General features: G+C 37.6%; 5 protein-coding genes and 1 pseudogene across 5 annotated transcripts in view; 3 read left to right on the forward strand and 3 right to left on the reverse strand.

Annotated features, from left to right (window-relative positions):
- Nucleotides 1–8417: 8417 nt before the first annotated feature.
- On the reverse strand, nt 8418–35998 carry LOC139735984 (pleckstrin homology domain-containing family M member 2-like). The gene is made up of 18 exons (XM_071646738.1): nt 35837–35998; nt 33717–33823; nt 33197–33306; nt 31783–31882; nt 24083–24170; nt 23121–23349; nt 22296–22385; nt 20248–21997; nt 19418–19487; nt 17612–17702; nt 16814–16878; nt 14606–14694; nt 13888–14017; nt 12989–13236; nt 11585–11747; nt 9413–9604; nt 8708–8818; nt 8418–8552 (listed from the first exon to the last, which is right to left on the reverse strand). Exons 1-18 carry the CDS (start codon nt 35912–35914, stop codon nt 8418–8420), a joined length of 3846 nt encoding a protein of 1281 aa, XP_071502839.1. The 5' UTR covers nt 35915–35998.
- A 5484-nt stretch (nt 35999–41482) lies between these two features.
- LOC139735985 (uncharacterized) lies at nt 41483–43413 on the reverse strand (annotated as a pseudogene).
- Nucleotides 43414–46027: 2614 nt separating this feature from the next.
- LOC139735986 (MORN repeat-containing protein 1-like) lies at nt 46028–70042 on the forward strand. The gene is made up of 13 exons (XM_071646739.1): nt 46028–46091; nt 47498–47569; nt 48815–49024; nt 49741–49831; nt 50544–50631; nt 52178–52274; nt 53249–53477; nt 54217–54452; nt 55575–55690; nt 59207–59360; nt 62177–62326; nt 68865–68975; nt 69856–70042. The coding sequence occupies exons 1-13, from the start codon at nt 46028–46030 to the stop codon at nt 70026–70028; spliced, it is 1791 nt and encodes a 596-aa protein (XP_071502840.1). The 3' UTR covers nt 70029–70042.
- A 9299-nt stretch (nt 70043–79341) lies between these two features.
- Nucleotides 79342–90382, reverse strand: LOC139735987 (uncharacterized). Its single transcript, XM_071646740.1, has 3 exons — nt 90077–90382; nt 82934–83094; nt 79342–79900 (listed from the first exon to the last, which is right to left on the reverse strand). The coding sequence occupies exons 1-3, from the start codon at nt 90369–90371 to the stop codon at nt 79622–79624; spliced, it is 735 nt and encodes a 244-aa protein (XP_071502841.1). The 5' UTR covers nt 90372–90382; the 3' UTR covers nt 79342–79621.
- A 10218-nt stretch (nt 90383–100600) lies between these two features.
- Nucleotides 100601–111264, forward strand: LOC139735988 (translocon-associated protein subunit gamma-like). The gene is made up of 5 exons (XM_071646741.1): nt 100601–100774; nt 107515–107647; nt 108784–108882; nt 109213–109344; nt 110072–111264. Exons 1-5 carry the CDS (start codon nt 100648–100650, stop codon nt 110136–110138), a joined length of 558 nt encoding a protein of 185 aa, XP_071502842.1. The 5' UTR covers nt 100601–100647; the 3' UTR covers nt 110139–111264.
- A 9649-nt stretch (nt 111265–120913) lies between these two features.
- LOC139735980 (chromodomain-helicase-DNA-binding protein 4-like) overlaps nt 120914–144179 on the forward strand; it is a 53724-nt gene continuing 30458 nt past the window's right edge. Inside the window, exons 1-23 of the mRNA XM_071646734.1 lie at nt 120914–121164; nt 122013–122110; nt 123430–123504; nt 124365–124800; nt 126085–126182; nt 127529–127732; nt 128198–128341; nt 129917–130093; nt 130690–130917; nt 131171–131347; nt 132000–132227; nt 132957–133093; nt 134126–134234; nt 134737–134928; nt 136405–136541; nt 137049–137250; nt 137664–137785; nt 138335–138508; nt 139417–139561; nt 140185–140316; nt 140832–140949; nt 142276–142493; nt 143152–143296. Coding sequence (XP_071502835.1) covers nt 121056–121164; nt 122013–122110; nt 123430–123504; nt 124365–124800; nt 126085–126182; nt 127529–127732; nt 128198–128341; nt 129917–130093; nt 130690–130917; nt 131171–131347; nt 132000–132227; nt 132957–133093; nt 134126–134234; nt 134737–134928; nt 136405–136541; nt 137049–137250; nt 137664–137785; nt 138335–138508; nt 139417–139561; nt 140185–140316; nt 140832–140949; nt 142276–142493; nt 143152–143296 — 3805 coding nt within the window. The 5' untranslated portion in view covers nt 120914–121055. The remainder of the gene's footprint in view (nt 121165–122012; nt 122111–123429; nt 123505–124364; nt 124801–126084; nt 126183–127528; nt 127733–128197; nt 128342–129916; nt 130094–130689; nt 130918–131170; nt 131348–131999; nt 132228–132956; nt 133094–134125; nt 134235–134736; nt 134929–136404; nt 136542–137048; nt 137251–137663; nt 137786–138334; nt 138509–139416; nt 139562–140184; nt 140317–140831; nt 140950–142275; nt 142494–143151; nt 143297–144179) is intronic.

Below are 144179 nucleotides of genomic sequence, written 5' to 3' on the forward strand. Positions count from 1 at the left end.
ATGAATATAACGTGACTGGTATTCATCTCATAATTAGATGACTTGCTTATCAAACTCTTCTAAAAGTAAGTTTCTAGCCAAATTAGAAATCTAATATTCTTCTTTTTCATTCTTCATTACCAACGATTTATTGATTTATATCATTTTCCTCTACATACATTGCATACTGTAAAAGCTCACATATATTTTTGTGAATTACTCTCTAAAAAAAATCGAGTGAAAATATTCACTCTTAAAGGAGTGAATAAAAAAAAGAGTGAATTTAGAGTGAAATGGGAGTGAATTTTGAGTGAAAATGTTCATTTTCACTCGTTTTGGAGTGACCTCAGGGATCACTCCTAAATTTTCGAGTGATCCCTGAGGTCACTCCAAAATGAGTGAATATGAACATTTTCACTCAAAATTCACTCTTTTTTGTATTCACTCCTTTAAGAGTGAATATTTTCACTCGATTTTTTTTTAGAGAGTAGGTCATAGGCATTTTGCAAGATGTTGTTTTTGCAATATCTACCAACTTGAACATTATGACAACATATGACTTGAAGTAGATGACATAATCATAATGGATTTTCTTGTACACAAATGATCATATTATGGACTTTCTCTATAGTTGGGAAAAAATCTTTGGTCGTATATTCATCTTTTACATTTAAATTCACCCTTTTAAAAGATAAAAACCATACATTTTTTCTATTTGGAGATGGAAATGAAAAAAATAAACAAGGCAATCGCCAAATTGTGTCTCGCCCATTCGCGTACAAGGAATTGATATCTTTTATAACTCCAAGAAGTTAATTGACCTGCTTATGACCTTTCACCTTGTGGTGACCTTCAACACCCTAAGGGACATTTACCATCCAAGTTTGGTCACAAACGGACAAAGGGCTCAAAAGTTATGAGCCATAATCGAAACGCGCCATAAAAAGTTAACATTAGGCCCTAAAAATTTGTTGACCCCTTTCTGTGACCTTTGACCTTGTGATGACCTTTAACTCCCCAAGGGACATCTACCGTCCAAGTTTGGTCACAAACGGACATAGGGATCAAAAGTTATGAGCCACAATCAAAACGTGCCCTAAAAACATAACATTGGGCCCTTAAAGTTTGTTGACCCCTGTCTGTGACCTTTGACCTTGTGACCTTCACCTCCCCAAGGGACATCTTCAATCCAAGTTTGGTCACAAACGGACAAAGGGATCAAAAGTTATGAGTCATAAACGAAATGCGCCCTAAAAACTTAACATTGGGCCCTAAAAGTTCGTTGACCCCTGTCTGTAACCTTTGACCTTGTGGTTACCTTCAATTTCCCAAGAGACATCTACCATCACCCGAGTTTGATTGCCATTGTAGCAACATGTTCTGAGTTACGTGTGATAAGAGTCTTGCAAGTAAACTTTAACGTATGACCTCAAATGACCTTTGACCTTATCATGTGACCTCTTACGGCACTATAACATGAAGGTACCCCCAGTGCATCCATCATCCAAGTTTGATTGCCATTGTAGCAACATGTGTCAAGTTACATGTGATAAGAGTCTTGCAAGTAAACTTTAACGTATGACCTCAAATGACCTTTGACCTTATCCTGTGACCTCCAACGGCACCATAACATGAAGGTACCCCTAGTGCATCTATGACCCAAGTTAGGTTGTAATCCAAGCAACTTAAGTGAAGTTATTTGTCAAAAGAGAGTCTTGCAGGTAAAATTTAACATAGAAAAGAGAGTCTTGCACATACTCTTTAATATATGACCTCAAATGACCTTTGACATCATCACATGACCTCTGACAACACCATAACATGAAGATACCCCTAGTGCTTCTATCACCCAAGTGTGGCTGCCATTGCTGTAACAGTTGCCAAGTTATGCATCATAAGAGAGTCTTGCAGGTAAACTTTAACATTTGTGACGGACGACGGACGGACGACGGACGGACGACGGACGACAGACGGACGCCATTTGGATCCCTTAGTCTCGCCGTCACCTCCGGTGGGCGAGACAAAAATAAATGAGACTGACTTTGAAAAGATACCACGCTGTGACCTATATGTTTCATCGATAACATATCACAAATTTATGTAATAACTTTGTATTACATTTTGACCCCAAATGAAAAATTCTGATTTTACTGATGAATTGATATGAAAAGTAATTCTCGACTTTTCCTTGAGACAATATGACAATGTTGAGGCTCATTGCAGGTAAAACTCACACACGTTTACACATTTCTAACATTTTTATGCTGATCTCTGAAAATCTCATGCTGGAGAGGAGAAGTGAAGTCCTGTGATAAATTAGCAATAATGACTAAATACAGGACGTGATCACTTCTATGTCCACCATCCCCCAAAAAGTAGACCCTCATTAACTTTAGTTCTTTCAATAGTTTTGATTACATGGACTGAATACAATCTACGATAGGTGTGAGAATTCAAGTGTAGGAAAAAAATAGATAATGTACTAATTTTCTACACTTATACACTGTATTATCTGTAGGACATAACACGAATCAACTGTCAATCAAACAAGGAATTCATTACCATTAATAAACGTATCTTAATATTAAGCACTTGTCCAAAGTATACCACAAAATAAACTATTGTATCAAGGAATGCAAATTCATAACATTTCATATGGCACTATCAAAACAAAATGCAAGAATCCTAGTACAATGTATTGCTGGCTAGGACTCACATGTGATAACATTGGTCACACTAGGTGAAGTCAAACCTATTAAGACCAATTAGACTTGGCAAGCATAATACTGAGTCACACTTATTTAGGTGATAACAAATTCCTTCTGACAAGTAAACAAAACAATGCTGTTGTAGTAGTTCTACCAGAATCATTATAGCTAAATACATTCATACACAGATAATATCTTTGTTTAGGAACATTATTTACATGTATATCAACCCGTCAACATTTGGTTTACAATGCGTAAATGGCAAATAAGCTTATATTTTATTGAGTACACAATAAATCCATGGCTGTTGTTTTTCTTGTGTTGCAGAGACTGCAGAGTAACATATCTGAGATACTATAGTTACCTCTAAATGAAAGTATTAACCAAACTACAGAAATCAAACCATTGTTATGATAAATATTTTTACATTGCTGCTGATACAAAAATAATGTCTCTTTCAAGAGCCTTGCACTTTAATTAGTGTACAACTTTGGCTTCAGCAAATAGAAATGGCACGCATGGACTTTTTCTTGCAATAACACCACATCCATTATGCACACAGGTTTAATGATAAAGGTGAACACATGGGGAAAATATTTATACTTCCAGACTGTGGTGTCAAGGCATTATATGATTGAAATTTAAGCAAAATTGGACAAGTATAAAAAATGCTTTGGTCAACTGACTTCAAGCAATCAAATAGTGATAAAATTTAACACCTTGCCTAATTGCAATGATGTCAAGAATGCCAGCATGCACGATGGAAAACAGAAAAATGTGCAGCAGACAATCATCGCCATGGTTACCAACATGTCCACCGTTACTGACCACTGATACATCAGGAATATTGACTACGACCCCATAGAATGACTCGCACAACAAGCACACACGATCCAATGATGACAACCTTAGCTAGCATTATGTTTACATCGATGGGATAGTCCATACAGAATCACCGGTGTCAGCGAAGGAGCGACTGTAACCATAGTATGTGACAACTTGAAACCAGTATTAATATATCATCTAAGGGACATAATACAACTAGTCTGGTATCCCATTATATATGCAGATTCAAACACATTTTTAATACTTCCTTACTTATCTCTATTTGCCTTTACTGGATTAGATATTCTCTTCTGCTTTTTTTTTTGGGGGGGGGGAGGGCAAATGAAATAATTGCTTCTGGGTAAGGTACAGAAAGTAAAGAATGGAAGCACATTAAAAAAATACACCATATTGTATGTGTGTGATATACACAGTAAATTGACACAAACATACAATTTGTATGCATAAAACAATTCCACAAGGAAATGCTGACAAACAGCTTGTATGGAATGCTGGTTGTTCACAAAGTAATTTCGTATTTATGTGTTTGTTTGTCTTCAAAGTTCTCAGAAAATAGAATCACTGATTTTGTGTGTGTAGTGTGCTACAGACTTGTATCATGATTGCCTCAATACAAAAAAAATTGAATCTCACACTCAATTGGTTGTTAAGACAACATACAATATGCCTGAGGGCTTTGCAAAGGTTACTAAAATCAGGCTCAAAAGCATGTACGCGTTGAGATATTAGAAGAGAGTGTGCAACACAAATGTGTGCATGGCATGTATAGGAAGCTATGCTGGTTGTTGGCATGTGAACACCTGTCAGTGCTTGTGTAAACTCTGGGTCATTACCAAAGATTGAGTATGATGACAGTAGAACCTCTTTATAAAGAGGTCAGACGTAACAAAAGCCTCTTATAACATGATGATATTGCTGGTCCAAACCCTTCAGATTTCTTTGCTTTTGAACCCTGATATAGTAAGAAACCTGATATAACAAGGTAATTGTCATGGTTTCTAGGTTGCTGTTATCAAGAGGTTCCCTTGTAATCTATCACAGTTCTACACAGCAAACTTTTGACAGCTGATAATGGCCACATTTAAAAATAGCACAGCTTGGGGGTAGAGATTTTGTAAATAAACCTAGAGGATCTACCATCTAGTAGTACACAATTAATTCTGGTTATATATTCACTCAAATAATTTCCTCAAACAAAAATATCATCCTTATGTTCATCATTACATACAGTCAGCACTGTCTACCATCTAGCATGCACACATGAAGCTAATCAATGACATTCAATAAATCACAAGATTAAATTAAAGTTAGATCAGACTTATCATTGAGGCAAAAAAACTTTTTTTTTCTTAATGCCAGATATAAAATTAAATACTCTCTTTACATGCAATATACAGACACACAGTAAATGCTCTTGATATAACTCTGTAGGATATAGAGATCAAAATGAATTGATGAAAGAATTAAAGATTACTACAGTGACTCCACTACAAGGACCCACAATCAAAGGAATGCCTTCATTAAGTACATTTGTGAACCTTATATCGTCTAACAAATCTATTCTGCTATACGCTTACATCATGCACACCCTTAACTTCATTCACAATTACAAATCACAAACTAACATTCTATTCACGAAGTTGTGTAAACATATCATTACGTTCAATTTTGTTACTAATTCATTTTCTACAATCATACCTCTCCTCTTCAGCTAGCATACCTATGGAGAGTGTAGATGACAGAATACATTTCTCTGTGACCATAAAGAAATAGGTACTTGACCATGAAATTAATCAACGATGCATTTAAAGTTGATTTACAGAAGGGCAATATTAAAGCACACACTGTACAGGTTAACACCTTTTCAATTCCAAACTTATGTTTTTAGCCTGCACTAATATTTGTAGCTCTGGCATACAAGGAAAAATTTGCAAATAAAATGAAAATTGTGTATCACATGGCATCTTTTCAATAATAGTCATCAGGTTGAATTCAACCTACAATGTACATTACGAACAGAAAGTTTTGGCTGATGATAAAGGGGTTCTATTCATAACAAATCTCAGATATTTTTTTTTAACTGCCCCCTATATTCTCATTTCCCAATCTTTATATAGTTCATACAAGCAAACCATGTGTCTTAATTCTAATTCATCTTTGAGATTTTTATCCTACTGAAACACTGAGAAGGAGCTGTGTGAAACAAACTCTGGTCCTTTCGTTTTAGTATTGGGTACAAAATGGTCAAGAAATCAATTCACTTGATTATATTGTGAAAACATTAAACAATGGCTAGAGAGGTTTTCTTTTTTTATTTTACTTTCAGAAGTAAGATCACATGCTCAATCTGTATAATCATGAACACAAAGTGGAAAAGAAGGAAGTGGCCTGAGATTTGAACCCACATCACATCCTGGTTACCAGGCAACGGCACTACCAGTGAGTAGAAGTCAGTTCATGACAGTGACATGATGATGTTTGAGCAAATACCCAAACCTCATCTCTCTTTCATATTCCCTCGGTCTTATTCATAATTTGTTAAACCTCCTTTCAGTCTCATAACAAATTCTTGCTTTTTCTCACGAAGTAACAACCACCTTCACATTTGGTTGCCGTCCTTCATGGTTGGGAGTCACTACACTGACCTCATCAAATTCTCCTCTCTTCCAATGGATGACTCACAACAAAGGTGTCAAATTCTTTTCTCTCTTCAAGTAGTGGTAGGTTTACAATTCAATTGTAAAGTGTGACTGAACAGAAGTCATTGTTTCCTCAACAATTAAATCAGTCATTGTTCAATGAACAAGTGAATCATCAATATATAAACAAAAATATAGTGTATATTTCATGCATGCAACAGAAATAACCCGTTTACACCTTAAAATGAAGTTTAAATTTTATGGAACAATCTCGAATTTCTAACTTGTTTATTCCTTGCATGTCACAATCAAAGTCATCCCAAAGCACTTCAAAACATTCATATTCACAGCAAAAAGTAAAATCTGGCATGCAACAGTGAAAATCCATACTGGGTGTTAGACTTTAGCAAGATTTTGGTGAACACCAAACTTCTTCATCCCCGGCAAGTGTCTACACAAAATTGAATTGTGTTTATAAGTACAAAGCTCAAATTTCCTACATCCCAACAATCCTTTTGAGACATCTGTAGTCAAGGACAGTCATTAAAACACGAGAGAGTAATATAAAAATAATGACAGCGGTATATTGATATGTTTAGAAACCAGAAGTATTCACCTACTGTATGTGAAATGTCACTAGGGTTTCCAGAGTCACACATTGTGGCCACTGAGAAGTTTGAAATACCACTACAGGATACACTACTGTCCTCAGATATGGTCAGGAGATTTCCGATCTCTTTAAAGTGGCACATCAGTCAATATTTGATGACATTCTCTGAAAACATTAAAGACAAGGAGACAATTTTAACAGATTGCCGATGAAGTCTGAGTAAAGAAGGATATTTTTCTCTGAGGTATTTTCATTTCCTACGGAGCTGATGTCTTTCATGATAAAACAACTTTCACTTCTCTAAAATGTAGCAATGAGTAAACATCCGTGCCAATTCTAGATGGTGATAAGACTTTAACGATGTCTTTCTAGCCTCTATAGTATGCTATAACCAACATAGGTATACTGAGGGATTATGTCCAAGCACATATGTTGTGCGAAAATAAAGTTTGAATCAGCGTCAATTGCTCGTCTTTACCTGCAGAGGCCTTCAATTTCACCCTGGCCCGAGTGAACACTCCAAACTACTTTGAAATCACAGGACTGTAAAGCCAACTGAAGGCATCAGTTCATGTTATATCACAGCTCTGATCAAAACTAGTGCTGAACAAATTCCCAAAGAGATAAACCAGACAGAATCCCCTTTATATTGGTACCCTAATACCGCATTGAATCTGTGTGACTCAAAACATTTAAGTACAAGTCCATGAACACAGTACATACTAGGGCACACCTACAGTAGTCTGGCCTAAAAGCAAACTAGTCCTTTGGATGGAAGGAATGAATACATGGGGTATGTTGAGTCTATATGTCAGTATCATATTATACGAAGGAAAGGTCTGTATCCAGAATTTGCAAAGAAAACTTATAAAAAAAAAAAATAAATCTACATCATCTGTCCAATTCTTCTTATTTTCCATAAGTAATTATGCAGGTAGCTGTCACTCACAATAAACATTGCACTTTTAGACAAAATAAGTTCATGGCAATGATTGCAGTATTCATTACTATACTAAGTCACATGAGTTGTGTTCCATTTGATATACTGTAATAAGACTCTCCCATGCAAGATACACATTTTTCTACATCAGGAAATACTGGTAGTCAAGGGTGTGTCTTGTACAAGATATCTTAAGCACCACCATCTTCTAAGTCTGAACAAAGTTGGTGAGTAACGTTTTCCCTTTTATTTCATTTCTGATTGTCAGGCCTGTATGAATGATCTTTGTCTTGCTTCATACATATTTGCACCTCAAGAACAAAATGGGAATAAATGCTACAAAACACTGACACTTGTTACTTTTCTTTCTCAACTGACAATCTAGAAAGCATAAATCTTTTCTTGAAGCATGCACGGCTACCCGACACACCTCAATGCTTCTATTTGCACATATTTCCCTAATCTCAAGCATCCTGACATAGGATGAGATGGCCAAGTTGAATGAGCTTTGTCCTCCATTTTGAAGAACAGCTAGCAGAAAATCACAAGCATTAACATGAGACACAGATGCCACTGGTTTGAATGAAAGTAATGGTGATGATATCATGCGAGCTACACCATACATGAACACCATGGTGACACTGGTCCTCTCTAATCAGGGTCTACCACGAGTCGCCCCTCACACGACCCCTGGTCTACCATGAGTCGCCCCTCACACGACCCCTCTCTAAGCTGTCTGAACGTTGCCATGACGACATTATCAACTCCTGGCAGTTGCCGCATCGCTTTTTCAACTTGTCGTCCTGCAGTGTGTTGGTCTTCAGGTGTTTCTGTGCAGAAATAAAGGACAACGAAATAGATTAGGTAAGAAGGTAACATAGAATATTTAAAACAAAGGCTCCACAGATATGTTATTATGAAATCAAGCAGACAACAATTTTCATTATGACTCCTGACCTCTTGTCATGACCTAGCATGAACTCACCGTGGTCTGTTCTTGAAAGGCTTCTGACAAACTCCTGACAAACTTGTCCTGTTCCTTGAGGCTGGTGAAGTACAGCAGCCATGGATTGTCACAGTCAGCATTGTGAAAATTCTTCCAAGATAAACGCAGAATGGTTATTACATTGCAAAATGAACAATCGGACATGATTACATCAATATCAAAACTGGGAAGAGAGATTTATTTAACAATTAACATTAAAGAAAAAGGCTTCTTACTTTTTCAGATAGACCAGGGGGGTGTTTCATCAACGTTTGTCAGCGCTGGTCGGCGCTGACAAACGTTGATGAAACACCCCCCTGGTAAAACATTGGAAGACCTTGCTCATTTTATGACTTAAAACACAGCTTCAAAAACAAGAAAAACAACATTCCTCAAAACATTTATCAAGCAAAGCATTAACATTTAAGTAAAATGTTTTTTACTTTTTCAGATAGACCACGTAAAGCACTTGAAGACCTTGCTCATTTTGTGACTAAAATTAGACATTTAAAGCAAATGGGGCTGTGAAAATATGAATAATAAAATTCTGTACAATACTTATCAAATAACATATTATGATGTGAGTCATGGTTATTCATATCACAACAACACTAGTCTGAGTTGTACATCAGTTCTGCACTGCAACAGCCTCATCCATTGAATAGACATTGAATAGAGAAGGGATAAACTAGAGTGAATACTGACCAGAGACACATAGGAGTGCTTTGTTGGACTGGTCTCAACGAAAGCTATGCTGGCCAGACTGGTTCGGGCCAGGGTCCGAAAGAAGTGGGTCTGGTAGTCCTCTAGACACAGGATGAGGGAGCGAGAGGTGATGACCGCACAGGACGGCTGGCAGGGATTGACCGGACTGCCCCTTCGCTGGGACATGGCATGCTGAGGGACAGAAAAACACATGTGGGAATAACTCACTTCCAATAACCACATTCACACTTACGACGAGACACTGCAGTATTTTGCGCAGTATTTTTAAAATACGAAGGCAAATACAATGTGAAATGCGTTGTAAGATACTGTGGTATTGAGGGTGATAATTGAAACCTCGCACAAAATACATGTGCAAGATGCGAGTGTGAATCATGTCACAAAGTATAGGGATGATATTGAGGTTTGTTGAAAAAAATCAAAAATCAAAATTTCAGGTGATTTTGATACATAGAAAAAGCAAAATGTGTATAGACTTGAGAAAAAAAAAATGCGATCAGATTTGAATCTACAAAATACATGAACAGACACACTTCCTGTCCTCTGCCCAAAGGAGATATATGCAAACGTGCAATGCTACAACTGTATCTCAAGAAGGTGTACTTTGGAGCCAGAAATACTACAGTAATTTGTCAATGAGAACGATGACAACAAATTATTGTGGTATACAACACCAAGCTAACTCTAGTGTGAATACACTTATTGTAATTAAAGTCTCTAGTAGACAAATAGTATATAAATATTTCAACAATGGTAGGCTGTGGATACAGAAACAAACTGGACAGAAATGAAAGTTTCTGATGAATTCTTTTCATACTCAGTGACGATCATCAGTTTGTTCTATAATCATGCTTTGGGAATGCTCTGCTTTGGAAGAATGCTGATTTACCTCTGCAACTTTGCCTTTGTGAATTCCTTAGTCAACTATCTTACTCAGTGCAACAAAGTAACCAACTAAAATCAACTCATGATGCATGAAAATGTACAAGAGATATTACATAACCATCAATCTTATATCCTACAATGTTTTACAATACGTTTGAATGAATTTAAAACATGTGAGTTTACATGTATTTCTATTTGAAGTTTCCAATAATGCTCTACAAATGAGGGCTGCCACACAGAAAAAATGAAAGAAAATATGTGCTACTAATCGAATTATAAGATTGTCAGCAAATTCTACCAATTTGTGGCAATACACACACATATTTACTTGTCACATATGATTTTAAATTGAAGCCTTCATGAAATGTGGCATTCACATTTTTCTAGTACTGTGCAGAATTGTAGAGTAAATGCACACATTGCAGAAGAATCTGTGAGTAGTATATCCTGTAGATGTGAGTCTCTGGGCTAAGAAAGGGTATGTGCAGTTTGTACAAGGTAAAAAATGTGTATGTACAGGATAAAACATGGCAAATAATGCCCCTGGTGAATACTTTAAAGCAGTAATGCTTTTATTCTTTGATTGATGAAGGCATCATGGATAATGAGTTGACAACATGTTGGGTTAACCTGTTTCAGAGATTGATGGTGTCTGAGGTCAACAGACAATACCATCTTCACATTGAAAGAGTTCTCCATGTAAGGGTGCGTTCGAGCGCTCTCCTAAAGCGAACTGTACCGTACCGTACCCGCGCCAGAGGAGCGTTCGAACGCTCCTAAAGTGTACCGTACCGTACTGTACCGAGCCAAAAGTGGACCACTTCCCGATGTGCTCCAAAAGTGTACCGAAGCGTACCAAAAGTTCGTTGTAAAGCATGCGCGTATCAAGCGCATACGTCACAATGCAAAAACATCATTCTCTTTGTTCGGGACAGTGGTAAGTAGTTCAAGCGAGAGGTGAATGACATTCTTGCTGTAAACAAGCGTGACCCTTTCTAAAAATAACTTGTGAGGTACGCTTTCTCCACAGAGCGCTCGAACGCACCAAAATTGGCATGGTACGGTACGGTACGCTTTAGTTCAGTTCGCTTTGGTTCGCTTCAGAGCGCTCGAACGCACCCTAAGTGTCTTTTTGTAGTAATGCAAATATAGAACACTTTCCATCAGTGCAGCTTAAGAAAGCCTACACAGAGTAGACATTGTCACTGATTGTGTGAGTAGAGAAGACTAGAACACAATGATTTCCAGTCATGTTAGCAGCAGTACCTGTTGTGCAACGACCTCACAAATGTTCTGCAGCCAGTGAGACATCTGCAGTTCATTCTCACAAGCCAGCTGAAGGGGCTGGGTGCCGTCAGCGAAGACCAGCTCAAAGCAGAACTTTCGGTCTGAGTGGTGGACTCGCCGACATCCACCAAACTTGTGTGAGCTGTGTGAGAGATGGGTGCAAAGATCTTCAGGTTACACAAGGTCCATCAAAAATGAGTAGATTCATACTGTACATCATTCTGAATATTCATTCATATATCTACTTAAAGGCAATTTGCATCAATACAGATCTCAATTGATGTACAGTAAGGGCTGGTACTGATAGTCAGATGTCAAAAATGAAATAAAAAACAGAAATTTTATGAATAACAAAAATGAGCATTGCACTGGATAAAACCTCATCAATAGGGAAATACTACAAAACCAGAAATATTGACGGCATAAATCTTTTGCATATTAGAACTGATGCCCTTTTTCACTGCATGAAACTTTCATGACTCACTACTGGCATTCAATGCATTGTGTTGATGAAACCTTTCACGTACATTTTACTTTGGGGAATCTTGGCTCCTTGCGAAATTCACAAGAGTTTAAGGCATATAAAACTTTCTGATCTTACAGTAATCATATTTTATATCATTATGGTGCCTCATGGAAAGAACTGGTGATTTCAAGAAGGCTTTGTGATAGATAGGCCTACTACTTTCATTATCATTGTAGAGTCTAAGGAAATGACCACACAGTCTGACTTCCTGTCATTTTATTTAATTTCACTTTCTTTACTGAAACATTTACTCTTGGGACTGACTGATGAAAAGGTCTTTGTTGCCTGAGGTAAAAAGCAAAGCATTACATAGTGTAAGGCAATATATTTTCAGCGCATGAAATTTTCGAGAATTGGAGTTTATAGGCGTTTTCGCTTCATGAAATTTTTGCAAATTGCCACTGACGTTCAATGCATATAGTGTAGACACAAACTCTTGCATGCATTTTAATTTTGCGAATCTCGGCTGTCACAAAATTTGTGAAATTAAAATGCACGGGGACATTTCTGGTTTTACAGTAGTCTAACCCTTTCTGTACCACAGACTTTAGACGGGCGTAAAATGTTACAAAGTTTTCTGCACCTATTGACACTCTAAGTATTCAAAGAGGTAAACTCTACCAAGTTTATTGGCTTACAGTGAACAAAACTTACCACTCCACTTATAGACTGGGAATGTTACCTTCTGGGTTTGACATTAAAAACAGGTTTAAAGAGTTCTTCTCTCAAGATAGCCTGCCAGAAACTCATAAATGATCTTGACTGATCCAATAAAACTAAACAAATCGTCAACATAATAAGAAATTTTTTCATCATGCCATGTACAGACTATACAAAGCAGAAAATCATACATGTACCTGAGCTCGATCACCAGTTCAGGCTCATCATCAAGTCGTCGCCCATAGCGACGGAAGATGTTGTTCTTGAGTTTGAAGTAGGCAACTTTCCAGTAGCTGCCGACAAAGAAGGACTCCCGGGTCTTATAGTGCAGCATACCTTTCACCTTGGTTGGTGGAAGGTAAAGCTGCATGTCAGCAGCTGTGGAGGAGTCTACAAGGTCCTCCCAGTGAACAAGACTGTACAGGTGAACTCTCACATCAGACATCTGGATAGGAGAATTAATGCAATGACCAATGTTATTAAACAATGCACAAAACACTTTGTATTCAGGGAGACAGAATAAAACTTGATACAGTGCATTCCTTCTGTAACAAAAACGGTTATAAAGAAATGTTGTTACAGTGACATAAAAATTCAGGTCTGAAATTATTATCTACTATCTATGTATCTTTTTATACTTCACCTGTTTGGTTATAATGAAATTTTGATATAACAAAAGAAAACTGCCAGTCTGCGGGACTTCAGACAGGTGGTGAACGTGCAAGTAAAAAAAATAAAGGTCTTGATTAACTCTGAGCTAGCTCACTGAGAAGACTCAAACACATGTACAGAAGCAATTAGCATTAGGTATGATGATCTTTATGGGTAACTGATGTTCAATAACAGGTCATATGGTCCTCCTGTCTCTTTCATTCTCAATGGACGATATATATCAACATGAGCATTCCATTGACAATAACATATAAAAACAACAGGTATTTAACTGCAGTCACTCAGACAATAGAACAGATGATCCACAGATATTGCATAACATCATCACAACGACTGTACAGCATCCAAGCCTGTGGAGGTGCACAAATCTCTAAAGTCTGCCATTGTTTCACAGAAACACTGGTTGTGTAGCAGACTCTCATACCTCAGTTTTCTCCTCACTGGCCACAAATTTCTTGAGTCCGATGGCCTGGGCCGTGGGGTCAGTGAGCTCACAGAGAGACCCTGGGATCTGGCTACTTTTCATCACACTCTTCACGCAATGAAGGAAGAATCTGAATGATTCATGGATTCAAAGACAGCAACAGATATAATTTTCTTTCTGTTTCTTTGTTTTTAATGATACAATAAACTGTTTGGGTTTGTTTCTGCTTACTTGCATTTCCTTTTAATAACCTAAATCATGAGATCAGCATTCAAATTAGAGTTCTGGAAGCCAGGGAAAGGAAATCCTGGAAAATCAATTGTAAAAGATATTAGTGGGTGGATATTGATTCTCACAGGTGTATAGCCATGCACTTTCTTGTTACAACAGCTGTACTTTAAGTAAAAACCACACAAACAAACAATTACCTACAACAAGCAATAGGGAGGGTAATTGTCCACAGGGGGTAATTGCCCTGATAGGAGTGTAGGTGTGCCATGTGTATGACCTTGTGGCTACAAAATATGTGACCCTTCTGTCTCAAGTCTAAAATGTCTCATGAGGTCATGTCTCATCCACTAGACACTGAACTTTTAACCAATCAACCTGATCTCTTTCAGTTTGCACAGATTATTTCAAATGTCCTCCTACATGTACACCCGAACACTGAACACTTTACACTGTGGTGTTGAAGTGTCTTGTTAGGTGTTTTCCTTACCTTGTCAGATCTTCACTCGCTGTCGTCAGCCAAAATTGTCTTCTTCTATATTTACACACAAGCAGAATGGACTGGTAATTGAGACCAATCTACGCAGAGAAAGAGAGAGAGGAGAAAGAAAATAAGTTGGAATAGTTCCTTTGCCTTGATTAATAAATGTTCAATATTAAACACACATTTTGAAGTTTGTACAGTCATTCAATCTAGATATTCATGACAATTAAGCAGCCCAGTCTATTCCACGTTAGCTATACTACACCTGTATTTCATATTGGGTGCACAAGTGCATTTGTGGACTAGATCATCTTATATCATGAAAACATAAAGAGAATTGCACATAAATTGATTTTTATCAAAAGTACACATTCCTTGACTTGCTACTGACATACTGTACATGTATGACATGCATAGGGTAATATTATACAATTTGCACCTACATTATTTGTATTTCCTGAAAAAGGTGAGTCAAGTGCTCTTTCATTACGCTACAAAATAACAGTATTTTGAATTCTCTCCGTATTTCCTTTCTATCTTAGTTCTGCAGTGACTTCACACTTCCTAACTTTTGTAAAGATTGTTCAATTTTCATCAAATTTGACTAATGTGTTCTACTAATATTGCTGCATTTGCTCAATTCACAAAGTGCAGTCTGATAAAATCTTGGTGGGTGTAAACCAATATTTGTCCTGAGAATATTGAAACCATCTGAATGTAGCTTGATAAATTGAGCCAGTTATCATAAGAGATCAACAATACTCTTTCTACTCTCCACATATCAAAACCTTGTTATCCTGCATATCATGTAGAAACATACATGTACTGCGTCAGTACCAGAAATAGTCAAGCCAATTTGCACAAGGCAACACTCTCCTCGGTACATGAATGAAGTTCAGCGCAAACATGGAAAAGATAATCTGAGCAAAGTGCAAGATTGCACCATGAAAATGATCACGCATTCAATATCACATGGTTCCTACGATTAGAACTACATAATCAGATCAGTTCTACATTAGTGGTTTTCACTATAAAGAAACACCTAGAAATGAAAGGTCAAACGAACTTGTATTTATTTACCCATCAAAGTTAACAACCACAATCTATTCATGTGAACTAGGTTTATAACTCTTTGGATAGATCCAAAGGGCCCATTGACAATGACTTTATATTGCATGCATGATACAGAAACAGACGTATACAATTCAATTGAAAATAAAATCTGTCTTCCTTACTTTACAGGGACTGTACGGTAATGAGTTGATGTTTGAGTTTGAGGTGAGGTTTCAGGTTTATAACATTCCAAAGTGAGATAATGAGAAACCTCTTATGAAATATGAAAGAGCATGTAATCTTAAGAAGGATTCAACGTTTATTTGATGAAAACGGGTTTTCAAATGGCTGAGATATCCAAAAAAGTGATAACTAGAGAAGCACTCTGAGAGCGCAAACCTCCGCCAAGCATGCAAATCATTTCAACCACTGATCTTGTTCTTCCATAGAGATATCAGTGATTTCCACCCGTTAGTACTTATAGCATTGTGTGCTGAAAGTTGCCCAATTTCCCAATATAGAAGCCTTTGTTATGTCATAAACCCTCAGCTGCAAGGCGCGCCTCGCCCTAGCAGAAACTAGAGTACGCACTTTACTGCGCACATGCAAACCTCAAATATGCACAGCCTGATCTCCCAAGTTCATTGACCCTACCTGCCAAAATATCAAAAATCCTTCATAAATTCCCCCAAAACTCTCGGATCACCACCAAAAGTTAATCTTTTGTTATTTGTGTCATTCTAAACCATTTTTGCAAGTTTCATCCAAATCCGTTCCCTACTTTTTGAGTTATTTTGCACACGGACAAACTAACTAACTAACAAACAAACAAAGGGTAACAAAAACATAACCTCCTCCCTTGGCGGAGGTAATAATAAAAGGCGACAGGCCACATCTTTTATTAGGATCTTTTTGTTTCACCTTGTTTTTGGATATCTCAGCCAATTCAAAACCGATTTTCATCAAATAAACTTTTGATTCCCCTTAGAATTGCATGCTCTTTGACATCTCATAGTGGTTTCTGAATATCTCGCAAAACGTTAAAAGCTTAGTCCTCACCTCAACCAGAACTATACAGTCCCTCCTTTGACAGTTTACTAATGATGACAGATTCTTGAACACAAATAGCTGGTTGAAGCCGCATGGCAATGTATAACTTACCAAGACATAGTCCAGCTCTTTGTACATCACACGACTCTCTGTAGTGAATCGGCCATTCCTTTCCCCTAACACAAAAAGAAACATGCAGGATGTAGTCACTATGCTTCCAGCATGCTCCTACCTATATTTTCCTTGCTCAGTGCTCACTGTAGGTGCAGTGTATTATATTTTTACAGTCAGGCATCCACAGGAAATCAACTGAAAAATAAACTAACATGGTATGGCAAGACTAAATGCACATCTGACATGATATAAGCTCAAAGCAAATCTACAGAAATGTGTGATTTCACTTTCATTGATAAACCTATCCCACTGGTCAGTCCAAATCAATCACTTTGATTTCATGTTGATCTCTTTGGCACTTTGTTTTCTTCACTTGACCCATCTCATTATGAGAATGTTAGAAATTAATCTCTGTTCTGTTAGTAAAACCTTGAAATTATCTAGTAAATCTTCTTTTTCAGGTTAATCCTCATATCTAGCCTGCCAAATCATCCTCTAATGATTTTGGACTTATACATCTAATATATGGTAAAACCTTCAAATATCAAATGTGACCTTTGACCTTGGACATGATATGCTCGGAGGAAGAAAGAAAAAAAGAGTGTGAAACAGGGCCCTCTTGTTACAACAAACACTGCTATAACGAAACTTTGTTAAAACGAAGGAGGAATTCAGGTTCCAAAATTATTATCACTAGCACTTATAGTGCAAAATTCCCTTCAGTTACAACAAATTTTTGATATTATGAAAGAAAACTGCCGGTCCCAAGGATTGAAGTAACCAGTATCTTCTTACCTCTTCTCAAGATGTATATGGCAAGATCAGTAAGAAGGATGAATGCAGGGATCAGGTTGCCTTCCATGTGACCTGAACTCAGTCTCAGTAGCTGAGAGAAAGAAGTAGACTTAGTGGTTAACCTTCCTACTTTCCATAACCTTGCTGAATATTTCTTATTTATGGAAACAGAACACAGAGGCAGATACTGTTTAGAGGTGTAATATAACACTTGATATACCCTCAAAAGTTACATGTATATTTTCCCCAAGAGATTTTATATTCCTGAACTGCACAACACTGAGGGAAAATATGTGACCTTGCATCACAAAACCAACAAAAAATCGCTGGACATGGATTTTCAGTTAAGGGCAGATTCTGAAAGAGCAGACTCTAAGCTTTGAAATGATGTATAATTCAATTCAAATGGACTCTCCTAACCTATCTAAATACTGGAAAGAAAGCACATGCTCTGCAAAAGTGTGAACTGAGAAAAAGAGGCTCTAAAGTACAGGGTGTATTCAAGCGCTTTTAACCAGTTAAGGATGGTTTGATTTTGCTACAGCGCACATTTCCCATAGACGCTTGCCCGACTATATTCGGGACTCATCCTCAGTGGGTTAATGTTTACCAAGCCATGCTAGCTGTGTGATGAATGGGACAAAAACAGGACGTAAACCACGGGAGCAACAACAATGAAGGGATTATTAGATCAAGCTGAAATTAAGCATGATCAATACACTCTATCCATGTTTAATGCCAACTTTCATGGCAGTAGCATTATCCTTTCAAAAGTTACTAGATTTAAAAGTGAAGAGTGTGCAAAGGATATTCAAGAAATGAAAAGGGGCCTCTAAGACATACCTGATCACACTACTCTAAAAAAAAAAACAATTGTAGAAAAACTGCTGAAAACAGACTTTCCAATTCATCTTATGATCCCAAACTTAGGATTGATGTAGCAGAAGAATAGCTCTCTCAGAAAATATGAAAAACTCAAGACTGATTTGGTTGACCCGTTTCACCTTTTTTGAGTCCTCACGTAAAATCAAGGGGTGCAACTTTCTGTTGGTTTTGTGATGCATGGTCACATATCATCTCAAGGGGAAAATATAATTGCCAAGTTATTATCAATCATTATGTTAAAATACAATGATAAAGAAGGCAATATTTGTTATATCATATGGTTTACATAAAAACACATCAGTTCATTCTAGCCCAATCTGTAGACAGTGAGTCAGATTCTGGAATAATATTACATGACATAACATCATCAGAGACTCCAACCCAAAGTACCTTCTGATCTGGAGATTCTCCCGCCTGAAACCCCTAGCAAACGGGAGACTCAAAGTTGATGTGTGCGAAGCGCGAAATTCCCAGGGTTCTAAGATGCTCTCTGGTGCTATCTAAGGCTTATTTTTTCAACATACGATAGAAATATGTAAAAAATCCTTTCCAACGGGAGACAAAGAGCCAGGGCGGGAGAAATTAAATCTCAAACGGGAGAACGGGAGAACGGGAGATTTTGCAAAAATGGGTTTTCGGCGGGAGATCTCCCGTCGAAAACGGGAGAGTTGGAGTCTCTGCATCATTGTAGGCAATCCAATAATTTTGTATCTCATTGCACTAGTCACATGACTGCATTATCTTGGGAGCTGCTGCATTTTTGTCAATGTGAAATGTACTTGCACATTATCAACTACATGCAACTGTATGGTAGAATAGATGAGCAATGTATTTACAGCATGCTTAGCTACAGCATACATTTACATTCTATCATCATGTATAGCACAGGATGTTGGTTACAAACAACCAGAGAATGCCTACCTTGTGAAATTTCTCATCTTCAATCTTGAAAATCTCCAGCATCAAATAGAGCTTGAGATTGTTATCCACTCTGTGTGAGAAATCAAGAAATGATATTAGATGAATGCACATTAGGTCATTTATCTAAATGACATTGAAAGTGTGCAAATTTGGTCATCTTTTCACATGTTCATTTCCTCTCAATTTATACCAAGGCGGAGCAGGAGACCTGCTGAAAGCAAATCTTGCATCTTATCATCATCTAAAACATTATAAGTTACACAACTGAAGTAAAAACGTTCACTCAGCATGCATGCTTACTAATAGTTCACCTTGCAGTCTTGGGATTTTATCCATTAATTCTAGTTACTGAACCCCCCCCCCCCCACCCTTTTTTTTTTCACAGTATGTTGAGTGGAAGACAGATGTGACTTTGTGAAATTTTGTTGATGATCCTGGCAAGGTCAAAGGTCAGAATTTTGACAACTTCCAGTTTACACACAAAAAAAGAATTAATTCTTGCAACAAAATTAAAGTAAGCTCCATTTTGACAGCCATACAAGGACTTGATACATAAATGCAAAATGATTGCTCCCTTTAACAATTTTGCCAAGATGCCTATCTGAGTTGTCAGTTCCACATAGTATGTCACCAGGAGAAATACATCTTTCCTTACAAACAGGTTCACAAACAAGACATCTACAGGAGCTATGTTCTCCTCTTAATCCCTAAAATGCATTCCTCTTGAATAGGCATTATGGTCACTGAAATCATAATTTAAAATTGTATGACAGCTGGGGTAGGTGCTATAGACGTTTTCCATGACAGAAACAAAACATCACATGACTTACTTCATTTCTGCATCATGGGCTGTCACCTCCAATTCCTTTTCACTGAAGTCAACCTCATCAGTTGCCACGGTTACACCATCACTCTGGTTCTGATACTGGCTCAAGTTGATGTCTAGGGCACAGAGTGGATCCTGGCTGGCATCTCTGCCATCTCCACCAATTCTTTGTGTTTCCTCCTCTTCCTCCTCCTCCTCCACCACCATCTCTTTCTCTTCCTCCTTTTCTCCATCCTTCATGACATCGATGATGACAAACCCATCTTCATCATCGTCTAAGCTGTGTGAGAATGACACACCCGACGACTGTTGCCATGACTTGTCTTTCCGCCGGGTCATACATCCATTGCTCGTCTCCAAGTCCAGTGAGAGCACACCAGAGTTGGGCGTGGTCGAGTCAGGACCACTACCTACCCCAGATGACAGGCTGTCAGAGCTACATGTAGGAATGCCTACAGACATATCTGACTGCATGAAACTGTGATCCGAGGTAACCGGACTCAAAGGGCTGTCCGATTCAGTGGAAGGTACACTGGAATTCAAATTTTGTGGCAAGCCATTGGCAGGAGCAGTATGTACAGTTCTCAATGGCACTGATATCGTTGTATCATATTCTAAGCTAGATGACACTGTCCTTTGCAATGTTTTTCCTTTATTTGATGAATCTACATCCATTTTGAGGTCCCCTCCCTTGCCCGCCCTCGGGTTTGAAGATATTCTGTTTTCTAGATTCCTGGCATCTGTGTCAGGCTTGGCAAAAACATCATCATCTGGCTGCCCACCTTGCTCCTCAACGTTTAACCCTAGGCCTCTCGCTTTGCCTGGAGTTGATGAAGGAATGTCTGCATCAAAGCTATTGTCTGTAAACTCTCCCTGCCAGTAGATACTGGATTTATCAATGACCTCAACAGAAGAGTTAAAACTATCTTGGAAAGAGTCTGTAAGAGAAGGTATTTTCAGTCTGTGATCCATGGCAGCAATTACATCACCATGTTTGGTATCTTGGACTATTTCCACTCCTTCCTCCAGCGAATAATCCTTATCGATGGCTTCACACATTTCACACACCTTGTCCAAAATACTGCCGATCACTATAGAACAGTCTGTCAATGCTTCCTTCTGCTTTTCTCCCACACTCTCCCTGGGCTCATTTGCTAATTCTCCAAGTTTACCATCATCCTCCTGACATTCATCGTGTATCGATTCTGGTGGATGGTTCTCACTCTCCGGCAGGCTGCTCGCCAGCACCGACCTCGCATCCGCTTCACTCTCCACTGCCGAACACTCCGACACGTTAGTGGCTGATGACAGAGATCCTCTTCTCCCATCCACTCCCAGCAGGGCATCTTTCTCTTCCAGCTCTGTCTCCTCGATGCAGCTTGATGCTATGGAAACGGTACTGGGACTGGAGCTCCGGTCCCGGGTGTGTTGCCCGGGACACTTGAGATCCTTGGCACCGGACCCACTGCCCTTGCTTCCAGCACGCTTCTTCTTCTTTTTCTTCCCCTTTTTCCTAATGCGAATGACCTCAAGGTTTTGATCCTGTTCAGCCACTTTCTCCATATTGATGTCAAAGTCTGGGGTGGAGTAGTTCCTGGTGACGTGCTTAAGCTCATTGGAACTATTGTTGTTGGACTGTGTTGTGATGTCAAGGGTCAAAGGGCGCGTCACTTCCTGACTCTCTTCTGAATCTTTGGATTCTACACTCGGTGGGGCATCCAGAACAGTAGACGTCAAGATGACTGCTTCTTCATCTGGATTTGAAGGAGTGAGGAGAAAGACAATGACATAAAAGAACAAATTTACTTCAAGAAACAGGCACAAAAATATCAACACTTTAGAAGAAGTTTCAATCATTACAAGATATAAAGAGAATTATGAAGGTACACATAACATGACCATCATATAATGAATGCATTCTAGTAGTCTAATCTTGGGAAACAATAGACACAAAATCTTCAAAACAAAAGCCAAGCATGAACACATCGTATACCTACATTCACAGCAAAAAGCAGGAGAGTTTGGTGACCAAATTCAAACATTTTCTCTCACCTGGTTTGGCGTCTTCTACACATCCTTCAACTGCTTCTGTTTTGTCTTCGTCTACATCACTAGAAACAGCGTCAGTAGCCGGCCTAACTCCTAGAATTGGGAAAGAAATGGTAAAAAAACTTCATTGGGAGAGAGAAAGTGACTAAATGATGATATTGTAGTCTACACAACAAGCCTTGCCTACAGCTTCATACCCTGCTTGACTCCGCTGGTTGCCTGGGCTCCTTAATGAAACTCTCTTTTACACTGACTATCGAGTTAGTCATGTGGTAAAAAAAGGGAAATAGTGTGGGGGAAATAGGAAAGACTGCTCTCTGGTTTCAACATTAGTTGTGGTCTAAATGAGGATAGTACGGAAAGACATTATATCATTTAATACTATATTAGTGAATTGCTAAAAATGGCTCACAGTATAATTATACACTTTAAGAGCAAATTAAATTCTGCAGTGTATATATAAGCGGAAAATCCCCTTCACCCACATTCAGTAAACATGCATTGGAGCATGCTTGCAGTGAGCAAATGGGGAAAAAAATCATAATATACAAGACTAATGACCAATTGGTTTATGCTACATGTAAATTTTATTCCACAGATTTTACTGCAATCTTACATGTTAACAACACCTACACAGGCAAACACATCACTTCACAAGAATTGGATGCTCGTCCTTTCAGTTATTATCGCATAGACGACTGTTTTTCTATTTTTTCTCCCACAAACAAAGTGAAAAAATGAACAGCACAAATTGAGTCAATCTCTTACAAGTGGCATCTATTACAAGAGACAAGACACAGTGATGAAGGTTGATTATTAGTGTCCTACCTGAGCTTTCCTCTAGACTCGGTCTCTGAGTCTGAGGTTCCCGTGGCGACCCCTCCGGCCATGTCCAACTCTCCCCACCAAAGGATGCACTCCTCTCTCTATCATTGTAAACACTGGAGGATACTGACTCCACAGACATGTTGCTATGGATAGACACTGTGTCATCCAAGTCACGTGGATCGGACGCTGAGCGCGGAACATGACTGACCAGATCAAAGTATGCTACATTCTACAAAGTAGATTTCATCCAGGAAAGCGTAGGAAGAAAACAGAAGAAAAAGATTGTGAGCAACCTTCAAACAGCTCATAAAAGTCATGTCACGATCTCTTTTGTCAATGAGTTCTAATACTCTTATTTCACCAGCAATCAAATTTTAGATTGCAAGTGCACATTCTGTTATATGATAGGATTCAATTCACTTTGTTGATACAAATGCATTAGAATGAGATATATGTACTATTTTACAGGACATTTAGCATGTGAAAATCAAATACAACAAAACAAAGTCAGCAGCTGTAAGTAGAATGAGTGCATGACATTTATATTGGCAATCAAAGGATGAATGCTCTTACATCAATAATAACCATGTGGATGATGTCTTTAGTTACATCAAAGAAATGTCTCTCAATGTCATTCCATATAATACAAACTTGTACAAGATGGAAACGTAGTGTAGATCATCTAAAGCAAAGGTTTTGATATCAATCAACATATCCAGTAGTTTATGTTTTCTGTCCTGAACATATAAAACAATCTATTTTGGAAAGAAATCTCACACATCAGTAATATTTATGTACAGTACTTTATGAGCATTCTTCTTTGCTACTCAAGACAAGAAAATTAATGTTACTTTTCCAGTAAGAGCAGGAGTAGAATTTGTTTGTTTTTTTTCTTCACTTTTTCCCCTACATAAGGTAACCTACTATAATATTCTGATTTTTTTTCCAAGAGTGCAACGTACCAGTTCAAGGTCAAAGGTCACAAAGTCCAGACCAGACACAAGAGTCATGAGAAGGGTGAGCCGTTCTGAGTCTCTCAAGAGGGCGTGTCTGAGGGACAAGTGGAAACAAATGGGGAAATCACAACATTGCAGGATTATTCACTCACATAAATCTTGTGAAACTAGAAAGTTGAATTGAGCACTGAAGAAAAGAAAACAATTCTTTTACCTCCATACACACGGGGAGAAAAAATGACTTGTTCAGCAGTTGCCTAATATTCTTTTCCTAGGCATCCATCAAGCAGAGTGTAGGCCTACATGTATGACATACATTGTAGATGTGCACATGTATGAAAAAAAAAAGACCAATGACCCGTGGTAGGGTTAGACTATCAGACACCTTGAATTAATGCTGACATTGTCATTATCATTCATTACCAAACAATGATCAAAGAAATAGTACACATGAAGTCAATCCATATCTTCTCTTCATAGTTTAGTATTTACTTAAAAATAAAAAAAAATAAATTTAGGTCCATCTCCTTGTTCAAATGAAATTACAAAGAAACAAGAGCAACAGATACAGTTTGTAACAAGCTAGATGTTTGGGTAAGAGTTTTCTTTGAATTTGAATTTTTGGAAATGACATCTGGATATTGTTAGCTTGACAAAAAAAAAAAGTCAATGAATATTTTGAACCAAAACAACAAAATAATGGATGGACTTCAGAGTCATCAATGATTTCAAAGAGTGTTGAGCCTTCAAATTTGTTGTCTTGTATTCACATTAATGTTGCAAGCTTTTACCTGTTCCCTATGGGAAACTACTGGCCTGTGTAAAAGTCCATATAGGGATTTCAGAATTCAGGATAGAATGGGTTAACAATCACTTCTTTTTTTGTCGTTATCTTATACAAAGTGTCCGAGCACATTTAAATGGGTCTCTGTATGATAAATATGTGCTACGACAGTGTCCGCTGATACAGATATTGCAAGTCATTGCTCTTATTCTTCACCAAACTTTTACAAGGTAGGTAATTCCATTAAAAAGGGTCCCACTACTACACTAGTTAAATGCCCCTTCTATTTGCTTCATATTGTCATTGCTTAAAAATTACTTACCCTAAATCAATTTTACTTCTGAATACTCTTATTCAGGTAAGTATCTTCCTTTTCGAAGTAAAATATAGAAATTTTTTCTTCAAAGTTCCACATGAATTTTGACAAAAAGTGCAAAATCACAACATTTTTGGGCAAAATTGTGTGACATTTACTGTAACACCAGTCAGACAGATTTACAGCTCGTTTGTGGATTAAACTCTATTTTAAGGGGTCAAAAATGATAAAAGACGAGCAAATTTTGAACACTATAAATATAATTCATGCATCAATTGATACACATTTGCGCACGTAAATCCCAAGAAAGACATTTCAGGTGTAAGTTTTGGTGTCCCCATAATTGCTTTACACAAGAAACCTTAATTTATGAGTGTGGAATCCATATTAAGGACCAGTGTTGAACTGTTTGTTGTTATTTTGGCAGCAATCACATACAGTGTAGTTTAAAAGATTTCAAGAGAAAATTGGGGTAAAATAAATAAATTTGAAAAAAAGACCAAATTATAATTTTCACACATGTGGCTTTGGTGTCCCCCTAAATATTACGTCGGGGCACAGTGATAGCTAATTTTTTGTGTCTTATCAGAACAATAACTGCTCCTCATTGGCATATTTTACAATGTAGCTGTGGTTTCTTTGTAACAGGTATCAGAAATTGACCACTCTATTGATTTGAAAAAAAAAAATGCAAAAATAATATTTGGTGTCCCCCTTACACGAGAAACATTGAAGAATCTTTTTCTTGGCCAAAAATAGGGGTTGTGTCATTTTTTCAAGAGTATAGTTAATTTCTTACTTCAAAATAATCACTTCTATTGAAACAAACATAGAACTAGTTTGAAATATGTGGTAAGATGCCAAAATGGATGGTTCACCGTGTAAGGGGGACACCAATGGTGTCCTTTTTACATTGTGAACCAGTTTTTCCCCATACACTGCAATTTGGTATGCTGACTTCCTTCAATTTCAATTTAGAATGTTAATTTTCAGTCAGTTTTCAAGGGACTTTTATACTCAATATGAATGTTTTTTAAAGTTATGTTGAACAAAAATCAGATTTTCTGATTTTATTAGCAAAATAGGCATGTCACAAAGTGGGTCCCTATCTTATGGAATTACCCAGGTACACATTGTACATGTTTGTCAGAGCTACCAAGTCTCACGCATTCTGCGTGAGACTCAAGCATTTAGGGTCTGTCTCACGATCTCACGCATGGCACCCATTTTTCTCACGTATCTGGTGAAGTCTGCAATTTGGGCCAAAAATAAGGAGCATAGCTCAAAGGATTAGAGTGATAGTTGCAATTGAAGGTATATTTCCCTTTTGCCTTTCAAAATTAGCAAAAAATAGTCACAGATCGCATCATTAAGAGCTAATAATTTAAAAAAGCTCCCTACCATGGGAGGGGGACACCCTCCTCGTTCGCGTGCGCATGCGCGCGAGCGCTGAGACGCCGAGTCATAAAAATCTCACTCATAAAAGTTTTTTGAACTTGGCATCTCTGGTTTGTACATGTAGCATGTCCCAACTATACATTGCACCTCCTAGGGCAGTAAGTTTACCATACATAATAATACACTTCATGCAGCTTGTGGTTTTGATGTACTGTCAAGACCCATAGATATTTAGTCTTGAATAAACTTTGCTTTTTCCTCTTTCCATTTTTTTTTTCTCCAGCTCACATGACATAGCAGGTGTGACCGTGGAAACCAACACGTCCCACCGGATAGTAGTGACCTCATTTTATCCTGTCTTTTTTTTTCTCTCAAATTCTTTTATTTTCAGGTCAGCTGCTACAGTGTTATCAGACCCAATTTGCAACGTATTTCAGTATTTTGATAAAATCCAAAACAGTTGTAGACTTTTCCGTACTGTCATGTTGGGATGCCTGATACTACACACCCACATTTCTATCAATTAACATTGGCTTCAAAGTTGCACTATTTCCTTTACATGACACACCCAACCTTTACACTGTACGTACAATGTATCCTCATCCAATAGCAACTTATTTTATGCAGGTGTGTACAATATTTTACTGTAAACGGAGAATTTTCTGGGGTACATTAAATTTCCCATATTTTGCACTACTTTTGGCTAGTGTGAATTCTAAAACTCACAAAAATATCTTCACAATTTTCTCTGCACATTTTGAATGGGTTGACAATTGTGCAGTGTGAATTAAAAAAACCCACAAATGTTTTTGAGCCACTCAGTGCGAAAAATTAATTACACAAAAATATATTTGTATTGATTAGTATTACAGTACAGTTTATTGAAAGAAACACTTTTTAAAGGCATACAGGAGAAGAAAAAAAAAATGTTGAACTTGACAAAATGTTAACAATCATGAAAAAGAAAAGATATATTATGTGTGGAAAGTCGGTTTAAAGAGAGAGAGAGAGAGAGAGGGAGAGAGAGAAAAGATCACCGGTTTCACAACAAACATTTCCAGAATCACTCCAACCACAAAATCTTATTCTCACATGACTGTACATGTACCTATGTACAACATTGTATGATACACAGTGATTATTTCTAAACTTCTCTACATTGTGGGAGTAGTCTTATTTAGACAGTGCTTCAGATGATTACAATGCAATTTTGCTGTCAGCCTGCACAATGGACATGGGATTTGCAACATTAAAGGACAAGTTCACCTTCATAAACATAAGGATTGAGAAAATGCAACAATATTAGTAGAACACATCAGAGAAAGTTTGAGGAAAATTGGACAATCGATGCAGAAGTTATGAATTTTTTAAATTTTTGTGTTGGAACCGCTGGATGAGGAGACTACTACAGCTTGTGAGTCATATGCGTACAACAGTATAAAGAAAATGTAAAAGAAAATTCAACATATTTTCACTTTTTTCGCATAATAAAAGAGCACTTGACTTGCCTCTTTCTAAAGGCAGGGGGAATAATATTACCCATAACATTTGTCAGGGGAATGCATACTTTTTTCAAAAGATGGAATTTTGTGAAATTCTCTTTATATTTTCCTTATATTGTTGTACGCATGCGACATTATTCATACACTGCAGTAGTCTTCTCATCCAGCGGGTACTCCACAAAAACTTCAAAAATTCATAACTTTTGAACGGATTGTCTGATTTTCCTCAAACTTTCAATGATGTGTTCTACTAATATTGCTACATTCTCTCAATCCTTATGTTTATGAAGGTGAACTTGTCCTTTAATAGTGACAACCTGGAAAGATTGATACACCAACAAAATATGGAACAAAGTTGTTTATGCCATACATCCTATTTTGTGAATTTTGCCGCATTTAGACTTGGACAAAAAGTTTACATGAGAGTGAATTTGCAATCAAGAACCACAGAAACCAAATGAGAAATTAGTATCATCTCTTGTGAGAAGAAAAATTTGCTTCCCACCACAGAGACAATAATCAGTGCATTTGTGCAAATGAGAGGCAATGTTTTCATGAGTTATTATTCTCATAAATACCCGCTGACTTGCACAATTCACCAAAAAACAAAAAAAAAACACAAAAAACATATCAACACATGGTAAACCACATTATACATAGTTTGTAGGTTTTAAAATCAAACAGTGTGATGAACATTACTGCTATGGCATTCTGACGAAATGATATTGATCTAAATTTGAAAAGCTCTCATTTGGCAGAATATGACTTGCACAAGGGGATCCCACTTAATCCACAAAGAAGAACTTACATGTAGGTGTGTACTGCCCACAACATGACTGTCCATTAGGGATGTTTTGATGGTGAAATGGTATCTGTGACACTCTAACGATAAGATGTCAGGCAGAAAATTTTGTTGTTACCATTTATGAGTTCAATTTTCGTTTTCTACTCTTCATGCTTAAAAAATAAAGGCAATGAACTATTAAGGTATACAGTACCATGGAAATATAATTTTACTACTTTATTTATATCGACAATTGTGATGCTACAAAAATAAATGTACTTGTAGACACACTACAATGTACTTCTCTCACTTCATATTAAGAATTATGTTGCTGTCCCTGACTGAAATAGATTTGAAGGATAAATTAAATGTTGATGAATGGTAAAATTCTAATGAAAGAAACAAAAGTGATACCCATGGCTACACTGTAGAAGCAATTAAGAAAACAGCGCAACATGACAGCAGCACAAAGTCAACTGAGATACGTACTCTGTTTCACACAATCTCTATAGTCTGTCTTGTGTTACATTTGTAGCAATTCATTCAAATTTTGAAGAAGTTCACTAATTTCACCACCATGCAATCCATCAAAGATCATAAGATTCATTGAGCTAGACAACTGACTTGGAGGTTTGACTTTTATTATTCTATGCACAAAATTTTTACCCATTACACCATTAAATAACATTATTTTGTTATTCATACTACATCTGTGCAAAGTACAATGTAACTCAATTACTTTACAAACAGAATGCCTCACACTATCCTTTGGGGTAGTAGCATGAAAACAAAGAAACAATGTGCTGGATTTATATTACAATGTAGCCCTTACTGCAGGCCTGCAGACTAAAGAGAGATAAGGATCAGCATTGAGTCTATCAGTAAATAAGCCCCTAGATCTCCCTTTGGCCTTAATAACTTCCTGTGTACTAAAAACATTAGTGAATGCCAAGGATTTCAATTACAGTTACATGTATCTATACACAAACACGAGATTACATAACATATCCTGACCATTGCAGATAATACAGCTACAAAATACAGGGTACTAAGAAAGTAGTCTACAATACATGTGTACACTGATCAGATCAGATTCTACATCATCAATCACAGTACCTTATAGGAATAATAAAATGCTATCTGTTTGAACTCAACCCTCTAGTTCCTACTTCCAGCATGTACAATGGAACAAGATTAATTTCCCAATCATGAGACCAGATACTAAAATTTATTGACACACAGACATCCAATGCTACATTGCTTCTACAATGCAGATTATCGGGTCCACTGAATCTATGCTGTTTGAGGATTTGGGGGTTCAGCGTGGAGGGTTAAGTGGCTGTGTTTGAACAACTTTACTGTCTCATCTCTTGAACAGTTACTTTTACCCTGATGAGGGAGGCAAAACGCAATGCAAAGAAGACATGCTTAGGCCTATTCTCTTCATTTGTCCTGCTTCAGACTTTCATCCGAGCATATTACAAGGTATGTGTAAGATATGCTTCGACGACAGGTGTAACATTTTGGCGGACCTTGTACACAGTCTAAATTGTTAATTTTGTTGATGGCTGAGCAACTGTGGCAGTTCTGATAAACAGAAAACAAATACAGCATGTGGGACTGCTACCAATATGTACAATGTCGCAATTTAACATGGTGATGAACAAAGTTCAGCATCAGAATTCTAAATTACCGGTAAGGTTTGAAATCTATCTAAAATTGACTTTAAATTAACAATAATGGACTTCATTACTTTGGTTCCAGATTTCAGAATAGTATGCTATATAAGAAGCTTGACTCATACAACGGGTAATTTGATATCTATGATCACTTGATACGAGTTGCATACTTTCTGTGAAACAGGGAAATTTTCAGCAGCACAACATTTTCACACATACAATGCGTACTGTAGTGCTTCAAAGCATTGGCCACACACACAAACTTTTACTTTTGATAGGGAGACTACCTATTACCATGGTTTTGATTGGGGGCAAGCAGTGGCCTGCAATATACAACAAACTACATCGATCACATTGCACAATTGCAGTATGATGTACATTGTATATTCCAGCCTGTTAACCCAGCAAACAATGATAAAACTGATGTCCTTTAAATATGGAATCCGTAGGTAATCTTGAGATGAAAGCAGTTTTGAGATTATGTTTTGTCAATATGGGTGGTGTACATTTTGTATAGCTGTCAACAGCAAACACAGAGTTACTTGCTTGGTAGTAACTTAATACCCTCAATGACTTTACTGTTTCCTCCATTGTAAAGGCAAACACGTCCTCATACCACACAAGAGTTCACACACTGTGAGCTCAAGTGTCTTCTTGGAGTGGTCTACAGTACATTAATTCTAGTAATAAACACACCTGATTTACATTAATTATACCTTCTCCCTACAAACATGACCATGAATGGTCAAACATCCATTCAATGCAAAGCCTCCTCAACCAATAAAGTCTACAACACCCCATTATTTGTGGGTGTCTTGCACTCGATGAACCCAGTACACATTGCTGCCCTATTACAACCATCTTTACAAGCAATACAACATTTTTATACATTCTGCATACACACACTCCTACAAACACAAGTTCATACACACTCAGAAAAATCACAGTTTTACTTGTACTCGTACATTCCAAGATGCACATCATAACAAAAACAATTATGTACACTCAACGTGACTGCACACTTACAATGTACCTGGATGTACAATGATTATACCCTCTTGTAATAATATCAAGACATGAGCAGAAACAACAATCTCATACAGATACATTCAGAAACATATAATATCCTACACACATCTTTGTGTCTCATAACTGCTGAAATTCATAAAGGAATATAATCAATAAAGAATGAAGAAGGGCAGAGGAGAAATTCCTCAGGAAAGTAAAAGATTTGCAAACTTACTCTATGTAAAACTTGCGGAGGATGTCATCACTGCCAAGGAAGCATCTCAGATAACTTTCCAATGCTCCTTCATTCAAAGATTGGTATAGCCATGCTCGGCCTGAATGTGGCACAGGGAAAAAATTTGGCAAATGTGTCATTTGTCACTTATCACACCTAGGCCCTACTGTGGAATAGGTATTTTGCTTTACACTCCACAAGAAATTAAACTAGCAAAATGAGCAATGACAGAAATAATGACAAAAAGCAATCATACTATACTTTCTATTTAATCTATGGTAAACTAGTCACACATACCAATATGGAATAGAATTACCTACAAGAAATTACAATTTGTGTTGTAATATCAATTCAAAGACTATTTGATCAAATATTAAAATGTTGGTACATTATAAAAGGTCCTGTTTACCTTTGGGAACAGTGAGTTAAAAAATGTTCAAGACTATCACATTTGATGCACATGTGCAGATCTCCTACCATATACCAGTACAATTTTCGCAATAAAGCCTAAAATATAAGGAGATATCAGTATTTTTCTCATCAAACCGTAACTGTAAAGGGTTTAGTCTGGAAACATTTTTATTATACCTATCGTTCACATTTTGTGTATTTAACAATACTTAACATTGATTTTACAGATTCAAATTTTTACAGCAGTTGTTTCTATCCCAAACTCACATTTTAGAACTACTTTAAAGCACTAATGCTGGGTTTTTGTTTCATCTGCAAATGGCAAATTATGCCTTTAAGAGTATTTCATCTTCACAAATAAGAATACAACATACTGAGCTATTAAGTATTTCAACACTTTTCTTTGTATGGCAAAAAGTGGCATGACCTGTATCATATACTGTCTTTTATTCTCTGTACTTTATTAGCACACTTGATCTGGTACTTGCTATTACTAACAATCCTGAATACATTCAGCCAAATACAGATACCACACTTCCGCCATGTTTGTTTCTATAGCACAAACACTTTAAAAACAGATTCAGTTGACAAATTGATGCATACTTGTACACATGCCTCATTATCCACATACCTGTAATAGGCAACACAGCAATATAAAGAGCAAGTTCAACATACGTAATGTTAAGTCACGGTGACGACCTTTAAATTTTCTATTCAGTGGGTCACCAATGCACTCACACAAAGTACACTTCAAATAGCAATCATTCATAATCTTTATTAAATTCCTAATGTCTAAAAGATATGCAGTCATGATTGCTTAGTCTGCTAACTTTCATGACAACACAGTTGCTTGAGCTTTCAGGGAATGAATACAAAAAAAAAAAATGTAAGAAACACTTTCAACTTCAGACAAGTTCTTATTCAATACTTTGATAATACTTTACATGTCAGAACTTATCATAGGTACAGTACAAATTGTCAAGGACTAAGGAAGGTGACTTACTCCGTCCAAGATCCGTTGCCAACCGATCCAATGCCTTGATGTCAGAAATAAGAAGCTTGTGAGTGAAACGCTTCACAAACACCCAGTAACCAGGAGTGATTTGTTTCAATCTGTTTGTCAATTAAAGAAACAAACAAGGCATGCACTTTGAAAGTTACATTTGTATCATCACAAGAAAATGCATTAGATCCAATAGTGATCTCAGTATTAGTTTACATACACTGTTCTCAGACTGGATATCAACTGTTGTCATGCATCTGGACAACACTTTTTTTGCTATTCACCCATTTCATTTTATTTCTACATCTGACAAAAAGAATATACAGTACAGTAAAACTGTAAGAGTTGTACATAGAACATAGAAATACAGGGAAAATTTTTTTGTCATCTGTGACGCTAGAATCATTATGAAATATTTGCATTTGCAAACCTTTATAATTACCATAATATAAGAAATGCGCATGACAAGAGACTACTCTAACATAGTAAAATATGTCTCTGGGTTTGCGTTCTTCCTTACCCATGTAGAAACGCATGGTCCAAGTGTTCAACGAGTCTCTGTAGAGGACGTGCCTCGTTGCCAATTTTGACAACTTCCCCATCAGAGCTAAAGGCATACGCCTGAACCTGTGTGAGGGGAAAAGACAAGAGAAAGTCTGAGTTTTGTATGTATCTTGATCTAGATTTACACTGCTTCAAAAACTTACTGCTGTTATGTGTTGCTTGAAGGTTTGCATGTATCTCTGTAACTATACACAGCCCAGTCACTGTAAAAAAGCGACAGGGCTGTACCAGGGTGGTGCACAACAACAAAGCGAACATGAAGAGAACATGGCGATCGCTTTGAGTTTTGATACCTGACATCATTTTTGTCACCTCATACTCAGTAAAGATACTCTTCATTAATTAGACTTCATTTCTATGTTTAATGTCAATTATATGATTATAAGATTATATGCAAACAGTGGGTACATTGTCTTTCACTGACGGCCACTTTGAATAATAGGGAGTTCACGCGATCGGAGCTGCACTTTCATTCAAAGTGGCCGTCAGTGATGGACGATGTACCGTTCACACACACTGCATATAATCTTCATTTTCGGTATGTTGTGAACTGTGGATGTCAATATCTATAACATAGAAATGAAGTCTATTTAATGAAGATTGTTTTTAGTGAGTTTGAGGTGACAAAAATGATGTCAAGTATCTCATAAACTCAATGCGATCATCATGCTTGCTTCGTGTTCGCTTTGTTGTTGTGCACTACCCTGTGCCTGGTACAGCCCTGTCGCGTTTTTACAGCGACTGGGCTGTGTATAGAACATCTAATGTTATTAGTCAGTTTGCATGGCAAAGCAAATGAGGGAGAAAGGTTTGCAGTACAAAAATTACCACAATGTGTTTCTAGTCCTTATCCGGATCATTGCTTGGCAGAATACAAGCCTAGAAAGAGGAGAATATTGAGGAGGGAAGTGACATATCATGGGGGTTGTAAGGAGGGCAAACAGTGAGGGGTGGGGGACAGGCTCCGCTCTTCGCGCAACAAACAACAGACTAACAGTAACACTTTACAGCAACGCGACTACCACCGACTAAGGCACTGCACCAGTTTACCCCGGCACGGGGCACTATAACCAGTAACAGCTGGCTGGTTGGGGTCACTGGTGTGGTTAGAGGGTCGCTGTAACTGCGACCAGCCCCAACGCTACGCGATCATCATGCTCGCTACGCGTTGGGGCTGCGCATTGTAGGATTTCGGATCTGGAAAGGCGTACTATCGCGGTTAAATTTAACCTTAATGACTTTAAGTGATTCGGTCGACAGGGATCTCCGAGATCAAAAACCGCTCACGAAGACGGGATTTGAAATCTCTGTGCTTGCGCGAGTCGGTAGCACTGTAGCCTTTTTGACCAGGTCCAGGCACTCTTGCTGCGCCACATCGTGTGGCTCCTGATCACTCGCTGGGAGCTGGTGAGGGCACGTTTCACTCGAACCCTTTCACTCGCCACTACACAGCGTGCAGCGAAAGGGCCTGGTTCAAACTTCAAAGGCTAAAAGTAAAATCATCGCGACTCTCATCACTCATGCGTTATTCATATCGCCAATGCGTAAAGTGCCACGCAAAGGTTGCATCGAAAGCCAAAGAATGAATGGGAGGTACATGTATATAGAGATGATCTCGTAGAAAAACGTCTTTTCAAGACTACATGGGATAAATGAAAATATGGAAATTAACAAGTGAACGTTTCATATGATTATGAATAAGGTAAGAAATGTACCAGCATACGTACATTATAACAGTAAAAAAGCGTTTTGTTTACCAACTTACAGTATGTTGGTAAATTACGAAACTTCTTGTTGCGCGAAAATTTGTGTTGCTTTTCCAACTTACAGAGATAGCACTCTTTTGACTCAGGGCGCTCCCACAGCACTGTGTACAAGGAGCGCACCGGTGAATTAGGGTCGCTGCTCTGGTGCGGTTATGCATCATGTCCATGGCACCACCAGTGTGCACTGCACTGTACATGCAATACGTACGTAAAATTTATTCAATATGTGGGACTGTTCATTATTGGTAGCGTTTTACGTTTTACACCGTCTCACAAAAACAAATACACGTCGACGAGTTTCATGGCTTACCTCTTTCACAGACCGCGCTATTCCGTCCAAGATTTGATCCTTTAGTTTCACTCGCTGTGATGCCATGACTTCTATCATGGAATATCGTGTGAAATGCACAGTGAAAAAGGCATTTTAATTTCAGATTTCGCCAATCCCGGTAATTTCTCACTGCACGAATGAATGAATGTACACAACGGTGCGCTTCTACGTACGCTATATATATATGGCTAGTGTTACAGATTATACACCCACACCCACACACACACACACACAACACACACACACACTACGCTCGCTCTGCGCTGTTTGAGTTCGCCAGCAACTAGCGCTTGAATGCACACTCGTGTGTAGGCCTACTGCTGCCATTCAAAGCATGTGATTTCACGAAAAAGAAAAGAAAAGAAAAGAAAAGAAAAAACTGCACAATACACAACACGCACCACCACACAATATAACCCTGTGGTCCATGATACACGTTATGAATGGTATTAATAAGACTTGCTTTCAGAGCATTGCTACGAGGAATTCAAAGTTTTTATGATGAAAATCGGTTTTGAAATAGGTGAGATATCCAAAAACAAATTAAAACAATGAAATATGACATATAAGGTGGGTCACTCCTTTTATCAGGATTCTATTCAATTTATTTCCACGAATCTGATAAAAAGACAGTTGTATTGTACATCACAGCATACATCATAACGGCAAACGAAAAATGTACAAAATGTACTTTATATCAAGAGAAATGGAGGAATAACGCTGCGTTATAGGCTTAGACCAGCCTTTCGAAGTTTATCCCCAAGAAATAGAATCGTTTTGGATATCTCAGCCATTACCAAAACCAATTTTCCTCAAATAAACTTTGAATCCCTCTTAGAATTACATGCTCTTTCATAATATATTTCATATAAAGAGGTTTGTCATTACCTCATCACACGACCAAAAAAAAAAAGAAAAAAAGTTGGACTGAACGTCAAGCCCCCTCTCAACCATACCATCTTTCAACTACACAAGGTTCGTCGCGACACCGAGCTAACAATAATGATACTTGTTCACTTACTGCAAATGGCAATACTATAAGTTGAAGTCAGTGCCCGCTAATATTTGGTATGAACGTTTGATGAATTACTTGTTGATGGATCCGGCAACTTCCGGTAAAAAATTTTAGGTTTTGTTGACCCACAATTTAGCTTTGTATACACTGAAAATAGATTATTTTTTCATGTCCTTGTTAATAGCTCCTAAACTGTTGCTACTGAAAGTTTAGCATCTCAACTTATTTTAGGCACCCCCTCACTGTTGCATTGTTTATTATGCAATTGAATGGATTTTGAAGATAGGTGTATAACTGTCATCACATCCATCAGACTCATAGATTGTCGTAATAGACTCTAATGTTTTCGTGGTTTTTATTTGGGAACATGCAACGCAGATGCATTATATTGGTCCGTGAGTGACCATTCTTCTTCTTCTTCTTCTTCTTCTTCTTCTTCTTCTTCTTCTTCTTCTTTTTCTTTTTCTTCTTCTTCTTCTCTTTACATCTTTCATGATCTTATAAATCTTTTGTTATTTAGTATTCTTTTCATGCCTTGAATTCTGACACCAGGCAACTTTTTTACCGTAATTGCAAAATATGTTGTGTATTTAGAGTGCTATGATATTGATAAAGAATATATGAAATGGCTGACATGATGTATCATAATATTATGACACCACAGTTGTTTTTCTGCCTATTTTTGATTGCTCTGTATGTTTCTACAGCCTCTTTGCCAAACCCTCCACTCCACACTCTTATTTACTCCCCATGCATCTTTCTCCCCCTAAATTCCCCTCCCTCTCTCTCTCTCCTTCTAACACACACACACACACACACACACACACACACACACACACACACACACACACACACACACACACTCCATCTCTCTCCCTCTCTCTCTCTCTCCATCTCTCTCTCTCTCCATCTCTCTCTCTCTCATCATATATACTTGATGTTTGTCTTCCCTTATCAATAAATACATGTCCGTATCCTTTGAATTTGATTGTCCCAATTATAATAAGTCTTCCATTTTCATTGTTCTAAAAGTAATCTTTATTTCATGCAAGCAACAGAGTTTTGTCTTCTCCAGGTCACTTTCTTCGTAGTTTAAGAACCATATCGTCATGATCACTGTTTCCCTTTTTGCATATGTTTGCCGTCTTTCATCAGTATAGTGGAAAGATCTTTTATTATATAGGTGTGAGAAACAAAAGGAAATTTTGATATTTTTTCAGTGGCGATAGTCATCCTCTGGACTGATGGTCGCGTGAAAACGTGGGTTATGTGTATAGGATATGAAACTACGTTTTATACTTGAACAAGCGGTGACATCTCATGATGTATAGGCCTATATGCCTATACTCTGATGGACAAACCCGTGATCTGCGGTGTTTCCGGGCGTTATCATAAGGCACTTTATGCCGGAGTGCATAGGAACTCAGACGAGATTTCTGCTGGAAAGTTTGTTCTACGGATATGATTAACGTTAGTCTAATAATAAAGTAAAAAGAGCAACGTGAATATAAGTCGACTGGTCTGTTGGTCCGACAACGTCCATCCCAATTTCGGATCGCGAAAAGCAGTTATTGGGTGGACTGCCGTTAGTTTCTACACCGTAAAAACATCGGTGTTAGATTTAACACCACGGGTGTTAAATCTAACACCGATCAAACTTCAATAAAGGACCACACCCACAGGTGTTAAAAATGCACTGTGATGGTGTTGAAAAGTGTTTACCTGACACTTCGTGGTTAATTTGACACTGTACCTGGTGTTATTTTGACACTGTACTGGTGTTAATTAAAAAATGACACCACATGGTGTTGATTTGATCTTTGTTGGTGTTAATATCAATGGTTTAACACCCGTCCAGCTTCAATAAGAGACCACACCGGCTGGTGTTACTTTGGTGTAAATTTATTTTCACATTTTTTCAAAAATCTACTATTTTAATGTAAAATTCTTGATCGTCTTGTTTAAATTAAAAATCAACATGAAGTGCAGTTACTAAGAAACTCTTCAAAAAACAGTTTAAAATTTGGAAATGACACCCGGAGGTGTTAATTTAACACCATAAATGAGCACCGAAAATTTAACACCAGCTCGGTGTTCACTATTTAACACCGGACTTTTTGCAGTGTAGGATATAGTCTTCTTCTTTTTCTTCTTCTTCTTTTTCTTTTTCTTCTTCTTCTTCTTCTTCTTATTGTTGTTATTATTATTATTATTATTATTATCAGAGAGAGAGAGGGGGGGGGGGGAGAGGGAGAGAGAGTTCTTTTTCTATACTACTACCAGGGCTACTACTATACTACGATCGACTACTACTACTACTACTAATAATAATAATAATACTTCTTCTTCTTCTTCTTCTTCTTCTTCTTCTTCTTCTTCTTCTTCTTCTTCTTGGTATCGTACTTGTCTTTTTTTCTTCTTCCTCTTCTTTTTCTTCTTATTGCCCCGGAGGCATATACGTACCTTTTTTTTTATTTCAGAATTAACCAGAAGCTAGGCATGATGGAAATGAAATATGATAATTAGCAATATGAGACGAAGATAATTATTAATATGAATAGGCCCGCCGAGATGAAAATAACATCGGAGAACACTCGAAGGAACTAGGAACATGATTTATTCGGCCGAATAAATCATTCGGCGGGTCAATCAGGTATTGCCATGATGCGGGCGATGATTTGAATAACTTCAGCCGGGAACTGAACTATACACAATAGGGTATACAAGATGACCGTCGAGAAAACAAAATATTTCGCTCGTGATTGAGATGAAATTCATTCCTCAGGGTCAGTGTCAAGGTCAAATTTCCGGTATGTGCGATAATTAGGGTCGTGTAGCCCTATATAGGCCTACTGTGCAAAATGATGGCATGGAAGGCAGCGCGGGATCCCACTCGTGTTATGGCTGCACATAGCTAGGCCTATACACGATACAGGGGCCAGGACCCCCCCCCCCCTCCATTTGTTTTTCTTTTTATTTCTTTTGTTTTGATAAAAAATAAAGAGGGGTCGTGCGTCCTGTGCGCCCAGCTCCCTGGCCGCGATGTTGGCCAAAAGTTGGCCTAAAGTTGGCCAAAAACTAAAAATGACTCGTATCAGGATCTATAGCTGCCTGGCCTCGAAAATACTGTATATATTTACAGGAGCCAAAGTGAGCCTCACAGGGTTAAAAAAAAACAAACTAGAAATGTCGCTACGGCGACTAGTGTATGCCTCCGCCATAATGCATGGTTCTCCTAATAGGTCTATAGTACAATGTCTTGACAATGTGTGATGACAGTTTCACACAATTGGCAAAATATTAAAATGACAGGTTTGCCACAAATGTGCTGAATGTTCACTTTCCTAGAACTAGGTTCAATTGGATGAATGATTAAAACGTGAGAGTGCAGGTATTTGGGAGAACTGATGATTTTTACTTGACTTTTGACCCTTTTATAAGTTTATGCATTGAGTAATTTTCAAGGTATTGAGAAAAAGTATAATTTCAGTATCAAATGGTAAAGTAGTATTATCTAAACCTGGCCTTTGACCTTTGACCTCACAGTTCCAAAGAGAATCACTGTTAGGTAGAACATGCATAAATATGTAAGTTTCATGATAATACTTTGAGTTACTTTTGAGATATGGAGGAAGAAGTGCAATTTAGCACTTTCACTTGACCTTTTGACCTTTGACCTTTTGGCAAGAAACTTCCCACAGAATATATATTGGGTTATACATGCATACATCAAGAAAAAAAAATCCTTCAGGCATTGCATAAATATAAGGAAAGTAGGGATATTTTGAGGAGTTGACCTTGACCTTTTACCCCTGACCTTTGACCCATGACCCCCAACTTCCCTAGATAATCACTGCCCATCGGTACATGCATATATACTAAGTTCCATGAAGATACCTTGAACCATTTGCGAGATATGGAGAAAAACATGATATTTCAACCTTTTTTTCACAAAATAACCTGTGACCTTTGACCTTTGACCCCGTGACCCTAAAATCCAAACAAAGTATCATCCCCCCAGGATATACCCTCATACCAAGTTTGATGCAAAACCACCTCACGGTTCTTGAGATATCGACAAAAACAAAACGGGACGGACGTACGGACGGACGGACGGACGGATGGACGGACGGACGGACGGACGGACGGACGACCCGAAAACATAATGCCTCCGGCCACTTCGTTGGCGGAGGCATAAAAATGGTTGAGTAGCGCAGCTTTAATTGTGCCCACTCAAGTTGAGCTGGTGTAGTCGATCGTCTCAGGGAGGTTTCCTCTCACCTCCCTGATCGTCCGTATGGTTTACGAACGATTTAGAGCCTATTCACCAAGGGTGATATCAAGGGATCACCATTATGGCTTAAACTCTTATTTGGGATAATGGGCCTAACAGGGGTAAAAGTCTGATTATTCTTTTTTTTTTATCTTTCAATTTTTTTTTATTAAACAACATCAAACAAAATTACAGAGATCAAAAACATGATTATACAAATAAAAATAAACAAGAAAAGAAAAAAAATAAGAAAAAGCAGCATACAAAAACCAATCATGTCAATTATGAATTACTAAACAATATACATTCTATCAAATAAAACAGTGTTATAACGAGGTTTTTAGGAACATATTTTTACCATAAACCCTTTGCTTCATCAGGTCCGTAGTCTATCAAGATAAAAACAAACAATAAAAGGGGACCAACAAAATAAGTGACACATCCGGGACTCCGGGTTCAACTACATAAAAAAGTTAAAAATCCAGTCTCCATTTTCGAAAATGTAAAGCAAGCGTACCCTTTTTCTTTGCCAAAAAATACTCTAAATCCTTGTTAGTCTTAAGACAAGCTTTCAATCCCATGAACTGTGGGGTGGTACCCTGAAATTTACAAATATAAATATAATATTTTACGAGAAGAAAAATATAAGTTAAAAATTTATCCTCATTTATACCAAACATTTTTTCAAACTCTGAGACGATTCTATTTGTACCTTCTTTCTGATTAATGATACTGATAACCTCATTCCAAATTGGCTTTACTTTCTCACAGTGAAGGAATAAATGAACAATCGTCTCTGGCGTCTTGTTACATAAAGAGCAATTTGGCGACTCTTTTCTTTTAATCTTAAACAAAAAATCATTCAACGCAATTGCTTTATGAAAAACTTTAAAATAAAAGGAACGAAGCTGTGTATTGAAAGTTCCTCAAGTGGATTTTCTCCCAATTCAAATTTTCACGGTCCACACCTAATCCTTCCCAAAAAGTGATACAGTTTTCAGGAAAACACTCATCAACCATAATAGAATATGCGTATTTAGGTACTTTTAAGGTTTGTACAAGCTTATCAACAATCTTTCCATGTATATCAAGATCATGTACATTAAGTCCATCCAACCAAGGAGAAGGAATGTTCTTCAACAAGAAATTATATTTTCTTCTATCATGAGGAGAAATGTCGAAATCGAGTACTAACTCTTCAAAAAGTTTATAACCTGGATGAGGGGGATTAAGAAGATCATGAATAAAAATAATGCCATTCCTGAACCATTCTTCATAATAAAAGAATTGCTTTGACCTAGATCTTATGTTTCTATTATACCAAATACATTGAAATGATCCCAAATACAAAAAATCATTATTATATTCTTTCTTTACAAACTTCTCTCTAAAAAAGTACCAAGTTCTCAATGAATCAGCTAGTTGAATACAGTCGAGTCTATTCAGAACAGTTTCAGGAGCATGAGCTTTCCACAAAATATCTCTTCTCTTGTTGAATTTATCTAATGCATATAACTCAATTTTTTTCCACAGACTATCATAATTATCATCTAAAAGCAGTTTAACCCATTGCAATTTTTGAGACAATGAAAAAATGTAGGGGTTAATCATACGAAGACCACACAAAGAATAATCATTACACAAACGCTGCCTCTTTACTCTGTCGTTGCCACCATTCCAAATGAATTTATAAAACATCTTATCAAGTTCTTTAAAGAACTGTTGTGGAATCTTTATACATAAAACTGAGAATAAATATAATAATTGTGGCAAAATCAAAGTTTTAATAACACAAGTCTTCCCAATAAGAGATAAGTTTCTGGCTCTCCAGCAGTTCAAATTTCCTTCAATTTGTTTCAGTTTAACTTTATAATTAAGATCATACATTCTTTTTAACTGCAACGAAAAATATATTCCAAGAGTTTTAAAAGTATCAGTTTTCCAAGTTAAACCTTTATCAGCATTTGGAAAATTTTGGGACCCCTTTTTTGCCCCAATCCAAATTGCTTCTGTTTTTGAAATGTTCATTTTACAACCAGAACATGCAGCAAATTCATTCAATACCTCAAACAAACTATCAAATGAAAGAGTAGACCCATCCAGAAAACAAGTTGAGTCATCAGTAAGCAGTGATATCTTCAACTGAGCTTCATAAATAGGAATACCTGTTATATTATCATTCTGTCTAATTGCAAGAGCCATTGTTTCAATAACCATTAAAAATAAATATGGAGAGATAGGACAACCTTGGAAGATTCCTCTCTCCATGTTAATAGGGGTTGTGAGAAAACCATTATTCATAACAAAAGATTTTCTAGAAGAATAAATGGTCCTAATCCATTTTATTTTAATAAAACTCTCTCCAAAATTGAAACGTTTCAGAACTTCAAACAAGAAATCATGATTGACACTATCAAAGGCTTTCTGAATATCAACAAGAAGGATTGCCCCAGGGATATTATTAATTTCAGTGTATTCAATCACATCCATAACAACGAATATTAGAACCAATATTTCTACCTTTCAGAAATCCAGACTGATCTCCGTGAATCAGTTCTCCCAAATATTTTTTCAAACGATTTGCTAAGGTCTTGGCAAAAATCTTATAATCCACCGTTAATAATGAAATCGGTCTGTAATTCTTTAAATAAAAACTATCTTTGTCTTTTTTAGGAAGTAAACTTATAACACCATTTCTTTGAGATTGGGACATTACACCCTTTTCCATTGAATAATTGAATGAATCCAGAAGCATATCAGAAATATCAGGCCAAAAAGTAGCATAAAATTCTACAGGTAATCCATCTAAACCAGGAGTCTTATTACATTTCATGGATATAATAGTATCATAAATTTCCTTTTTAGTTATGGGCTGTTCCAAAGAAATCTTATCATTTTCACTTAATTTCGGAATTTCAATATTGTCCAAAAAGGCATCATAATTATCAAATTGAGAATTATTATAATACAAATTTTGATAAAACTTATGAATTTCATCTAAAACAGCAGAGTTATCACTTATAATGTCATCTTTTTCATTTTTTATCCTATGAATACATTTTTTCTCCCCAGATCTCTTTTCCAAATTGCAAAAATACCTTGAACTTTTCTCACCCTCTTCCATCCATCGTATCCGAGAGCGAATCATAAGTCCTTTAGTTTCAATATCAAGAATTTTATCAAGATCGGCTTTTAGTTGATTCAACTGTTCAACGAGATTATTATTACTAGGAACACTATGAATTTGCAACTTAATGGCCTCTATTTTCTTAAGTAAAGTAGATTTCTCCTGATTCCTTTCTCTCTTTTTCCTAGCTCCATATTCCATACAGACTCCAGAGATAGTACACTTCAGGGCATCCCATATAGTGTTAGGGTTACATTGGGAGTTTTGATGAATAACCTTAAAATCATTTATTTTTTCTTTCACCATCTTAATAAAATCAGCATCATTAGTTAAATAACTGCAGTTTAGTTTCCAATATCCAGGACCTTTAAAAGGTTGGTCATCTTTAAATTTAAGCATTACAACAGAATGATCTGATTGAACACCTGGACATATTTTTGAATCTATACAATTATTCATTAAACTATCGGAAATAAGAATATAATCAAGTCTGGACAATACTCTAGGATTACTTTGATGTCGAGTGTAATGTCTTAGGTCTGGATGAAAATTACGCCAAATATCCTTCAAATTATATTCATCTATCAAAACAGAGATTATTTCACTAGCTTTGACATTACTATGCTTCTGTCTATTACCTTGGTAATCTAAAGGGCCTAACACAGCATTAAAATCTCCTGCAATTATTAAGGGAACTTGATTAAATTGATCAATTTTAGCAAAAACATCAAGAAAAAAAATCAGGATCATCCTCATTCGGGGCATAAATATTGCAGAGTATTACAGACAAGCCTTTGAAGGTAACAGACAATATCAAATATCTACCATTTGGATCAGCATACAAGGAGTGCAGTACTGGGGCAATATGATTACGTATCAAAATTGCAACACCCCTACGATTTGATGAGTAGCTAGAAAACCAAGCATACTCCCCCCATTGTTGCTTCCAAAATTTTTCATCATTAGCAGTCGAGTGAGTTTCTTGCAAAAATATAATATCACTGGTAATAGAACGCAAATGATGAAAAACTTTTCTCCTTTTAACAAAATCCTGAATTCCTCTACAGTTAAAAGTACTTAAAGTAATATACATAATTAAATACATTTAAAACCATCACTTACGGTTACAATTAATATATTTACTTTCTGTGTAGGGGGTCTGATTATTCTTTTTGCGGTCACCAACTCCATTGAAGCAATGTGCTCGGCACCCACATAACATGCAGTGGCGAATCCAGAAGGGGGCGCAAGCGGCGCACGCCCCCCCCCCCCTTTATATTTCGTTTAAAACAAAATAAATAAAAAGGAAAAAAAAGAAATGAAACCCGGAAGTGGCACCAGAAATATCAGCATTCCTGGATCCGCCCCTGACATGGAGATGTTGAGGTGAAATAACTCTTCGCAAGGAGTCGCAACTGCTGTTTTGACCTGGAATAGGTCTAGCTCTACCATTTTAGTAGGGAGGGGAAGAGGAAAACCCGAACGAACTGGTCGAACCTCCATGTCCACCAAAGAGATTTTCCCCAGTGGAGGAGAAAAATCTCTTTGATGTCCACCAACCACGCAAGGACATTCTACCAAGATGCACCTTGGACTACAGAAGACTCATACCACAACTAGGTCGTTGTCAGGGACGGCAATTCTTCAATTACACTTCACACGATTGGACAGATTCCACTACCGATACGAAGTATAAACCAATCAGTGAAGAGTTTTGTCTCGCTATGCAATGAGACAATTTGCGCACTCCGGAATATGGCGTCCGTGTCGACCAAAGGATTGCGATACATCGGAGAAACAAGAGACCAGTTAAGACATGGTGAGTGATAATGATAACACTAACCACACGGGAGAAGGAGCCTGTTATAATGGTATGGTAAACACGTTGATTTTTTTAAAGTTTCATTATAACATACACCTTGCATCCAAGTTTTTAAGCCTTCGTTTCATCGTCCGTCGCCCGTCGCACCGGTCGGTCGTCGGGGCACTGTGAGTTGCTGCAGTGCAGTGCTGACCGAGAAGACTGTTCTGCATCCCCGTGCCCGCCCGCACAGGTATGCAACAGCAGGCTGGTCTCCTTGCTCACGCAAGTCTACAGACACTGCGCCGAAGGCGAAGCGAAGCTGAATGTCCGAAGTCCCAAAGAAGGGTCCCACGGTCGACCGGTCCAGTCCACGGACCACTTAGCACCTGCGCCTTTGTTGGCCTTGTGAGCAGGGCTGATCAATGAATGAGGATGGGCCGTTCTCCAATTCTCCGTCACAACATGTGTTGATTGTTGTACAGTTATATTATTATTAAATTAATAAAGCTTTCTTTAAAGTTTAGTTTAGCAGTTGGACTAACCGCAGCAGCGACCCCAATAATAGCGCCCCGCGCCGGGGTTACAGTTAACGTTAGACATGCAATGACAATGATTGTTAGTCTCAAGAAAGTTGTCATGCCATGCATGGTCTTTGACACATAATTTTCTTACTCTTATTACTGCTTAATGCTTTGTGGCATTTCCATTTACCGTAGTTATGATGGGTAAACTCGGCGCGCATTTATTAGTTGTAACGTGCGCGCTGGGGGCCGAGTTTACCCACTATGCCGAGTTTACCCATAACTACACTTCTACTACTACGGTAACTTGGTATAGAATCTAGTTGCCACTGTCTTCAGCACATGTTCATGCACCTATGGCTATGCACCTGTCACTATCATGCTTTATCACGATGTGTATGACCCTTGTCTATGTCGAGTGAAAAGTAGACTACTAAAAATGTCCTTAATTCAGCCAGACTGAAAAATCTCTGCCTGGGCTGAATGTACTTCAGCCTCTGGGCTGCCAATTTCAGTAGCGATAAACCTCATCAATTCAATTCAAGAGCTTTAGACACCTACATTTGTATGTATTGCATCGGCACCCGCACCAAGCCCAAGGTTTGACCATGTTGACAAACGTTACGCAAATTATTGACAGTTTCTGACTTTCTACATGCAGCAGGCATTCAAATTTTGGAGGGAGTTATGGTCGATTATGGGCGGCGTGCGTTAGACTTTTAAATGTTAAGTTGAAATGTGATAGACCATACCTGAATTTGGGAATGGGTCTGCAAGTAACCCTCACTCATTTGTATATTTCATGGAGCATGGAAGGAAGTGATGACTTGACTCTTCTGTCAAAACAGATGTTGTTTTGTTCTTTTTGGTGTTCTATTTACTTGTTTCTTGTTCTTACAGGTTATGGAGTGTACAAGTATTGCAACAAGTTTTTCAAGTATGAAGGGGAATGGAAAGAAGGAAAGAAACATGGTAAGAAAGGAATAATGACAAGGAAGTAATAGAAATATTCTTACTGTTGTAATAATTTCTCTTTGTACCCAGCACAAACCTGTACATTATGTAATTAGACCTGGAGGCCTACTATTGGAGAGATTTTATCACACAAGATGTAATATTTGTCCTCTACGTTTCCAGGGATATGTCAGACGTCAGAAGTTATCCTCAAAACTAAACAAAAGTGATATTTCTGCAAAAAAAATTAACACATTTGACTAAATCTAACATAGAATAAGAAATAAACATTTTAGTTTCAGAAAAGAAAAAAAAATCGAAACCTTGTAGAGCAGTGGTTACTTTTGACATCAAGCACAATTGACAAAACACTACTACCACTTGTTTATAATATGAGGAATCTCTTCCACACACACAAAACTTCCCAAAAGACCTGGGAAGTATTTACTTCAAGTATATTTTGATTGTTTTTGAAGGGAATTAGAATTTCAGAACTGCATTAAAAATGTCACTCTCTCATTCACTAGTACTGCTAAAAAAAGAAAACAAAAAGAATATATATCATTACAACCATGCTACCTTCCAGTTACTCTGAAAATATGAATTTCATATATTTTATCTGATTTTCTTTACATTAATTAACATAAGTATTACAATTCTCTGGAGTTATTTAATGTGGAATATTAGTCTAGTCATGTAATCTAATTAGGCCTCTGGTTCCATGTGTGATTGATGACAAGAATTCATGGCAATGTCATAAATCTGTTGAGACAAGGTTAGTCTACAATTGTATATCCAGGTACAATATTGGTAATTTTCAAGTAAATTTTTTAGACATAAAACATTTATTAGATGTGTTCAGTTAGCTGTACCTAACAGTAGGTACATTATAAAAGATTTGTGTGAGAACTGCTTTACAAAGATTTTCAGACTGAAAAATAAGACCAAAGTGGTAGAGCACATATGGACATGACATCTTTGTGGCAGTATGTATGTTGGGTTCTTATATGAAATGTTGCTAACTGTGCGAAAGCAATTTTATTCAAGATAGTGTGTGCTGTATAAATATTACCCAGAATAATGCTATATCAAAAGAAATATGTTTTGGGAAGACTAGTTAAGAAAGTATACCACAGTAGTACACTTGATGCACATTTCATTTCAGCAAGCCTTATACTCGAGTCACTACTTTTGACCACATGATCACCCTTTGTTGTGTAATACATCTGCTATTGCTCAACATTTGTCCTGCTTTATTGACAGGGCACGGCAAGCTGCTGATGGCAGATGGCAGCTACTATGAGGGTGAATTCATCAATGGAGAAATTGAGGGCCATGGCTTTAGGAAATGGGCCGCCACAGGGAACACCTACTCAGGCCAGTTTTACAATGGAGAGTTGAACGGCCATGGGGTCATGACGTATGGTACAGGAGCAGTGTACGAAGGGGAATGGCAGAACAACCGTAGGCAAGGTACTGATTGATTTACTTATTTGGCATTTCATATCTCTCAGTAATCACCATTGAAATACAGCCTCCATAAGTCAAAAAAAAAATGTGCTAGATGACGGTCCATTTTTAAAGCACATGTGGTTATGTTTAGTTGTAGACTTCCAAGTCAAAGTTTTGTCTTCAACCAATTAGAATTCAGCATTCAGGATTATGGTTGATCTCTAATGCTGTTGTGCAGTCCATTTGATACTATTAGTAACATCAAAAAGGAATATTATTTTGTTATTTGTTTAAAGTGCAAGTGATCAGGTATTTATGAAGTTCTGTTATTAGTGGATTAAGCGATCTCATACATTATGATGGTCAAAGAAAAATCTGAGTAGTTATTAGGTTGCTCTGCAATTTACACAACCTGATTTCTTGTAAACAAACACATCAGCAACAACAGGTCAAGTAATGTACATAACAAACAATAGAACAAATGAGTGACCTCTGGTATCTATACTGTGTGAATTGTTGGTAGTGTATGTTAATTAAGTTGTCCCTAAAGGATGATCTCACTTCTAATTCTCATAGATAAACTTTTCTACAACATGAAATGAAGTATGTGCCATGTGGTATCTGCTTGCATGCAAGCATGTGCCTAATATTGCGAACCCTCCGTGATCAAACTATCTAATATATGGCCAGCTTTCTTAATGACTTGTTATATGACTTTGTCTCGTCATTTCCACCAGGCAATGGTGTGTACAAGATGCCAGATGGGTCAAGATATGAAGGTGCCTTCCACAACAACCAGCGTCATGGGGAGGGATCTCAAATGTATCTGTGAGTTCCTCGTTTCCAATCTTACTGGCAGTGTATTTCTTATTGTAAACGTTAAATATCTAAAGTCAGTACAAGACAGTCACAGGCATAAAGAGAATTTCACAAAATTTTACTTTTTGAAAAAAGTGCACATTTTCTCGAATTGTCACTGACCGATGTTGAAGGTAATATTATTCCCCATGCCTTCTGAAAGAGGGAAATCAAGTATTCTTTTATTATCCGAGAAAAGTAAAAATATGTTGATTTTTATTTTTATTTTCTTTATATCGTTGTACACATGTCACATCACAAGCTGTAGCAGTCTTCTCATCCAGTAGTGACTGAGCAGAAACTGCAAAAATTCATAACTTTTGAACGGATTGTCCGATTTTCCTCAAACTGTCGCTGATGTGTTCTACTTATATTGCTGCATTCACTCAATCCACATGTCTATAAAGGTGGACTTGTCCTTTAAAGCAATGCTTCGTAACACACTCTTCTTTTTACTTTTGTGGCAGTTTTTTAATGAATTGTTTATAGACTGCCTTGGCCTGTATTATGTTGCATCAAAAAGTTCTTCCCTCTTCAGACTATAGTTACAGTTGTCTGTGTCTCAGGCAATATGTCATGCACTAGCAGTGTATTCAAATAATCTATTAAAGGTTGGTCTTATATTGATATTCTACAATTTATCTTCCTCCCTCTGTCTGTATATTACGTATTTTGCACACAGAAATAAAGATCAGTATGTTGGTGATTGGGTCAATGACAAGAGGCAAGGCAGTGGAGAGTTGAGGTGTACAGATGGCACGATATATGATGTAAGTCAAATCATCTACTTCCACCCCACGTGACACATTAGTAGCACAGTTTTGTGCTACCTCGTGGAGACTCCTCGTGGAGAGCTCCCTCGTGGAGACTTTATGAGCTCCTTTGTGGAGACAATATGAGCTCCCTCGTGGAGACGATATGAGCTCCCTCGAGGAGATTTGGTACGCATTTAATATTCTTGTTTATATCTCTTTAAGATCTATAATGTTTGTTTTATGTTATAAGTGCTGTCTGGGGCAAATTATTAGTATAGGGCCCCATTTCTCTCTCTCTCTCTTCTTTCGATCTTTAGAATAACAACAACAACACAGTTTTGTGTAGTGTTGAGGGATTGGGAATACAAGGACTAGTGCAGAGAATAGAACATGTTTGACTTATCTCTAGTGTCCAGCATGCAAGTTATTCATTGAAGTGTAGTGTTTTACTACCCCTAGCAGCATCTTAAAAGAACAAAAGAACCTTGTGACTCTGCAAGTCCAGTGGTCACTTTATGACCATGAGTCATTGGTTGACAGAAGTGCATGTGTTAACACAGGAAGTAGGATGTTCTTGTTAGTTACTGAAGATGGGTTAGTTGGTGACTAAACATAAAAGGAGGATGAAGTGGACATGGAAACCAAGGCAGGTTGTGGTGACTGTATTTAAGAGTATTGCAGCACTGTTTTACATTTATTGTGTCCAACCTTATATTTTACTACACACAAGAAATAAGTTTTTCCTTTTTTTTTAATTATTAGATCAATATGTTTGTATTTAGAAATGCTTTTTAACTGAATGAAAAAAAAAAAATAGCAGCAGACACAATATCAAGTGGTGTACTATAAAGGATGTGCTGTATGAATATGTTAGTACAGAATGAGTGAAATAAGTGGAGCTCAGTGATGAAAATGAATGTATACAGTAGTTTGTAAAATCCCCAGAGCATATCTTTTTTGTTCGTTTTTTTTTTTTATATAAAAAATGGCATAAAACACACATGGCCATTTACAAAATCAGCAGGTATTACGTATAAAGCCCAATATTTTCATCGCTCATTATGTAGGTTTGTAAACAAACAATATCAGTCACAGTACCTTGTCTTACATCTCTACATCCATATTATTAAGTGTGGAGTAGATGTGCTTTGACAATATTTTGTTGTTTCTGTGTTTGCAGTTTCTCCAAACTTGCTAAGAACTTACTTGTTATGATGTTAGCTTTATTGCGTGATTAATCATTCAGAGCTCAGATTAGAGAATTTCTCTCAAAATACAATTTTTACTTTAAAGCTGCAATGAGGCTTAGTCTGTATGGTAATCAGCAATTTATGTTGTGTCTATAATCTTGCTGTCTTCATTTTTGTGACTTACAGCTTGTAGAGTATGACATTCTTTTTAGTGTGTCAAACCCCAGAATCCATTGGATCACACATCTGCCAATGTATTTGATTGGTCATAGACTGTCTCTCATTGTACTTCATCAAAAAGCCATAATCTCACACTAACTGTTCATAACTTAGTTTCTCTACGCTGATAATACATCTTGTTTCCCCCTCAGGGCCAGTGGAGAAATGACATGTACAATGGCCAAGGGACCATGATTCACTGTTCAGGGATGGTCTATGAAGGCATGTGGATTAATGGCAGGCCGGAACGTAAGTAGTTTTATATGATAGACCAAAGTAAATGCCTAGATATAATACCCCCTGGCAGTGCGAAGTAGACTTACAAGTTATCAAGTCTTCAGAGGAACAAAACCATTGATTTGTTCTCTAGCAGTATAGGTTCTTCTGCTTCATAGAGACAAAGACCTTGAACATAATACTTGGCTTCTCAGGGGGGATTACGATACTCAAAATGCCCCTGTGAATCTACACATACCAACATCATCTAACAGAGAAATTTGCATATAATTATGTTGTTAGTAAATGTACCAAATACTCAATTTTTAGTTGTTAGATGTCTCTGTGGGTATTATTACTCTGAGTCATCTTTACATATTAAATGGTGAATGAGTTCTGTAATCATATCAGACATGTACAAATGTATGTAGCTGTACACTTGTAGATATAATGTTTTGTATTGAAGGGTGTGGTGCAGTGTTATGTGCACTGCTCTTTGAAAGGGAAGAATTTGGGTTCAAGCCTGCCATAACACCTGCATACTTGGGCAAGGAACTTTGCCTCACCACGCATCTCTCAGCCCAGATACTGAAATTCGTGTATGATATGAAGTGGAACATAATTGTGGTTGGATTTAGCAAGTGTGCTCCTGAAAGTGTGTGATGATATGCGATAATCTCCTTTCTCTTCTCCCTTCTTACTCTCTCATGTGTATTTTTTTTTATCAATACTTCTTCACCTTCCTCTTCCTTTTTCTTTTTCATCTTCTCTTACTGCACCACTTCATCTCATCTTTTCCCCCTTTATCTTTCAATTCCTCTTACTGTATACATTTTTCTTCTTCTTTCTTTCTTTCTCCATTTTCCTCTTCCTCTTTTCCTTTTCTTCTTCTTCTACTTCTACAATGTACTTCTGCTTCCACTTCTTTTTCGTCTTCCTCTTCTTCTTCCATTCATAATTATCCCCACTCTTGTCGTTGTGTTTGTTTTATCCTTTGTCCTCTCCAGAGGAGGCAACTGAGATCGTCATTCTAGGTGAGACTGTGCTGGAGCTACAGCAGGGACAGCCGTTCACCATCGAAGTAGAGATCAGGACTGCCGAGGGAAACGTCGTTGATGCCGAGCAGAACCGACAGCTAAGAATCTCAGCTGGCTTCAAGCACATGGTTCCTTCCCAGGGGATGCCTCTCTTTGACCTGATAGAGGACCTAGAGGAGACACCCATCCCAACACCATAGTGAGAAAATCATGACTGATTGATATCTACCTCAGGGAATTGTTTGATACAGTGCCTATGAAATAGACCACTCCTATCACAAAATACATACGTTGTACTTGCCAGTCAAGCCTAAATCCTATCCAGGAGCTATGATGAAGCAGACATCATGTCAGCAGTATTTATTTGCAAGTTTAAGTGTTTACATTGAATTTTGTAGGTTTTATCCCTTTCTGATCAACTGATACATGCCTAAAACAGGGCTACAATGTAGGACATGGTTCCTTTTGTGGCATATAGAGTTTGTTTTGATTTTAAATTTAGATTTGTTTTATGTAATGGTTATGGAAGCACTGAATACTTTCAGGCAACAAACCACAGGATGGAGGCCTTTAAGTCCCCTCTGGAAACTAGGCAATGAGACTAAAGTGCCTTGCTTAGGGGCACAACCACTGTAGTCAGGGGACTCTCACCAAAGAACTCATGATTGATAGTCCGTGGTCTTCTCATATTCTTCTTTTTCGAACGCTGACTGTCATAAAGACATTCTCTTCCAAGCATTATCACCAAACCAAGTCAGTCTAGAAAGAGAATGCATGCACACACATAAAAGGTCTTGTGTGACTTAAAATATATATGACATAGGCATCAGAAATCATGCAATAAAAAGAGAGAAAGTTCTATAGATTAAATTGATATTGGAGAAAAAGTGTACATTACAAACTTACTATTTTGAGTCCCTTTGCTGTTTTCTGTCCAGTGGCTATGATGTGGTCAGCTACCCACTGACCGACTATGACAACATCAAGGAGAAGCTAGACTTGGATGGACTAGTCAAACCATCCACGGCTGCCACTGATGCTCTGACCGTTACCACAGAAGGCTTCACAGCAGACAATGTCAGCATCACGCTGGAGGGTGAACCAGAGGGTGAGGGTAAGGGGCCAGAGGGAGGAGCTGAGACTCTAGCAGCCAGTGAACCCATCCCGAGTACAGGTATTGCCTCACTAAACCCAAGTTTCAAGCTGCGTTTACACCAAATCTGGCACGGGTCACGGAGCAGGGTTTTTGCTATGGTGCGCTAAAAGGAACCATGTTTGGTTCTGTTACATTATCACTTCCCTGCTAATAATTTTGTTACAAATTTAATCTTCTACTGTTGATATTGTTGCTCTTAATTTTGACATAATAACATTTTGAGTGATTTTGTTCCGAATTACTGATTCTTTTATTAACAGAACCAGACATGGTTCATTTTGGCGTACCATAGCAAAAACTCGACCCATTGCCTGTACCATACTCCATGTAAACATGCCATTAGGCTTCAGGATCATTTTTTTGAGCATCACTCTTGTATTCTTAACCCTCATTTTTGTGTACCCAGAATTCATTCTGAAATTACTGCATTCAACTTGTGACAAGAGTAGAACATTTACTCGTAGTCATGGCCTTTTGTTTTGAGGCAGCTGGAATACTGCCTAAACATTGTTAAACAATAAGAGAAAATACCATGATTTGTTCCACATTTTACTCTGGGACCAAAGCTGATTAATGTAAGCTTCCATGCTTCCAGATAACTGCAAAAGGTAGCAAGTGTTTAAGAAGACAGGATTGTGTTATTGCTAGCTTGTCGAATTGTCACTGCTCTCAGTATTGTTGTCACCAAAAAGGATGGTTCATATGATTCACTTACAGCCAGAGAAGGAAGGGTCGGTGGTTTATCAACTGTTCATGAGTGGAAATTATGCACAAATTTGCTGTTAGTATCAATAGTCATATTGAAAGGTAGAACAAAGTGGAAGGAGAGAGGCAGTATGGTAGCATCAGTTTAGAATTCAGACGATTCTTGTTATAACGAAGTTTTCAGGACTTTTTGCCGTGTCCAAATTCTGTTATAACAAAATATTGCCGTATATAAAGATGCATAGACAATAATTTTGGGACCCGAATTTTTACTTTGTTGTGACAAAGGTGTTTTGTTATAACCATGTTCATAATAACAGCAATGCACTATGCCATTCATTATCATTTTTCATTGTACTGGCACCCATGGGTTTAAGTGGGAAAATAGAGTCATACCGATGTGTGTGCAACTCTGTTCTGTGCTTGGCCTTGCAGCTCAGGAAACGACGATAACGCCTAGTGAAGGGATACCGGCAGAAGATATCTCCGAGTCTCCTCTACCTCCCCCTGTCAGTAATCAGACTGTAGAGAAGGGCAAAGCTGAATTTCTGGTGAGTTAGGGGGATCAATCAGATCCAGAGGGACAGGGAACTGCTTCCCTCCTTACTAGCCTACTGAAACCCAAATGTGTCTGTCCAGTATTGTGATTATATACTCACTTGATTACCTTTAATTGAAGAAAAAAAAACCACAAAATAAAACAAAATGAAAGGTACTTTTTTTTTTTAATAAACTGGATGCATTGAAGATTCAAATCAAATGTTCCACCATGACCATTTTATGCATCTTATGTCCCAAAATATTTTACAAATAGGTAACGAGGTATTATTTCAAATGAAAGTGCAATATGAAAGAGTTGTACAGTAACGTCAATGTATTTTTCAAAGAAAGAAAATTAAAAAACAAACAAAAAGAAGTTCTGAAAAGGAACAGAAGTAGGTGTGAGAGCATGCAAGTGCCGCTAGTGACATATTCAGGAAGTGTTGATTCAGATAAGTTTTTATGTATAACAGAAAGTTACTGAATGTAATTTATGCTAGATTCAGACAAATCACTATAGAATGATATTGTATTCCTATAACTTATTCTATGTGTCTGTGTTGATGCGCATTTATACAGTGTGACTTGCTCTCTTCATATTTCAGTTGATTTTGACAAACATTTTCTCTTACCCTTCACCACTGCCCCCTATTCCTCCCATCAACCAACCAATCCACCAACAAACAAACAAACAAAGAATATCTTTCTACCAGGAGTCTCTCCTTCCTATTTGCCATTTGTCCTTGCTGAGCTTGAGGAGGCAAGGAAAAAGTCGAAGCAGGCTCGCCAGCGTCCCTCCCTGACCAAAGTCTCTGAAGGTGAAGTAGACCCGACATCAGGTAGCTAACCTACCCCTGCTTTGCCTGCCCAATCATTGCAGCATTCTCTCTCACTTGTGTTGGTCTTAGTGTATGATTTTCTCTTTGTTTGTTGATGTTGGTTTATTCATATTTGTCAAACGTATTTTGATTTCATGTCTTGTTTAGCATTCCTGTTTGTTTGCCTTTCAGTTTGAAGTCACACACCAACAGTGCTGTACAGTAGCTTGCATGTTGATGGAATTATTTTACAAATTGTTGAGTTATTTTTGTTGAATAGATGCTTCACATTGCTACATTCATTGTTTTATTAAATGTTTGCATTTTTTTTAGAAAGCGATGCATGTAAGAAGTTGCTATCATCTGTGTTTTGTTTTAAATTGAGGCATGATTTCATGAAGGTTATCTTTGCTTTGAACAGCTCTGCTTGTTATATTTTAGTACTCATGCTGTTTTTGTTTTGACATGATTGTTTAGCAATTGTTAATGAAAAATGTGTGGCTTTGCTCATAAGGCCTTCTCTATTACCGCATGCAGGTTATGTGCAAAAAAAAATGGCTGCCATTTATGATGTGCTTTGAAAAAATGTCATGTACATTGCGTTGCTTTGCATGATAGAGAGAAAAGAATGCGCTTTAGTGTTATTGCTGTAGAGTACAAAACAGTATTAGAGTGCTGATAACATCTCTTGCTTAAGCCTTTGCTCCAAACAACCGCTTTTCAAACCTCTAGATCTAGGCTCATCCCATCACATTGTATTCTCAAACAATATTGATCCAAAGAATCCATTGTAGTGTTTTAGAAGCCACACAGTGCCTTGTGTACCCAGTGGCTGTTAGGGATGGTTCCTTGAGCAGCAGCAAGCTTACCTCCTGAATCCTAGCACAATAGAGACTGGGCACAGGGGTATTCAAAAAAGTGTTTATCATCAGTTCTACGCCTTGTCATTCATTTAATTTTAGGGGGAAAAAGTGTGAGGTAGCAGAACTATTTCTGCTAGTACTCTTACCAGAGTTCAGTTGTTCATAAAAGAAAATGAAGAAAAAGAGAGAACTGTATGCTGTGATTTGTGCAAACAATATTTTGTTCCTTTGTCCATATAAAGAGAAAGTTATTGGAAGCTGTCAACCACAGAGGCAGCTTCAAATTATGTGAGTTACAAAATGGATTCATGTACAAGGCCACAAGAATAGAAGCCTCAGCACTATCACATGTTAATATCTGGTCTTGTGTCATTGCATTTTCAAAATTCCAGTTTTTTGTGAGCTAGGTGGGACATCTTATCTGTTTCCAGTATTGAACATTTGAAGGGTTTTATTCTTGTGATGTTATGAAGACAAATCTAGCATACACTTTCTTATTTAAAGGAAGACTAGACATCAGAACATGCTGTAAGTGTGTTTAAAACCCTGCTTGGGTATTTGTTGATGAAATTATATGGGGTTTGAGGAGAGGAAGAATTCAATCTTTTTAAGTTTTTTTGTTTTGTTTTGTTTTTTGATTGCAGAATGCAGAAAGACACAAAAGCAGGGCTTGTGTCTCCATGTGTAATAAGCTCAGCTTTCTGTTGCCCTTAGGTCAGATGTGGAGATGATGTGGAGATGCTGTGCAGGAATACTTCATTGTCATGGATTTCGCTTTGCCACGTCTCATTCCTGGGGAGTCTGAAATGTAGGTGCTCGACTTGTGTCTGCGTAAAGCTTTCAAAGTCCCTCACTGAAGTCATTGTTGAAATGTTTCTGATATTTCTAATACATTTCTTTCTGACAGAGAACTGCCTGTTTACATCATCGTCTCAAGAATGTTAAAAGCTGCCTTTGATTTTGAATTACTAAATGGTTTAGGTTCTTACTCTTTATGTTACTACTATTCATTTTTTAATCACTAAAATGTGCAAATATTTGTTTTGATTCTTCATGTAGGCTGTCGGGGGAAGTGCTGGTTCCATCAAGGATTAGGTAGGAGGCTGTCTGTTAGAAGCCATTTGTTTTGATAACTGAGTATTGCTCCATTTGTTTGCAGGGAAGGACAGCCTTTACCCTTCGGCAGGTCAAATCCAATACTTCAGTCCTTAAGAGAAGTCCATGATTAGCTTTAAGAGGATCCTGTTAATGGTAGAATGTGTGCATGCCTTCCTTGGCTGTAATGGGAGTCATCTCTTTCCCACAGATCAAGACAAATGAAGGATGGATGTATCTGAGGGCCATAACTTGGTCTTTACAGGTTTCCTCCTCAACAGAAGCAGAGAACAGGGTGAAAATGTAGACCCAAGGTCATCAAGATTTATGAGCCTGTAAGAGATGCACATAACTGACCCTTCAGTCTTGGCTTAGTAGTACAGCATCAAGCAGATACATCGTGCCACACCAGAGAAAAAGCTAATAATGCGTATGTGTAAGCTACTGTAATCTGTAAACACCACTGAGGTACTTGGTTTGGTCAGTCGAATGAACGTAGCCAGTTTGTTGCTATATGTTTGATCCATAACTTTCTCCCCCTCCCCTTACTGGCCATGTAAGGTGCTAGGATCAAAATGTGGAACTTCGGCAGTGAGCAGCAAGCCTCTCTTCAGCAGCCATGCAATGTTATCCTGTCTTGTGGTTGAAAAGTCAGAGCAAATCAGCAGTGGACATTGTGGGCTCATTGTAATGTCTTCTCTACCTTCTTTCCTTCACTCTACTCCCTTCATTTTGTTTTCCTCCCCTGAAGGATTTAGCCCTACCCCCCGCCCCCCTTGGATACCAACCCTTTTCCGTCCTTGATGTCATGTTGGAGGAGGAGGCTCAGAAGAAAGCCAAGAACTCCAAGACGGCAGGCCTGGCTGGCCAGCTGAGACTTGGAGCTAAACTCAACAAGAACACAGGTGACTGCATTCAACTCAGCACTCCTAACATCACATCACGTGATTTCTCATTCATTTCTCTGTTTTTCACTTGCATGGGTCATATTTACCTCTGTGTAGGAAACTCATGATGTTGGGCGTGAGGATTTTGACTAACTGATCGGTGAAAAGCTAGCTGTATTCTTTCTGCTCTACCCTGCCTGGCCTCTTTCACTTTGTGCATGGGATTATGTGGTGTAATTACCATGAAAGTCACAATCTTTTCTTTGTCCCATGTTGTTTCTGTAAGTTGCAAATCTATAATTTACATATTACAATGGAGCATACACGATCCTTCTGTGAAAGAATGAGCATGACCCTTGGAAAAGAGAACATATTCTTTTACATTGATGTTTACAGGAGTTTTTTTTTGTGTGTGTGTGTTTATTCTTATTCATATTTACATATGCTATTATCAATTCTAAACGACTTAATATGTTATCATTTTTTTCCTAGCTTTAGACTCTATATCACTTGTTTGAAGACAGAATGTCATTTATTCCGTGAAGTCAGTCTAGTATTGTCTTTTCAATCTCAACCGTTAGTTTCTTCTTTTATCATTTTATTTATTTTCCAATGCTTATTTCTCCTTAGGTTGATGTTGTTGTTAGAGATCGTACGTGATTTCTCCCCCCAGACCATGACCCAATGACTCTTACATGTATGTCTCAACAAAGTTAAAGGGGCAGAAAGATCAAACTGATACCAAATATTTAAAACTTGTGTAAGAATAAGAATAATTGAGTAAGAATCCTCGCACAACAGGGGCATTACGCTTGCTTGAATTTCTGTGATGATGCAATACACCACAAGTTACCATGATTTGCAGATATGATAGTACTATCATAGGACCCACAAGTTACTATTTCTGACATCTGATCTTTATTTCTTTTTGAATAGCATCATTTCATGCTGAAGGCTCCCCTTTGCATGGCATTTCATTTAGTTTTGTCTAATATCATAGCTTCAAAGTAAAGAGCAAAGAGTAATGGCTGAAATGCAGTGGAAGTGACATATTGGTGTCACTATGTTGTGTTTATCCCTTAACTATTTTGATGTCATGTATGAAGATTGTCCAATTTATCAAAAGTGAAGGAAATACAGGTAATATTGCTTGTGACCACTTGACAAACCCTATGTGCTGATGCTTTAACTGGGGAATTGGGGGGGGGGGGGGGTGGAGGGGAGGGGGTTCGGGTATAGGGGGCACATGTTGCTACAAACCCACAAGATCACTTGTCTTGGGCAACCAGAACTCAATATCGGGCAACAAATATTATTTTGCATGAAAGGGATTAGGGCATGCATGCACACAATTAAGTCAAACCATTGAATTATTTATGTGCTATCACATGTCTTAGTCGTGCTGTTAGGTTCCCATTCACAGTTACTATATGTACAATGTGTATGTCTTCATGATATGTGTCCTGTTGCAAAAAGAAAGGGAAAAAAAATGCAATTACCAATTATACACTGTCTACAAGTCATGTTATTGGCTGTCAAGTACAGTGTGTCCTTGTACCAGCCATATCCAATGAAAGCTTGCATCATGCTGGTTGAATGCAGCCTATGTATAGAGAGAAAAGAACTAGAGGAGATATGTTGCATCTTGCCATGCCCAGGTGCCCCCGCCCCTAACACAGACTGCATGATTTGTTTGCATTGTACACATGTGTGGTATGGCAAATAACAACTATTGACCTGGCAGTGTTTGCTGTTAGTCAGTGCATGGCAGTGATGTCTTACGCCATTATTCATCTCAATCTATTTGCAAATTTTAATCCACATTTCATGTTTACGATAACGTCATAAACTTCTGATCATGTTGCCAAATATCAACCTCCACCTTGTTGCCGTTATCTGCAGTACAATGGTAGATTTATGATTTTTATTTCAAAGGAGAATTACGATATTGGTGGCACAGTTTAAATAGAAGAGGGAGATAATAGGAAAGTGTTTGAATCAAAGTGATGCTAGAACCGGGAACATGATTTGTTGTCATGATGTATGAAGAACTGGGAGTTTCCCAGCAGTTTAGTCCTGATTTATTATGTCTGTTTGTTCCCACAGCATCAAGGCATACATAGATTAAAACTTCAATTTCTACCTTTAGATCAAATCCTTCTAGGGCTTATATGAAATACATACTTTACTTTAAATTAGTTTTTATTAAAAACAAATATAAGTAGATTTTCAGCTACTGCAAATTTGTTGTCACAATTATTCTTGCTAACTTCAGTAAATATCTAAAAGTGTCATCCAACATTTGCCTTAACTAAAGTTAAACTATCCATGAAAAGATGTAATTTGACTGCGATTCATAATCAGTAATTAAAAGAAAAAATAATGATTCATAATTTTCATTTCATCTCTTGTAAATGTGTGCAAGAGTGAACACATAATACAAGGTTGCTACCTCTGGCTAATATAACTAAATAAACTTACACAAAACAAAGTCACTCAGATAGTTATAAAGAAATTTCCTTTGCAATAACAAAGTGAATAGGTACTGGTTTAAGTCCTGTGGTGATGATCATATTCAATCAGTTTTTTGGGGATTTTTTTTTTTTGCCATTATCTTTAAAATGTTTTCTGTAGACTTGCACAGCAGTTTCTGTCAGCACAAATGAGATTTAAGACATCAGTTTAGACCTATGTTGTACCTGCAGTGGCACATGATGATACTTTGCTTTTCACATCCACCAGTTTTTCCCTACGTTGATTCTTTATGCTTTTGCATGTCTTTGCTTATTTAGTTTGTCATTCACTTTGTCAGTTTGATGTTACTTTCCCTTTAGCTTCACCCACGCCTAGTGGTCACCTCTTTTCCCCCTCCCCTGCTCCTAGTGCAGGCAAAACTCGTCAATCTTCCCCCTCACGGAGCGTCAAATTCCGCTCCCCCTCTCCCTCGTCCAGTGTTGACCGCCAGACACAAACACCGGGCCTAGGTAGGCTTGCACGCCAGACTTTTTGTAGCCGTGTGACATTGTGTGCAGTCACAGAGCACTGGGAAGGAATTTTAAGAGTGAATTTGCTGTGCAAACAAAAGACTGTTACTTGCATCATCAGCCAATAGCTGGTCACATTTTCTTAATCTGCCAACATTTTTCTCAATGCTAAACAACATCTCAATATTCAATTCAGGATGACACTAGGGTATAAAGTCAAATGCCCTTTCTTTCTGTCATGCTACCAACTATAATCTATCAGACAAGAAGGTTAATCTGTCATGACTCAGAAAAGTATCCTGAAAAGTGCCCTGAATTAGGGCAGGTTTCTTTTTTGATAATTTGTTTTGTTTATTTGTTTGTTTGTTTATTTGTATGTATGTATGTATGTTTGTTTGTTTGTTTGTTTGTTTGTTTGTTGAGAACTGTGATCTAAAACACTTAGTCTAATAGATATGGACCAATGCATGGTTTTGTAAAAATTTACATTGTACCAATTAAAATTAGAAATTAAACTTGAAGGTAAATATAAGTACAATTGTCGTCACCGTCATAAGTCCTTATTTTCATCCGCCAACAGCATATGACTATTTAGTTCAAGGTTCTCATATGAAGCCTTGGTGTATGGTGATAAAGTTTGAAAGGCCTTTGCGGTGTAGCTCAGTGGCTTGTTATTGGAGTTGATGTGTAAGCCAAGTAACAGTTCGTCGGGTGCCCGTGCATTGGCCACTAACGCAATACAATTTGTATTGCGTTAGCGGCCAATGCACGGGCACCCGACGAGTTGACCTATTTCCTCACACATTGCCAAGCACTTCATGGCTAACGACATAATGAGCTCATTGAAGAGAGCAGCTGACTAGGTTTCAGTTTTTGTTTCTAATTACTGGTTGATAAACTCATCAGGAATAGCTGTACTTGTGACCTCAATGCTGGGGGGTGTTTCATCAACGCTTGTCAGCGCCGACAACTAGTCGGCGCTGACCAATTTCAGCAAAATCCTTTGTTTTGATTGGCTGAGATGCTCTGGTCACTGACTGTTACTATGGTGATTCAAGTTGTCAGCGCCGACAAACGTTGATGAAACACCCCCCTGAAGTCAGTTTATTGTCGCCTTTGGTTTAGATGTTTGGTCTAACTATGGACTGCTGCTGGTACAGAAATTGCCATCTACGTGTAGCATATCTTTATGCATTACAGCAACACCGTACAAAAATTGAATAAAATCTGCTATGTCATATTTACTGTAAGTTTTGGATTGAAAAATTATTTTGTTCCATTGAAACCACAAAACAAGTGTGCTGATAGCTAAGAGTGTTTTCTTCCATACACTGGCCAATCATAAATGACCAAAGCATGACTTGCGCAGGACTTCAGAATGCAGTTTCCCTATTACCATTCCTTCCCCACCCCCACTCCCAATCTCGTACTCCGCCCTTCCCCACCATCCACTGATGAACAAGACTGATACTCACCTTCAACACCGCCCCCGCCCCGTATATCACCTAATGATCATAAATGTGTGATAAAAGGTAATATCACGATGAATGGGTCATGATTTGCATTGCAGTGAGATCTGGATGTGGGCCCATATGGTTTTCAGACAACTTGCACAAAGTGATGTATTATTACCAAGAATTAATCATTAACAGCAAACATTAACAAGGGACATGATAGCGACAGAGCAAAGAAATGATGAAACGGTTGATGTTCTTACCATAGACTACCAACAAAACATTCCCATTCCCCATCTCCCCTATGGTGAGGTTTTTATGCCTCCGCCACGAAGTGGTGCCGGAGGCATTATGTTTTCGGGTTGTCCGTCCGTCCGTCCGTCCGTCCTTCCGTCCGTCCGTCCGTCCGTCCGTCCTTCCGTCCGTCCGTCCGTCTTTCCGTCCGTCCGTAATGAATTTTGTGGACAAGGTAACTATCAAAAGCTGTTGAGGTATCCTAATGAAACTTGGCATGTATGTGTATTAGGGGGTGAAGTTGTGCCTATCAACTTTTGGGTGCACGTGCTCAAGGTCAAAGGTCAAAAGGTCAAGGTCAAATACATAAAATTTCACTATTTCCACCATATCTATGCAATGCCTGAAGATATTTTTTTGAAACTTAGTGTATACATGTATTACCCAATTTAGATTCTCTGGTGAAAGTTTAGGTCATGAGGTCAAAGGTCAAAGGTCAAAAGGTCGAGTGAAAGTATTACAACTTCTTTTTTTATCTGTAAATTGGAAAATTGTTTAAGGTATCTTCATGGAACATAGTATATACATGTACTGACTGGCAGTGGTTATCTAGAGAATGTAGGGTTCATGGTATCAAAGGTCAGGGGTCAGAGGTCAAGTGCAACACTTCAAAATTTTACTATTTCCCTCATGTTCATGCAATGCCAGCAGGATTATTATTTTTTTTTTTTTACACTTGGTGTATGCATGTGTAACCTAATAGAAATTCTCTGGAGAGTTTTTCTTTTTCTTTTTTTTTTTTGGTTTGCCTCAAAGGTCAAAAGGTCAAAGATCAAGTGAAAGTGCTGAACTAACTTTTTCCTCCATATCTCAGAAGTGGCTCAATTTATCGTGAAACTTACTGCATATTTATGCATGTTCTACCTGAAAGTGATTATCTTATGAATTTTAGGGTCAAAGGCCAGATGAACATGGTAACAATTTACTATTCAGAACAGAAATTGCACTTTTTCTCCATACCGGTACCATAAAAATTACTCAATGCATAAATGTATGAATGGGTCAAAGTCAAGTTAAAGTCCTTAAATCCCCAAATACATGCTCTCCTATTCATCCAATTAAACCAAGGTCAAGGAAGGTGAACATTCAACACATTTGTGACAAACTTGTCATTTCAATATTTTGCCAGTTTTGTGAAAATGTAATCACACATTGTCCACATGTACATTTACTATCTAGACCTATTAGGAGAATCATGCATTATGGCGGAGGCATACCAGTCGCCATAGCGACATTTCTAGTTATAATATACATCCAGAAAAGGATGGTAGTTTCTGAATTTATCCCAAATAAATTCGTTTCATATGACATGCCTTGGCACTCGGGTGCATACGTACAGGTGGACGCAGTGAAGCGTGTAGGGGTGTGTGTGTGTGTGTGTGTGTGTTTGATGGATAGAATGTCAATACAAATCATATGATGAAAGCAAGCCCAAATCAATCCAGGCAATATATGACATCAGCGTAATGGGCAGCTGGTCAAATATAAGACATTAGTATATTGACTGCTTGTGTTCACAGCCATAGGCAAGCAGCACAAATCTTAAAACTAATCAATTTGCTTAATTTCTTGTATGTTTGACTCCAACAATTGTATGTGTGACTTTACTTTATCCGATGCTTTCATACAAACCATGGCTCTCACCACGCGGTAAGCAATGCAAGCGTGGTTTGATGAGTTAGCCTCGTGCAGTCAGAAAGTTGGTCACATTTTTCCTAGTAGTTTGTAGGGAAAAGACTTGCACTGTTCTATTTCACTTTTCTTTTATTTGCTCTGCAGTATTTTTCTGTTTCTCTTCCTGTTTCATGCAGTAAATTGACCAACACGTTTGCTCATCTACACAGTCATGCCACACATCTAGTTTATTTTAAATCAAATTTTAATTACTGTAAGATCTTTTAACCACATAATTTAGATAAAATTCTAGTTTATATAGACTCTAACATTATTAACATAGCATACATGTATATGTATGTTTTCTACTTTGCTTTTCACATAGAACTGATGTACGTTTTATTTAGTTGAGTTATTGCAAGTTTAGCAAGATTTAGAGACTGTGTTTGCATGTGTGCATGAAAGAGCAGCAGAACAGAGAAGCTGAAACCAGTGTAAAGGTTAATATTATTTCTCAGAATGGAGAAATATTTCTGCAAGTTGTAACTTTAGTTTTCGTTAGTGAATCACTGTGCAACATATCACTTTGCTGACAATATACATAGATTTGTGTCAAGCACCATCATTCTGCTTTTAAGACATGAAAGTTGAACAATCCTGGTCCCTGCAACAGAGTATATCTTTAGTTGATAATTGTGTGAATTTGAGTGGCTGGAACATCTCTAGCATTCTAGAGTTTTTAGATTTCTGGAGTAAAATGACATTACTTCTAACCTGAATATTGCTCTCATACATCTTGGAATTTAAACATGTCTGACCCAAATCACTGACATGCAGCTAACGTAGGGAGAAACAGACAGAGTAGAAATGGGGAAATACCCGTTTCATGTCTGTTTTAGTTGAAATAATGATCATTACCTAGCATGAGAGTGATGTTTTGTACTCTGGTGCATAGAGGAAGAACCATCTACTCTGGAGTTGCGATGGTACTAGTCTGATTGTGTGTCTGTGTATGTGTGTCTGTTTGAATGAAACAGCAACAGAGAAATAACATGCAATGCTCAGTGTTATTATGTAACTTTGTGTTGCTAAGTGACTATTGCATGCAATCAGTGCTTCACAAACAGTAACCTGCACTAATCAAATGAGACTAAAACTAGTAGCATGTGATAGAAATTGTACAATTTGTGAGTTTATGTTTGTATATTGTGTTTTGTCTATAAAGTCTAACTTGTTGTTGTATGCTGGGAACACTGATTTTATATGTGAGAAAGCATAACTTTGCAGACCCAGCCATGTCAGACAATGTTAACCTGCCTTGTTCAATCTTTTGTCATGTTTTCAACAAAGTCAGTGCTAACAAATATGTGGCTGCATGTTTCTGCATTCTGCAGTGCGTATCTCCAATGCTCTAAGGTTTATTAGTGAGATTCCAGAAGAGGAAGGTAAATATTTCCAGAGATAGACATGAGCTCATCATGATATAAAACTTTTATTCTTCACATCCATATTCTCATATTCCATTGAGGTAGAGTCAAGAGTGAAAACCAAGAGATAAGCCTGTTTAATACATATTCCTATCATTAGATTACAATTTTCTAGATAAAAATTCACCTTGCTCTGTTTAGCCAAGTGTCATGCTTCACTTATCACCCTGCAGTGATATTGGTACATCCTGAGGTCTTAGTTTGTAGTCAATTTGTTGTGTGGATTCACTGAAAAGACTGGTAAGAAGGATTATCATACTTCTGCATTTCTATGTTCTTGGGTGAATTTTACCAGCTAGATACAGCATGGAAAGCCTGGACACATTGCATTCATTTACTTATTCATGCTCTCGTCTCTTTTGTGTGCACATGTAGTAGCTTTATATCCTCCAGACATTGTTATGCATACCATAGTTGATTGTTGGAAGTTCATAGTATGCTCAGTGTGCATATATTTTTGTTTTTGTTTTTTTTTGTGTAAATATGTTTGTTTTCACAGCCTGACAATTTGTGCACGCAGTTTGTATTGTCCTGTGGGATTTCTACATGTAGAAGTATTGATGTTTGTATGTGTGTTTTTATGTACGTGAAGCTTTTCATATTTACAAAGCTGTTTGTCAGTTCATTTTGTCTCAGTTTGTGTTTGTTCAATTTTTGTATGTACAAACTCCAATTTATCACCATGTTGTGTCTGTAACTTCAAATTGTTGTATTAGCATTTGATGCAATAACCTATTACTCTTCACAGCAGCATTACTGTAACCCTTTAAATGACAAAGAATAACCATATAATGTGATGTTATTATTTATGATTTCAACCATGGCATGTAACCCTAATATTAACACACTGACAGTAAACACATTGTCACATAATGCTTTGTATAATAGTCATGTGTTGCAGTTATACAAGTTTGTGCCACTTCATATTGCAGTGATATACAGAAGTCATTACTCTGACTAAAATTATGTGTGTAGGTAAGGTGAAACACTTGACAACTTGGCATTTGAGTGCCATTATCAAGTTTTTAAACTAAATGTGTTATTCACTTTACCAGCAAATAGCACTCACATATGTACTCTATCTGGTTTCTATAATTTTGTAGATTTCTTTTTACAACCAAAATATGTATTAGAGATTTGAGATTTTTTTTAAACCCGTTCCATACTGAATTCTGAAATACCCATAGACTTAATACACAGGCTACCAGGTTCCCTTTCGGAACGGATTAAGTTTGAAAATAGGAAATTGATAAACAGTAAAATGAGGAATAAAGTTTATCATCTCGGTATTGCTCACTATATACTGCAGCCAAAATACATTTTAGAGGCCAATTGATGTCGTGTGTATGGCCATTGGCAAGAAATTATATAAATGTGCAATTTGTAGCAGCATAAATCAGTCTTTGGGAATCTTTTCACCCGTAAAAAAAAAAGAAAAAAAAAGATCTTTATTCCATTTGTTTTTGTATCTTGAAGTTTGGTTTTAGTAGCATCCTCCAAAGAATGAAATAGCTAATTGTTGTGAAAAGGTAGTAGAAGTAGAAATAACAATTTTGATATACTTTTAAAAGTAATGCAATAGCAACATATGTAAAGATTTATCCCTTGTATAGAAGGTTAATGATAGAGACCTCCATTGAATCAGAATGAATGTTTATACCACTCTCTACCATGTCATTTCTCCTTCAGATGAAATCACTCTAAAAACAGACCAGCTGTCAATCACCAGTCTGAAAGACTTCAAGCTGAGCAAGTCTAAGCGTGAGAAGTATTACGGGGATCTCAGGTACTCCAGGCCAGGTCAGTATGTCCAGTTTACTGTTGACCAATCATAGAGTGTGGCCATATTTAATGGAATGTCCTTATTTGCTTTCTTGCTGACATTATCTTAATTTTGATCTCATCCAGTTCCTTGTTAGTCCCAGATCAGACAACAGAGAAATGAAAACGTGATTGTACATTTTGCACAGGACATCATTACCTTGCCCAAGTTGCAATCACAACACTGATGTAATGTTGATGTGTTATTCATTGGAGTAATAAATATTATTACTGCAAATTCTTGATACACACAAGGTTTTATAGTCGCACCAGTGTTTACTCTCCGGCCTACTCTCTTGTTTAACATTCATGATTGTATGGTCACAAGAATCTAGCCTTGTTAAGCACCTGCTTGTTACTTGAAAGTGCTTTAAAGGGATCGTATATTGGTTGAGACTTAACTTCAGGTTTTTATCATTTTTTGGTGAGATAGTGAGAAACCTCATATGAAATATGAAAGAACGTGTAATTCCATGAGGATTTTAACGTTTATTTGATGAAAATTGTTTTAAAATGGCTGAGATATCCAAAACAGAGTGATCCCAATAAAGTGTGGGACCCACCTTTTACTATGATCATTTTGTGTTACTTTGTTTTTGAATGTTTCAGCTATTCCCAACCCGATTTTCATCAAATAAACTTTGAATTCCTCTTAAAATGGTATGCTCCTTACTATTTCATAAGTACTTTCTTGGTATCTCGCAAAAAAAGTTAAAACCCAGTTTTCATCTCCACCAATACTGTACCACCCCTTTAACACACCATTTTTTTTTTCTTCTTCAGTGGGGGTGGAAGAACTTGTCAACATTAAACATACATAAATATCAAACATTGTCAAATGTTTTATTGCTATTTTCAGGTGAGTATGTGATCATGGTTGATGACATGACTGATCCACCCTTCATGGGGAATCGTCTTCCCACCGCCTTCTGTCTCGTCAAAGTGGCCTTCCCCAAGAAGTCTAAGAAACCACAGAAGACGAAAAAAGATGGCAAGTCCAACTCCAAGGCATCTCCAGCGGGTGGTGATTGAGGAGCAAGATGAGTTGCTAGGAGACCAAAATACTGAAATCTCCCATGTCAGTAGGATCTCTTGGAGAGATTCTTTATACGCCGAATATTGCACAAGGTTTTTATTTTTGCGAATTTCGCGAGTCGGTGCTATTCGCGAAATTAAAGACGCTCAAAAATATTGACTCTGATCCCGATGTGGATGTGACGTACGCTTGTACATTTTTTCGTTCATTACAAGACTCCATGATCGCGAATTTAACCACTCGCAAAATCATCGGGAATTCCCGATTCGCAAAAATTTAGACTCGCGAAATATATGGCATTTATAGTAGATCTTAGCTTATGAAATGAGGACTCATTTTAGAGCGTACTCATCCTCTCTAAGTCATGTGTTACACTCATCACTGCTCCTCTGGTGACTGGATTTATATTACCTCTGGTATCCTCTGATGAAAAGATTCTGGGGACTGGTTACGTGACAAAGCAAGCTAGTATCTTTCCTTTAGCTTTTTCCTTTCTCCAGCTTTGCTACAAATATGTGATGAGTTTTGGCATGTCTGAGAATTAGGAGCTGTTCCCAAATGAAAATCTGCAACACGGACACTCACACAGTGCTACAGCCCAACAGGTTTTTGAGCTCACAAAGAGTGAAAAGTGAACCCAGCGATACCACTTACTATCCAGGACTACATGATTTACATAGTGCCTACCTCAGATTCATCCAGGCTTGTACACAGGATGTGACAAGTTAGAACACTATGCAACAGGACCTTTGTCTTTAAGTTAATTAAACATCAGTGTGGAGTGATTTGTATTTGTCTTATTGCTTTGAACTGATTTTTATTTGCTCTTAAAGTCAGGCCACATGTGCTCATAAAGTAAAGGAAAGTAACACATAAGATATGGTTTTCTAGTCAAGGGATATTATCCTATGTTGCAGTGATGATTCACTCTAGATCTTGAGGATGTCACAAAATACAAAACAATCTTGGATAGTCAGTTCATTCATTCAATATCTTCCTAAATTGCTTTGTACATTCAGGAAAAAGAAAGGAAAGGAAACTAAGTTCAGCTTTAATGATAATTGGACCATCATTTAACTGTCATTCTGTAACCTGGGTATCATAGGAAAGGCAGAAAGACTGATAAAATGAGAAAATTGTGTATAAAAAAAAATTGTATGGTCATCCATAGCACATTCAAAGATCTGAGGATTAGCGAAAGATGTAACCTTTTTAATAGTTAGACAGGAAATACAAAAACTCTTACTTGAACTTGTTTCATCTTTATAAACTCAGTAGTATGCTGGATAAATTTCTTCCATTGCTACAATTGGTTGCAGGTTGTTTTGAGGGTTGCAAATTATATTCACTTTGGGTCCATTTGTCTTTCTACCATAGAAATAATCTGCTTTGATGTGGAATATGATAAATGTTTTGAAAGGTTGTATATGGCCATTGGTGTTTTTCTTGAACTTGGATTGAGTTGCCTGCTGTGGCTATTGCATGAATACTACCACAAATATTATCATCATTGTTTTTACTGCAGTGACAATTTTGCTGCAGTTATGTAGAATATTGATAACAATCAAAATGACAAATGATTTTAATGAGAAGTCTATAATTAGCATAACTTTTTGCCGCAACATTGTCCCCTGTTTATGATATAATCTTGTGTTGCAAGATTTTTGTTTCCATAGGTGCCTTGATCTTTTATTGTATTGGTGACAAAAGTCACTTATTTTTGTTCAGCAGAGAATCACCTTGAAATTGATAGATGTATAATATTTTGCATTTTTATACTACATGTATAAGTACTGTTGTGATCAATGCAGTAACATACAATAGTTGATACTGCCTGTCTGTCTAAAATATCTATAGACACACCTTACTGCTGAATGACTGAAGAATAAATGTTTATGTTAAAGAACAGATTGTATGGGTTGGTTTAGATGATCAAGAATGTTGATATTGAGACCAAACTCAAATGAGAGATTTCATTTCCACTTTTTACTTTAGCACTGAGATATTTTTACTTTGCACCTTAAAGTTTTTGAATGATTATTCCATCACAGTCACTTGTCATTACTTCTGGGAGTCAAGTTTGTGTTCAGCATTTTCGAGGATTTCTCTATGACTGCAGTGCAGTCTGGTATTACAGAAAGATCTGTGTGATGTGTCCTTTTTGCACTGAAGGTCTTTCATTTCTTGTGTGAAAAATGCACATATAAATCTAAATAATCACATGTGATACGGTGATCTCATAATGTTATTCTGTAGAAGTAGAATTCCACTTTCCTCATGCACAGTGTGAATCCATGAGACAGAGACTCCAACTCTCCCGTTTTCGACGGGAGATCTCCCGCCGAAAACCCATTTTTGCAAAATCTCCAGTTCTCCCGCTTGAGATTTAATTTCTCCGGCCCTGGCTCTGTGTCTCCCGTTGGAAAGGATTTCTTACTTATTGCTATTGTATGTTGAAAAAATAAACCTTAGATAGCACAAGAGAGCATCTAGAACCCTAGGAACTTCGCGCTTCGCACACATAAACTTTGAGTCTCCCGTTTGCTCGGGGTTTCAGGCGGGAGAATCTCCAGATCAGAAGGTGATTGGGGTTGGAGTCTCTGGTGAGAACATATTTGTCTCTGGTTTCAATATAGTTTTAATGTCAGGTGATGGCATCTTCTGTTCAATCCTTGTGAACTGCATGGGAAAACGCAATACAGTTTTGTGTCAGATTGATGTCAGAATAAAGCCCTGTTGCATAAAGCTTAACTTACGATCAAACATAAATTAGAATTACACGTAGACAACAAGCCAGGCTTTTTATTAGACTTAAATTGCATTGATTAAAGGGAGTCAAAGAGAGTTCGGATCGACCAATAATGCATGTGATCTTTATGTTTGAACTAAAATGTAAGCATTTATGCAATGAATTTGATATCAAACATAAATGTTTGATTTCTTGAGCTGTTTGTGGCATATGTTTGATTTAAACATTTAGTATAACAGGGCCCTGACAAACAAACATACCAAATTTAAGAAAACAAGATTCCTCGTATTTGAGCATTCATAGTTGTGGTTACTCATGCCTACCATCCTTTGCTCTTTGCTGGTGGCATAAAGCGTTTGATGTTTAAACTCTATGCAAAGTGCTGTATCTCAGGGGACAGGTCTTGTGCTGATCTGGGCAGAGTGTGGTAAAATTGCAGTTTGCTTCTTGAAAGAATTGACTGACATAGCAGAAAGTATGACTGCCTGTTATGGTCTTTGACTAAGGAATGTCCTGCATAAGGTGGACATAAAAATGTCTCATGTGTTCATTGCTATATTGATTGAACCAAACTTCTACTTATCATTTGTAATTACTCACTCCTACAAACAGCAGAGACTGCAACTGTTTTGCTTTCTGCACGAGATCCCTAGCTTTGAGGCCATTACAATGTATCTCAAAATCTCCCACTCTCCTGCTTGAGTTTTAATTTCTCCAGCTCCTGATGTCTGTTTCCCGCTTAAGATTTAGCTTTACCCGTTTGTACTGTATACATGTATGTGCAAAAGTACAAAGGCTATGATACCACCAGGAAGCATTTGTAACCCTAAAGCTTCCAGGGTCCTTGAGGGATCATCGCACTTTGAACCTGTGATACAATGTATAAAATTATACTACACGTGTATTCACATTTAATACACATACATCTGCATCGCATGTGTGTTCATGCAATCACAGTCTCTAGTTTGCTAGGGGATCTAGGCAGGAGAATTTCTCGTTTAAGAGATGTTTTAGGTTGAAATCTGCTAAACAGCACACAGATCCTCCTTTGAGCCATAGATAGAGAATGCTCACCCCAATATGAGCTCATCCTGCTAAGAACTGGATAAAGCTTGTCACTGTCAATAGGCATTGTCAATTTGAGGATTGCATTACATCAGATGTCACTCTATTTCCCCCATTGCAAAAACAAAAGGTAAAGAACAAACAGAGGATGAAAAAATAATCACCATCAGAGGGAAGCAGTTGCTTAATTTAAGTTAGAGAAAATCCCAACTCTTTATCTGAGTGACATGTAAAAACAAAACAAAACAAAAAACTCCCAAATGTAGAACATGTTTATAAAATTCTCCAACCTGACAGGAATGCCATGTTTTTACAATCTGACTAAGCTGTAACTTGATTGGTATGCATGATGACATGAAGATTTTTTAGAATCTGGTTTATTCATTGAAACAGAATGACTAGCTGTGAAGGCTAAAACAGCAAGATCTTGAGAATGCATTAATCATGATATTGGTTGCCCCCCAGAAAGCCAACACATCTTTATCTGATGTTTTGTCTTAGAGCTCCTGTTACTACAGACTGACAGAAACCAATTTAGGGTGGAAAAGTCACAATGACGTTGTGGAAGCATTGATACATGGTGTAGAAAAGAGCCTGTCATGCTTGAAAGCCAGACTTGATTTTCTCTTCTGCTCCATTGGAAATTTGCCAAAAGTCACTTCAGAATACATGTATATTTAAGCATTTAATGAGTGTGAAAATAGCAAAAGTCATATATATCTACAGCCATATTATATTGCATGTGACAAGTTAGCATAAAAATGTAAATGTACTTGTGTTATGGTTCCAATGTATTTATATTTGTTTTGTAATGTAAGTGTTTTATATGTCAGTTGATGAGGAGGAAAATAAAGTAATGTCACTTTATGATATTTCAAAGACATAGTTTGTCACTTCATTAAAGCCAACAGGCTAAAAAGAAAAAAAAAAGGACAAGTGGAAGTTTGCTTTTTGTTGTTTTTTCACTAATGAAGAAAAGACTGGAGGGCGGAAATACATGAAGATGTGTCACCATCTGATGCAAACTCTACAACACTTATTTCTAACACCTTTGTGTCTGTTTGTGTGTGTGCATGTTTGTTTAATGTAAACTATACATGTTTTGGGTCACCCACTGATTTCTTTATTAGTTGATTAAACATTGCTCATTGTACAAGTTTTGTTGTATACAGTCATGATGAATGTCTTTGTCATGTGAAATTATAGAAATATACATAGATATAATTCATATAATTACATACACACATAATGCGTGCGTGTGTTACATACAGTATACAATTGTATAACAGACTAATGAAGCTGATGAAAGCGTAAAACACAACTGTGAAAAGTTTTAAGAAACTTGGTTTCATGCGACATCCTTGTCATCGCTGATTTTATCACACCTGTAATACCCTCAAAAGAAGTCAAAAGCCAGGGGTGCACGTACTGTATTTCTTACTGGCATGAAATATGGAAGTTAAGAAGCAGCGGGGGAGGGGGTTGTCGTCCATTTTGGTGGTAATACGATGTACATGTATTTAATGTCATAATTTTAATGCGCAACAGTTTAACTTAAAAGGCATGTGGCTGTATGCGTACGTGCGTATATGCCTGTATTGTGCTGCTTGCATGTGGTCTGGAAAAAAAGGCACTGATTGTCAGAAGACGAGTGAGTGTAGATGAATTAAATATACAGGTACAATGTACCTTTATTCTCATATTTTGCGAAAATTGACTCGTACACTAAGCACAATTTAATACTTAAACAAGACGCAAAATAAGGCATAGTTTGTTTACTTCGGTTGGTTATCTTGATTTTTCTCGGGCAATTAATACTAAACATTGAGGCATATCATAAGAAAACTGCGTAACAGAAAAAAAAAATCCTGCCAGTTTGTGTGTGTGTGTGTGTGTGTTTAAAATCTTATCTGACCTAGCAAAGACACCTACAATATATCTGTAAGAGAAAAACTGTTTTGATAGAAGAGCGCAAGGTTGTCATGCGCGTCACCTCCAATCAGGACGTATTTAGTTCAGCTACCCAACCTTGAACTCGTTTGTATACCAGCAGAGTACAATAGAAAGGCTTGCATTGAACCCTCACCCTCTCTGCCCCGTTTCACTGCTATGCAAAGGTGGAGTAGAACCAAAGAATTTAGATAGAGCCTATTAACGTGCAACGTGCTGAGATCGGATTAGTGAGCGCATGGTTGCAACGGGTGAAGCATACATACCTGCCTATAAACTTCGGGGTTTTCTACGAACTTACCTTCATATCTTTTCATTTGATTTATTGCTTTTCATTTTCAACAAAGAAAATAGTGTATAAAACATACCATACTAAAAGAAAAAGACAACACTAAACATATTCTAAATATATTATTTTTCTCTTCAGTAGCAAATTCAATATTGTCTGTATTGGAACTGGTTCTGCTGCTGGACACTCCTTACCCAGAGCACAGCAAACTGTGTTACAGTTGGCGCCAAGTTTCAAACTTCATCGGTCAGTGTACGCAAGGCCATAGACCGCCATGAAACCCTGTTTGATCGTAGAGCCATCTCTCTCCCTCCCCCTCTCTCTGATATATATATATATATACATATATATATATATAATTATATATATATATGTATTATATGCATATATATATTTATAATTATATGTTTACTATATATATATATATATATATATATATATATATGACTGTCTATATCTGTCTCTCTTACACGACCTCATGACAAATACAGACGTTTTGTGTAAGAAACAGAAACAGCAAAAACATGACCATGAAAGACGACGCAAAAATATCGCATTTGAAAAGGTATCATTTTATTACACACCATGTAAAAAGGAATTCCTCTTTCATATACATGTAGACCATAACTATATCGTAGCAAAATATGATTTTTACATATTACTGTTAAGTGTTTACATACATACATACATACATACATACATACATACATACATACATAACTGTATACAAAATATTTGTAAAAAAAAACCCTCCATGTATAGGTCTAAACACATAAGGAGCCTGTCTAGCATTTTCACTGGAAGACAACAGCGTGTACAAAATGTAGCTCCAATTTTAATATCATCTCTATACAGTCTTTGTTCCATACGACAGTTACAAAAGTGAAGTTGGTGTTTGAGTTGTCACTGACGGAAATTTGTACATTCGCTTCTTTCGGACTATGTATAATATTCCACCAAGTTTTCCATGCAAGTATGGATACACCCTTTATAAGTATATCCCTCGAATTATAATCTAAAGTTTATTCTCTGTAGTTCCAGTATGGCAGTATTTACTTCCTAAAGAGAGTACAGCGACTCAAAATATTGTGAAAGACATTGTCTACTTTTGTCAACTACCCTGAGTCTTTTCATCGAGGTCAAACATTTCTAGGTTACATGTTAACAATGCAGGTAATACACCTTTCTAGCCCACAAAAATCATTGTACTGTTTGTAGCACTCTACTGAGAATGAAAAAAATAACAAGTCATGTTTTGCTAGACTTTTGCCAAAGATGAGCAAACTTCTATGAAGTTACCATGCCTCGATGCATGCACACAATAAATCAGCCTACGACAAGCCCATACATTCCGTGTCACTAAAAGCGCCATTCCATAACGTGTACACAGCACAGATCCACAAGTAACATAATTATACAGTATACACACACATTATATCCAGTTCTAGCTGTCAAACAGCAATCAATGCACAGTGCATCTGGCATACGTATATTTGAGTAATGGAAGCATATGGGTTTATTGATACAGCCAAAAAAGGCAATTATGTCACAATCATACAAGAAAACTTGCCCTGAATGAATCCCTAGTACGCTGTAACATCGTTTGTCAAAATCAAAAAGGAAAAAAGAATATGAGATGTGATATGACTTTGCCAGTTTGCTGTCAGAACAATTGTCATTGTTGTCGAGTTGATTTATTTACCGCTTGATGACGTTCCGTCTATATATAACTTTACATCATTACTGACTGACAACAACATGAACGGTGCATGCCGTCCAAATACTGACAGCTGCTGTACAAGCTGTAACTCCAGTTAATAGGCACTTATTTCTTTGAGATGACATTCAACAGTTTGTAAATTTTTAAACACATGAAAATGATACGTCTTCAGGAACGATACATGAGTAGATACATTGATATACAGGAGATACATTGACATATCTAATTGAATTCATACTACCACTATCAGTGATGAGTTTACTTTGGAAGTGAATTGCAGTCAAATTCTTCTGATAATCTCGGGAGAATGGTCTTTGACTGGCCCTCATCAGCACAGACAACTCTCTCTTTGGCCATACAATGTTTATCATACATGTCGCAACTTTCATTCGGTTGTATCACGGTAACATTTGACTAAATCAGATAAACATACATGTGATCTACGAGTATCTAAAAGACTCATTTCATTTCCAGCTAAGTTGAGAGAAAATTACGTAGGATAACTATACTCACGCTGGCTCACGTCTGAACATATAGTATTGATATAGATAGGCCTATATTAGTTATTAGAAATTTGACACGTGTATAGTAATATAATACGATACAAGTGCTCTCCTTGGACGATGGTAGTTTGTATAGTTTAGAAAAGATGAGTACCGCCTTTAAAGACAAAAATCATAAAAGGAACCACTCTGTGCACCACCCACCCACTCTAAGCAACAATTACCCTCCAATGGCAGACCATTGGCTGGTGGCTGATGGGCAGTGGCTAATGTATTCGTGGCACATGAAGAGATACAATATATAATTATGTGTGTGGTAAACCCATGCTACAAAAGAGTTACCACTTTGTGATTAAAAAAAAAACAACGTTCTGAATTAGCTTCAGATGTAATGACACACTTTGTATATCACTCCCGAGTCCATAAACTCCAAATAATTTATCAGAGTTAGACATAATACAGTCAAACCTGCCCTATAGCGGCCATCTGTCTATGCCAGCCATTATTGTCTGTAACAGCCACTCTTTTCGTTTCATTTTGGTTAAGCCGCGCTATATGGACGGGTTTTACTTTAATTACATATTACACGAACTGGACTCCTGTAAGCTGGTATTCTTTTCTTTTCTTATATATAGCGTTCCCTATCTCTGCAAACACGGAAAACATAATACCATGCTGTACAAATCCAGTGAAGAGCTTTACCGATACAATGTGTATATAACAATCTGCGGTATACAATTTGATGAGTTTCCACTGATTTCTACGAAAAAAAAAACAAAAAAAAAACGCAAAGATATTGAGTTGCTCTGAGTAATGAATTGTTGACCATGGATACCGTATCTTGGTCAGCTGGTAAGTCCACGATTTACAGAAACATACGTTTAATTACCATGATACACGCAACGCTATAGAGTGACTTTGAAGTGAAAATAATTATACTACAATATTGAATCAGTAAATACTGTATAGATATTGTACTTTGCTTTTTCTTATTCGTAAGTCCATGTATCTGCAGGACGTGGATGAAATATGATATACGAATCATGTGGTCAAATAACTCTGATCAGATATTGCTGGAGTTCAGCTGAGAGATGATTTACTTTGGAAGGTGTTATAAATCGAAGGCCACATCTGCATTGGAAGACAAGGGTGAGCTTTATAACTTTCTGCAAGATTTCCCAGCTCTGTAGAAGCACCTCAAACTGTTTATATAACGTAGAAAGTGTCTGGATGATTACAAAAACTCCAAACTTAGTTAAAAGAAAAGTGAACACCGAAAGACCTGGCATTAAGGATATGGATGTTTGACTGGGTCATATTTTTGACAACATCATCTGGTCGGAGTTGTTGTTGTTGTTGCCGCCCATGAACGAGCGAGTGGCACAGACAGCTAGGAGGATCAGACAGAACATAAAGATCATTAGGAATCCAAAGCTGACTGGCGGGATGCCCAGGTAGTCGGTCTCCTCACCAGACGCCCGCTTGGCTTGGGCGGACCTGATGGTGTCGAGGAGAAGGCACGCGGTGACTACCATGACAGTACCAAGGGGCATGAGAACCACGATGATACACATGTTGGCTTGCTGGACGACCTGGTGGGTGAGAAAGAGTTCGTTGAAGACAGGGGAAGAGTTGATCATCATAACTTTGACTTAGATACACACAATTCTTGATTGGGGACATACTTGGGTATCTGTCGCAACCTAGCGTAGTTTTTTTTTTTTTTTTTTAGGCAGGTCCACTTTTCTTTCAGAGAGGTTACAATCAATAGTAGATAGCATCTTTGGAAAGTTAGACCCATTTAGTGGGAAGATTCTTTTCGAGGCAAGACGAAATGTAAAACTCTCACCACCTCGCTGCACCACCATCTCTCAAGGACTTTGATGTTGTGTACGATAACGCGTAGTAAGTACGATGGTTGGTATCAAAACTCCACGAAACAGAATGTATTATTTACCTGATGGACAACTTCCTGAGAAGGAACATTTGGTATATAATCACATAATGCGTGTATGTGTGTGTCTGTGTGTTTATGAAACAGAAATTGTATGGATGGCGTAAAGACTTATATTCTGGTCTGCGAGTATTTTGCGGAAAGTTGTGATTTAGGGACAAGACCAAACAGAAAGGAGGTTTGAAATACAAAGCAAAATGAGCTGCTGCAGGTTACTTGATGGAATACTAGGCAAGAAGTTTTTTTTTTTTTCAATTAAAAAAGAATCATACTATAATCGATGTCGAAATTGAGCTAAAACAGGACTTTGACCCTGCTTTGAGAAAAAAAAAATCATTCAACCTTAAACTTAAAAAATTTTCGACGTCAAACACTCTCTGGGTTGATGTATGAGAATATAGAAGAGCTACTGTTCTGGGTTCTACTTGAACTTATATTAGTAATGTAGTTTACTCAAATCCGGTAGATCAATAACACACTCCTCCTAGGGATGTTTGGCCATACTATCATGACGATATTATTGCAAAGGTCAACAATGACGTGAAGTGTGTATGACTTTTGTCATTTTAATGGCAAGGACTCTTTAAAGGGTGTGTACAGTTCTGGTTGAGGCGAGGATTTAGCTTTTAATGTTTTGCAAGATATTCAGAAACCACTCTATGAGATGTCAAAGAGCATGCAATTCCATGGGGTATCAAAAGTTTATTTGATGAAAATCGGTTTTGAAATGGCTGAGATATCCAAAAACAAGGTGAAAGAGAGAGATCCTAATAAAGTTGTGGCATGTCGCCTTTTATTATTATCACTTTTTTGGATATCTCAGCTATTTGAAAACCAGTTTTCATCAAATAAACGTTGAACCCTTCTTAAAATTACATGCTCTTTCATATTTCATAAGAGCTTTCTCATTATCTCACTTAGGAATGTGCAAAACATGAATCCCCACCTCAACCAGTACTGTACAATCAATCCCGACGACAAAAAGTCTGCAATTTGAGTTATCATTTTACAGGACAACATGTACATTTAAAAGTGATTATTTACAAGTGATACAGATCTATTCATCACAGAAGATTTTTATACAGTGTGGTTGAATAAAATATTGCCTTTGAAAGATAAATAAAATAAAATTTCGATGATCATTTTCATTGTCAAATGTATTTTCGGAGTTTCAAGATATTTCTTACACATTCATGATGAAGAGATTTCGAGAGAATGACTTGAAAGTCAAAATGACAAAGAAAGCCATTGGGATAGAAACAGTAAATCAGTGGACCGCTGATGACACAAAGGGATAATGATTTGAATAGCATGACATCCTACGGTCGCCATGGTTACAGCTCGTTATTCCGAAGGTTCGTTATTCCGAAGGCTCTTTATTCCTAAGATTCGTTATTCCAAAGGTTCATTGTTCTGAATTTCATTGTCGGATTAACCAATCTTCGAAATAACGAACCTTCGGAATAACGCCACAAATTTTCGGATCAACGAACCCTTTTTCATGTTAGGATTAACGAACCTCTAGGTATAGGGAATTTGCGTGTTTCGGATTAACGACCCTTCGGAATAGCGAACCTTCGGAATAACGAACAGTACCCGTCGCCATAAGGTAGCCATTTTGGTCACGTGATTGTCGCACCGTTTACATAATATGCACATTTTTTTTTTTTTGTCTTAAAAGGAAACCAAAACCAAAAGAGAATGTGGACTCAGTGAAAGCAGCAACATTAGTAGAATACATTAGTAAAAAGTTTAGGAAAATCGAACAATCGGTTAAAAAGTTATGATTTGTTAAAGTTTTTTGTTAGACCCACTGGATGGGGACACTACTTGAGAGTATGACATCATGGGCGGAAAACAAAGAAAATATAAAGAAAATTTAACATGAGCTCGTTTTTCTCCTAGCATAATGAAAGAGCACTTGACTAACCGCTTTCAGAAAGTAGGGGGAATAATTACAACCTTTGGCATAAGGTCAGTATCAAGTTTATAAAAAGAAATGTAAATTTCATAAAAAAGTATTTCTTTTTGGAATTTCCTTTACTTGTATTTTTCTTAATATTGTTGTCCACACATGACTTCATGAACTCTAGTAGTCTCGCTATCCAGTGGTTCCAACACCAAAACTTTAAAAATGCATACTTTTGCATCGATTGTCCGATTTTCCTCAAACTTTCATTGATGCATTCTACTAATGTTGTTGCTTTCACTCAATCCACATTTCTCTTTTGGCATTGGGTTTCGGTTTCCTTTAATGTTCAATATGTTTTGAGATAGATTCTAAGAAAAAATAGCAACGATTTTCTCGTTTTCCCACATATCTTAAAACACATTGTTGATGTGACTGCAACAGATTCAGAAAGGAAACGTTGTTCTTTACTCGTAAAGTGTTCTAAAATCTATTGAGCTTTTGTCCAAGGGGAAACAATTTTCGTAACCCAAAAATGCCGCGGTGTCGTAAACTTCTCACAACACTTTTCTTCCTGCTAAGCTGTCTCAGGGCTGAGTATTGAAAATGATATCGTCATATAATGCAGTATCGTTGTCAGTACAATTGAAGATTGAATGTCAGCTCTTTCTGGTTGTGCGTCGCGTTGAATTTTAGCAGAAAGTCGCGGTCATCTTCGGAAAGTCATTCTTTTATTTCGCGTTAAAGCATAAAGCAACTTACCGACTCGGCCCTCTGTTGTTTCTCCTTCTGGTCGCTGTAGGCCGAATTGCATTCTCGACATCGAACTTTGCCACTCTCCTTCAACCACGTCTTTAGGCACGATTCGTGGACGTGGAGCTTAGACCGCGGACACTCGCAGGGTGAAATCATCTCCGTGGTTCCTGGAATCAAAATATCAAAGAGACAGGTTTATCCACTTTTTGTCTCATCAAAATTTACCGTGGTTACCTGCGATAAAACAGTCACTGTGGGAGCACCGCGGTAGAGGGACACTGCGGTGTAATGGTTAAGGCTCTGGATTCCTACACAGAAGATTGTGAGTTCGATTTCTGACCAGTGCATCTAAATACCCTTTTATTTTAATTGGACAATGTCTAAAGGACCCATCTCACTGGCGGAGAAGTCGCCGCAACTGTTGCGACTGATCAGTTGCGACGACTTTTTCGATTCGGAAGACCAAAAAGCGGTTTTTGGTCTCACCGACAAAGCGACTGCAGACCGGAAGGTGACGACTTAAATTGCCTGGAAGACGCAGAGATTTTTCCGAGACGACTGCCTAGTTGCGGAGACGAATATATCTGCGACATCATAACATCATCGCTCATATAGGCCACCATGGGTCTCCGCAAGGTTGCGGAGACGTCACGGACAAAATCAGTCTCCACGACGTGGCCGCAACCGATGGAGACCGTCACGTCGCGGAGACGTCTCCGAGCTGGAGACTGGACAAAGTCTCCTGCAAACAGCTGACCATGTTCGATTCTCCTGCGACTACCTGAAAACCCAGCGCTAGTTTCCATGAGACGTCGGCGAGACGCGTCGCCGAGACCTGAGTCGCTATCCACAGGTCGCCACCTGTACAGTTAGTCTCCTACAGGCCAATGAGATATCAACTTTACAAATCATGTCCCTCCAGACCCATGGTACTTAAGGACCTATGCAATGCAAATTCATGCTTACTTGTGTTGGTTTATGATACCCTCAACATCACTATTGTGTGGCCAAATGAATACCTAAATACCTGTCATACAATTTATACTAATTTCCTGTTTTCTCCATGCAGATCCGTTGGATACGCCCATATGCAGATGACCTTCCGAAGCAAGAGTTTGTCAATTACATGACCTGTCAATTACTTCTAAAATACTAATTAACAAAAGACATTGGAGGAAAACATGCAGATAAATGCTCAGTCTATGCAAAGGTAAATTCTAATGTCATTTGTTGATCATACTTAGTATTTAGCAGTGATTGACAGACGATGACATTGACAGAATCTCAGTTTGGAAGGTTTCTTTGGGCTTAAGCTGATCTGAGGAAACATAGAAAGCTATCATATTAGTTAAATTAGATATTGTGGGCACGTAAATAATGATCAAGGTAATATAAATCGTCATTGATATAATTTAACACGCATTGGTTCTTTTTAATGTATGTCTGATTACAGTCCTGTGTATGGAGTAATTTTAGTGCCTATACAATTTCGTGTCGTATTGCTTACTGTATTTGATACCCACTTTTCACATGTTACATCCATGAATTGGACCGGCATTACATCTGATGATATCATAGTAATAAGCGAATAAAATCATAATGAGAATGATGATGATAATGACATACATATAATTATTGCTCTGATCTTAGAACCCATAACACTATATTGCTGTACCACATTTTGTGAGCTGTTTGTTCATACAAGAAAATGGAATCAAGAATTATAACAAACCAGAAATAAACGTATGGTATGTGATTGATGATAAAGAGTCCTGAAGGAGACAAAAATCTACAATGATTTCGATGTTTTATGATGGAAATCATCACTTCCATTTTAAGAGAAATGGAACTCTTCTAAGGAATATTGTAGGGGTCACTCCCTTCATGCTTCAAACTAGTAAGACAACACAGAGCTTTGGAGTAGCGTTTGCTGTAGTCGCGCATTGCATGGTGTGTGCTTGTATATACCTGTCAAATCCTGTGAATTGGATAAGGCAGTATAAATTGATATGTCGTCGGCTTTTACATTGTTACTCTCTTAAAAAAATCGAGTGAAAATATTCACTCTTAAAGGAGTGAATACAAAAAAGAGTGAATTTAGAGTGAAATTGGAGTGAATTTTGAGTGAAAATGTTCATTTTCACTCATTTTGGAGTGACCTCAAGGATCACTCGAAGATTTTGGAGTGATCCCTGAGATCACTCTAAAACGAGTGAAAATGAACATTTTCAATCGAAATTCACTCTAATTTCACTCTAAATTCACTATTTGTTGTATTCACTCCTTTAAGAGTGAATATTTTCACTCGACTTTTTTTAGAGAGTAAGTTAGAAACAGACTTTGCATGACGTGTGAGATTGAATTTCCTTATCCACTTGTAGAACGAATAGTATCGGTGAATATTTCTCAGTTTATCAATAAGCACTCCTGATAAAAATGTTGTTTAAGTAGTAACTGGGGTTTTTACTGCAGTTGACGGTGTGTCACAAATAGACAAAGATGACTAAGACCAGGGAGAATATCTCCCTACCATAAGACCAATATAGGCATTTTGTTAAGCTTTTGGGCGTGTTGGTAACAAGAATTGATTGACTGTTGCCATTCCCCTTTTATTTATTTATTTATTTATTTATTTATTTATTTATTTATCTACCTATCTATTAATTAATTAATTAATTCATTTATTCATTCACTTATTATTCATATATTTTATTTATTTATTTATTTATTTATTTATTTTGAGCCTTGTGAATGGTTGTGCGACATAAATGACGTAACCTAGCGATATACTTCACTAAGCGTAACGAAAATGCACACTTATTTATAAATGTCAATAAAAATATAAGATAAAGAGGAAACAGGAACGTTAAAGGAGAGTGGGAGGAAATTCGTATAAGATGAAGTAGAAAATGGAGAAGCCTAAAGTAAAGGAGAAAGGAGGAAAACTCGAAAGAAAGTGAAAAGAATTTGGAGGGAGTGGAGATGAGCAAAGGAAAAGAGAAAACATGAGGGCAGACGGACCAATCTGTATCCGCTCGACACTCAAATTATCTTGCTGGTGATATTGGCCATTACCTGTAAATTTGAACACAACCTCGACTTTCAATCTCTATCCTTGATAGGATAGCACGCGGTTTGATATTTCGCGGATTGGTAATTGGACTCCGAAAACACTTTGCGCTGGATACCCACCAGCATACTTTGGAGTGTAAGTGGGTAGAATAACACCACACCAAGTAATCAATACAAGCCTTTTTGAGTAGGGTGACGCATCCTTAACACCTAGTGAAGTGATCTAAATAAGCTACATTAAATTTCTCCACTTTTTCCATCACGATCCACTGGTGCTACCAGTTTCTTCTACATAAATACCATCGCCACAGTGAAAATATATGATGACGATGACGTCTAGAGTTACATTGGCATGATGATGAAATAGATAGAAAGCAACAATGATCACTTAACATTAATCACAGTGGCACAGTGAATTCTTTCACTTCTCCCTGCGCTTACAAATGCTAGATTATACCATACACCTGGAGCTGTTACTGGATACAATCGCCACCACCATCACCACCACTACTAATACTACATTACAGCTAATAATGAAAATGATACAAATAATAATGATATCAATAATTAGAACGATAATGATAACAAGAACAACAATACCAATAATAATAATAATGATAATAATAATAATGATAATAATGATAATAATAACAATAACAATAATACTGATGATGCTGATATGAAGGGCTTATGCATGTTTTGATACGAACTGAAATAAAGTGGAACAGAAAATTGTGGAGAGGACAAAGAAGGGGGACATGGATAAAGGAAAAAAATTGCATTGACTTTATAAATTGATAACGATGAATCAGATTTAGCGTTGCAGTTGGCTTTTCTAAAGATGCATTATGATCATTTTGTTATCATTGTTGTCAGGGTTGATATGTGAATTACAAAGAAGCCTTGTCTTTCCCTAAAGTTGTCATTTTGAAACAGTCTGAGAGGGAATTTCAGATTTACTTTGGAGTGTTTAGCCAGATAAAGCATCCGCAAAGCACTTTTCAAAACATATGTCATTTTATCCATCTCTCTTCTTTTATTCTGAATAGCAATCAGGGTTCCTTTCGAGTGTTGTTCACAGCCTTTCCGTGGTGGCGGGTCAAGACGAACTGGTTTAACAAATTCATGGCTATATAATGGAGTCTTTCACCTCTTTTCATTTTCGTTATAGCACCCTAACACCTAAGCATCAGTTCCTTCATGATTGCTGTACATCACCTACGCACTACAAAAAGTCCGGTGTTAAATAGTGAACACCGAGCTGGTGTGAAATTTTCGGTGCTCATTTATGGTGTTAAATTAACACCTCCGGGTGTCATTTCCAAATTTTAAAATGTTTTTTGAAGAGTTTCTTAGTAACTGCACTTCTTGTTGATTTTTAATTTAAACAAGATGATCAAGAATTTTACATTAAAATACTAGATTTTTGAAAAAATGTGAAAATAAATTCACACCAAAGTAACACCAGCTGGTGTGGTCTCTTATTGAAGCTGGACGGGTGTTAAACCATTGATATTAACACCAACAAATATCAAATCAACACCATGTGGTGTCATTTTTGAATTAACACCAATACAGTGTCAAAATAACACCAGGTACAGTGTCAAATTAACACCACGAAGTGTCAGGTGAACACTTTTCAACACCATCACAGTGCATTTTTAACACCTGTGGGTGTGGTCCTCTATTGAAGTTTGATCGGTGTTAGATTTAACACCCGTGGTGTTAAATCTAACACCGATGTTTTTACAGTGCGTATTTCCAGCTTCTCAGGTATCACTCATAACTAAGATCCGAGTTGAAACTGCTTGGTCTTTCATCGGTGTGCAACAACATTATGTGAGCATGAAGACATTATAAGAAAACCATCAAGAAAACAGATTTTAGAATGGCTCAGTGCAGGTTTCATATTTTGCATATTCAACTTCGGCCTTGGATGATTATCGCATACCGTGCCTTATTCTACAACTATGATAACTGTTTTTTCTTCAAAACATTCAGTATCATGGCCTTATAAAAGATTATTTCGCATGCTAAACAGACATGAAAAATAAGTTCTCTGAGGTTACACTACGAAAAAAAATGGGGTTGCCTTGAAGCGTCCATGATAAGTACTTTGCTGAAGGAGTTTCTTTCATGCCTTTATGGTCGGAGGCAAAGATTCGGCATAATCAACTGTTACTATATTTCGCCAGACAGAGCTCGGGGTCTGCGCTAATTGTGAGTGACGCGCTAGGGAGCTTATCCCCAGAGGGAAGTTCACTATTTCAACAATGTTTGAGTTGTGATATACTAAGTAATGACCATGCAGTCATGATAAAACAATGCGCTCACAACAACAGCAACATTCGCTATTAACATTATTTTGTTTAGGTGTAATGCGTAAAAAGTAATTATGTAATATCATAAGTTACTTCATTCGACGCAAAGTTTTAGAACCCATATCAAGAAAATCGGCTTTACTTTGTCACTGGCATAAGTTTCTTTATCATTATAATTTGATCTTCTTTTCTATACCAAGTGAAACTACGATTTAAACAGAAACACAAACAGGTGAATTCATTCAGTCATCCTTTGAGGTATATTCGTGGCTCTCTCAGGCTCTTTTATAATGCTGTCAAGATTACTGTATTCTATATATCGCTTTGGCTTTCTTTCTTCAGTGATTTCTTCCTTTAACCTGTCCTCGTTTGACTATTAACATTGAAAAGTCCACGTAGATTTGGCACTCTCTGCTTGTTATGATATTGATATTTTATGTATCTACTCATTGGACTGTGAAAAAATAGATATCAAATATTACGATTTGATTCACAACCGTATATGGCATACTACTCAAATTTTATGTAGGGTATACTCTTACTCCCTTAAGATGCGGGTATATATTTAGGCGTGCTTTAGAGTACAAAATAGTCATAGGGTTACACGTTCCTATCAACAGGTGGACGAAAAAAAAACCTACGTTTTTCTTGTTTCGGCTGCGTAAAGGGTTACTAAATATTTTGTAAGGGTTTGGTTTGATTTCCTTCAATAATTAACGTATACATACAATTGCGATAATAACATTATATTTTAGAGAGTCCGGACACCTGCTAAAAGTAATTTTCTATTAGTAAGCAGCGATTTGTTATTTCATTGCTATGCAAGGTATTGTACAGACATTAGTTCCTTCTGCGCTGGTGTGCCATATTTCAGTTCTCTGTTTGTGTCCATCACATTATCGTGTTTATGGTGCAATCCAGCGAGTTACATGATGCTTCTACTTGGGTTTCTCTTTTCCTTTTTCTTCTTCTGTTTGTTTTTTCTTTCGTCTTACCTCTTTACAGCAATTCACATTATAATATTATGACGTAATATGGTTTGTACCATTTGCTCTTTCTCTAATTCTTTTACCGATCAGTTTTTCTTCTCCATCTTTTTCCTCGTATCTTCCTGGTGTTCAGCCGACTTTCTTCATTGTGTCAAGTCCAATCATTAACATTCCTCAGACAGGCCAAACAGCATGTCATGTCCATTTAATTCTTCCTGAAAGATCTTTGGACGTTTATTGATAATGATATCACTGCTCGACAGAACATGGAAAGTATATGTGCATATCGTATTATTACCCCCGATGAATGTCATTTTGCCAGTCAGATGCGATGGAAATAACTCGGCACAGGAATCATTGATTTACAATCATGAACAGTTACATGTTGCGATGTGTTCAGGATTCAGAATCAGGGGAATCTTTTACGGCTATCGGAAGAAAGTTCGGTAGTCTTGAGCATATGGCGCCTATCAAGCAATCAGGAGATCATGGGTTCGAATCCCACCTGATTTTATCACGGCTAGCTGTTTAGTGCTCAAAACAGTGATTGTCGATGAAGGGCAATTTGTCAATCAATTGCAGTCAAAGCAACTCGACGCAAGAGCCCCAAATTTGAATAAACGTCGGAATAATTGGCCTATGGTTTTTCCCCCAAATCTGACACTTTTTTTTGAAATGTTGATAGAATGATAACACTGACATCTGTACCTGTTAAAGATATAACGCAAAATTGCAGGTGCATAAAGTGTGGTAAAGTTCTTTCTCACCTGTTTTATCCCATAGCTTGTGGCAATAGGAACACACGTCAGGGTAAGAATATTTCTCCGACATCTTAGAGAGCGTTTCACTTGGTGGTTTCTTCCTGAACTCATCATCCTCATCGTCATCCTGTAGCATGATTCTCGGAGTGCCGTTCATACCTTTCCCGGGATGGTGTTCACCCTGCTCCACATCGTCGTTGAGGTTGTCGTCGGGTTCGAAGGCGAAGTTGTCGGCAGGAAAGAATCTGTCGAATGCCGACGTTGTGGTCAGGAAACGCGGGTCTTGGACGTCACCATTCATATTTCCTTTTTATAGTCTACTTGATCGCGAAGCGGGATAATAAAGTTTTCCTTGCTTTGCTTTACTCTCTCAATTACGATAACAAACTATGTCAAACAGCAAAAGTGCGACTTCCTTTTATTAACCACAAGTAATAATTCCGGTTGAACGAGGCAAGCTGCCTGACTCTTTAGACAATCTCGATGTGAAGCAAAACCCTGGTCTGATCTGAAGAATGCCTTAATAGTTTCCTTTTGCAGAAACGAAGTGCGCAAGTCCCACAGGAAATCAAGTGGTACCCGGCACCCTATGAGATTTTGCGTAGTGAGTCTGTCGCCTTCGCAAACCGTACTATACACTATACACGGAGGAAGAACCTGTAGATCAGCGGAGAAGCACAAATCACAGTACCATCATGCTAAATCCGACTCGATCCCATAGAAAAGTCTACACAGAATGGAATGGTAACACCGATGAAGTCATTCAATCGTGGAAGTAAATAGACGACACACACAAAAGAAAATCACAAAGGCGACGTCGACCTACACACGATACAAGCCGTCTCCTGCACCCCTGTAGGCTTCTCTCTTGGTTTTATTCATCCAATCAGAGACCATGTCACTACATTTTATTCTTGTTCCACGTTTCCAATAACACACTCATGAAGTCATCTTGCAGACGACAAAGTACCATACAGATACAAACTCACCACAAACAAATTTTCAAGCACAAGTATTTCTCCTTTCGGTTCTAATAGCTGAAAATGTAGGTTATTCAAACTGCAGTCTTTCACAAAAGCAATAAACCCCGTCTTTTCCTGAGCACCAGTCATATATATACGATTTTGTACGAAGTGAAATGAAGATAATACATGCTTCCTCGGGTTTTTATTACATTTGCATTCAGTCCTCGCGGGCTATCAAACATGATCAAGCAGAAAGAGTCAATCTTTGATTTGACGATGAGAAGACCACTGGTTATTTAATATTTACGGTACGTTTCCTGAATAATAAAAGACAATTCTTAATCAGGTAATAGCCCGTGATTCTAGAGCTTTTCATTCTTTCTGTAATACTTAAAAAATATATAAAGAAGGTCATTAACTCATTCTCACGACACGCTTCTCTGAATGATAAGAGAATTAGTAAAATTCCCTCACTCGTGAGCTTTCCATTCTTTTCTTTTTTTGTACTGCAAAATAGTTTATATGGTCACAGTTCGACAATAAACGTCCCAGTTCTAAACTGCCACGCCACATTATACAGTCATGGATATGCGACAGAGCGTACAGAAAATAGTCGTGACAAGTTTTACTTTTTCTTCGTTCCCCCGGTTCCAACGCCACAGACGTCGGCAAACAAAATAATTGACCAACTATGTATGCATGAAAAGGAAGGTCTATGTAAAGTGATTTCGCCGAGGAGGGCGCTGTTCAGGCTGGTTGTCCTGGCGTGATTGTTAGTGTGTAGTTTACAACCATAGCGATGGAAAAAAGGCTTGTCCCTTCTGTAGTGAGACTTTTATTTAATTTGAGAACCAAAATATAGATTTTATGAAGTTTTTTTTTTATATATACCTAACTATTCTTTTTAAAATAGAGATGCTTGTTAACGTTTTCCTTGTACGTTGTTAACTGTCTAAGCAGAGTAAGAGTAATTCAAAGCAGAGTAAAGCAAGATTTTTTGTTTATACTATTACCTGAGGACTACCGCTAACAAATGGCAGTAAAATTTGTTTTCAAATTATCAGTTTTATCAATTACTGTGAATTTGAAAAAAGTATGAAAATTCCACTTTGCCCCAGGCCATTGGGGCAAAGTGGAATATACACGCAAAGCATGCAGCGTGCGTGGATACGCATCAAACTTCATTTTATCCACAAGCCCATTAGTTCACATGTTCCACCTTGCCCCGTCCACTTTGCCCCAACCATGAATAATTTTACCAACATGCATCATTGTGACGTCGGTCAATATTTGCTAACCATGATACCACGATTAATGGAAGCTTAATACTTTGTATAACTTTATTATAGAAATACAATCATTTTGAACTGATTTGAAATGAATTGAAACCCATGCATCGTTGTTACCATGGTTTTCGAGATACGATTTCAGATAAGCATGATAATTTGACAAAAAAATATATATATATATATAATCATCAATTGTTGGTTTTGAGGTATGCAGGACAGATATTTTCCTTAAAGACACACATACAATTATTTATTTACACAGCTCTGATATCAAAAGATGGAGCATCCGTAGAGGTATCTTTGTGCATGAGCTTTAGATTCAAAACTGAATGTATTTAGGTTTAATGGGGTGTTTCACTTTGCCCTGTGTCCCTCTTTGCCCCGGGGTTCCCCTATGTAGTATCACTGGTGTAGATCACTGCAAGGAGATTATGTAGTGGAGATATACGTCTGAAATAGCGCCATCACATGGTCGGTGCCAGATCCAACTGGAAAACACTACGGAAATTTTCCACTCATTGACAAGAACCAGACTTGCATATTCTTATGCAGGAAGTTCTCCGGGCCTACTCTTCTGGTATCGGAAAACTCAGTAAGAGGTCGACGTATTTTTTGATAAATAAGGTGAATAAGTACGTGATCATTACGTCAGCGTGCAAAGCCATCCACCTTGTGGACATAATAAAACACTTTCAAACAAACAGGGTGGTCAAGATTTCGGACACAGTTCGTTATTTCGAAGATTTATTATTTTGATGGTTTTTTAAATATCCGAAATTGAAATAATGAAATTCGTTACTCCAAAGGCCAGGTAGTTTTCATCATTTTCTCATTTTCCGATGAACGTATGCTAATTAGTGCATTCAGGGATAACCGAACCTTCGGAATAATTTATCATGACCAAAAATAGACGATAATTGTCACTTTCTTACTCTATCGATCTCCACTTCTGATCAAACTTATATCATTCTGGGTCACAGGGTGTTTGCTTTTACTTTATACTTTAATATTGTACCATGCACATCGTATGTATACAATTTGATGCAAGACAGGCTAGAAGGTGAAATTGCCGGATTATATCAGCACACCGAATCAAAGCTTTTAGGATTTAAGTGATTCATGGTGATAAGATATGATGATAATGTCCTTAGCTCGAGAAGTGAGGGAAAAAAAAAACACACACACCTATGGATGACAAGGATGATGTTACTATGGTAACATTAGTATGATTATACAATTAAGTAGTAGCAATAGTAGTAGAAGCAGCGGTAGTAAAGTTACTTGATATTGATATTGGCAGTAATAGACTAGGGTAGCAGCAGCAGCAACGATAGTGGGAAAAGAAACTACATAGAGAGTAACTGTGTACGATGATACAACGTTTTGTATGTGTGTGTGTGTGTGTGTGTGTGTGTATGTGTGTGTGTGTGTGTGTGTGTGTGTGTGTGTGTGTGTTTAATGAAACACAAAGTTTCCAAATGAAATAGAAAAACTAATGCTTCAGGACGAAAACAGGAATGGGTCTCAGTTTGCACACGACACTCTCAGACGGTCACCTGTTACATCCGTGATTCGCCTGCATATCTTACAGATCAGCGGGATCGGGAACGGACGATAGTAATACGAGTACCGCTTAGGTCTCGACGCCGCTGCAAACTTTTCGACGTCGGTCTCCTTAACACGCTCCTCCTCGTCCAGGGTATCGAGGCCGAATGAATGTGTCGATGGTCTCCCTGATGATCTGACCGATTGCACCGAAGGTCGATGGTCCTGGTGGAGGTCATGACCTCTAGCCTCATCTAAAGCCCTCACTGCTGCCCACTGCCACATCTTACTGGGAGGGTTTTAATCTGAAATGTTCAGAACAGATGCCATTCACAGCTTGATAAGACGTTTTCTACTGCGAAAAATAAATTGTACCCACAAACATAAACCTAATCCTAATCCTAATCCTCACTGCAAACTAAACACGTTACATGGGTTTAAGACCCAATTTTGTCATACCTGTCAATATTCACATTAATCATGATGTAATGTATTGTTTTAATGTTTTGTTAAATAATTTCATTTTGTGTTTTTTTTCGCCATCAAGTTTTATTGTCGGTTCCCCCAAAAAATGCAATGTGACGATTTCGGTAGCCCGAACGAGCAAGCAAAGAAAAAAAAATCACCAATCTCCGTTACATCTGTCTATTAACTTAATTCAATATGTTAAAGAACCTTTCCCTTTCAGGTCAATGATTTTGATGAGGTAGACTGAAATGCATTAGCGCAGATTGCAATTGGAAGGATTGAGAGCAGCAGAGGATAACCCAACCCCGCAATGATCGATGAACAGGCCCTGTCCCATATCACCTTCGCTCCGGAAATGTAATGACTCATTTCATTTCATTTCATTTCTTTTCATTTATTTATTGTCCATAAAGTGGAAACTCTTCATAAATTCATGAAATAAAGTAAGTAAGCAAACATTAATGCGCAGCACAAAGGTTATAATGACAATCCTGTGGAAGATTTACGCTCCATTGAAGTATAATTCTGCTTTAAGTCAACTTAATGGGAAAAGTTCCTGAAGTAACAATAGATCTGTCAGTTCGCTGCTAGAAAATACTGTAGACCATACCACAAGACATGCGGAGTTCCACACCATCAACCATGAAACGAAGAAACACTCTTTGTTAAACTTTGCATTCACAACAATAACAGAATATATCTAAAAAAATCATCATTAATATGCGTTCGTCTTCGTCATCATCATCATCATCTTCTTCTTCTTCGTCCTTGTTTACTGCAGCGTAATCCACAGGATACCTCACAACCAGGTGAATATCTGTTATTTATAAACTGCTGAAAATGTGCCCGTGCGCATTGTATAAGAAAGAGAGGAATACCATGTATTCAACAAAGAGTTTATCAAAATTACCCTTTATATAATCTCTCTCTATCAACAGTGATCAATTCGAGACGGGTTTCACTGAATGTTTCAAGTTGAGTTCTCAACAAAAACAAACAAATGGTTATTAGTTCGACTAGGAAAGAAACAGTTGAATGAATGGTTTTATTTATTATAAAACTTCTCAGCCAAGCGGATGAATATTGGGTCTGATTTACAATGATAAAAGTACAGAGAGAAGAAATATACCATATACACGAAGAATGCAATTCCGAAGATTATCAATATCAATGTATCAATACATTTTAACCTCGTCATTTAAATGCCATCAGTGTTTGATTTCGTTTAAAGGCTTTTGTGATACGATACTCATTATTCCCTGTATATAGTCTACTTCTCAAGCCTATCTGTCTTCCAAACTTTGTTCCAAGAAAAAGAAAAAGAACAAGAAGAAGAACTTGAAATAGAGCAATAGTAAAACAAATACAAAGATAAAATAAAGGCTAGACAGTGTCATTCTAAACATACACTTATTTCCAGCGACAAGTGTGATATCAGACGTATATAGATCATAACATTGCTCTTTGTTGAATACTTCACAAGATATACAGCAACGTTATCAAGTTATTTTTTATTTATCTATTTATTGCACTATGTCTTTAGAGAACATCTGAAAGTATCATGTCGGTAATCAAGAGCATTTCGAGAAAACTGTCTTTAACACAAACAACAGACAGTAATAACGAAATCAATTACAGAAATCAGAAACGTGTTTAACTTACCCTTTTGGATGGCAATAAGGAGAAGATGAGAAAAGATTGTCTTCCCTGAGACAAGAATGTCATCAAAATGACGCTGACCTGGTTTGGACGACTTCCTTTTTAATCTCGTGCTCTTGCAACAAAATGTCTGGATGGATGGTTGACTCACCTTTAAGATGATTATTGCGCTCCATAGCTCAGTGAAATCATGCAAGTCTGAAAGAGTGTGCCCACAAATCACCAACGAATTTCATTGACGTTATTCAAGACAAGGCGCCTCAGGGGACCCTCTGATGTCTGGAATCATGTTGGTCTTCGACAATAGAACGTCAGCATTAGGAAATATAAAAGCAGATGACAACAATCGTGGTCAGTTTTGAAAGGACTTGGTGCGATGTAAAATTGCCTAGAGTAAAAATTGACCTTGTCAACACTGATGACATTTTCCATCTCTGTCCAACGAGAGACAGGGGATCGAAACATCATAGATATCGATATAGCATATTGATAATACATGGCAGACAGAAAGACAGAAAGACATAAGGATATAGATGGATATCGCAAGGTAGATTAAAAATTAGAGACGGACTGGGGGGGGGGGGGGGGGCGGTGGTCATTCCACAAGACCGACAGACATAAGTCATACAGCTCACGAGTCCTACAGCCCACGACTTCGACACTATATAGGCAAATAAAGCCCATGAGTTCGACACTATGTAAAACAGCCCACGAGTTCAGCAGACACAACACGGGGTTTAATATTATGTCGGTCTCCGACAGGCCTTGTTAGCTTAGTGTCGATCTCATGGGCTGTATGACTCGCAGACTGCTGTATAACTCGTAGTCTGTATGACTTGTGAGCTGTACTACTCGTAGGCTGTTTGACTCGTGGGTGTCGGTCTCGTGACGTGTAACTGGATTGGGGTTAAGCGGGAATGGGGAGTGGAAGGATGTGTTAAAAAGGGTCCGATGACAATTGCTCCCACGAAATATGCAGGCTAAACAAACATCAAACCTACCCACAAATATAAACTCTATAACTCCTATACAATCCTGCTCCTCACATCAAACTAAACCTAATCACAACTCTGACCCTAAGTCCTTGTAGGAAATAAGACCGGAGCAATATTGTCGCAGGTGCCAATGTCGTGTCACCATGGAAATGAAGTGGGTTGGGAGGATGGTAGGTAGGCGATACATCTAACCTTTGCGACAAAAGAAAATGTTACGAGCAAACACTATAGAAATCCGATTCTCTTTCGACGGCCAACCCAACGACTATGATACATATCCCCACTCAACAGTTACTTTCAATAAATCCTATTGATGATAAAGACTAAAGTGAAAATGAATATGGAGTGATTATTCGTAGGCCAGAGATGTAACAACCGCAACATGTGTTTCTTTCACATAATTCAGATTGTTCAGATTTTACACTGAAAATGAATTTTGACTACAATAAAACGTCTACCGTCTCCACTAGTGCAACTTCAACCTCTAGCCCATTACTGTCTCCCACTCTTCACTTTTTGCCCTCCTCACAACCCCCATATGTCGCTTCCCTCTTGGTTTCTCCTCTTTCTAGGCTCTTCTGCCACACAACGATCCGGTTAAGGACTACATACACATGGTGTCACCGCAAATCTTTCTTCCTCATTTACTTCACCATGCAAACCTTCAAAGAATTTATATTGTTACGAATTTAGTACGTCCTTATCTTTTCCTCGGGCCGGCCATCTTTTCAAGCAATGCTTATAATGGCGGCCCTCTGCATAATCGTTTCTTAACTAAATGTTATTCTTATCACTGCTGCATTAGACATGCATACTGTATATTAAATTTCTTTCATATCGTTTTTTATGCAAGTCAAAAGACTGTGTTAAATTTATTTTACATATATCCTACATGTTCATGATTATGTACTTATATGTATCGTGGTTTATGCAAGTCAAACGACCTTGCGTTGAATTTACTTTGTATATTTCCTGCATTTTCATGATTATGTAACTTATGTATATTGATTTGCAGAAAATAAAGTATCTATCAAACATCAAACAAACATGATAACATTTCAAAACATTCGATGATCATGGCTGCAGTTGCAATTTTTCCTTTCCGATAAGATACGTGTTTGCGTGTCTGTTTTCATGTTCGATGGTGAGTTTTCTTGCTATAAAGCGCTCTTGCATGTGAGCGCTATTTATTTTGAGGGGTACATCGTCTACTCATCTAAATCACGGAGCTATACAACAGTAGCTCCATAATCCGATCGTTATTTGTCTCGTGACTGTGAACAGCATTGTTGCCATCTCAAGCTTCTATAGGCCCTACCACTATCATAGTCACATGTTACTTATCGTCCCTTAAGCTATACCAAGCTATATACCTGTCATAGATCATAGGCCCACTATTATGACTAGTATGCGGAGCGTGGATTCGTTGTTAGCCCTGACCCCTTCTATGTCATGATCAATGGGAGCATGTAACTTTTTTTTCTACATGCTCAAAGGGAGCATATAACTTCTTTTTTTATGTATCATAGTTCAAAGTTCACATATTGATTTTGAAGGAATAATGTAATCTATCAATGTCCGTATTATTGTTTGTTGCATACTCATCATTAATTACTCTGCCCTTCATTTATTTTTGTCTGTTTGTTCATTTAAACATTTATGCATTGAAAAAAAACCCATTTTGTTATTAGGCCCGATTTATCTATAGCCTATACTGTACTTCGTATATTCTTTTTTTTTTTTAATGTATCACTGTCAACACGCTACAGATTGCATTTTGGGCCTTGCCGTCGGGTTTTCCGAATTCATCATTAGCAATTTCATAGTCTACTTTTAATAGTTCCTTTCCCTCTCTTCCTCTTTCCCTGGCATACCTCTTTCTCACTTTCTATCCAGAGCTTGACGGCAGGCACCAACTGACTTAATAGCTGTACATGTTACTTTTTGTGTTGTACTGAACATGTATACCAAAGTAGGCTCGATATGCAAATCATGTCAGTCTACTCCGGAAACGAATGATAGCTCGGTCACAATAATGGTTCACATTTTAGTATAGTTTTTTTCTTTTTTATCACGTTCATGATACCCCGCTTTTCTTATTTGGTATACCATTAGCTCGCCTGTCCTCTAACTATCCGTTCTCCGTTTCTTTTTCACAAACACTGATTACTCGTGGCTTACAGCCAAACAAGCTTGCTTTCATGTAGGTCCCGTCATACTTCTCTTTGTTCAACCCCATTTCGTTTTCGACCTTGCAGTTATCATTACAATTGATGTGTTATTACCATTTTGTTTTTGCACATTGTTAACAAGGTAAAAGAATTTGTATTTAATATTATTTCCGATACATGCACTCTTCTCTTCGCGAAATATGAAGATGAATGATTTGAATTAATTTGGTACATGGGTAGAACATTTCCAACTCGAAATGACCCTATACGTTTATTTAAACATTCTGGAGGTCACCCATTGAATTATGGAGAGCACTATACCGAAATATAAAGAAATAGGAGAAAATGCTTAAGCATGGTTTTTCTTTATGATTTCTTTATCTCAGTATCTTTTATTGACTTTGTTTTGGACCAATCATTTCCATATTTGCACATAAGTTGAAAAGCAAGTCAAATCTCACGTTTTATTATTACAATATATTGATATATTCACGAAACATAAAATATCGTGATGTTTGGGGTAGGTATATAGACCCTATATTGTATTACATATTAATATTGGAATTTTGAACTTACAGATTGATAATAAGACAAACAATAGGCAAAACTTGTATGAAAGATTGAACTGAATGACACAAAATAAAAGGATAATCTTTAAAGGAAAAAAATATATAATAGGTCTATTTTTCAATTATCTCTGTTATCTCTATACTGTTTGATGCAAATAGGCTATGTCACATGGAAAATAAGAGAAATATCAAGAAGACCATAATAGGGCCATTCACAGCTATTGCTTCATAGTTGGTCCTTCAGCAAAAGTACAACCAAGAAAATCCCATTATAATTTTCATCCACCATTATTGGAACAGAACAACACACGCCGTAAAATCTGACTGACATGGTTGTCAGCTATATACGGTTGCGGGGGCAACCAGTAATACCGGACATGTTTATGCATTAAAATAGGTCCTATTTGCTGTAAAATTTTAAGTAGCAAATGGAAATACTCCCTTCTCTTTTGCTTTTATATTGTATATATGCCATCAATCCAATAAGACACAGTCATACAGCTGAATATGACCGGGTGTTGTACCGTACCATGGCAGGAGTTTCCAAAGTTTTACTTTCTGGGGTGTGTTTGATTCATAAGTAAACCTGGTAAAGGATGAGGTTGACTATACACACCAATTTTTTCAACAACAATGAAATGAGAGGGTAGATTCTCAAATGTGTTGCTTTGCTTCGTACTTTGAGGATAATCTTATTCTATCACTGAGCAGACTAAAAATATGTATCACTGCGAGGCTGACAGTTTCCCGGCTGGGGCCGAGATTTGTCCGAATTGTAGGCTTATCGACTTGTCTGGCCTCCATACATGTGCAACTCGATTTGTGTGTTGTATACTGAGTACTGAATATTCGATTGATCTGCGCTCGTCCTCTTTTGGGTTCTCTTCAGTCTCGGGTGACAGGTTGCTGAGAAATAATGGCTGGTGGCAAGAAACTGACGAAGGAAGAGGAGCTTTTGCTCCAGGATTTCAGCAGAAACGTCTCCACTAAATCATCTGCGTTGTTCTACGGCAACGCATTTATTGTTTCAGCGATCCCAACATGTAAGAAATTGGTTATTTTGAGTCGAGTGTATGTACTTTGAAACCCGTATAGTGATACTGATAGACCCACACTTCCACTGGTCTGCTGTGCCACGTATGCGTAGCATGCCACCATGGCATTGAATGCCATTGATAATGCCGAGCGAATGCACACAACTCGCTCGCTCGGTATCAATCGTGCAAGGCTATGAAAACTGAATGTGCTATTTATCCTTATTGTGAGGCTATTTGCATACCGTATCGCTTGTAAAATCCATGGTATTTTAGAGCATTTTATGTCGCATATGTAGGCCTATATAGAACGTGTCTAGGCCTACTCCAATCGGCCCCACTTGCCAATCAGCGAGACAGTGTGTGGGCCTGATTCTAAAATCATTCACGATTCATGACTGTGGCTGTGTGTCAACCATCACAGGGGTCGCACTTAACTTTTTTTTTAACTAGCCAGGCGGACTACTTAGAATCAATTTTGACACTGAAGCAATATTTTGGCTAGCCAGACGGACTAGTTACTTCAGAATTTTGTGATTTTTAGCTAGTCCGACATGATTTTGGGTGGCCAATGGCCAGCGGACCATCGCCAATTTCGAACCCTGCATTATAAAATGGGTTCAAGAATGTAGCCAATTGGAAGCGCTGAAATGAGTCACGTGTGCGTGCATTATTTTCTTCAGGTATGCACTAAGAAGAGTCTCTCTTCCACCTCCCTGGCCTGACGTACGTCACAATGTTTTACACTAGCAGTGCGCACTCAATCAGTTGTTACAAGTGCGTCACGCGCTACTATACGCGCTGTCAATCCTGTAAACAACTTCTAGTTCGGGCCGCGGGCTGCCACAACAGCCGGCGGCCTTTCTTGTGCATAACAGTACGTGGCGTACGTATACTCTTATACGTACGTACAGTACTTATGTGCGGGATTTCCGAGTGCGACGTGCGTAAATGTTTGGGACGAATATCTTCGGACATCTTGACTTTTGAGCGAGTGCTACATGTAGCTGACTGGTATTGACCCACAAAGGTACGTGAATAATGCTGTTAGTTTTCGACCCATTTTATAAAACAAATGATGCGCAGGATTATTTCGTGGCGTTAGTGAAGGTGCGGCTCACTCTTGAGTATTGACAACGGTTGCAAACATGCACTCGGCTGCGCCTCGTGCATGTCGCACCATTGTCAATAACACTAACACACTCTATCCTGTGCATCATTTGTATATTAATGGCATTTCTTGTTTGGTCCTTTAGTTTCATTCTGTAAAATTTACTGATGCAGTGGGTATGCAAATAACAAATGTTTTTGAGTGCAATTCACAGAATGTTTCATGTGGTGATCTCGTGAAAGATGAAATGTGAGTTGAATTCAAGTTCAACATTCATTCAACGAGGCGCAGCTGAGCTATCTGAGTTGAATGTATCGGTAATTTCATCTTTCACCACATGAAATATTCTGTCCAGTGCATGAATGGAACCCCCCCCCCCCAGTTATTATTTGTTTTAGGGCAAGTCCAAGATAACACGCGCGTTACGTATGGGACATTCAGAGACTTTTATGACCTGAAAAATAGTGTTAATGGCTTTTGATCATATTAAACTTTATCATGGTGATTGATATCTAGGAGAAGTATAATCATGCAAAAAATGGAGAAAAATTACCTTCACAATTATATTCTAGAAGAGAAAATATGTGCCGTTACGTATGGGACCAGAAAAATTTTGTTTTTTTGAACATTTTTTTCAACCTCAAAACTCTCTGAAAGTATTTCATTCTACAACTTGTAACTCACTGTGATGAAAGTCACAACACTTGAAGATTATCACAGGTAAGTTTCGTGTCATTAGGCAAAAAGCTCTAATTACAGGTTCTAATTAAAGACAGACATGACGTGTTACGTATGGGACAGTTACGTATGGGACAGTTTGTCCCCCATTCATTTAGTGTGTGAAGAACCATGTTTATGGGTATTTTGCATAATTATTGAAGTAAAATCAGTTGAAACTACTCAAATACTGATCCAGATTGTCAAGGAAACAATATTCCCCAAATATTCACCATCCTAATCATATTCAATCATATTTTTACATTTTTATGACCAACCTGAGTATGCATGCCCTTTGTCCCCCATTTGTTTAGTGTGTGGAGAGACATGTTTATGGGTATTTTGCAAAGTAATTTTGCAAAATACCCATAAACAAATTTTTGCATAATTATTGAAATTGAATCAGTTGAAACTACTCAAATACTGATCCAGATTGACAAGGGAACAATATTCCCCAAATATTTACCATCATAATCATATTTAATCATATTCTATATTTTTATGACCAACCTGAGTATGTATGCCCTATTTTTATCAGGATAGTTACTACTGAAAAATTGAATAGTTTAAAGTGTTTACTTCCATTGATGAAGGGCAGTTTGCCATTTCATTTCAATAACACACAATTTGACACAAGAAATATTAATTTTTATAAATAAGCAATACCTGCTGCGTGGAACCCAAGTGATCGAGTAGATATGATGTCTGTCTAGCAGTCAGGTCATTGATTCGAGTCACACCTCAGTATGTATACCCATGAATTTTGTCGTGGCTATTATTGAAACCTGAATAAGGACAATTTGTGTATCACTTGCAATTAAAAAAAAAATCATTTTACTTTATATTTTTTTAAAATATTTATATTACAACCATTTCAAATTGGATCTCCATCACTAAACTTTGAATTCCTCTAGTCTTAGGATTGTATGCTCTTTAGTAATTCATATAATTGGTTTCCAATCATCTCATTAAATGTTGAAAGCTGAATCCCCATTTCTGCAAAAAACTATACCATCGCTTTAATGCTGATTTTTCATTCTGTATTTTGCCATTTTCCCCTCCCCCTTTCTGAAAATTGTTCAGTCAAGTACATGTATTGTTTAAAGTGTCTATAACTCAAAAAGTAGCCACAATGTTGGGATGCTTTCTTCAGGATGATTGACCATTTGTGTACTGAGAGACCTTCCCAGCTAGCTACATGCATTCACATGCATTATGTATGAGGATGTCCCATACGTAACGCATTTGTCCCATACGTAACATTATTTCAATGCCTAATAAAAAATATTCCTTTTACTGTTTTTTCTTTTTTCTATGGTATTTAATTTCTCTAAACAATAAATTAGAACTTTCCAAAAGGGCATTAATATAACCTTAGCAATTTAAGAAAAAACCTAAAAAAATGACCTCAATTTGTTACGTATGGGACATCTCATGATAGGACACGAGCTAATTTGCATAATCATTTGCATAATCCCTAAATTTTCATACCAAGTTAAACTATTTGATGAACTTCTTATGTCCACATATTAATCAAATATCAATTGCTTTCCTTTGAATTAATATGAATTTTTATAAATGTCCCATACGTAACGCTGTGTTTCACATTTATGCAAATGAAGCCCTTGAAATTTGCATAAATTTACGTAATATAATTTTTTCCTCCATGGAAATCAAAACTTCAACTCATAAGCTTCAAAATGATACCAAACATGTCAATATTGAGCAAAGATGAAATTTTGCCTTCTGAGGGGACCTTATCTTGGACTTGCCCTTTATATAACACCTTAAAATAGATCCTTGAAATTTGATGTTTTATGAATCTAGAAACAAGAGAATGTACGAGATCTGAGATCAAGAGAGTGCTGAGTGCCATACATGTACGCTAGTGCACTGTCCATCAATGTGCTTGATCGCATGCACACTGTACAAATGCAAACATTTTTCGTAGTCTTGAATCGGGGGGCCACATAACTACAGGAGTTGAGGGTCAATGATACCCTTTAGATGGCAAAAAGATGAAAATAAAAAAAAAATCTAAGGATAGAACCCGTCTGAAAGTCATTGGTGCATGGTGTTGTTATTTCTTTTTCCGATTTCTTTTAAAGCTAGCTAAACACAATTTGAGTCAAACTTGTAAACATATTTGCTGGAACATTTGTCACAATGCTTTACAATGTAATTGAAAATAATTTGACACTTTGTTTGAATTATCTTACATTTCGGTAAAGTTACAAGTCTCAAAGTAATGATTTCTTTTGCTATTGCCTTTTTTTTTGGGGGGGGGTACCAGTATCATTACCAACCAACTTTTTAAAGTTTCCATGGTTACTTTTGTATTTGTTTAATTGTATTGATTCATTTCTATATCATAAACCTTGGAAGGATGAATATGTCAAATGATTTTTCACTTTGAATGAATAGGTGATGATTTCGTAAATGTTTTAAATACACATAGAGCTGTACATAATTTACTATATTGTGGCTCGAATTCACGAAGGTGGTACAGTGGAAACTCGATATAACGAGATGGTCGGGACCGAGTCATTTTCCTCGTTATAGCCGATATCTGGTTATATCAGTAGGCATAAAAGAAGGCATAAAATAAAGACATTAATTTGCACATGTGGGACTACCCATCATATGTCAATCAATACTGATAACTTGATATTGTGTGTGAGGGAATTACTCACCTTTATGGGTAAGAAGATGTTTTTCGCCAAGGAAATCCAATATCAAGAATGTGTTTCTTATTAATTGTAGATGTATGAATTTGTAAATTTATATAGCTTGCGATTGTATCAAGATCGTCTGTGGATTGGTATGTGGTTATCGTATGGGTGTGTGCTGTGTGGAAAGCTTGAATATGGTCTGCACAATGCTGTGTGTGTATGTGACACATTCTGTATACAATGTACATTATGACTGTGTGTGTGTGAAGACGGGGAATTCCCTAAGTAGAAGGCCAATCACAGCATCAGATTGCCTCACACCTGCTAAACGTCATGATGATCACATACATATGGCCGTCCCACCACATTTTCTGCATGTATCAGTGTGCGCACACACACACACTTCACACGTTCAACATGCAGTGCTAGCTGGAGTGCACTGAAGAAAATGATGATGTGTATACAGTGGAAACTCGATATAACGAGATGGTCGGGACCGAGTCATTTTCCTCGTTATAGCCAATATCTCGTTATATCAGTAGGCATAAAAGAAGGCATAAAATAATGACATTAATTTGCACATGTGGGACTACCCATCATATTTCAATCAATACTGAAAACTTGATATTGTGTGTGAGGGAATTACTCACCTTTATGGGTAAGAAGATGTTTTGCCAAGGAAATCCAATATCAAGAATGTGTTTCTTATTAATTGTAGATGTTTGAATTTGTAAATTTATATAGCTTGCAATAAAATGTATCAAGATCGTCTGTGGATTGGTATGTGCATGGTTACCGTTATCGTATGGGTGTGTGTTGTGTGGAAAGCTTGAATATGATCTGCACAATGCTGTGTGTGTATGTGACACATTCTGTATGTACATTATGACTGCGTGTGTGTGAAGACGGGGAATTCCCTAAGTAGAAGGCCAATCACAGCATCAGATTGCCTCACACCTGCTAAACGTCATGATGATGTCATGTATACATATGGCCGTCCCACCACATTTTCTGCATGTATCAGTGTGCGTGCACACACACACTTCACACGTACAACATGCAGTGCTAGCTGGAGTGCATTGAAGAAAATGATTATGTGTGTACAAGACAGTTTTTGGCGCATCAAGCTTTACAATCTCGGAAGATGATAGCACAGGCGAAGTAAAGCTTTACCGAAGGCATTTTGCTTTACCTCGCTATAGCAGGTTTTATTTACTATGTTTTTCTTTGTTTGGAAGTCACAAAATTTATCTCGTTATAGCAGTTATTTCGTTATAGCCGATCTCGCTATAAGAGTAGCATTTTACATAGACTTGTGTGGAAGGAAATTTGGGACCGAGAAAATTTCCTCGTTATAACCGATATCTCGTTATAGCAGTGTTCGTTATACCGAGTTTCCCCTGTACAAGACAGTTTTTGGCACATCAAGCTTTACAATCTCGGAAGATGATAGCACAGGTGAAGTAAAGCTTTACCGAAGGCATTTTGCTTTACCTCGCTATAGCAGGTTTGATTTACTATGTTTTTCTTTGTTTGGAAGTCACAAAATTTATCTCGTTACAGCAGTTAATTCGTTATAGCCGATCTCGCTATAAGAGTAGCATTTTACAAAGACTTGTGTGGAAGGAAATTTGGGACCGAGAAAATTTCCTCGTTATAACCGATATCTCGTTATAGCAGTGTTCTTTATACCGAGTTTCCCCTGTACAATTTTTGTCAATGGGTTAAACCATGGACCACCTTTGTGAATTCGGGCCTGTAAAGTGTGGACTTAGACCTCAAAGATTCTTTTGCCTTTCCCTACATGCTTTAAAGGGACTGTACAGTACTGGTTGAGGTTGGGATTCATTTTTTGAACATTCCTAAGTGAGATAATGAGAAACATCTTAATGAAATATGAAAGAGCATGTAATTTTAAGAAGGATCCAACGTTTATTTGATGAAAATTGGTTTTCAAGTGGCTGAGATATAAAAAAAAAGTGACAATAAAAGGCGACAGGCCATGCCTTTTATTAGGATCTCTTTGTTTCACCTTGTTTTTGGATATCTCAGCCATTTCAAAACCGATTTTCATCAAATAAACTTTTGATACCCCTTAGATTTGCATGCTCTTTGACATCTCATAGAGTGGTTTCTGAATATCTCGCAAAATGTTAAAAGCTAAATCCTCACCTCAACCAGAACTGTACACACCCTTTAAGAGTTGTACATCAATGCTTTCAGCTCTGTGACACAATGCTTTCTTGCAGGGCTGTTTTGGCGTATCCATCAGGTGGACCTGTTCCAGTCCCAGTCTATTGTCATGTTTGTAGTCATGACGATCATCAGTAGCTGGCTGGTGGCGTTTGCCTACAAGAATGTCAAGTTCGTCCTCAAGCACAAGTAAGATTCAAACAAAGTCAACTAAGACTGCATATTATTGATGTATAGGTGTTAGTTAAAGTGCCGTATTTAATAATTGTTCAGGAGGGAATTTTTGGCAACAAACTGCACAAGAAAAAAAAACAAACTCATTTTGCTTTTGATGTGTTTGTTTGCATACTGTGCATGGGTTTGAGAGGTAGGCAAGTTTACCGGTACACGGTCAAACTAGTAATCTTGGTGAATAGGAATGGGATGCTACTATTGCTATGTTCTCACAAGGGAATCCTGAATATTGGCACAAACTTAGCAAATGATTGAATCATTTCAGATAATTTCATTGATCAGAAAATTAATCATGAGAAAATGAAGTTTCCCAGAGGCACAGGCTCCAGAATGCAGTTTATTATGGGACATTTTCTGACTTGTGTATGATTATTCGCAACAGTTTAGTAGGCACAAAGTGTGTACCAGTATGTCATTATGTATATGTGACATGAATTTATTCTGTGAAAATTTCTTATGGCAGAAATGTCCTCAACCTCAGCAGTTTGAGAAATTGAAAATACTGACTGATCCAGTTTTAAGATTCTTTTAATATACTGTCCATGATAATGTTCTGACTGTCTGCAGGGTGCTAAATACTTTTTTCCCCTACCACTTGCCTGTTCAGGCAATCATATAATGCTGAACACTTGCCCAAACAAGAATATGATACATGTATGTAAAATCACTTGTACTGTAAGTGATAAAACTTGATCATTTGAATAAACAGCATATACACACCTAAACATATTGGAGAAGCAAACTTATTACTATCGAGTGTTTGAGTTGCATTGAATTGGAGCTTCTTCACAACAATGTTGGAAATTTGTTGAAATGAAATTAAAGTGCATTCCATCAGTAAGCAGTCGTTATCTTTGAATTTCTGTATGGTTGACTTCATGGGTTGCAAGGGGGGGGGGTGGGGTGAAAAAAAGGTGACTTCAGAACTTTTTGCTTGCCCACTTTGGGCAAGCACTTTTTCACACTGTTTCAAAACACTTGCTTGACTTTGATTTTGACATACCCTGGGCAAGCACTTTTAATATGTACCTGTAGCACCTTGTGTGCGAGACGTTGACAATTGTTCCTTTGTGGCTGTCGTCTGTCTGTAGGATTGCTCCTAAGAGGGAGGATGCAGTCAGCAAGGAAGTCATGAAGAAGCTTAGTGATGCTGACAGTAAGAAGATGTCTCGTAAGGAGAAGGATGAGAGGTAAGCTGTCACCATCTTTTGTCCTTCGTTATTTCCCCCCTTTTTTTTTGGGGGGGGGGGATATTTCAGATAAATGTTCATATTTTGTTCTGTTTTTGGTCATTCACTTATCAGACTCTTTGTAAATTGTGTATGAGTTGGAACTTCATTGCACAGGCTTTGTATATATTTAGAATGCCTATGGATCTACTTCTAATTACATAGAATCTATCTGAAAGTATGTTTATACATATATGTGTTCATTATTTGATGTATTTGTGTACAGCAGCTGTGTATGATGAATGGATTGTTTGTATCATGCTCTTTTATTCTTTCCTCAACATTACATAGGATCCTGTGGAAAAAGAATGAGGTAGCAGACTACGAAGCCACAACTTTCTCAATATTCTACAACAACGCCCTCTATCTGATGCTGGTCCTCTCCGTCTCATTCTTCCTTCTCAAGTCACAAGATCCAAATATGTATCCTTTTCCATCAACTCATTCGAGATTTGTCCTCACAGTGGTACGATGGGATCTAGTCATTGAGGAAATCTAACTTGTGTGAGAATTCTTTGTGAACGTGAATGAAATACCTCTTTTTTCTGATTTTATAGTCCTTGCTATCTTTGAGATAATTTCTATATTTGCACTCAAAAGTAATCCAGTACTGACAGGAGCTAAATGTAATGACACCCTTCTGTAGGAATATGGCTTTATTGATATTGGCTCAATTAGTTCACGGATTGATAAACATGGGGGGGGGGGGGCAAAGTGTCAGCTGTTATATTCACTGACAGAAGTACTTTGTATACTTTTGTACCATTATAATAATGTACAGTACAATATTCTTTATGAATTGATAGTGAACTCATGTTCTGATTGTTTTAGTGAGACCCAAAATTCCTGAATGCTATAATCACCATGTCCCAATTTATCAGTTTATCCTTTGACTTTTTTAATGTATTACTCCATTAATTATGGATAGATGACTACAATCATACACTCACTCTTTCAGAACAGTTTCTGGTAGCTGCTGTATGTCGTTCTAACTTTCAGTAGACAGAACCGACAAATTTTCATCAGTCATACATCCTTTACCAAGATTGAATAATTTTGTATATCTTGCTAAATTCACTTTACTTTATGACAGTGATTTATTTTCTCATGTTGGTAGTACTTTGTTTTTCCTTTACCTTCTCTCCTCCAGAAACTACATTTTGTCAGTGGCAATCGCTGCTGGGCTGCTGGCCTTGTTGTCAACTGGAAACAAATAGCGCCCTCTTTAGTCTATGTCTGCATCATTCTTAGCACTATGCTCTTGGATAGAAGTAGTGACAGTAGATATGAAGAATTCCACGTTTATTTCAAATTTCTCTGATGGAAACAATTGTCTGATTCCATTTTGTTTTGTTCTTTTCTGTAGTTGGATCTTAAGTTAATTTCCGTTTGAAGTAGAGATTCAAAATTATGAATTCCAAGAATTTACTTCAAAAATAAGATACTTTATGCACTGTATAGTGTTCACTATTCTCACGTGGATAGTTCATCTGCCAACTTTCCCGAACAAAAATGCAATCATTGCTGACCTTCATTTTCATTCCTCTGTTCTGGTTTGCTGTTTGTAATTAATTACTGTTAAGAAAAAGAAGAAGAAGAAAGAGAAGGTGTTTTCCAGAGTCAGAGTACTCCCAGTCTACTTCAAGATTATGACCTTTGAACTCGGCCTTTGGCAATCAAGTTTGGTAGTTTCATTGTCATTTTTGCCCTGGATTTTTCTTTTCATATTTGTCTTTAACATTGATTATGGAATCAAATTCATGTTTCAATAATTGGGGCTTGCAGTTGCACCCCTTGTATGGAAATCACATGACTTGTTACAGGTTTTGCTTTTTTTTTTCAAAGAAGAAGAAAAAAATACTGAAAAACGACCATGCTCTTCTCAATGAGTTAGTTATGCCAGCTGTATTATGTAAATTGTGTAGTTAAATCTGTACAAAGACTATGCAGTGTCTGGACTTGCACTTTCACATCATTACAAAATGATTGCATCAGTTAGCACAATAAATGTGATTTAGTTTAGCTACAGGTATTTCAGGCATATAGCCAACGTGTTTTCAACTGGGCACAAGGTAGATGTACAAATTGGCTGTATATTAAACATACAACAACAGGTTACTTCACTGTAAGACAAAGCTGTGATAATTTTACAAGTTTTTAGCCAGTGTATGTTCTCTTTGGAGTGTAATACAGCTGAACTCAAACCATGGACTTTGTACTGTATATGGTAAGACTGTTCATTTGCAGGAGCCATCCTTGGACAGAGTGTTTGATGTTGGAAAGAGAGAAAGATGTTGATGTCACCCGACACAATGCCAATAAATTTTGTAAAATACCCAATTATAGATGTTGCCTATTTACTCTGGTAATAATTCATAATGATTATATGTATAGGGTATGTGCTGTGTATTGACATTAATCTCATCAAACCCCTTGAGAAAAAAATACTCCTAACAAACCCACGAACATAAAATGAAGATAAACTAAAAACCCAACAGCAGTGAATTTGATGGAACATGTGCTTAGTTAAAGGCTCCCTGATATCCAGTTCTGGTCGTACATGTATGTCTATCCTTTCTTCCGCTGACATGAATTGATCTTCACAACACAAATCGAAGAATTGTTTGATCAAAATGCATCAAAGGGTCTTAATGATTTGATATACGTTGTATTTATTTTTCTGTTCTCACCAAGCTCAACTCCTCAAAAATCTCTTTTCTTCTTTTTTTTTTCTTGCCTCTCATGCTATCATCATGGCCAGTGAAGTCTGTTGAATGTCATATACTGTATATGCAACAATACGTAATGGTCTGCACTTTGCTATAACCAGGTGCATCAGCTCGTACACTTGTACAGCAAGACGGGTTTCACATAAAACGGTTCCACACCATAGCTTGCACTATTCTCTGTACAATTGTACTAGAGCATTTTCCACAAGGCAAAGACAATAACAATCAAAAGATTCTGATATGTTTCTCAATGAGACATGTCTTACTATTGGTTACTTTTGATCAGTCAAGGCAATAGCATGGTGTATAACACTGGGCATTTTGAAGGTTGTTTTATTGACTGCTGATGACATCATAAAAGGTGGAGTTATTTGTAGGGTATTAGCTTTGTGGGTGCTTTAAGAAAATAAAATCTGCAATACATTTTAACTTAAATGAATTACAGAATTGTTCACTGTGTCATGTACTGTATTACATTTTATGTGTATTCACATTATAAATCAACATAGGATTAGTGGATGTCGGGGGACCTTCTAATGCTGAAGTTAGAATAGTGCACACAACAGCATTTCCTTCAAAGTGTAAAGAATTCCATTGACAGTCAAACTTACACATACAGTTAAAAGAAATGTGTGTGTGTGCGTGTGTGTGTGTGTGTGTGTGTGTGTGTGTGTGTGTGTGAGTGTGTGTGTGTATGTGTGTGTACATCCTGCATATATTGTGTTTGGGTGTGTTAATGCTTGAGCGTGGTAATGTGTGGGATGACTGATGTGGATGTGTTGCAGGCAACATCGCTTTTACAAAATGTTAGTGCGTGTAATACATGTATGCTTGGCATACATTATACAAATGTGTCTACGTTAGAAGCTACACTGTACTTCAATAGCAAGTGGAGCTGTTAGAGCTCAGTCGAAGAACAGGAACTATGATGAGTTCCCTGGTTTGAATTTCCTGGCTGCAGGGGTTGTGCCCCTGTGTCAGACACTCAAAATCAGATTAAAAGAAAATCAATGAAGCAAAGTGTGCAAATATTGGGAGAATCGTTTGTTTCACTTTGGATACTAGGATGTCTCTCGGAAAAGAAATTTGTTTGAATATGGTATCCTAATCAATTAGGTTCACCTTTTGCAATCACTATTACTTCCACGCACACGTTCGAGTGTATTAAGTTTAGTGTCTCTCTGCACAAAAAACAAACAAACAAAAACACGAAAAAACAAAACAAAAAACAACTATGAAATTAATTCAGAGCAAAGCACACAGCAATGGTAATTTCATTGGTACATGTATTGTAGAAAGAAGTTATGAGATTTGATTTCTATGTGTTTTGGCACAATAAAATTGTCACTATCTCATAAGCAAATTATTACATTTCTTGAAATTCACTAATACACATGTAATGTATAAATCAGGGGTGAATCCAGGAATTCTGTAAGGGGGGGGGGCATTAATATTTCTGGTGCCTCTTCCGGGTTTCATTCCATTTTTATCTTTTTATTTCTTTTGTTTTTAACGAAAAATAAAGGGGGGGGGGGCATGTGTCGGTTGCGCTCCCTCTGGACCCGCTGCTGTAAATTATTCCCGACAAAGTTTTACATACATTTTTGCGTGTGTTTGAGTGTCAAATGTATAAAGCCGACAGTCATGCAATTTTATGTTATGATTTTATTTTGCTCTTAATTACACCTTGTAATAATTATCTTCTAATCTTGCAAATTCTGTTGTAAATAATGCAATCTTTCTTATTTGAATAAAAACAAAAGCATAGAAAAAATTTTATCATGACAGGCTGCTTATTGGGGTACATTGTTTCGGTTATTTCATTACTTGGAAGGTAGGCCTAAATTGAAAAAAAAAATGGCCTGCAAATATTTGATTTAAAGCATGTCGGACAAAAAAGTAAATGAATCAGAGCAATCTTAGTTGAAATCAATTACATGTCAGTTGCTATGTTGAAAACAATGATATCAATTTAATGTACTAGTTTAGACCTACCCATACTTGCCTTGCGTTTTTATGCATATATGCGTGGTGTCGTCGTATAATATCAAATTTGAAAGCTTATACTAATCAAGAATAAATGCGGAAGTGCGGATAATTATTGACTCGGCAGGGGAAATCCCCAAGTTCCGAATCGATATTGAATAATTGATGGAGACAAGTTTGAATCGAAGTTTTGTAATTATATGCATATACTGCAAATATACCTTTAGTAGCGAGGAAAGTTCCGAAACGACGGTCTACCTCAGATGAATACAATTGTAGTTTATATACTAAATCACTGCCCATCATTTCGACATTTATGATTGATATTTCACCACAGAAACAAATAAGAAAAAAAAAAACCAAAATACTGTGAGGGACATAGGTAACCATGGGAAGATAGATGTGAACATGCTGATGGTATGAATGTACCGTCCCTAACGTGGACGTTTTGGCGGTCCGAAACTATGGTTCGAGTTCATCAAGTTGTGTCTATTGGGGGGAAAATACCATTTACAATGCGAATATGACCCATAGGATCCTTCGACCGTCTTTTATTTTTCTTTTTTTTAATACAAAATAACAACAAAAACAACGTCATCATTATCGAGCACCACCAAAAAAAGTAATCAAGACGAACGCTGGCACGACAACATCATAATAATAAATCGTGACGGTCTGAGAAACGGCTTTCCGTATTGCATTATTGGAAAGGCCTACAATATTACCGGCATTCACTGTTATGCGGGTATGATACATAGATTGTAATGAATATGCCATGGTATAATCTGATATAGGGGCCTGTTATGTGCCATTTGTATGATCATTCTGAAAATTTCGATGAGGTCCCATCACGAATAGGCTACTCCAAAACTTATATTGACGACATAGAGTATTATTAGGGTCAATGTATTTGAATACGCAGACTCAGTCATTGATTGCCATTAAGTACCAGTATCAGACAGTATGGACACACTTTTTTTTTTGCGGGAACTCCGACCTTTAGCATGTCAATCCTGCCTATATCCACTGTATAGTTAGTGTATAGGGCCTACATGACTCCTTCTACAGGACGATTGCATTGTAATCATTCTTTGCTCAATTTTAGATCCTTGCGAGTCAGTGCTTATAAAGTTCCTATCCATGCGCTGTGGATTAATAATAACATCAGTAGTAGATCCAGCTATACAGTGTATAGGTATCTTTATAGTGACTGGGATTGTATAGTGGCAAACCATGTATTGTTGGTAACACGAAAGACACTTTCTGAGATTAATTTTTATTCATATTATGTAGGGTGGTGTCCGTTACTCCGAAGTTTCATTAATAAAAAATGAAATAAGGTTTCTCATTCTGAAAATGAAATAGAAAAGTATAGTTCGGAGTTTCGAGGGTTCGTTAAGGAAAATCAAACGAGGTTCGTAATCCGAAAATGAAAGGGTCCGAAGGTTCCTTCATTTCTTAACATAAATTTTAATGTTCGTCAATCCGAAAATGAAATAGGATTTATCATAATCCCAAAATGAACGGACCTTCGAAATTAAGAGCCATTTTTTTTTTTTCGGACTCAAAACCTCGGGAATACCAAACTGTAATAGAACTCTAAAGGATTATAGTAATGATAATAATAATAATAACACACACACACACACACACAAACACACACACACACACACACACACACCCACACACACACACACACGCACACACACACACACACACATGTGTGTGTGTGTGTGTGTGTATGTATATGTCTGTATAAGAACTGAGCGAGATAAGCTTCAGAGCAGTTACTAAAACATGTTTAGAGAAGAGGCCTGTTATTTTATATGGGGTTGTAGTCTTGATAATCTTCCTTGAATAAGCTTTCCTTTCTTTACATTCACGTATGTGTATATAAAAATTAAGGATGACTCGATACTATGCAACGCACATAATTATGAGTGGAATTCCCTGAATCATAATGAAAATAATAACAAATCTTATACGTAGAATGTTCAGGGATATCATAATTATAAGACTTTCAGGTAACAATGTAGCACGATAATCATCAATAGAAAACAGAGGGTCTTTTCATACAAGTACATGTTTTATGTTTTGTTTATAGGAATGTATGCTTTATAAGTTAATGATATGGAGTATAATAGGCCCTAATTGTTCATAGTTAGTGCCTGTTTAATCTACAGAGGAATTGTTTTGAGAATACAAAACAGCTACTAGTTTCCTGGTCAATACACGTTATCATGAGCAGCAACGATTTATTCATTTAAAATTTCTTTCAGAAAATATTGATATTCGACGTTCTTTATCATCATTCATAATTGAAATCGCTGGCAACAACAGAAATCTTCGAATATCAATAAACATAATTACTCGTTAATTCACGTGAAATATAGGCCTACTCAGAACATCTTCCTGTGTGATTAAGATGATGGCTATCGAAAAAGAGTTTGTCAAGATATTTCGATATAGCATATTACTTATACGTTCACAAAATTTATTAATGTCCTGCTCCGCCGAAAACTACACCCTTGCAGACATGAAATATTTCCTTATTATTTGCTGTTATATCTATATATATATTATTTTTATCAGACCTGTTTTAGTATCAATACTTCTATCTTTGATTGAATGATTTATTGATTTAATTCCCGCAAAATAAAATATGTAGGCCCCATACATCACTTCTTATTGAATTAAACAAAGAAGTTGTCACAAAAGTATGAAACTGCGGCTGGATGGCCCTATTCAGCTCCGCCCTCATGGTGGAGCTGTTCTATACCGAGGGGTCCAGAAGAAAACACTCTGTATATCCAAAATCAACATACAAATTTGTATCAACATTAAACTATGCAGTACCCAATCAAAATAATATACAAATGATGCACAGGATAGAGTGCGTTAGTGTAGGCGTATAGTGCACTCGAGGGTATTTACAATTGTGAAACATGCACTACATTGTAAATACCCGAGAGTGAGCTACGCCTCCACTAACGCCACGAAATAATCCTGTGCATCATTTGTTTTATAAAATGGGTCGAAAATTCGAAAACTAACAGCATTTTCAGCGTTTTTCACGTACCTTTGTGGGTCAAGACGTCCGAGGATGTTCGTCCCAAACATTTACGCACGTCGCACTCGGAAATCCCGCACATTTAAGTACTGTGCGTATAAGCGTATACGTACGCCAAAATATGATTGTTGTGCACAAGAAAGGCCGGCTGGCAGCCCGAACGAGAAGTTGTTTACAGGATTGACAGCGCGTATGGTAGCGCGCGACGCACTTGTAACAACTGATTAAGTGCGCACTGCTAGTGTAAACATTGTGACGTCAGTGACTTTACGCTTTTTTGCAAGGCCGTGCATGATAGTAAAAATTAATGCACGCACACGTGACTCATTTCAGCGCTTCCAATTGGCTACATTCTTGAACCCATTTTATAACATCCATTATTGCACTTCAGTTATTATTTCATAGTGACGGTAGGAAATCATGCGTGTTTTTTGTTCTTCCTTTATATAATCAGATTATTTTTGTGCGACATTAACTTTGAGCACATTTTGTGTTGCATTATATGAATAGATTCCTGATAGCTTTTTGGATGAGGGCTTTGTAGGACGATTCGAAGTCTTCACTTCTTCGTTCAATTGATTTGAATTAAATTATGTATTTTCAACTTAATAATATACAAAACAAAAGCAATGTATACAAGTTTCACTGAAACATAATTAAGTAAGCAGTTATATAGAACAGGGCTGCCAACTCTCACTCATTGAGAGTGAGACTCACTCATTTTGTTCCTTTCTCACTCTAAAACTTTATTTCATTTACATGCATTTCTATTGATCTCACTCATTTTGACTCGTAAATTACAGCATTGGCCTATGGGAGTCTCACTCTCAACTATAGTTTCCAATGTTGGCAGCCCTGTAGAATTCAAAGTTTCACCTCTTTTCAAAACGCTGACGGTATGTGGCTTAATTCTCATTCGCTCACACTATATATATAGTCTTCATCTTAGTTGTTTATTACTTTTATTTGTGGCTGATAACTCTTGATAACTCATTCTTGAATAGAATATTATATTGAAATGATATAAATTGGAATTCTTCCGCGATATACAACAATGATTACTTTTTAAAGAGAGGAGAAACGCCGGGCTGCTGCATGTCACACATAAACTAATATAGCTACAATTTAATACAATTTAGTATGTAAAAAATATACGCATGTGTCTGTGTGTGTGTGGGGGGGGGGGGTTCTAAGTGTTCTCGTTGTTTGGCGCTTATAAAGTATCCTTTATCAAACTACACCAAAATGCAGAATGAACGTTCGTTTTTGTTTGTTTGCTTTGGTATAGCCAGCTATACCGAATCGGAAAGTTATGTTTGAGAATTTTGTGTTGAACCTATTTTTCGACATTATTTGCTCTATTTTTTACGCCCCCCACGCACACACACACATACACACACACGTGCGTGCGCACGCATCCAGACCCACCTCCTCCAGCACTGTATGGGTAGCATTAAAATAATGCATATCCTATTGAGGAAAATGTAAACAATGGTGACAGTAACAATTTTTTTTTTGAATGATATCATAATTAGACTGTGCATTATCAGAACACTGTTTCTCAATTAAGGTAAACTCACCTAAACAAAATACAGGTCTCCGTACTGTAGACACATTCTATGTCCCCTAATAATTCGTTTATGTTTATTGATTGCATTCCCTCTGTGTTACCCTCCTTAATAGCTTATATGTAGTATGTACTCGAGGTTCTTTTTTTTTTTCACAATTTTTTCATGGGTGTTTTGTTCTCCAGTTTTAAGAAATATCATAAGAAAATCATTAAAAGATCTCCTATTATGACCCAAAGGCCGTTATCCCTGTCAGACAAAGTAACTGCTTGCTATTAGATGGGATCTCCTCCATGCACCTGTATATCTCATAAAATGCGATGTTCTTGCATGTCTTACGTGACGTAAATAGGGCCTATACCCTTATCAAGGAGTTACCAGTAACTCCTTGCTCTTAGAAGTATTCTTATTCATTATCTTAATGAGAAAGTTGTCGATTTGTTAACATGATATAATTTGCCAAATGGGTAAATCTAGCAAACAAAAATTCAAATGTGTACGAGCATGTAAAATGACTTGGTGTCTCACGCACCGTGATAGTCGCGTTTGCTTGCACAATGGGAAGTTTGGGAAATCGCTTGGTTGAAGTCAATAGCGATTCATAATTTATGATTTCCTTCACTTACCACTGCATACTCCATGTATTACATACCTCCACACTAATATTGAATTATTTGTAAACATCGATTTCTCCAGCAAGTCAACTATTGGCAGTATTGTGGTTTGCGTAAGTTTTATATAGACGGCCAAACATAAAAGATTTCACTGAGTTATTAAGTGAAAGCTGAAACAGTTTAGGTTCAAGGCTTCATCTTACCAACTGGCCAAACTATATAGCGTGCTCAGAACTCTGCTGCTCGGGTCCTCAGTGGAACATGTCGCTTCTCCAGCATAGAGTTTAAAATTCTTCTTCATACATGGAAAGCAGTACATTCTTCAGCTCCAAAATATTTGCAAAACCTTGTTTTCAGAATACGTCCCTGGCAGAAATCTCCGTTCATGTAATAGTAAACAATAAAAGAACAATCTCGACTCTCGGAGAAAAAGCCTATATAGTTTCTGCAGCCCCATCTCTCTGGAACGCTCTTCCACTGAGGATCCAACCAGCATAGACCATTGAAACATTTAAAAAGCTTCTGAAATCACATATATTCGCATCTCATTTTGATTGAATTTTCACTTGACGAATTGCTCACTGGGTGTATGATCTCTATCTATCTCTTTCTTCTTTTTCAACCGTCTTATGTACAATTATGACTACGATGTATATGTTATTCTTTTTATAAAAAAATTTACGTCCCTCTGCGCCTCAGAATAGGCTACTATATAGATCGAAGGCGGATTACAAATGCTGTACTTATTATTATTATCATTATTATTTAGGTTTTTATCTATGTATTTGTATTCTGAGCCGAGAAAATAGACGAATAGCTTGTCTGGGATTTGTTTATCTAGATTGCAGAAAATTAGGGCCTGCTTTATAGGCTGTTAAGATCTCCACCGCTTCCCGCCGCCTGCGTTAGTTGTATAGCCACTGAACAGTTTTCAAGAAGTGGTCTGTGATTTTAAAACTTTAAATGCAAACTAACGTACACAATGTCATATAGTAGATCCTACATCATTCTGTTTTTTGAAGTCACAAAACATGAAAATTCTTTTCTTTTCATCTGATAAGCCTCAGGATATAGGCCTATTATCTCATGGCGTTCTTGAAATCAATGTTTGTTCGAGAAAAAACATTGAATTGGAAAGCAACAGACTATCACCATGCTTCAACATATTAAGAAAGACAGAAAAGAAAAGAACAAAAAAGAATCCTAAAACTTTTCACCTGCCTGCTTTGATATACCTTTATTCTTGGAGTCGTCGGAGTGGCAAAAATTAGACCAAAGCTTCAAATGTTATTATAGTATATATGCCAACAAGTCCTGTATTGTAATTCTTGTATTAGTGAATAGTTATCACAGAAATCTGAAATTCCTTATATGAGCAACAGAAACGATCATATCAGCTGGCTATAAGAAGCATAAAAATATCTTACTTTGTTATATTTCCTTCCAGACGTTTTGACTGAAGATCAGAAAAATAAACAATGAGGAAGTGGCGATATGCTCTGGTATGGCTCTTAACAAGACCCTTGGTAAAATGATTTTCTAAAAAAGTGAAATGAACATACATGTGTTCATCAACGAGGGAAAAACGGTGAGATTTCCAGATGAAAAGTCATAGTCATATCTGTCAGGCAACATTGAATCGGCAATGACCGAACGCCCGCGCTTTCTATGAGAAATGTCAATAGGAAGAGAAACATAATCCCACGGAGCTACGATTATGTAAATCAGGTGAAAAATCTCAAAGAATCATGCATAAGCCCCGAGTGCCGTAAACAATAACCCATGACGCTTCACTGAGTATGTATTGCTCTATCAAATTCATGTTTCCAAAAATACTTAGTATCCTAACCCACAGTAACACATCCCCAGACATGTGATTCCCCACCCCACGGGCTATATACCTCTCCCTGAGCCATTAACTAAGATGTAACTATTATGGGATGGAGAAGTAATTATTATGGGATGGAAGTAAGGGCCACTGACGTCATTATGCGCATGTGCAATTAACGTTTTACTACCCTTTTGTCGAGGGGGTAAGTTTTTGTCTCCGCCATCTTCTGACTTCCTCCCCTAGCGATAACCCGGATTTTAATCTGTGAAGTGGAACACACAAGGGAGACACTGGTCACGGAATTCCGTTCACGGAATATTGCTGGATCAATTGAGAATGCCAGGAATGGCAAAAAGGGACGAAGAACCAGACGATTATGGATATGATTTAGACACGACCGGTGAGAGTGGGGCCATCAACGAGGGAGGCGAACAGGCCGACTTCGGTATGTGAATGATTATTGAAAATATCGATGATATTGGCGATATTTACGAGTGCGGTACAGTGATTAAATTGCATGAAAATTTACAAATGTGTCAGATATAGTTTGTGCATTATTATTTCGAGGTCTGACAGAGATTTAAAAAATTTATGCACCTGGGAAAGGAGAATTAAAGCAATATTTCCGACGCTTGGTCAAGGTCCGCCGATCATCGTAACTAAAATAACGACGTGATCGATCATCGTCTCTAGCGAACGCCGGACACCGGTGATCTTCCAATAACATACATTTGAACTGTAGGCGCCAAATCCTAACAATCCCTTGTTCACGCTAATCTATGATGTTTTACCTTTTGTCTGATGGTTGAATTTTCAATGTTTTTGTGTTAGCATTCCTGGAAATACAGCGATTTTGGCGAGGTGTTGCTTACGGATGAGTTATGAAGATAATTATCAATCCCTTCATTTCGCACGCTGAATGAATGGGCTTATGGAGTTTGTGTGTACGGATATGCGTGCGTGTGTGTATCGAGCTACACTGGCGTGCTTTGTGCGACCCATGTGATGTGTGTGAAATAACAGCTTGTGTGGCGAAGCATGGACTGTTGTTTGTGCAGCGGCCTCGGGGGTCGGGCTGGCTGCCCAAGCCATGGCGTGGGCATGGCGTAGAGTCCTACGTGAATTTATACTATATACTGTAGTGTTGGTCCTACACTGTAGCTAGGCCATGTTGACATGCATGGGGAAGTCTCAATGAACTAGTAATGAAGTTAGTCAAACCTATGTGTACTTCTGTCTGTTTAGTGTTATGGATGAGAGTCATGTATTGAAATATTCCACATTTCTTTTCAGATGGAGATTCCCCACCAAAGAAGAAAAAAAGCAAGAAAAGTAAAAAAGAAAAGAGGAAAGATGGAAAGTCCGGCAAGAAAAGAAAGAGAGATAGCGAGGTACCCAGTACAATGTTTCTTATTCTATTTCGGCTCATATAGATTTAACTGCTAAATGAAATCTTTCCAACATTTTTATTATTTCGTGAATGTAAACGTGTTGGCAGTGCAGTGCACACGCATATTGCTTTTCACCTGTGGCGTAATTCAGGGTTTGTTGTGTGCATGGACAGATCATATCTAATTTTTTGAGTCATTGCATTTTGAAAAAATTGAATCTTGATTTCATCATTACCATGGTACAGAAATACACATTTTGTGAGTTACTTTACGCTTGCAAATCTGTTGAAAATTTAATTTGATGTGATTTGAAAAATATCAGTAAAGTGCTGTGCATTTGTAAAGATGTAAAGTACGTAATTCTGCTAGAATAGAGTGTGCTTCAATAGAGACCAACTTCAGAGTACTCTCTGAAGAAACATATGTAGTTCAAGGAATGATTTTGATCCTCCTCGTGGAATCAAGCCACTTGTTTTTAAAGACTCTGTAATTTGTAGTTGTATTCAAACAAGTATCTATAATGTGCCAATTTAACCCAGGGTTTGACAAAATGTAGACTGTAAATGAATAAAAAAACAACAACAATATATATATTGTTTTGTGTCACAACTGCGGTACTTGGAATTAAACCACTGTGTGTCATGTAGTGACGTACATTTAGGTTTGACGTAATAACCAGAGATGATTACATGGAACATGATGGAATGTAGGGGTGTGCTGCAGATTGTAATACTTGTTACAGGGATGAGTGACTAGTGAATTAAACTGGTTAATTGGGGCCAGGGTGATTCAAATTTGTTAATGATAAATGCCAAAACATGTTTGTAGAATTAAGTTTTTTTTTGTGTAAATTTTTCCCTCAAATTTGGAACATTTTTGTATGCTCTGAATGTTGAATTCTAGCCTTTATATGTTTTTTTGTTTGTTCTGACAGATTTTAGAGATAAGGTGATTACATGAGGGGATTGATGGTATCCTGATAAATACATCAGCAGACAGCATACAATCAATTATATACTTCAAATCATTGAAAACATTTCAACACTCTAGGGTCAAGTACACTTGTACAATTGTACATGTAGTATGATGGTGCAGTCATGGTGGTATATTACGTACACTTGGAGAGGTACATTGTAACTAACCATTCTAGAGTTACGCAGTTTTAAAGCATTAAACTTTCATATGGCATGGCATTGATTTCTTTCTGATTTCATATATTTTTCCTTTGCATGTGTTTGCCAACATTTAAGTTCATGCTAGATTTGTGCACTTACTGTAATTTGTGATGCTGACTTGTGTGATATTTTGACATACTTTAGGGAAGTGATCATCATGGGAGCGATGACTCAGATGGCGACATCAAAGGGAAGAGCAAGAAAAAGAAGGAATTCAAGGTGATCTGTCTTATACTGTCTAGATATGATCTCTTTTTTTTTCCTTTCGTCTTGAAAGAAACGACACTTGCAGACTTAATATATTCTTCTTTCATTGATTCAGTGGGGTTTGGATTGACAAAATACATTTAAATCTTTTATTGAACCAAGCATATTGGGGATGTACATGCTGTAGCAAAATATTGGGGATGTACAGCTGTACATGCTGTCGCAAAATATCTTTAGCAGTGTCATCAATAGGATACTGTACAATTAATCAAACATACAAGTAGAGGTAGAGCATAGAGTCAAGACAATTCTGTTTGTGTGAATGGCTTGGAATGAAATAGGATCTGTACATCACGTTCAGTTGTCTGCTTCCTTGGCTCATGTTCTTTCAGTCATATTGATAACACAAATTAGCCAGTCACTCAGTGGTCATACAGCTTGTCAAGCCTCATTTCATTATTTGCAGTGTGAGGAATAGTGCATGTTACTCTGAGTCTCTGTATCCTCCCAGTATTGTGTTATTCTATCTGGTGCTCTTTGAGTTTGCAGCACTATTCGCATGACGCATGATATGGTAAACAACATGTACAGTGTATGTTGTAAATGAATGATTTTGACAGTGGAGCTATAAACGCTCATCACAGATAGCCATTTCTTTTTCTTTAAACAAGCTGGTTCATATGCAGATGTGTGTCATTTCTGTCTTTGCTGCCCCTTCCCCTGCTAAAAAATGTGTCGCATCGATCACATTTTCCAAAGGAGAGCAATTCATGATATTTTGTTATTGTGATCTGGTGGCTTGGCTACTCGATGCACAGCATCATAGAAACCTTGACTTATAATTTTTTTGGGGTGTGTGTGTGTGTCCATAGCAGCCCTTGGAGCCATTGCCCCTTACACTGATACCACCCCCGAAGCCACAGACGAAGACATCCATCGACCTCATGCGGGAACTTGGCATTGAGGAGTTTGAGATGGAGTACACAGACTCTGACTACGACGAGCTCATCAACTACAAACTCTTCTCACAGCACATCCGCCCACTGGTCATCGAGAGAGCTCCCAAGCTGCCCTCCAACAAGCTGGTCAGTCTCCTGGCTCTCCTCTGGAAGGAATTTGCAGCAAATAATCCCAAGAAGGGTCAGGCAAAGAGACCGACCATCCCTGACTTCAAACCTCTGGCTGAGAGTATGAAGTCAGACGAGGAGAAAGAGGAGCCTAAGAGAGAGTCTCTTGAGGTGGAAGTCAAAATTCATCAGGAAGAAAAAGAAGAAGAACCCACCAAGGAGAAGAAGAGCAGCAAAGCCGGTCAGTTCTCTGTGAATTGTTTTTTGAATTTCAGTGAAATGGGGGATTTTTCTTGTAAATAATGCATCACAGTAAACAGTACGCTTCAGTACACTTTGAAAGAGCAGTTCAGAGTCTGGTATGAAAGCAGCCGTGAAACTCATCTGCAAATGTTTCATATCTCACACAATATGATATGAAATTTATTAAATTCATCAGTGGATAAAAATAGTATGCCTGCAGTAAAGCTTGTTTTGGCAATGATACCATTGAGGTGCCTACCTTATCAATGCATGAGATTTTATTCATAACCTCAAGAAATTGATGCTTTATAATGAAATGATTGTTACTGTAGAACTTTTCTTGGAAACAAATGTGAAGGGAGTGAAATGGACGTTGAAATATTTCCATAGTAGCAAGCATAAATCATGACATAACATGTTGTGTAGTTGCCTTTATTCTCAGTGTCTTGCATTAAGGCAAATGATCATGCACTAGAGTGGTATATAGAGCAACCCTTCTCATAAATTAATCAAGACTAGCAATCTGTTGTGTTTTGTTGTACATGTTTATGCCGGATGACTTTATTTTAAGTGAAGACGGCTGTGCGCTATTTCCTTTATCAAACATGTCAGAAGTGAAGATTCAGAATGTACACAGTTGTACAATAGATGCTTCACTATAAGGGCACCTTTAAAAAATTTAGCTGCATGATCTATGTTACCAGTGACCCTGGCTGAAAGAGTACTTTCAGCTGTATGACAATGTTTCCATTTGAGGTGATTGTTACTGCTTCATTATAGTGAAGATCTGTGAGTGACTAGATTTACCAAACTCAGTTTTTTACATTGACTGTTGTATAAGACAAAATCATTTAGCATAGGGGATGGTTTTCTCGCATGTTGCTCTACTTTATAGCAGTGATAGCATAATTTTGAAAACCTGTGGACTCAATTTCTTTTTGTATAATCGTATAATTATACATCATTTTACATCTTTGCAAGTTATGTCTACCTCTGCCAAGGAGGTTATGTTTTTGGTGGCATTTGTTTGTCTGTCTGTGTACAAAATGTATGCAAATAAACAAAAGGCTTCTAGATTGGGAAATGGGGCAATTTTCAGCATGCATATGTGGGTGGAAATGAGCTGCTTGGTTGAGGTCTGCACTCTCTGAGTGCTTTTCTATTTCTTTTTTGTTTTGTTGTTGAAGCAGGCCACCACTTTGTGAAACTGTTTTGACCTGCAGAAGAAATTCCTGCACATTGCATTATTGACATGCTGTATTTCATATTTTACAATGTACAGGAAAGGGCAAAGCAAAGGAAAAGAGCAAAAAGAGGAAAACAGTAGCTCCGCTGAAAATAAAAGTTGGTGGTTTGAACAAGAAAAGGAAAGCGCCCTCGGTGAGTACTTTGGAGAATGTAAGTGGTAAAGATGACACTATGATGAAATTTGCTGTAATCGCTCTAATGATATGTATGCCGTATATTTAGCAAGTCTACTTCGCGAATCTGGACTTCCTGACAATTTTGTGAGTGGCTGAATTCACAATTTTGATGTACAGTACTGAATGGAGAAATGCGTGCATACACGTCACATTCATGTCAGGATGAGATTTGATATTTTCATGTGTTTTTTAATTTGCGAACATCACTCGACCTGCAAAATGCACGAAAATTAAAAACCTCATGAAATATTTGCCATTAATACAGTACTTCATTAGCATTGTTTCTATACATCTCTTATTGCATTGGGAACAAATGTTTTCACCCTGTCTTTGGACTGAAAACTGGTGAAAGGAAGTTCATAAGATGTTGAGGAGAATGCCTTGTATGTGTAAAGTATTATGATGATGATTATAGAGAAAGGGATTTCTAGGATACATGGCAAAGTAGCAGGACATTCACTGCCAGCTGTTCCTTCAAACAATGTAGATTTGGGATTTTCACAATGTCCTACCTCTCTCCTCTTGATATGGCTGTATGCTGTCATGGCTTAATAGAAAACATTTGACAGAATCACGTACAATCGAGACGTATAGTGAGGTGCCCGCACCTCGTCAGGGGCCCGAATACCGTCACCCCTCTTAAAATTGTTACAAGCGCGCTAAACAAAAATTTATGCCCCGGACTGTGTTCAGTATGCTTGAAACTTGATAGGGCTACCACAACCAAGTAAATTGTGGTGAAAACCGAACAGTTTTTCGCAAAAATCTGAAATTTACATGAGGAATACATGTTATAAGTATCATCATGGTAACCCGCATGCATCTTTTACGTGCTTGTCTATGGGAGCATGACGGTCACCCGCTCACGTCTTTACGTGCTTTGTCTATGGGAGCGCGGGTGACGAGTTGCGGGCCCCTTCCTTAGCGCACAACTATTCCGCATCATTTGTGTTTGGTGACGATAGCTGCAAATTTCGATATCGATCAGTGAACTTGTGATTCCATTGGAATCTTCAGCATTTTTCCTGTATGTGAGTGGGATTTCATAAAATTTCAGTGACGAAATGTGATTTAAATATGCACAAACATTATCTATGACGAGGTGTGGGTCACCCAAGTATACTCTGTGAGAAATAGAAGGTATGATGTGCAACCTGCCACTGACACTCTGTTGGTCTTGTGATGTTCATGAGTGCTGTAACAGTCATAGAGGCAATTCTGATACACTACTAGTATATTACTGAGTAGGTATTGAATTGGGTATGACTATTACATATTTTCTCTTCTTTGACTGACAAACAGGATAGTGACAGCCTCAGTGATAGTGACCATTCCATAGATGATGATGAGGACAACAGTATGAAGAGTTCTAGTGCCAAGTCTGAAAGCTCAGCCTCACGCCCTCCGCCCCGCAGCAGAGCTCCTAAACCTCCCCGTCCCAAGGCACCGGCCAAGAAGAAGAAGAAGAAGAAGCCTACCACATCGGATGAAGAGGATGGCTATGAGGTGGGGTGTCACTTGGAGTCAAAACGCTTTATGCAGTAATGCGATGTTACGCATATTCTGTAAAGAGTCCGCTGGTAGCATTGTGATGGGAGAGTTCATGCATTTACAATCATATCTCATATTTAGTGCATGCTTTGGGATGCAATTAGATTAAAGTATAGTTTTCAGAGATGTGAATACCCATATTGAATGAGGAAAGCTATATATAGGAAGTCAAGTTCTTGCATGTCCCACATGCACTTTACTTTGAATCGTAGTCTCATTCCTTATTTGCTCTGAGGCTTCTTCACTTCTTATGTGTGAAAGAGTTGGAAAATGTTTGGTTACTTGACTAAATTGCGGAGTAGAGACAATTCAGGCAGATAGTAACATTGGCATGGATATTATGCAAGCCTTTACTGTTTACCATGGAGGCTGTGATGTGTAAAATTGACCAAGCTTCCCCTGTTTCTTCTCTTTGACTAGACTGACCACCAGGATTACTGTGAGGTATGTCAACAGGGAGGGGAGATCATTCTGTGTGATACCTGCCCTAAGGCCTACCACTTGGTGTGCCTGGACCCTGAGCTAGAGACCGCTCCTGAGGGTAAATGGAGCTGCCCACACTGTGTGAGTAAAGACTGCCTTGCCTGGGAGAGATTGAATTATTGTGTAAATCATACTCCATGAGGTTTAACCCTAAAAAGACTGGGGGGGCCTAAAAGGCCCCCCCCTCGACATTTCGCGCGATTACTCTGCAACACGCAATGCTCTTGCCGCGATGCTCTATGACTTTTTTCTTTCGAGTTTCCCGCACATTTTGACACCAAATTTGTGACGCCCGGGGTTACCGTTCTGAAGTTACATAACTTTTTGTACATGCACGTGAGGCCGAAAATGGCTCAAAAATGTGATTTTGTGTACAAAGTCGAATCAAATCGATTTTTTTTCCCATGGTTCATATAAGTATGCTTATTTTTACTCTCAATGGCTAAAATTAATTTGTTTTAGGAGTATTATGCTTCAAAAAGTGTGTGCCACAAATTTTGTTAAAAAAAACAACAAAAACAAAAGGTCAAATAAACAAAGAAATACATAAGAAATTCATAAAACAATATAATAGATAAGAAATTGATCTTGATACCGAATTTTTTTTCAAGTACATTTGCTAAGAATGCCGCAAAGAATAATTAGAACAAAAATGAGCACTTTTGGAGCTTTATTTACTGATTTCTCGCATAAATTAGCATAATTTATCAAAATAAAATAAGAGAAGACTATTTTTGGAAAATTTAGATATACGATCTTGTAGGTTACATCCCACACTACCATTGTGCAAATTTCTGCGGCGATCGCGCAATCCACGGCCGAGATCTTAAAGACATAATTTACCATTTGTAGTTGAAACAAAAATCCAGCATTAGTGCTTCAAAATAGTTCTAAAATGTGAGTTAGGGATAGAAACAACCACTGTAAAAATTTGAATCCATATAATATATGTAAGTGTCGTTAAATACACAAACTGTGAACAATAGTTATAATAAAAATGTTTCAAGACTAAACCGTGTACAGTTACGGTTTATTGGGAAAAACACTGATGTCTCCTTATATTTCAGGCTTTATTGCGAAAATTTTATATGGAAGGATGTTTTGTGATACAACAGACCTACACATATGCATCAAATGTGATATCTTGAACATTTTTGAAATCACTGCTCCCAAAGGTAAACTGGACCTTTAAGGGGGGGGGGGGGCCCTTTAGGCCCCCCAGTCTTTCAAGCTTCCAAAATAGCCCAGTCTATTTAGGGTTAAGTGTAGGTTACCAATAGTGCAACACATGTGTGAAGACATCCAGGGCAAATTCAGTGACTTAAGTGTGCCGTGTATCATAGGGGTCTTCAAGGAATCAGAGTGCTCATTGTAAACCTGTTTCGTATCGGATAGCACTACAGTTTAGACAGTGTATTATGAAGGCGACGGTGATGATGATGGGTTTGTTTATTGATGTCGGTGTTCTGAACATGTGCTGAACATGTGCTGTGGCATTTAGATAATACATGATATTTGTTACTTTGTTATTGATGTATAAGTCAGACACTTTATATTTTTGTTAAGTTTAACACTTTCTATCAAATTCATAGAATAGTAGATGACTATGGATGACCTAATGAATGATGTAAGTCTATATCAAACTTTGTTAATTAGGAAGGAGAAGGTCCCCCTGAACAGGAGCCAGATGAACACATGGAGTTTTGTCGTGTATGTCATGATGGTGGGGAGCTGCTGTGCTGTGAGCAATGTCCGTCCTCCTATCACATCTTTTGCCTCAACCCACCACTCCGCAAGATTCCTGATGATGACTGGGTGTGCCCACGCTGCGCTGTAAGTCTTACTGATTCTTTAATTCAGCAATTGGATAACTTAGACAAGTGTATGATGTAGAAACATAACAGACACAGCAGCTTTGCATTGCTTTCATGTGATATGTACAAATGTGTATCTATGTATCTGGCCAAATTTCTGACTGGAAGTGTTACATAAATAAATACCTGGATGGTACTTGAATCATTGTGCTGTATTCTTTGTAGAGTAGCCATTATGGTGTCCAGCTGTGTGTCGTACTTATCACTTTGTATGTCAGTGGTATTAGTAGTAGATTTGTCTGGTGACTTCCTTGCATGGTAGGAAAATTTTTACCGCTGAAGATATTGTTTCAGATCAGCTTAACGACATGTCATTATCATCAAACACAAAAATGCAGTACAGCTCATTGATTAATAGGGCAGTCCGGTTATAACGAACACATTTGTAACGAAATTCCGGTTACAACGAAAGAAAAAATTCAGGCCACAGCATTACCCGCTTTTTGTTCCTTGTTCAGTTGTAACGAAATTTTGATATGATGAGAGAAAACTGCCAGTCCCGAGGACTTTGTTATAACAGGAGTCCACTGTACTTCCTTCCTTTGAACACATTAGTGTGAACCTCCACTGGGTAGAGTCCAGAAGATCCTGACCTGGAGATGGAACACTCCAGAGATGCCTCCCGAGGAGCCGGAGGAAGAACCACAGGAAGGAGAGGAGAAGAAGGAAGAGGATCCTCGCTTGAAGCAACTCAGGGAGCTGAAACCTAAACCCATCCGAGAGTTTTTCTGCAAGTTCCATGGCATGTCCTACTGGCATTGTGAGTGGGTCACTGAGCTACAGGTAAGAGGCTGCTAGGTTCCTTTCAATATTTTGCAGATTTGACATGTGACAAAACTTTCATATTACATAGTCATACTTTTTGTGTTGTTTGTTCTTTGTACCTAAGTAACATGAGAATGACTACATGCAGTCGTAATGCAGTGAAATCTTGTGAATGTGGGTATGACTGTACATCAGGGTAATGATTAGAATACAAGTCATGCATGATAATAAATTCACGTTGTGATAATGCTCTAATTTTTGTTTCTTCCAGATGGAAGTGTTCCACAGCATCCTGCATAGGAACTTCATTCGTAAGAATGACATGGAAGACCCTCCAACGTTTGATGATGAGGAGAGCATCGCCAGGGCGAAGAGGAAGGAAGCCAAACACCATCAGGACCACGATGGCGAGAAGGAGCACAAGAAACCTGAAGAAGAGAAAGAAACAGTATGTCATGTCAGTCTAGTCTGGTTCTTGGTCCTCTTGCCATGTGTCTCAAGATGCCCCATGCATCTTTTAGGAAGGCTGCATAGTTATAACTTATATCATCTGTGAATGCGACATGACATTTCACGAGCTGTGATCCTTTTGTTGTTGTTTTACTTAGATTTGGTCATCAGTGTAAAATTACAAAATGGACAAAGAAAATAAAAGGAGCAGGAGAGCCAACCAGCTGATAAGAAATTTTAAGACATTGACCTGTGCTCCACATATCTGTCATTTGCATATTGAATGAACATGTGAATGATAAGGCACTGCAGTTTCTGAAATATATCTCCAGTATAGCAACCCACAGATTAGTGTAGTACACAAACATTGAGTATGAACATTCACTTATAAGATGAATGCATCTTCTGTTCTGCATTAACTTTACATTTGTTATTGAAACTGATCGAGGGAGAGTTATTTAAACTCAGCATGTTGAGAAGGAATTACATTTAAGTTTGTGTATGTTTATAAATATTTGTGTCATATGATACCGCATTGATCACTGCTGTGCTGTTCTCGTAGAATATGAATGGAGTCAAACCTTCTATGTGGCCCATATTATTCTTTGTGTTGTAGTAATGTAAGTGCATTTCTTTCTTTTTCTTCTCAGGAGGCAAAGGAAGGGGAGGAGACTGAAGAACCCAAAGAAGCTGTGGATGGAGAGAAGGAAGAGAAAGAAGATAAGTCTGAGACAGACTCTGAGAAGAAGGGTGATGACACGGAGGAGGAGGAGGAGGAAGACCAGGTGGATGCTGATATCCTAGCAACCGTGGAGAAGTTTGTTCAGTATGGAGTACAGCCAGAGTGGATGCAGATACATAGAATCATCAACAGCAAGGTTTGTACAATTTAGAACTCACTACAGGCTTCTTCGCTTTATAGTCTTACTACACCTTTATAGTCTTACTACACATTCTTGTACAGCGTATGAATGCAGTTTTGTGAATGTCGGGGTACATATGGTTGCTCATTTTGTGGTGTTTTTTTTTGGTTGTGTGTGTAAAAGTATATCGTTGGCTTTATGCCAAAAGGGCCTTAGACCACTTCCACTGTTATGCCAAAAGGCCCTTAACGCTATAGACTTTGTACACTATTAGTGCCCTTTGGTATAACAAGGGAAGTTCTTTAGCCCTTTTGGCATAATGCCGACGATATGTTGGTATATATTTCTGATGTAATGCTCAGAATGTTGGTGCGTATATTTTGTGGATATGTTTATGTTGACAAAGTATTCATGATGGTGTGTGTGTGTGTGTCGGTGTGTGTGTACTTGTGTGTGTGTTTGAGGGTTGAATGGGTCTTTTGAAGTGAAGTATTGAAGAAGTGGTTGATGCATTCCATACATGTTCTTGATAATGTAATTACTATTTAGATTTATGTCAAGGATAATGTAATAAGGTTCCGTGAGCTGCATACACATTATTTGTAAATCTTCCACAGCTGTTTATAAACAGCTGTTTATCACCGGCTATGTTAACCTGTGTTGTGTCAGTGTGGTAATCAAGCTGTCATGAGTTAAACCCATAACTTATCAACGCTGACATACTTTATTTCCTCTTCCTGGCAGACTGATCGATACAACCAGACATCCTTCCTGATCAAGTGGAAGCTTGTTAACTATGACGGCTCCACGTGGGAAGAGGAGGAGTTTGTTCGTAAGATTCCTGAAGGACCCAAACAGATCCAGTTCTTCTATGACCTCAAGTAAGCTTTGCATTAACTTAGTTGTTCCATTCTTGCTGCCATGCAAGTAATCTCATCATTACTGAGCATAAAGTGATCTCGTTGTATAGTTGTAATGTGCTTAAGAGCATCATCGATGATCAACATTCAGTGTCTTTTATAAGTTTGTGCAGTTAGCCTTTCCATTCTTAGTAGTAAAGTTCTCACTTTCTTCCTATATGTCTGATGCTTGAGAATGTTTGCAGTGGAATAAAACTTTACCAAAAATTTCGCTATTTCTACATATGAGTGTGTATGGACCTATGGACAAAATCAGAAACTTTCCCAAATTATGTAAATACTTTCTAGGAAGAATCATAACTTTCTCACAAAATGTAAAAAAAATACCACACACACACTCTCTCCCTCACAAACACACACAAGTGCGCACATGCACCCTCACACACGGCCAAAAAAATGGTTGAAAAATCAAAGAAATATATAAGAAAATTTGAAAAGAATGAAATACATAACAAATATCCCCCAGTTATAAAAAGACTAAAGTACCCTGGGAGTATAAGGGTTGAATGTAAAAACTTCTTATTATGAGAGGTAATTATTAATTTGAATGTTGCGCTCAAGACTCAAAGACCGTGCCATGTATACAAAGTAGAAACAATTTATTCAACAACGACCAAACAAGAGAGACACACAAGGCCTGCATGCAAAGCAGCTATTTAAAATGCAAAATGTGAATGTCGCCATGGAGTGTAGCAGTGAATCTTGCCACAAAGTGGTTCTGAAAGCATTCAAATGTTGGTATGTAGGAGAAATGTTGCTTACAATGTAGAATGTGGCAGTGAAATGTATTGACCTTGTTGCTATTGTTTCCCTAGATGGCATTTTCCATTTTCATATCTTCACTCAACAGCAACAACAACAACACTAACAACAACAAAGAGAAATAGACATCGTGATTTTGGCTACTGTCTGACTGAATCAATCTTATACTTTTACTAAAACTAGTCTCAGATTACTAATTAGCTACAACTTTTTGTTTTTGTTTTTCTGCAGGGCATTGATGTTTGGAGAACCTGTGAAGAAGAAGAAGAGCAAAGGGAAATCCAAGAAATCACGAGAAAAGGAGATCAGGATTGTGCAGAAATTGGAACCCACTACAGATGTGAGTTTGGCTATTCATCTTTGCTATCTCTTTACATATTTGGCACGTACTATTCATTTAGTCAGGAAATGCAATTATGTTTTTGTTTTGTTTTTTTCACCTGTACAGAGCTAGTATCTAAACATCTTCTGTGAGGATGCAGAGACTGATTTTCCAATGTCTGCTCTGAGATATCTTTTCAAAAACATATAAATTAGTGACTTTATCATCATTTCTCAGATCACATGAGTTTGCTGATCATCAGTTTTGGAATGAGACTCAGGCATGCATTGTTTTGAAATGCCTTGACATCAGTGAACATATTTTGAAGACATTTCAAGAAATAACGTAGTCATTAGCTGCTGATGTGGTATCAGCAGTTTTCATCAACAGTGTATGTCTTTACATTTATTTTACATAGTCTTATATTCATTATATTTATTTTATATGTCTTTATATCTTATTTTGTATAGTCTTTATTTATATTTACACATACTCTCACCCTGTAATTGTATGTGTACAGCTGCGTAAGAAGCTTGAGGTTCAGCCCCAGTACATTGATGCGTGTGGAGGCAAACTGCATGACTACCAGCTGGAGGGTCTGAACTGGCTGCGATACTCTTGGGCTCATGACATCTCCACCATCCTGGCTGATGAGATGGGTCTAGGGAAGACCATTCAGACCATTGCATTCCTCTACTCACTCTACAAGGAGGTGAGTAGCATTCCAAGCTCTCTGTCGGAGCGGACCAATCAGTAGTCCTAGGAAAGAAAACAGTCAAACCTTCCTTGTTAGTAGTGGCCACATGTGACATACAGCCATGAAAAGGGAGCAGTGATTTAAAAAATGTTCAAGATATCACATTTGATGCATATATGTAGGTCAGTTGTATCACAAAACATCCTACCATGTAGAATTTTTGCAGTAAAGCCTAAAATATAAAGAGATATCACTGTTTTTCTGAATAAACCATAACTGTAGACGGTTTAGTCTGGAAACATTTTTACTATAACTATTGTTCACATTTTGTATATTTAACAATACTTAACATCGATTATACTGATTCAAATTTTACATTGGTTGTTTCTATCTCTAACTCACATTTGAAATCTAGTTTGGAGCACTATTGCTGCGTTTTTGTTATGCCTCCGCAACGAAGTGGCCGGAGGCATTATGTTTTCGGGTCGTCCGTCCGTCCGTCCGTCCGTCCGTCCGTCCGTCCGTCCGTCCCGTTTTGTTTTTGTCGATATCTCAAGAACCATGTGGTGGTTTTACATCAAACTTGGTATGAGGGTATATCCTTAGGGGATAATACTTTGTGTGGATTTTAGGGTCACAGGGTCAAAGGTCAAAGGTCACAGGTTATTTTGTGAAAAAAAAATTGAAATTTCATGTTTTTCTCCATATCTTACAAATGGTTCCAGGTATCTTCATGGAACTTAGTATATATGCTTGTACCGATGGGCAGTGATTATCTAGGGAAGTTGGGGGTCATGGGTCAAAGGTCAGGGGGTCAAAGGTCAAGGTCAGCTCCTCAAAATATCACCACTTTCCTTAAAATGCAATATGCCTGAAGGTTTTTTTTTTTTTTAAACTTGATGTATGGCATGTATTACCCAATATATATTTTGGGGGAAGTTTCTTGCCAAAAGGTCAAAGGTCAAAAGGTAAAAGGTCAAGTGGAAGTGCTAAATTGCACTTTTTCCTCCATATCTTGAAAGTAACTCAAGGTATCATCATGAAACTTACATATTTATGCATGTTCAACCTAACAGTGATTCTCTTTGGAACTGTGAGGTCAAAGGTCAAAGGCCAGGTTTAGATAATGCTAATTTCCCATTTGATACTGAAATTATACTTTTTCTCAATACCTTCAAAATTACTCAATGCATAGACTTATAAAAGGGTCAAAAGTCAAGTGAAAATCATCAGTTCCCCAAATACCTGCACTCTGACATTTTAATCATTCATCCAATTGAACCTAGTTCTAGGAAAGTGAACATTCAGCACATTTGTGTCAAACCTGTCAGTTTAATATTTTGCCAATTGTGTGAAACTGTCATCACACATTGTCAAGACATTGTACTATAGACCTATTAGGAGAACCATGCATTATGGCGGAGGCATATCAGTAGCCGTAGCGATATATCTAGTTTCATCTGCAAATGGTAAATTGCCTTTAATACACAGGGCCACACCAAGGGACCTTTCCTTGTCAGTGCCCCTCTGTCAACCATCATCAACTGGGAGAGAGAGTTTGAGTTCTGGGCACCAGACTTCTATGTTGTCACATACACTGGAGACAAGGATAGCAGAGCAGTTATCAGGTAAATGAGCCAAACTATGAAAGACTGTCCATTTCTGATAGGTATGCCAGTGGTTAACATGCTATATTCTCTCATCAACAACTTTGTAGACCTGTGGATTAATTGTTCATGATATATAACCTCAAGCATGGTATGTATAAACAGAAACATTATTGTGTAAAGAAGTGATGAACATCTCATGTCTAACATACGTGTGTTTGTGTGTATGTGTGTGTGTGCATGCATACTTGAATGCTAGGCATACTTATGGAAGTAATTGTTATGGAAATCTTTGTGAATTTTGTATAGTGTTCAAATCTTTTGATAATACCTCAATTCCTAATGTTCTCAGCTCCTGCTGTTTTGACTCTGTTTTCTTACATTTTTGTCCAGTTGTATTTAAGAACTTTGAGGATAAAGTTATGGCAGAAATACTGTCTTGGTTACCAAATAATATGGTTGTTTCCCAGATTTTGTTTGTATATTGCACTCGATTAATTTTCCTGTTTTGTACGTATCTCATCTCAGGGAAAATGAGTTCTCCTTTGAGGATGATGCAGTGAAGGGTGGCAAGAAAGCTTACAAGATGCGCCAGGGATCACACGTCAAGTTCCATGTTCTACTGACGTCCTATGAACTGGTCAGCATTGACTCCACCACGTTGCAATCAGTCAATTGGGATGTACTGGTGGTGGACGAAGCCCACAGACTGAAGAACAACCAATCAAAGGTCAGCTATCTTGGCTTTCATTTTAATTATGTGTTATCTTCATAGAGTATGCTGTGTATGGCGAATACAGCAGTTGACCATGCAGAAATTTACTATGAAGCAGTAAAGCAGTGCATGTTTAGCATGTTTTTTTTTTCAATAGAGCTCATGACTGAGATTAACAGAGATGAGTTTGAATTGTGTTCATGATTCCACTAGGAGTACTGTTTCATGTTGGTAAATTTGAGTGAAGTGAAAACTACATTTTACAGTTCAGTTTGACCATCATAGATAGGAAATTTTCTGCATACTCTGGGATATTGTAGATGCCATTCTAATGATATTGGTTGGTGTAATATCTGTGAAAGCAGTTTTTTGATGCCTATTTCAGACAATGGTGGTGAATGTGTTTGTCTGCATGGTCTCTCCCCCAGTTCTTCAGGATTCTGAGTGGCTACAACATCCGCTTCAAGCTGCTGCTGACTGGCACACCACTACAAAACAATCTGGAGGAACTCTTCCATCTGCTCAATTTCATGAGTCCTGAAGAATTCAAGTAAGTTGTGCCTTGTGCAACTCCATGTTAAGGCTTTCTTGTGCAATTGACACACATATTTGCGTGTATGCAGTATATTAGCAGGAGGTGCTACTGCTGTCAATTCGTTTTGAATGCACTATAGTCTTGTAGGTAGTGTCAAAGTAGTGATTGATGTTAGTGATATTGATGCCCCACACCTTTGCTGTGGAATTTGCACAAGCATTAGAAAAAAGGTAGTGCAGTGAAGAGTATAGCCGAGAGTAGGTCTTCTGGAAATTGACAGTGCATATCTGCACAAACACATTTTTAAACATGGAGCTAAACTATTTAGCAGAACAAGTGATCATAGTTGATTATTTGTACCATACAGAAACAATAAAATGAAAATGAAATGAAATGAAAACAAAAACACAAAATTGAGCAAAACAAGTAAACATTAACTGCAAAAGTTTATGAATCACTGCGAAATACTGAAGAATTGTAACACTTTAGGAACACAGATGAAAGGACATCTTCAGCAGCAAGAATTCTGATTGTTGTTTTTTTTTTGTCCTTCTTTGTGTGCAGCAACCTGCAGCATTTCCTGGACGAGTTTGAGGACATCTCAAAGGAAGACCAGATTAAGAAGCTTCACGACCTCCTTGGACCTCACATGCTGCGTCGTCTCAAGGCAGACGTACTCAAGGGCATGCCATCCAAGAGCGAGTTCATTGTCCGTGTCGAGCTCAGTCCACTCCAGAAGTAAGCAGCCATCATCATTTTTACTTCAGCCTTATCTTATATCGCCTTCTTTGTGGAGATGATGCTGTGTAAAGAAGATCGTCCAAGAGTAGACGGATGATCAACTGACAGAGAATAATCAACTGGATAAAATTATGGCACTTATCAGGATATTCATAACTGAATTCTTTGAATATTTTACAGAAAATATCTCTGCTGACTATGGAATTTGAAAGGTTGATTCTGATATTACATCATAGAACTTGTGACCTTTCCCCTTTGTCCCAATTTCATTTTTGATTTGAATGATGGACAAGTGAATGAAATATGGAAATGAAATTTGACCTCAGGACAACTTGCTTCTGCCCTTTCTGCATAGGGAAAGTTTTTCTTAGGAGTGTCCAGTTGTGGTCCTGTAGAAAATGTAGTTTTATGCCATAGAATGTAGAAAGAAATTCCTGTAAAGTAGTTGATTCCAAACCATGCATATTTCCTCTTGCCATATCTCACAATGGTACACTGTATCCGTTGGTCACTGGCTTGACAGCTGTATACTGTTAAACACAATATTTGCGCGGCATAAAATTTTCAAGAATTGAAGCGGACAGCCTTTTTCGCAGCATGAAATTTTCCCGAGTTGCCTCTAACATTCAATGCATATAGTGTAGACAAGAACTTTTGCATGCATTTTAATTTCGCGAATCTTGGCTCTCGCAAAATTCGCAAAATTAAAATGTGTGCGAACATTGCTTGTTTTACAGTAACTCAAGGGATGTAAGCTGAATTAGCATTGTGTAAGTGCTATGATGGCAATGTATAATCTGTGTTCTGTTTCCGGCAACAAAATGATTTGTTAAGCCTTGATGAGAAGATGGTGCTTCCAACTTCAGTCATGTAATGCAGTGTGCTGCTGTCATTCTGTATTGTAGGAAGTACTACAAATATATCCTCACCCGAAACTTTGAGGCGCTGAATTCCAAGAGTGGTGGTGGTGGCAGTGTGTCACTGCTAAACATCATGATGGACCTGAAGAAGTGCTGCAATCACCCGTACCTTTTCCCTACAGCTGCTGCGGTGAGTAGAGTGGATTGCTATTGGATATTTTGAATGTCTGTGAGAAAATATAATGAATAATATCTTTTTGATAATGCACTGAAGCAGAAACATATTTTTTCCTTGTCATTTTTTTTTTGTAATAACTCAAGATGTTCAGAATTTTGGGGTTCCATAAAGTAATTATGGGTATATGATTTTATGTGTTACCAGTATGGTATTCACTGCGGATTATTTTGTGATGTATACCTGGGATAAAAATATGATGTTATATGAAATTTTGTTTAGTAATGTCTTTCATGAACTGGATTCAATTGTCAAATCGTCAGTGTAGGTTCCTGCAGCTTTGTGCATGACAATACTTGTTCCCCATGATGCTGCTTAACCTGTTGAAGACGGACTGATTTTGCTACAACACACATTTCTCATAGACACCTGCCCAACTCGGGACTCATCTTGAACAGGTTAACGCAGTTGGAGAAGTGATTGGTCCATGATGAGGTTTCTATCATGGAATCTAGATTGGCTTCAGTCGTGAGAATTTGTGAAAATGAAAAGGTAAAATGAAGTCATTTGTGTGCTGGGCCTAATACTCCGAGACTCTAAATCAACTAGAAGTTTGGTACGCATGTTTTACCGTGCAGGAGGCACAAAGACTGACAAATGGGGCGTTTGAAGTGAGTGCGCTGACCAAAGCCTGTGGTAAACTGCTGCTGCTCACCAAGATGCTGAGATTCTTGAGAAAAGACAACCACCGAGTTCTCATCTTCTCTCAGGTGAGTTGTGTGTGTGACACTGAGACCAATTAATCCATCTTCATGGACCACATGGTCACAGTATCTAGGTGATTTTACAAACTGTCATTACCCTGAGCTTTACTTCACTAGCAGCTAGTACAGGAGTGTTATTTGTCCATCAATGTTCAGATGCAATATCACGTTTAGAATCCAACTTAGTATTCATGAAGCTGAACCAACATTGTTATAAGTGCCAATATATCTTGAGTTCAATATATAACCATAAAGTAAACAGTGCATTTGTCAATTTGTAGTCCATTTGTCAATTTGCAGTCCATTTACATTTGGTATGAAGATATTGTGAATGTCACAGGGTTATGTATTTTGTAATAATCAAGATGTATCATGATACATACATAAGATTGTCACATGTGGATATCATACTACCTGTTATTCTGAACATCTACTTTTGACAATGAGTTTGAATGATTGCATGAAATTACTACACACAGCGATGATAATGACATGTTTCCTTTGACTCCCCATGATGACAGATGACGAGGATGTTAGATCTGTTGGAAGACTTCTTGGAGGGAGAAGGCTACAAGTATGAGAGGATTGACGGTAGCGTGACAGGAGGTCTGAGGCAGGAAGCTATCGACAGATTCAATGGTAAATTTGACTTTCTCACTCAGCTTATCTTGATCTTGTGGGTGATCATTGTGATTGACACATAAATATATGCATTTAATGTTTTATCTGTATGTATATGTGTGTTTTCATATACATCTGTCTGTACAATTGCTTGTAAGTCTGTATGTGTGTATTTAAGTTTGCCCGTGTGATTATATTATTCATTTATTCACAGAGTTCACAGTGCTCAATGTTAAATGCCTTCAGGTGGTCTGATGAAGTACAATGTTTGAAAATGTTCTGTGAAGTGTGGGGGCTTTATTAACCCTAAAAAGCCTGGGCTATTTTGGTAGCTCGAAAGACTGGGGGGGGGGGGGGGGGGGGGGGGGGGGGCCTAAAGGGCCCCCCCTTAAGATCTCAGCCGTGGATCGCGCGATCGCCGCGGAAATTTGCACAATGGTAGTGTGTGATGTAATCTACAAGATCGTATATTTAAATTTTCCAAAATAGTCTTCTTTTATTTTATTTTGATTAATTATGCTAATTTATGCAATAAATCAGACTTTTTTATCTAAATCAGTAAATAAAGCTCCAAAAGTGCTCATTTTTGGTCTAGATATTCTTTGTAGCATTCTTAGCAAATGTACTTGAAAAAAAATTCGGTATCAAAATTAATTTCTTATTTGTTTTATTGTTTTATGAATTTCTTATGTATTTCCTTGTTTTTTCGACCTTTTGTTTTTGATGTTTTTTTCAGCAAAATTTGTGGCAGACCCTTTTTGAAGCATAATACTACTAAAACAAATTGATTTTAGCCATTGAGAGTAAAAATAAGCATATTTATATGAACCATGTGATAAAACTCAATTTGTATTGACTTTGTACACAAAATCACATTTTTGAGCCATTTTCGGTCTCACATGCATGTACAAAAAGTTATGTAACTTCAGAACCGTACCCCCGGGCGTCACAAATTTGGTGTCAAAATGTGTGGGAAACTCGAAAGAAAAAAGTCATAGAGCATCGCGGCGAGAACATTGCGTGTTGCTGAGTAATCGCGCGAAATGTCGAGGGGGGGGCCTTTTAGGCCCCCCCCCCCCCAGTCTTTTTAGGGTTAAAGAATAGAGCTGAATATTTAAATTCACTTGCTGGATGATATCTCCTTTTTGAAAGATTTAAAATAAAAGCTTTGATGAATGAAATAGTAATTAAATTAGGTGATTCAGAGCAAACTTTGATAAAGAGATTGCATTTACTCCTATTTTGTTCAGTGGCACTCTAAAGATAAGGCACATGCATGATCAGACCACTCTCTTATTTTGAACTGATCCATAAACTTGATTGCATTGGTTTTCTACTCTACAGCTCCTGGTGCAGAACAGTTTGTCTTCTTGCTCTCAACACGTGCTGGAGGTCTTGGTATCAACTTGGCCACTGCAGATACTGTCATCATCTACGACTCTGACTGGAACCCTCACAATGACATCCAGGCCTTCAGTAGGGCCCATCGTATTGGGCAGTCCAACAAGGTTATGATCTATCGCTTTGTGACCAGGGCTTCTGTGGAAGAGAGAATCACTCAGGTAAGGGGAAGAGATTGTCAGCAAGATGCACAAATTGTCTCTATTTTCCCCTGTATTGTAAAGAGAGTAATATATTCAAAGATTCTTGAAATTCCTACTTATGCTCAGGTATTGAATGATGTCAGTTATGTCAATTTGACTAAACTATACCCATATCTGCTGCTAAATAGTTTTAGTTTGAGGTGAATTTGATCATGTGATATTTTTGTTATTGTGATCTGGTGGAAGGGCAGTCAAAAGTCATGTGATTTAATTCCTTTGTAGTTTTCATAGTCTGTGATTCCTACAATAGTATAATAGAAATGTGAACCATTGATGTTCAGTTTTTGTTTAGGCCAAGTTGCTGAGAGGACATTACTTTCAGAGGTTATGATTATTATTATTTTTTTGAAGGATTCTGTAGACTGCATGAAATTGTAACCCATTTAACACAGTCTTCACAGACAGGATTGTGAGAAGTGATAAGGATATGCTTAATATTTTGTGATCAGAATATATTGAAAAGATTCACATCGTGATGTAAAGAGAACTTCAATATGGATATTGTGGGGAGGTGATGGGAATTGTACTGCCTATGTATTGCATTCTAATATAAACCCTTTGTGTTTGAATGGATACATTGTGTTTTGACACTGTGTTGTTGCTCGATGGTTGGCAGGTTGCCAAGAAGAAGATGATGTTGACCCATCTGGTGGTTAGACCAGGACTAGGGTCTCAGGCCAAGGGGGCTATGTCCAAGAAGGAGCTCGATGACATCCTCAAGTTTGGTACAGAGCAGCTCTTCAAGGATGATGAAGGACCAGGTCAGTTTCACAGATAACTCTCTTACTGTGATCATGTGCTGTTAAATTTCCTTTGTTCATAATCAGAGTTTGATTTTACCTTTGTGAGCTTTTTCCTAGTTTTTTGTAGGCTAGATAAGACTCGCCGTAAATCGGGTTTTGGCAGTCTTGGGGTTTGAGAGAATGGAAATCGCAATTCTTGAGGTGCTCTCGCCCCACTGGATGTGAATGGGCTCCTTGATGCATCTTGTAGATCTGTTGCTGTCTTTGGACAAAATCTTGTTCCCCCATCCCCTCCAAACTCTGAGTGTGAACTAAGGAATTTTGCTTCTAAGAGAGATTTACAAATCAGATGAAAGGGTAAAGGCACCATTCAATGGGATGGTAATATCATGTCTTGATCCATTCACAGAGGAGGGTGAAGGCACTATTCAGTGGTATCATGATATATCTACATTCACCGAGGAGGGTGAAGGCACTATTCAATGGTATCATAATATCATATCTTGATCCATTCACAGAGGAGGGTGAAGGCACTATTCAATGGTATCATAATATCATATCTTTATCCATTCACAGAGGAGGGTGAAGGCACCATTCAATGGTATCACAATATCATGTCTTGATCCATTCACAGAGGAGGGTGAAGGCACTATTCAGTGGTATCATGATATATCTACATTCACCGAGGAGGGTGAAGGCACTATTCAATGGTATCATAATATCATATCTTGATCCATTCACAGAGGAGGGTGAAGGCACTATTCAATGGTATCATAATATCATATCTTTATCCATTCACAGAGGAGGGTGAAGGCACCATTCAGTGGTATCACAATATCATGTCTTGATCCATTCACAGAGGAGGGTGAAGGCACTATTCAGTGGTATCATAATATCATAT

Source organism: Diadema antillarum, unplaced genomic scaffold (genome assembly GCF_040938485.1).
Source record: "Diadema antillarum isolate AM-2024a unplaced genomic scaffold, OU_Dant_1.0 seq00000616_RagTag, whole genome shotgun sequence".
In the NCBI taxonomy this organism is placed as follows: domain Eukaryota; kingdom Metazoa; phylum Echinodermata; class Echinoidea; order Diadematoida; family Diadematidae; genus Diadema; species Diadema antillarum.

Bases quoted from the DNA above. Each gene is read 5' to 3' on its own strand.
- LOC139735987 (XM_071646740.1), bottom strand. From the start codon at position 90,371: ATGAATGGTGACGTCCAAGACCCGCGTTTCCTGACCACAACGTCGGCA. The intron at 83,095-90,076 runs GTGAGAAAGAAC...TTTTGATTCCAG, and splicing joins CAAGCTATGGGATAAAACAG to GAACCACGGAGATGATTTCA. The intron at 79,901-82,933 runs GTAAGTTGCTTT...CTCACCCACCAG, and splicing joins AACAACAGAGGGCCGAGTCG to GTCGTCCAGCAAGCCAACAT.
- LOC139735984 (XM_071646738.1), bottom strand. From the start codon at position 35,914: ATGATAGAAGTCATGGCATCACAGCGAGTGAAACTAAAGGATCAAATC. The intron at 23,350-24,082 runs GTACGTTGCACT...TCTACTTTGTAG, and splicing joins TGACCTTTGACCTTGAACTG to AATGTAGCATACTTTGATCT. The intron at 14,018-14,605 runs GTAAGGAAAACA...TGAATCATTCAG, and splicing joins GCGAGTGAAGATCTGACAAG to ATTCTTCCTTCATTGCGTGA.
- LOC139735988 (XM_071646741.1), top strand. From the start codon at position 100,648: ATGGCTGGTGGCAAGAAACTGACGAAGGAAGAGGAGCTTTTGCTCCAG. The intron at 107,648-108,783 runs GTAAGATTCAAA...GTCTGTCTGTAG, and splicing joins AAGTTCGTCCTCAAGCACAA to GATTGCTCCTAAGAGGGAGG. The intron at 109,345-110,071 runs GTATCCTTTTCC...TCTCTCCTCCAG, and splicing joins AAGTCACAAGATCCAAATAT to AAACTACATTTTGTCAGTGG.
- LOC139735986 (XM_071646739.1), top strand. From the start codon at position 46,028: ATGGCGTCCGTGTCGACCAAAGGATTGCGATACATCGGAGAAACAAGA. The intron at 52,275-53,248 runs GTAAGTAGTTTT...TGTCCTCTCCAG, and splicing joins GATTAATGGCAGGCCGGAAC to AGGAGGCAACTGAGATCGTC. The intron at 62,327-68,864 runs GTAGGCTTGCAC...TTTCTCCTTCAG, and splicing joins GACACAAACACCGGGCCTAG to ATGAAATCACTCTAAAAACA.